This window comes from Pelmatolapia mariae, linkage group LG4 (genome assembly GCF_036321145.2).
Source record: "Pelmatolapia mariae isolate MD_Pm_ZW linkage group LG4, Pm_UMD_F_2, whole genome shotgun sequence".
Classification (NCBI taxonomy): Eukaryota; Metazoa; Chordata; class Actinopteri; order Cichliformes; family Cichlidae; genus Pelmatolapia; species Pelmatolapia mariae.
Genome location: NC_086230.1, coordinates 23,423,201 through 23,562,490, shown reverse-complemented (window position 1 = coordinate 23,562,490; position 139,290 = coordinate 23,423,201). Strand labels below are relative to the sequence as shown.

Genomic DNA, 139,290 nt, shown 5'->3' with positions numbered 1-139,290 from the left:
AGGGCTGCCCCAGGAAAGGAAGACCAACAGTCACCTCTGCTTAAACGTTTTTATTTATCTATGTATGTATGTATTTATATTTTGTGATGGTATGGAAGAGTGTATTGGGTCTGTGCGGTGTAACCCCTCTGTCCAAAGCAAATTTCTCCCAAGGGAGACTAACAAAGAGACTTTGACTGCTGAGGATAAATTCATCTAAGTCACCAGCCTCAGAAATCGCAAGTAAACAGCACTTCAGATTAGAGCCCAGATAAATTCCACTCAGAGTTCCATTAGCAGACACATCTGTACATCAACTGTTCAGAGGACACCAGGTGAATCAGGCCTTTATGGTCAAACAGCCGCTAAGAAACCACTACTAAAAGCAACAAGCAGAAGGGCATTACATCTGTGCTGCAAAATCTGTGATTTGGTCTGATGATCGCAAATTTGAAATCTTTGGCTCTGCCAGCCATGTCTTTGTGCAATGCAGAAAAGGTGAATGGATGGTCTCTACATGCATGGCTCCTACTGTGAAGCATGGAGGAGGAGGTGTGATGGCGTAGGAGTGCTTTGCTGTTGACACTGTTAGGGAGTTTTAATGCCTTCAGTGAGAATCTACAATGTAAGTAATCATGAAAACAAAGAAAAAACATGAGGAACTGTATCCTGACTTTTGACTGGTAGTACGTCAAAGAAACCAAGGGAAGCATTAGCTGATTCAGAGAAAGTGTAATTACTGTAATTACTAGAAATTACAGGATTTATAGTATTCAGAGCAGACATGTACTCTAAGCGTCCACATAAAAACTATAGCATTGGGAAACTCTGAACAGTGAATGTGGGTGGAGATGTATCACATAGCGTATCACTGACGAAGCACATTCAGATAGTTAAAGTTCTGCTCTGTTAAAGTCTGACAGATTAATGCTAATTAGCCACTCTTCAAAATGGCCTTAGGGAGTCTCGATGTTGAATATGCTCAATGATCCCAAATCTGCCATTAACGCAGTCTATTGCCATTAAGAGTCAGTGGATGTCAGCGATGCTCACAGTTATTAATGGTTAACCACTGCAGTTTTCATTTTCTGAATAATAGTTATTGCATTTTTAAATTGCAGGAAATACTTAAGCATTGAGAACCTTAATTGCAATAAAAGAAAATTATTTGATTATAAGCAAATGAGCACTTAGAAACAATGAACGACTGCATGCATGTGTTTGTTTGTGTCTGTGTTTGTGGGGAGCTGGAGACAGGGAGCATTGCAAGAGGATATTCTCAGGATCATCAGCATTATTGTCATCACTATCATCATCATCGTTTATCTTTTCCCTCGATAATAAACTGATCCTCTGTGAAATGGAACAAAGAAATTATATGCCTTATGTCTGAAAAATCGGTTTCTTCAAATATGTTCCTTTTCCCTCCAGTTGGCATTGCGTAATCAGCATAACTTCCTGTTTTAATCAGTTTCAGAAAATTCCAACTACATCTATCCAGAGCAGCATATATATGATAAAATATTAATTTTCAGGTTCAAATCTATTTAAAAGTATTTGAAGTAGAATATAATTCATTGTGTTGTGCAGATGCATAGTTGAGTCTTGTCCTGTCGAGGTGGCTCTCCCATGATGTGCCATGCATTTATTTGGGCGTGTGTGCAGTTGACTTGCACAGTATGTGTATATTATGGATTACAAGGAAAATCCTGATAGGTTTCCTTTAACAATAATTCCCCAAACATTCTTTTTACTTCTCTGCTGTTGTGTCTCAACTTGAGTCCTCCCTGTTATTTTCTCAGTCACAGCAGGGCTCAGGATGCCTTCTTCCTTTTGTTCTGCTACACTGCTCATGGTACTTTTGTTTTCTCCCCAACTGCAATCTGTATCTTCCATGATCAGCAGAATAACTCAAGCAAAGACTCAAAGATTGTGCAGATGGGCTGGTAAATAAAGCTTCATTTTTCAAAGTGACAGACAATCTTTAAGAAGAACAAGTTCGGTTTATTTTTATTTGTATGAGCAAGAAAGCACAAAAATATGTCACTATGTAAAAAAAAAGTTATGCATACAAAGGAATTAAATAAATAACCAAACAGAACTTAAATGTATTCGGAATCAAGTTCAAGAGATGTAGATAAGACCTGAAATTTCAAATAAAAGGAAAAGTACTGTAAGTGGTAGAAAAGACCAGGTTGGTTACTTTTTATTTATTAATATTTTTTTTACATATATTATGCCACTTTAATAAGATCAAGGCTGTAGCTGTGTAATGGTTGCACTCTGTATACCATCTCTGTTTGAGCTCCTGCATCTTTTCTTGCCCTTTCTGCTTGACAGTTTCAGTTCCCAGGAATCCTCTTCTTGACAAAATACCCATTTCCCTGAACTTCCTTGTGGTTTCTCTATTTCTATATTTCACCTAAAGCTGACGTCAAAATAGTTCACAGCTGCGACAGTTCGACTCTTCGGCTTGGACACTGTGAGGCATGTGGGAGTATTGTTGTGATGAGAACTAGACACCAGGGGAGAAAGAAGGCAGGGAGTTATCTTTGGAAAGCAGGTAGCAATAATTCAGTCCTGGCGAAAGGAAATGGTGCAGTTCACACCTCACTGCAGACTGAGTGGTATCAGGTGAGCTGTCCAAGTAGTGTGGAGTGAAAACAGGAGCGCGGGATAATGTCCGGCAGCTGATCAAACATGTCCAACAAGAGGAGAAGAGGGTGGGGTGTAATCAGTTTCTGTCATGCTCAGGTGTGACTCTGCCAATCTTGCTCTTCAACATATGCTGTCGACTCACCATCTGGGCCCCTCGGACTGGAATAACATTAATAACAACTGTGCTTTTCTATGTGTGTGTAGTCTATAAGCTGGAACTATCTAGTAAAGTTTATTTGTACAGTAGAGTCTTACTATATAATGTGGTTTCAAAATGTGGCAGAGACGGTCTATTAGCATATTTAGGCTTACTTTGAAATAGCTTTACTATAAAATATGTTTTTTAACTTTATTTTAATTTAGACTCCATCCAGAATTTAGAGACCATCCAGAGATCAAGCATACCATACCAAATTTAAGAGGATAAGGCATCAGATAGATGGACGGATAGATAGATGGTAAATATGTGTATCCACCTCTGTCATGTTCTTTGTATTATCCATTGTTTGTTATTATCCTTCTTGTCCTCTTTCATATGCCTCCTCCATTTCAGTTTACTTCCAATTTTATTTTGAAGGTCAGCTAATCATGTGGGCTTCTCTGTTTTCACCTACCTCCTTTGTTCTTTGCCTGCCCTCATTATTAAGCATCTGCTTGAGCTCACCTGTTGCTTATTACCCTTTTGTCCTTGCATATGTTTAAGCTGTCTTTGCCCTCACTTTTTGTCAGGTCACTGTAGTTGTACACCGCTCTTTCTTTGTTGTTCGATAGGCATTGCTCTCTCCTTTTAACTCACTGCAGGTCTTAACCAGTTTTCTCTCTGTGTCTATGTCTTTTCCAATCAGTATGATAACCTTATGATATGAATCGGTTGAACAAAATAAATAACATAATGTAGGGAAATGGAAATTGTGCACAGTATTTTGTACACGCTGTCACATTTACATGCTGCTGTTGAAAAGCAACTCGTTGTAATTACACATACAAAGACAAGCACAGGCATCCAAACACAATACCATCCAGGTAATCAGATCAATATATTAGTCTTTATTTCCTAGTCATTAATATCACATATAAATGGACTGAATAAAATGACTCACACCACCATCATCATTGTTATAATCAAAACTATGAATACATGAAATCCAAACATCATTAAAGAGTTACAGCCTCAGTCAAAGCTTTTTGGCTGTGCCGTTCACCAGCGGGAGACTTTTAATGGAGAAAGGATGTTTACAATTGTGTCTCAAATGACTACACTCAGTTTTCAAATTGCTCTTTTTAAATCCTGATTAGACTAACCACATGTTTCTCACAGTATGTCAAAAATCACAAACACATACACACATCTAACATAACTGAACATAATGTAGTGCTAAATAAAACACACACATACATACAACAAACAAAACACACAAAAATACCTGCTAAATACACTAAGGGTGGAGCAGGGTTCAGAAGGACACCTAGATTTATGTTTTGTTACTATTTTTTTTTTTTTTAAGTAGAACAGAAAAATGCTCCCAGACTTCTCTGTTGCCATCTTGACTACTTAAGTTCCTCGGGCTTGAGCAAACTTCACACTTTTGCCTCATTTGGTCTGTAAATGTGGTTTGGCAGCTTTCTTGAACCAACAAGAACTATAACTGCTAGTAGTGCACCTGTAAGTGTAAGTGCTCCAGGAGGTACTCAGAATAATGGCTCCTGAGTGTGGTTGTATCTCTGATGAATACATGAAACATTTACTTCTCAGTTGCTGTATGGGTGCCGGGAAACCAAATGCACACAAAGGATAGCATACATATTTCTCACACTGTGCCACAGCTTGTACCAATGATAACAGTGATACCAGGGTCATTAAGTTTAATTTTTTTCACAAAGCTGTCTTGATGCAATATTAAAGTGTAGCAGAGACAACCTAAGCATATTCCGATTCTGATTTACAGCACTGTGTACTATGAGTGCCATAAACCACTCCTCATATCTTTATATTTTGCTTTGAAGGAGCCGGATTTTTTTGCAACATTTTAAAGTAGTCTTGAGCAATAGATCTCTGGGCTTTCTGAAGGTATTTCAAAGTTTTCCTTTAGACACTGGCTGCTCTTGAACTCATTTTCAATCCAGGTCAAAGCCTATAGCCCTGACCTTTTTTGAAAGGAACGATTTTTTGTTAGTTAAGCCACTTAACATCGATAGCTGAATCATGCAAGCATGTTGTGTCACCACATAACAACCGACTTAGCAAAGAACCAACCAGTAGCAGTCCTAAAAAGTTATCTGGAGCAGATGAACGGTGTCTGAAAATCATGTCCTTACAGTGCAGGAAAAAATCCAGCAAAGGCCCTTCAAATGACCAACTCTTCACTGGCACCTCATTAGAAATGGTTGCAGTATAACTGTGGCTGTCATGAAGCCGTAAGAGAAACAGGGAGAAAAGTCAGAGGTATGGCAAATGGTTCAAAGATCACTGACATATGTTATTGATTGGTTTCATTTTATGAAAGCAGGACATAAAATCTAATCCAGGGAACATCCTTGCTGGTTTAGAAATAATTTTAGAAGTATTGTTTGCAAGCATAGGCTTTAGCTGAAGCATATTGGGTTTCAAAGAAAATAAAAACATTTTGCTTGTATTTGGGTGCATGTTGAAAGTTTAAGCCAGCATTGCCTGCTAATCAGCTTCAGAGTAAACTGTGATTTGGCCATGAATGTGAGTGAATGCCAATTTGTCAGAACTAATTTGTTCAATATTATTCTCATTTTGAGAAGATAGATTACAACATCCATCTTCCATCCATCCATTTTCTTCCACTTATCTGATGCCAGGTCACTGGAGCAGGAGCCCAAGCAGAGGACACCAGACCTCCCTCTCCCTGGCCACCTCCTCCAGCTTGTCCAGGTAAACACCAAGGTATTCCCAGGCCAGCCGAGAGATATAATCTCTCCAGCGTGTCCTTGGTCTGTTCTGGGCCCTCTTCCCGGTGGGACATGTCCAGAACATTACACAGGAGGTGCTCAGGAGGCATCCTTATCAGATCCCTGAATCCCCTCAGCTGGCTCCTTCAACGTGGAAGAGTAGCGGCTCTACTCTGAGCCCCTCCCGGATGGGCAAACTCCTCACACTATCTCTAAGAGAGCAGCCGGCCACCCTGAGAGAAAGCTCATTTCCACTGCTTGTATCCGTGATCTTGTTCTTTCAGTCTCTACCCAAAGCTTGTGAACATAGGTGAGGGTAGAGACATAGATCAACTGGTAAATCGAGAGCTCCTACGCTCAGCTCTCTCTTCACTATGTTGGAGCTGTGCAGCCTTCACATCACTGCAGCTGCAGTACCAATCCATCTGTCATTCTCAGTGTTGGGTAAGTTACTTTAAATTAGTAACTTAGTTACATTACTAGTTACTTCTCTAAAAAAGTAACTCAGTTACTTCAAGTTACTCGTTACTTTCAGAGTAACTAGTTACTAGGGAAAGTAACTTTGGTTTTACTCAGAATTCTCTTGTTAAGGTGTTGCTTCCGTAACTGGATACCCAGCAAGATTGCCAGTCTTCTAGCTTGCTTACTTGCCACAAGTGCACTGTGCCACCTACCAATAGAAAGGAAAAAATAATGTGCACATTTCCACGAGAGAAATCCCACGCCTGAACCGTCGTTGACCGCCGCCATGATTCTAGCCTACGTCACAGCGTCATGTGCGCTTTTTACATCCAACACAAAAACTGCAGTCGTGGTGCTTTTGATTGTACTCAGAACTTGGAAATTCTGCCTTCTGAATAGGAAGATGTAGGTAACACCAGACTGCAGATGAGCTGCATACAGAGCTGGACTGGGACAAAAAAATCGTCCCGGGCATTTTGACTAGGGACCGGCCCACCATTATAGGAAAAATCATAAAGCCTTTGAATGAAAACAAACACTGTTGTGACAGTGATGTACACTGTTCTGATGGTATATATGTATCAATCTATCAATTGTTTGTTGTAAGACTTTTTTTTAAAAGCTAGACATTTTAAATGAGAATAAGAAAGAAAAGTATTTCTTTGTGCCCCCCTTTCCCTGTTAATGCCCTACCTGGCCCCCTGGCAACACTTTGCTAGACCCGCCCCTGCACAGTTACCAGCTGTCAGCTACGTAGAAAAGGATCCTGGTGTTATTTGTCTCTCAGAAACAGTTCATAACTTCCCTTCAACTCATTCATGTCACCTAAAAGGTAAACCTGTTTCTCCATCACCTGTTCAGCTCTGATGATTCAGTAAGGACATCTCCTGGTTTCATCTTCATGTTTACCTCTCACCAGATAACCAAACTGATATCATGACCAGCAGCTTTACAGCTGTGGCTCCAGCAAACATCAGCTGATACTAGAAATTAATATTAAATAAATTCTAACAACAGCTGATCAAGCTTAAACGTGCTGCTGTTGTTTAGCGCGACCTCCGCTGGTTTCCACTTTCTGGCGCAAAGTGGGCGATAAACAAACAAGAGAGAAAAGCCGATCAGCTGATCATTGATCAGTTTCGTGATTGAAGTAGGAACGGGAGAGAATGAGAGAAGAAGAGGCAGCTGTGCAGCTCCAGCTTTGTGTCTTTTTCATTGTAGCTGAAGTCCGGGACAAACTGTGTTCCTTTTCACCTCAATACGAAACGCGTAATATTTTCTCTGAATACGAGACGATTCTGTTTTTTAGGGGACGGTTGGAAACTCTAATAATTAACCGTATGAACAAAATAAAGTTCAACATCAGTAACATAGCACCCACCCAGCTGTATAGAAACTCCGTCATGCTAGCTAGCACGCAGTACGAAAATGTCAGCATACCGAAAATAAACTCCACCTAAACTTGGTTTATATCTGACCCAGATAGACTGCAGGTCATAACTTCTTACCTGAAGTTCAGTTCACCTGACACGCGGACCGGCGGCCGCTTCGGGTCTCTCCTCTTGCCTCCCTTTTCCTTCATCCACCTGCTGGCTTCCACCACTTGCTAATGTTACTGAATCTGTGGAAGCTCCGCGATAGACACCACACGAAGTAACGAATAACGAGCCTATCTAAATCCCAGTAACGAGTAACGCGTTCCTGGTTTTGGCATAATAACTAGTTACCGTGCTCGTTACCACAATAATAACGTAGTTACTGTAACGCGTTACTTAATAACGCGTTAGTCCCAACACTGGTCATTCTTCTTTCTCCTCTCCCCTCATTTGTGAACAAGACTCTAAGAATTCACCCTCTTCCACCCGAGGACCATGACCTCAGACTCCCCACTTCACACTTGGCTGTGAACTGCTCCAATGCAAGCTGGAGGTAACCACCTAATGAAGCCAACACAACTACATCATCTGCAAAAAGCAGAGACAAGATTCTGAGACTGCCCAAGTGGAAGCCTTCTGCCACTTGGCTACGCCTAGAAATTCTGTCCATAAAGAATTATTAACAGAATCAGTGACGGGGGCAGCCCTGGTGGAGTCTGACACCCACCGAGAACAAGTCCAAATTAGTTCTTGCAATGGTTGCGTAAGGATCAAATGGCTCATAGCAATGGGCCAGACACTCCATACTCCCAAAGCACCTCTCACAGAATACTCTGAGGGGCACAGTGGAATGCCTTTTCCAAGTCCAAAAAGACTTGTTAGGTAAACCGCTATGCACCCTCAAGTATCCTCAAGGGGGTAAAGTGGTCCAGTGTTCCGCAACTTGGATGAAAACCACATTGTTTCTACTGTATCCTAGGTTCAACTAATGGACAGAGTCACCTTTCCAGCACCTTGGTATAGACTTTTCCACAGCTAGAGTTGGAGCACACCCTCTGGGAACCACTACTCCAGTCTGCCAATCCAGAGGTACTGCCACCAAGGACTTGTTTAACCATCTCTGTGACCTCACCCCCAGTGATGGACGAGTTGTCCCCCTCATTCTCTGCTTCTTCTACAGAAGATGTGTCAGTAGAATTAAGGAGGTCCTTGAACTACTACTTTAGCCACCAGAAAATATCCTCAGTCGAAGACAGTAGTGCTCCACCCACACTATGCACAGTGCAGATAGAGCACTGAATTCCTGATTCTGGCAAATTGCCTGATGGTTTGACAGGATCTCTTCCAGGCAGTTCAAAGGTCTTTTTCCATGGCCTCTCCAAACTCCACCCTCACCCAAGTATTTTCTTCAGTCGCTGCCTGAGCAGTGTGTGTGTACAGGTTCTTATTATCTTGGTGGGGACCAAAATCTGAAATTTACTATCTTGGTGGGGACCAACAGCCCTCATGGGGACCAAAATCCAGGTGCCCATGTGGTTGAAGGCATTTTTCACACTCAAAATGTGGTTTTAGTGTGAGGGTTACAATTGGGTTACGGAAAGAGTAAGAGTTAGGGTTAGGCATTCATTTTTGATGGATAGGGTTAGGGTAAGCAGCTAGGGAGAGCATTATATCAATGGGATGTCCCCACAAGGATAGCAAACCAGACGCGCATGCGTGTGCGTGTGTGTGTGCGTGTGTGTGTGTGTGTGTGAAAAGAGAGAAAGGCCCTAACACTGTCTGTATGTTTCTGCTGTCCTTCACTGATGGGTTGGTTTAGCAGACACTTTCAACTAACAAGTTTCTCAAACAAACTGTGACTGAATCACAAAAATCATTCTCCTGAGTGTCACAGCTGGGGCAGCAGTCGTGTGGTGTAGAGAGAAAAGGATCCAAAATGCAGGTACTGGCTGGGGTGCGAGTGAATGTTTATTTACAGACGTGACAAAGTGGCAAAACAGGAAGAGCAGAGCGGGGAGTAAACAAACCTAAACTGGGGAAAACTAAAAACTAACCTGAAACATAAGGACACGGGATGAGGAGCAAAATGCACAGAAAGAGATGGCAGAGAGACGCAGAATGAACACCGGGTTACACAGAGTAATGCAGATTGACACGGAGTAACACAGATGACGCGACGAGGAGCATAGGCAGACACACACTATAAATACACACACCAGGTAATCAGGAAATGGCACACAGGAGGGGACACAGCTGGAACTAATGGGCATAACGAGACACAAACCTACAAAGTAAAACAGGAAACTCACAGACTGTTTAACAACACAAACTCGGGGACACGAACAGAGCACAGAGGACAGACACAGGTAGGGCTGATAAAACACTAAAGCACTAAACACAAGAACCAAACCCTAAAAACTAATACCAAAATCAGAATTAACACAAAACACAAGGTGATATCAAAAGGAAACACAAAACGCTGGGTCAAAATGACCCAGGATCATGAAACTGAGTGTTTTCAAATGCCAAGTATAATCTAAATAAGGCATACCTTCTTCAGATAGTCACAGTTACCATTAAGTGGAGACTGGGACAGTACTGTCTTGCAGACAGCACAGCAAACTGAAGAACATGAAGAAGTGCCTATACGTCACTCTGACCAAAACTGCTTCATTCATTTTTCAGTTATTCAGTAATAAGAGAAGTGTTATTTAAACTGTGTTTCTCTTTAATTAAACCATTCTTAATATTTGTATGTATTGTTGGATTAGTTGCTGCCATTGCATCAGGACTGAACCGAGCTCCCTCATGAAAGACTTTTTCAATAAGGGAACGTATACACATGCCAATATAAAGAAATATGCATAAATACCCTCATCATTATAACCCACAAAGTATTTTAATGACAGTTTGTTGAAGACATAACTTGTTTGTGAGTAGGTCATGGCTGGTAGTCATATTAAAATTTGGGCTTCCAAATGTTTTCTAATCTGTACTATGATTGGGCGCATTGTTTTGCAAGTTATGGCTGCTGCCTCGAGGAGTGTCATTGCAATCCCTGCAATCTGCAGAAATGTTTATGGGGGTTTCACCCACCAAAGCAGCATCCAGGTTTCCTACTAAAACACCAAATTATTATGAGAAGATCATGAGATAATGTTGCGGCTCATCTTACTTATACATAAGATTTGATAGCTGAATTACTAGAAATAGGTTTGCCAGTTACTTGCAGAAAATATAAAAATACAAATGAAACATCTATTAATTTTTTACTAATAATATATCACAATCTCATGTAGCTAACATAAAGTTTCCACATTGATTCTTGATATTAAAATCATTTGCTGTATGCACACATGAATTATGTGCATGTCATATACAGCACACTTACACTTATAAAGGCAGATGTTTGTAAATTACCATCTCCAACTTATAAAATGCTACATTTGCCCACATCAAAAGAGCCCTGTTATGACCTTTTATGTTTTCCATGAATATCTGTAAAGCTACTCAGGATTGCTCATCTGCATTTCATTATAAAAAGGTCAAACTCCTGTGCTTTCTCCAATCCTCCACTATAGACCTTCGAGAACCCTCTTCCTACTTTAAGAGTTCAAAGCACGCTCAAGCACTATTTTCTCTAGTCTGTTTTCCCTTATGTGAGCCTGTGCTAACAGTACTGGTCGTGCCATGGCACCAGCATTATCCCTGACAAGATGATTGCCCTGCTAGCTAACGGCTCTCCCCTATTGCAAGTTTTTACTCTGTTTTTATTCAGCTCCATGCATGCATATCTGGAATTGGGGGTATGTGAAGGTGAAAAGGGTTCTGCTACGATGTAATTAATCTTTTTGCCTTGCTGTGGTTGTGAGTGTGAGGGGCTGTGCGCGGTGCCGATTAAACTCAACAGGGAGCTGGACAGTAATGAAAACAGCAGTAGAAGAGTGAGAGCAGAATGATTAGTAGAGAGTTGCTGGGTTTCCTCCTGTTGCTCCAAATTCCAAATAGTATGATTGTAAAGTAGCTTTCACCCAAGCTTTTAATTATTTGCAATAACATATGAAAGTGCACTTGATAATCTATAATGGACAAAAGTATATTTTTGTGCAGACTGTATAATTACACACTTTGATATATAAAATAAAAGGGTAGCCTTAGATGCATCATTCAAATTTAACATCTTCACCATGTATATAAATTAAAAGCTTATAGTAATTCACTGAGAGAAGTGTCTTCTTACCGAGTAGACAAATAGATCAAAACCCCTGTAAAATGTAGCTGTGGCAAACATGAAGCAACTATGGCGTGTTAGCAGGATTTATGGTGCTCGCCTTAAAAGATGGTAGATTTTTTAAATTCATTAGTCTTTTCTAAGACCTGCTAAGTTGTGTTTAATGGGAGTTGTGTTTAGTTTGTATCATTACACGTGGTGGACAGCATCCATATGCTAGTTCAAGAAGTCTTGGTGATGGCTTCGTTTTAACTGATGAGTCTGTTTTAGTGCATTTTGAGTTTAGTGAGTTTGAGTTGACTTGGATATCTAGTATATTGCTGTGGGCGTAGTTAGTGACGGATAAAAGGCGACAGATTTGTCTACAAATACTCTCTTGCTACTCTGTGAGCTGAAGACAACTTTTAGCTTGAAGACAAATCTTCTCCACTTGTAGCCTAGCACTTTTTCTAGTTTTAATACCATTCAGCTAGTAGTTGGTATTTGCGGACAAGCATGAAAAATTACAGGCAATCTGCTACCAACCAAAGCAATCAGTAGGAGGTTTTTGGTGCACTACCTTCACCCAGTAAAAGCCAACAACATCCAGGAACAACTGCCAGATCTGTACAGATCAAAACACTCAGGGAGAGAAAGGTCAACTGTTTCTTGTCATCAAACTAGCCAACTATTGGTGGTAGCGTCCTACTTACTTAAGACATTAGACTACTCTCACTTTTCTATAGCTCTCATAAATAAATAAACTGTCCAGGGTGCACCCTGTCTTTCAAAAAGTCGACCCTGAACTGAATAAGCAGTTAGAAAATGAAGGGACGGCTGCATAAATAAATATACTGGTATTTCTCAAAAGGTCCAGCTCTTTTTTTTTTTAAGCTTGTGTCTGTTTTTCTCTTAAAACACAATTTGATTAAAGCTTTCAGGTCCATTTCATCATGTGAGAAATGGAAAACAAACAATGGCTCGGATTACAAATAAAACAGCGCATTTATGGTCTATTTGCATGATCCATCTGCATGTAAGTGAATGTATGAGCAAACATATTTCCACTGCCCACACATGCAGTGTTCATGCAGTGAAAGGTGAGCGCTCCTGCCTGTGCCGCTGCTGACTTTAACCACATAAATTGTAGAATTCTTGTGGTGCCTGCCGGGAATCATTACTCAGTGATGGAAGCTGGAAAGCGATTGCCAGGCACACTCTCAGGCTGCATCCACAATAACGCATTTATAAAACAGTGTTTTTAAAGAGGAGATACGCTGACACCTTTAAAGGCGTGTCACTTTCACATATTCACAAACACTCGGCACGAATGTGTTGGTGCCAGCAGCGGGCAGAGTCTTAGTTGCTTATAAAATACAGCAACAATAACTGCAGATGTTATCAGCCTGAATGAATAACTGTTACGAGTTATTATCAGTCACATACATTTCCCTTTACCATCTAGCTGGCAGTCAATTGCAATGAGTGATAAACAGAGAAAAACAAACATTATGCAGCAGAGATCTAGCAAATAAGTGCATGCTAAATCTCCAGTGGTAAGAAATAAACTGAGCTTTGTAAAATTATGAAAATGTTTATTTAAACACAAACAGTGACATTTTCTAACACTAATATATTCAGTGAGCAGATAACATTTGAAACAGGTGCCTAGCACATGCTGGATTACAACAGTGCTTTATCCATCGCCATGGGAAACAGGGCAATAGGAAAGGCAAAGCAAATGTCCATCTGCTGTTGAGAAATTGCTCTCCATTTCTGGATGTGTGCAGCCTGCAGCTGTGGAATGGTCACTGGTTGTGGCAACCTCTGATCAAATTCTTTTAGCCAGCATGTCCCAGGCACATTTAAGACATATTGGCACCAAATGCTGGCCTATGTTCCAGAAAGGCCTGTACTACTCAGGCAGAGTGTGAGCCTGGGCATTATAATGCTGGAAAAATTACAGGGCAGGAAGAATGCAACGCTGCAAAACTGGGTCGAGTACAGGTTGAAGCATTCCTGTCCAGTCAGATATCCACCAAAAACAATCAGATCAGAGATGGTTTTCTCACTGACATGCAAGTCTGCAACAATAACTCAAACACACACGCAAGCATCCAGCACACCTCGGTCACTGGTCGGTCAAAGCATGGTGGGACTAATGACAAATTTGTGCATATATTGTCTTTAATTCTGTTTGTTTTGTGTGTCTGTGTGTGTTCTGCGGCCATCAGCTTGAGAATGCTGAATTTCAAGGTGTGCAACTGAGTTTATTATCAATCCCACCAATAAGACCGATCAAATCAAATAAAAGAATGCTTGCAGAATATGTACGAGTTTTCTAGGAGGTAAAGAAGAACGTACTGGGGAAATGGATTCAGAAATAACTACTGAAAACATATTTCACAACATAAAACTTCTGTTTTCTTTTTCTAGTCTATAGTCTCCAAATATCTCAATTTCTTGTCACTCAGATTGAAACAAGAGCTCAGTTTGTAACTGGATCAGCAGGATTTCAAAACCTCTCTTTCTTAGAAGATATTAGGAAGTGAACAATCTGATTCGCAATTATAAGCATCCGCCTGAGGGATTAGACCACACACACTTACTTACATGCGCATTGTGTTTATGTTTTCATCATTTCCACACAACAGGTTTTAATGTCCTTTCTCATAGCGACTCTCAGCAGGGATAATTAAACAATTACAGGTCTAAGTGGCCTGTTGTCCTCCAGCGCCTGGGATTAATGGGATCATTTATGTGATGGCGAGTCCAGGTTTTCATCAGGGGCTTTGGAGCAGCAGTAGATGCTACATCCAGACAGAAATCACCTTGTTAGACTGTGAGTCTGTAGTAATCATGCTCTGCTGGCTGCAGCTGATAAGCACCAGCAATATTCCAATTCAGGCCCTGTCATATTTCACAAGTGTTATTTTGGGATCATTTACGGGTTCCATTCCTTCCCCTGAGAAATTTTCAACTGAGTACCATAAAATATAAGTAACCCGAGAGATAAGAGAGGCTGATGTTCAGCAGTAACACAATCATACATATCCTCCATTCCAGCCACTCCTGTATCTGAATGACTGTCATCAAGAGCCCACAGTGGGAAACGCACCCACAGAGTACATCACATTCCTTCACCTTTTTTGGCTACATCTGTGTGCAACACAAAACAAGGGGCAAATCATTAGTTTAACTACAGTGCTGAATTTTTAACTAAACAGAGCCATAAATCAATCTAATTACAACATTTAACTGCATAAAACAGATATATGTGCACACAAGTTCTTGTAGATCATCGTTTTATAAAAGAAACGTTTCTCGTGTGAGTGCATCAGTGCTCACGCTCTCCATTAGAGTAGAATGCCTGCCACATCAAAAATAATCCATAACAGCATATATATATATATATATATATATATATATATATATATATATATATATATATATATATATATATATATATATATATATATATATAAAAAAACATAAACAAAAAACTATTTAAGTAAAAATGAACAGAAAAGAACATGACATATATCCTCTGTGACTGCATCGTATGTTAATCTGTTTGATTGTTCAGACAGTTATGAATGCATCAAGGATGTGATGGTTCTACAGCTACTTTATTTAAAGTTTAGTCCTGGGGCTCCCAAACTATGAGTTGTGATTTATTGTTTCCACGAATGAATTACTTATTTATTATTGTATTGTTTGGTGAAGGAATGCAAACTTGCGTGAGTGAAACTTTGGGAAACCTAGCCAAACTAATTTCAGACTGTTAAATCAAAAATTCAAGGTGTGTATTTTGAAGTTAATAATAATAAAAACTTGAACTTTACGTCTGAATTTTCGGATGCTAATCTGAAATTTTGACACAAGGGTGGGATTTTTTTTTCTAATTAAAACATTTAAAAAATTAAACAAAATTTAAAAAAATATATCAATGGATACATAATTCTGCAACAGTAACCGCAGACAAAAGACCACTGAGATGGGAGCAAATATAAGAAAACACAAGTATTTTAGAAAGCTGTCAAAAACTTGTTTAAGGCTTAAAATCATTTTGTTGCACAAACCACAGTTTTGTTCGGAACGGTAATTGCTAAAAAAAATTATTTTGACTCTCTGGAAGTCGGATATTTTACCTCAATTCAAAATGTGGCTCACAGAACTGACTGCTCTACTACATATGGAGAGAATTAGGTATACATTAGCGGACAAACTTAGTAATTTCTTTGATGTGTGGCAGCCATTTTTAGACCATGTATTAAAATAAAGTCCTGTTTGATCGATCACCAATAACTTAGCCTACCACCTTAGCGTTTTATTTTTGTTTATTGCCAGTGTTGAAGCAGTATTTTTTGTCGTTGCAGTGTAAACTTTTGTCTTATTTGTGTGTTTTAGCCCTTGCTGTTGTGTTGTCTGTTGTTTTTTTTTTGTTTGTTTGTTTGTTTTTTCTTATATCAAAAAATCTCAATAAATATACATACACATACACACACATATACATACACATACACACACACATATATATATATATATATATATATATATATAGATAGATATGAAAAAAAAATCATTTTGTTTTTCCATTAGGCAAATCACAAAATTAAATTGTGTTCTTCCTTCACAAAATTGAGCCAGCACACTGGAAGTAAGAAACTAATCAAACACTAAAACTAATTTCTCTGTCCAGAACGCAAAAGTAAATAATAATTTGGCGTCGTATAAAAGAAAATAACAATGTGCTTTAGCAAAATGTGGTCATCTTTTTTCCACTTTTCTATAAAACAAGAAATTTGAAAATTCATGAATAAAAACTATAATAAATTTTTTAAAACTATAATTAAACTCTTTTAGTCAAAGAGTTTCCAGATACTTATAAAAACTGTAACAGTGTGTTGTGTGCAGGAGGCAGGATAGGATCCAATTGCAGGACTTATGAGACAGTAGGTTAACTGAAAGTGCAACTTTATTGCTGGGAACACTTTTCAAGAAAGTAACATTACAAAACAAAACAAAAATCTCAAACATGAATTAGAAACTAAACTGAACTCCAGAAACTAGAAACACAACCACACAGCAAACTGGGGGTACAACACAATACAGCGCAAGTAAAACACAGGGCTTAAATACACATTGGAGCAATCGGGGAATGGGAGACGGGACGGAAACACAGCTGGGAGAAATCAGAGCTAATGAGACAGGGGGAAGTAAAATCAGAAACACTGCACACAGCACTGGAACTATCAAAAGGAAACAGGAAACAATTCACAAAGACTCTGACTTGACACTGAGGGAACAGACTGAATGAATATGACACGTGGAACACAGGGAAGGTACAGAAACTGAAACTAGAAGCCAGAACAACAAATAACCTCAAAAGGGCTAAAACCATGAATAACAATAATCAAGAAATATAAATTAAACACAAAACACTGGGTCACACCCAGAACCATGACAGAAACAAAAAATATATTTCTGTAATTACCAATACTGTTAATTATGGGCAGCTATGCCATACACCCTATTAGATGATCATTGAATGATCATCTAATACATTTGTTAAGCACTGTCTATCTTAGGACAAGCCTGAATGAGTCTGTTTAATTGATTCATGCAATTATTGGTAAAGGAGAAATGGTAACTGACCCTGGGTATTTTATTTGTTTGGTTTTGTTGTTTGTTAGTTTATTATGTCCACGCTTTAATATTTAAATGTAAAATAGTAAGGACCTAAGAACTGATCCTATTTTAGCAGAGTTGACTGATGACTTTGGCACACTGTGGAGTAAAAGAAGATTCTGGGTTCAAACCTGCCCCCGTCTTGACCCTCTCAGAGTTGAATTTGCATGTTGGCCCAGTGCCTCTCCAGGTAGTCCAACTTTCTACCACCATCTAAATTCATGCCATCTAAAGTCATGTTAACTCATGACTCTAAATTGACTGCAGGTGTGAATGTGATAGGGTAAGGACGTCTTTCTGCCTGTGTTGTGATAGACTGGTGATTCATCCAAGGTGTACTCTCCCTTTTGCACATTGTACACCCCCACCGGCCCAATGCATACCTGAATTGGATAAGGGGATAAGAAAATGAATAAATGACTGATAAAGTCCCCTTTGAATGAAACCCTAAAATGATGAGAATAAAACCAAGCTCACATCAGACTTCAACTGACAGCCCATTTTTTAAAGCAGTCGTTTTAATTTAAAGATTGAGGACAATCCAGGAGGTGTAGAGAGACACAGAGAGAGAGCGAGATAGGAAAAATATAATTTAAAACTCTATTTAGTGCAAGTTGTGGCTTATGACCTGCCCTAAATCCTGACTAAAATTTCTCAAATAGACCATTGCAAAGGAACTGATTCGCACAGTGTTATTTCTGCCCTAAAAAGTTAAAGTGAGATTTAACTTGAATGCTGACTACAGAGTTTGAGCTAATGGGTTACCACAGAAACAATGCTTTAGTGTGAGAACAAGGCAAAGTCACTAATGGATGCAAAATAATGCCACACTTGAATTATCTGTCACCTGTGCATGGCTTGTTGGAGCTCGCTTTGTCTGCAACCTTCTGACCTGTCACTCTTTGGGCAGAAAAAATTCATTTTCCCATTGATGACAGCTGGATCTGCTAATGACTAACATCCGCCTCCCTCAGGATTGCTTCTTTATCAGAGGCCAAAGTGTGAGCAAAACAATATTCCACTAACTCTGGTCTTCCGCTGTTTAATAGAGGACCCATATTAGGTTTGTAATGTAGTTTGTACCCAAAAGAACATTTTGGCTATAATGCCAGGTGTTATTTCTATCATCTGGAATATGCATTTATAGGTGAATTTTAAATCAAGTTGATTTGACCACGGGGAAAAACATAGACGGAAAGGAAATGAAAGCAACTGTTTCATAACATGGTGACAAAACAATATCTGACTGTTCTTATGTGCTAAGAATTGTCCTCCGGCAAATTCATGCAAAACATAGAACTTTGTCAGAAACAGGAAGACACTGGGGAAAGTGACTTGTTTTAGAAATCAATTTGAATAAAAGTCAGACCAGTTTAGCACGAACAGGGCTCAAGTGAAGGCAAAACTGCTGTGCTTATTTTCATTTAACCCATAGCATGTCTCACAGAGATGCGTTAGTCTTTTTTAGAGAAATAGAAGCAGGAAGCCAAAAATAAATAAGCTGCTTATGTTTAACACATTGTGAATTATATATGTAGGGGATGTTGCTGAATTATAGAGTTTTAGATGCTGTGCCATGCTCCAGTAAAAGTGGAATGATTGCTCAAAAGGAAAATTTGGGAATTGTCTCATCTACATTACTTAAAATATCGATTGTGTTTGGTTATAAGTGCAAATTACTTCTGCAGACAAGCAATAAAACCGAGTGTTTTACATATTATGGGCAGATGTGCTATAAAATTTAGAATATTTCAGTTTAACTTTTAAAAAAAGATGAATTATTTGGCTGACTTTTATCTGTAAAGAAATATTTTGTATGTTTTTGCATTTAGAGAGACTTGCAACTGGATGCAATAGTCTGAAGATCTCCAAATAATATATGCTTACGCCAAAAGAGAATGCAGATTTTAAAGTAATAACCAAATTCAAAAATTAAGATTCTAACTCTCTTCACAATTTATTGCATTTCACAATTTAAGCTATTTTTTTACACTGCATGTCAATGACAGATAGGGCCCACTGCAGTATGAAAAATATCAACGTAGGACAGAGTCAGGCTAAAATTAAATGCATGTTAGGATTCAGTCACACAGGTCAGCAACCTCTGGTAACTAAGGAAAAATGTGTATCGACTGGTTGGGAGTGGTTGTTAGAGGCTGCTTGTTGTTGCCAGGTGAAATTGACTACAAAGGGCTACATGGTGTTACACTGAAACCGTCCTTGCAACTGCTTTGCTCGGTAGCAGGTTGCCGTGGTTGGTCCAATAACTTGTATGGAAAATGTCAACATGGCTACAGACACTCACTAACTGCTCACTTAGCAGTAGTGATCCAGTGAAATTGTAAAAATAGTATAATACAAACTGGAAACGATGACTATCAACCAGCAGCCACTTGCCAACTGGTCAGGGAATATACAGTGGCTTGCAAAAGTATTCGGCCCCCTTGAACTTTTCCACATTTTGTCACATTACAGCCACAAACATGAATCAATTTTATTGGAATTCCACGTGAAAGACCAATACAAAGTGGTGTACACGTGAGAAGTGGAACGAAAATCATACATGATTCCAAACATTTTTTACAAATAAATAACTGAAAAGTGGGGTGTGCGTAATTATTCAGCCCCCTGAGTCAATACTTTGTAGAACCACCTTTTGCTGCAATTACAGCTGCCAGTCTTTTAGGGTATGTCTCTACCAGCTTTGCACATCTAGAGACTGAAATCCTTGCCCAGTCTTCTTTGCAAAACAGCTCCACAGCTGCCCTGTGACGGCCTCAGAGGTTGTCTAAGAGAATATTGGGAGCAACAACACCATGAAGTCCAAAGAACACACCAGACAGGTCAGGGATAAAGTTATTGAGAAATTTAAAGCAGGCTTGGGCTACAAAAAGATTTCCCAAGCCTTGAACATCCCACGGAGCACTGTTCAAGTGATCATTCAGAAATGGAAGGAGTATGGCACAACTGTAAACCTACCAAGACAAGGCCGTCCACCTAAACTCACAGGCCGAACAAGGAGAGCAGTGATCAGAAATGCAGCCAAGAGGCCCATGGTGACTCTAGACGAGCTGCAGAGATCTACAGCTCAGGTGGGGGAATCTGTCCATAGGACAACTATTAGTCGTGCACTGCACAAAGTTGGCCTTTATGGAAGAGTGGCAAGAAGAAAGCCATTGTTAACAGAAAACCATAAGAAGTCCCGTTTGCAGTTTGCCACAAGCCATGTGGGGGACACAGCAAACATGTGGAAGAAGGTGCTCTGGTCAGATGAGACCAAAATGGAACTTTTTGGCCAAAATGCAAAATGCTATGTGTGGCGGAAAACTAACACTGCACATCACTCTGAACACACCATCCCCACTGTCAAATATGGTGGTGGCAGCATCATGCTCTGGGGGTGCTTCTCTTCAGCAGGGACAGGGAAGCTGGTCAGAGTTGATGGGAAGATGGATGGAGCCAAATACAGGGCAATCTTGGAAGAAAACCTCTTGGAGTCTGCAAAAGACTTGAGACTGGGGCGGAGGTTCACCTTCCAGCAGGACAACGACCCTAAACATAAAGCCAGGGCAACAATGGAGTGGTTTAAAACAAAACATATCCATGTGTTAGAATGGCCCAGTCAAAGTCCAGATCTAAATCCAATCGAGAATCTGTGGCAAGATCTGAAAACTGCTGTTCACAAACGCTGTCCATCTAATCTGACTGAGCCGGAGCTGTTTTACAAAGAAGAATGGGCAAGGATTTCAGTCTCTAGATGTGCAACGCTTGTAGAGACATACCCTAAAAGACTGGCAGCTGGAATTGCAGCAAAAGGTGGTTCTACAAAGTATTGACTCAGGGGGCTGAATAATTACGCACACCCCACTTTTCAGTTATTTATTTGTAAAAAATGTTTAGAATCATGTATGATTTTCATTCCACTTCTCACGTGTACACCACTTTGTATTGATCTTTCACGTGGAATTCCAATAAAATTGATTCATGTTTGTGGCTGTAATGTGACAAAATGTGGAAAAGTTCAAGGGGGCCGAATACTTTTGCAAGCCACTGTATGTTTCCCTAGCAACCAGAGGTTGGAAGGCTATGACGTAAAGTTCTAATAAGCTAACCGGATAATGGACAGGTGGTGAAAATAAGCTTGCTTAGGAGAGAAATGCTTTGTTCCTGCTGCCACCGCAGGAAAAGAGGGCTCTAAGAGCACACAGTAATCAGCTCACTATGAAGTAAGTAGCCATTGATGCCACCTTGGCAGCTTTCAGAATCAACACTTGAGATTTAAGATCATGCTCCGTTTATCATTAAAAAAGCTCCCACGTGAACGCCAATTTGTTTCTTAACATTGTTTCAATAAGTAGTGATTATGTGACAAAATTAAACGTCACTGGTTTATATTTGCTCTTACATCAATTGCACTAAACCGATCACAGATGGATACCATTATATGACATCTGCAACTGGTTTAAAAACATGACTGCAATGCTGTCTGCGTCATTAATCAGTTGACTTTGATTAAGTTTAAAAGCTTAATTGTGTTAAGGAGCAGGAGCTGCTTTAATTTCCTCCCAAAAGTAAAACAAGTGGGAACTTGATTGATTGTAACACTGTGTTTGGGGTTTCGGGTAAATATCGGGCATATTTCAATTTCAATATATCTAGAAATGAAGATTCTTAAGCTAAAGGAAAAACAAAAAAAAGAAAAAAGTGTGAGATAGACCTCCTGTGGAGAAACTGCAGATCTAAATGCTTGAACAGTGCTAGCTGTAGCTATCTATCTGAAAGCTAAAGGTAACAGGGTTCATTTTCACATACTGCTCATTTATATCGTGCTGATAAGCAATAAGATTACCATGGTGCAGTAATAGCTTGTGCACGTCCACTGATATCATTAAGCACTGTGATGAATGAAAAGCTGCTTATTTCAGTCAGTCATTTGGACTGCATAACTTCATATTGTACATATGAAAATGGATTTCTCAAAAATAAAGCAAACACTATATTGGTCTGACTGGGAATATCACCCTTTAATGCTGAAGAACATGTCTGTTATTCCACTTTGGATGTGGGGAGTCTATTTAAAAATGGGACCCCCTCAAGTTAAAAGGCTGACGCGCCTTATTAACATAAAAGTTTTCTGAAAATAAAAACAAGAAATTCTGCATAGCTGTTTATCTCTGCTGCCTCAGACTAATGGGCTGTTTTTTTCTGCTCCGATTTGAGCTTTTTCAGTGAGAACACAACCTGCTGTTTTTCATCATTATCTTTATTGCATGTCACTGCCTCTTTTTTGGCGTCTTTTTTTCTGCCATTACCCGTAAAAAAAAATCATCTTCACAAGTAGATATACACAAATTAAGCTGGGGTACACCGTTACAAAAACTTTTGCTTTTACGTGGGATGAAATCTGCCTTTACATATATAATTGCCAAGTAAACAATTCAGTGCTTGCCACCTTCTTTTACAATTGACTGATTCTCTGGCCTGCCAGTCACTTTGGTCCTTATATAAGGTTTTTGGTGATTTTCTCCGCTCTGGCTTTCGCTCCTGTTTATGTGAATATCTCTCTTCTGGCTGCAAAGGGCTGCCGGCCGGAGCAGAGAGGGGAGGCATGCAGGCTTAGATCCACAGTCAGACCTCAAGAGAAAAGCCTGGCTCCCACACTCCATCCCACAAACTTTTCCATAATGTGAAACCATCGCTCATTCTCTCAACTCTGTCGTCATTCCAAACCGAGGAGATCAGCGCTGTTACCACCCAGTATGATACTGGCAGCAAATGAGCTTTAAGAAAGGAAGAAAGGCAGATCGCTATTGTCGAATGAAAACCTGGGAAGTGTAATTTTGGTTATTTTTCTATTTAAATATAATTTTGCAGATTTATGGCCCCTCTGTTGCCCACATTGAGTGTCATGAAGCCAATTTGAGAGTGGTTTTGAAGCGCCTTCAGCTTTCAGCACTACCTGCTGTAGCCAGCCAGGCGTGGCACAGGTGGTGCCGTGACCCAGTCCAACGCAAGCTGGCAGAAATCCCTCAGACGTAAACAGTGTAGGAAAAATCATCTCTAGCCAAGAACGCAGGGTTGATAAGAGAAAGATTCATTAAGGAAACGCACCAAACTTTGACTCTGGGAGCGGCATTGAGAGGGGATCTAAATTCTGGTCCTCATTTTTAAATTATAGTGACAATAATAACAGATTAGTCACTTGAAATTCACCTCAAAATTTTCTAAAAACTAAATCCATGATTTCAGACAAAGGTAGACAAAAGCAGTGTTACAATTTCTGGTTGGTGACGATAAATATTGCCAGGCCAAATGACAACTTTTCATCAGCTTTAAATCTTCTAGTAAAGAATCAGTTGTAACTCTAAAAGTTGAAAATATGCTAACCATCATTTTTACCACTGATTTTAAATTGTCATTGCTTGAACAACCATTAAATAGGTCCACTTGATGGCTGTGTGTTGAAAAAAAAAAGATGAAATTAGATAATAATGTCTAAAGAATGGTAAGGACAAAAATTATAATCATTCCTCTTTACCTCTTCATTTTAATGGAATAAGCAAGATTTGTGCTTTATTATTAACAAGCTTAGTAATTAAGGTTCATTGAATGAACAGCTCCTTTTGTGCTGGACTGAAATCCTAATCTTGCTTATCTTAGTCTTTTTTCTAATCCAGTCCAGAAGCTGCTGCTGTATACTACAACAAACCAGGGGTCCAGATGACAATATTGGATTTAACCCTGTCATTTTGCATTTGTATTTTGGAGAAGAAAATAAACAGAGTATAGCATTTTTGTACGTATAGGTTTGCTTTTCTCTTATGTCTACGGTCACACTGCTTAAAAAACATGCTGCGAAATCTAAAGTTTCACAGGCCTGGTGTTTTTCAGTTGCTAAGCTGTTTGGATGATAACTTTGGTAATTGGCAGGTCTTCCCACCTTCACCCTCACTGAAGTCTAACACTGTTGCTCGCACTGACTGAGCTGACCAGCCTGTGGAAAAACAGAGATCGCCCATGAGAGGAAGAATCTGACATTTGAAGCAGCTGGCAGCTGAATCCAGAGAAGAAGAACAGAGGACTGTCAACTACCTTGTAAGAGTCCAGGAAAGCTGAGGAAAATGCTGATGGATCAGTAAGATAAAAGGAGGGAAGAAACTAGAAAAGAAGGGATTTCCACAGCTGGCAGTGGGATGAAGTGTAAATGCACTTTTTTTGGTTTCTTAGCTGTTAAAAGACTGTTGAACTGTGACAGTGCAGCTGGTCCAGGCTTAACAGCTGAGGTATAACAAACTGCAAAGCTCATACGCTTCGGACCAACCTGCCTACTTGGCCATACCCAGTGCATTTAATTTAAATTTCATGCTGTATAAAGAGTGCAGCCAGACACTTTAATTCAATTCAGTTTTATTTATATAGCGCCAATTCACAACAACAGTTGCCTCAAGGCGCACATTATTCCATGCAAATGTCCACTTCAAATTTAATCAAGGCCACATATGAATTACTTGGATGTTTGCTATCCCTCTGGATCCTATCACACACAAAAATGTAATGCAATTAAATTATTCTTTATTGCATTAAATTGTTAACAGCTGCATGCCAGCACGGTGGTGTATGGATATATTCAACCAGAGCTGACATGAGAGACATGAAATCATGCCCGGCTTTAACATGCTTGTTGATTTTTTTTTTTTTCAACAAATGTTGTGATCCAGAAATGTTTTAAACACGAATAATCTCGAGTTACTTTTTAGTATGATAATAATAATAAACAATTACAGAGAATGAGGTCAGGGTCAGTGTTTTCCTTTAAAGGCTGCAGAAGAGTTTTGCAATTTGTCAGCATCTTAAAGACATAACAGCCTGAAACTTTGACTCACAGGTTACAACTTCTGAGACTGACATTTGGAAAAAAAAAGTGAAATTAAACATGAAATATAACTATCAAGGTTGTATAGTTTGATTTGGGGGGTTTTGCGTGGATGCTAACTGAACATTAACTGAAACCTTCTTAATGCTGTTTTGGAAAAGACTTAAACCCTTGTCTGTGCCCTGACTTTACTTATATCTGCACAAGCCCAGTTTCTCAGTGTTAAGAAGAGATTATTATTTCAACAAACTGGCCAATGAGAAATAATAAAATATAAAAATGTATATTTTTAAAAAGCCTGTTTGTTCATATATACAGTGAGCATCCTGTCAGGTAAAAATCAAAGATGAAAATGACTTCTCCTCGTGTTGAGATATGAACCCGCAACATCTGGTATAACAATTCACCTCACTGTAAAATCTCAAATTCTGTTTCAGGACCGTTCCAAAACATTCAGTCTGTCAGTTCTCAGCTTCAAACCAGACTTTGACATCTCTTCCTCGTCCGCATCCAGAAACAAAGGTAAACGGAGAAAGACGAGAAAGCGATATGTGTTTCTGTCCGTGTGTGCATGTGCATCATCATCGCCATCATTAGCTGCATCCCCGGTGGATGTCTTCGGGCGCAGCGGTCGGTCTCTACCAGCGATAGAGTGCCTGATAAAGAGAAAACGTCAAGCACAAACCGCCGTCTGAGGCTTCAGAGTGATGAAGGGCAGAAATGCCACAAAAAAAATAAATAATTTCTAAATGAATCAGTTTATAAAAATAATACAAGTGTAATAAATCAGAGCATTCAATTTAATTAAAAATGTGACAGAAATAGATCATTTTTTATTAATATGCTTCCCTATTTATTTATTTATTTATTTATTTATATTTAATTTTCCACTTTTTTTGCCCCATAACAGTTGAGAGAAGAGGAAGAAGACAGATGGATGAATGGATAATCGATTGATTGTCTTTATTAATCTCTTTGAATTTTATATTTAGCATTTTTTTTAATGCAAATCAATCAGGAGGCTCAACATCCAAGAGAAATGCTTGCTTCTAGAGACCTGAGGCAGCTGGCTAAGCTATCTATCTAAAACTTATACAACTGCTCAGTACTGTTTGCAAGCAAATAAATTAATACTGAAATACATTCATACATTAATATTATAAAAGAAACAAGTGTTATATTTTATAAATTAACACCTACACTTCTTTTTAATAATGTTGTCTGACTCTTTCATACACAGCAAAGTAAATCTGGATATACACTAAAAACGGAAGCAGATGTACTCTTCTTATGCAGTGCATTATCTATCATTACTGACCTATGTCATCAAGCTGCTCTTTCGTCAAGCACCATGACAACCGCACATAATAACCGGCTCACCATTAGATGACTTTTTGCACAGGTTTAACGGGGTCATGTAACCTGTGCAGCAGTTAGGAATAAGCCATTTGAAACTCAAGCTTTAACCACAAAAAATAAATAAAAAAAAGTTTCATTAAAAAGAGCTGATTTGTTTCACTTACGCATTAATCTCTTGGAGATATCAGTGACTTAGCGGGCTGGACTTCTTAAGGAAAGTTTATCTGATTTTTGTTTGACTATACATCATGGAAAAGGCATCAAGCGTGGAGCTGTTGGATCCCGAAGACAAGAATCATCACTCAAATTCTGACACTGATACAGGCAGTGAGTAAACCATAGGACATGGAAAAGATATCAGTTTGTCTTGTAAAGCTGAGCATGATGGATTGTGCATCGCTGTACAATATAATACTCAGGAAAATAATACCTGGAACGATATTAAATAACATGAACCCACAAACCCACATACAGCTGCTGAACCATGGCACACAACTTTTTTTTCTCTCTGTCTTTTTTTAAGCAAAAATTATGTCTTCACACGAATCCGCTGGCCTCCTGGTTTAAAAAGCTGCTGAGTGTCTAATGAAAGCACGGTCATAATGAATTCAAGTGAATCTAACTGTCTGAGAGTCTAGTACCAGCTGAAGCAGCCAGGTTAAGTATTCCTTTTTAAAAGAGGCCTGACAGGATGTCTGATGTGTCCAGCAATAACTGCACTCATGCGGTGAGAGAAGTAAATAAAGAGACAAATTACTGACGAGGGAGTGTCTCACAAGCTTGTTTTCATAATTGAATCAGCCTCGTTTTCTTTTCCATAAAGCCCATCATTTATTTTCTCACTATATTCTCAATCCTGACTAATGAAAATGAGAAAAAGGAACGCTTCTGCCACAAATTTCCTTTCTAATCATTTTCTCCAACAAATCCCAGCATGGATCCAAGGGGCCTCTTCCATCAGCTGACATAGCACAAGAGGCAAGGTCCCGTCCATCACAGGCGCTCACAATGTAGAATCACCAATTAACCTAGCATGCCTGTTTTTGCACTGTGGCAGGAAATCAGTGGCAGAATAGGGAAAAACATGCAAACTCTGCACAGGCAGTGGAGAAAGTGCTAACCACTGCACCACTGTCCCGCCCTCACATTCTTTCCATAATATGAAAATAAACAGTCTTGTCTTGAACCAAATCCGTTGACAATCTGCATCATTACAAATACACTTTATATAAATATATTGGCAGGATGTTTTTCAGTGTAACACTGTCCCCCAGAGGGCAGTGGAGGTTTTGTAGCATGAAGATTAATTTGTCAGGTTCAGGATATTCATTCAAGAGGCAGTTTTGAATTGAATGGAAATCCATTTATTACTTTATTAGCCTTATATAACCTTAGGTGATATTTATAGTTGCACAGTTCATGACAAGTGAAGTAGCACAGTGGTGAATGTAAATAATTTAAATCGTCTCTGTTTTTAAGAAACGCCACGTTTCGTCACCACGTTTTTGTCTGGAGCTTTGGGTGTTATTACACAAGTTGTTTTGATTATGTGTTATGGATGGAAAAATGTAGCATGAAGATTTTCTTTCCGTCTCAGACTTTTGAGGGTTCCACTCAACCCCAGCTCAGTTTGTCGAGATCAACCTGTGCAGCATGGAGGGCCATTAAAATCCTGAAGGACTAGCCGTGGCCGTAGGATAACTTTCTTATGGCACCCTCAGGTAACGACCATCTCACCAAAATGCTGCTTCAGCTGCTCGAGGAATATGAAGGTTAAGACTGTGTGAGGGATGAGGCGGATAGCTGCAGGAACAAGACCCTGGACACAAATCAAAGCACTATTTCAGTGTCTTAATACTCTGTAGGTTACTACAGCACATAATTAGAAAGAGCTGTATAAAACATCATGTCTGCGTGAATGTGACATCCACCTTGTAGAACGCATTCGGCCCCAGCTTTGCTGTTTCTGTTAAGCAGTGAGACACGCTCTGAAACAAGGAGACAAAACACACAAGAGACATGCCAAGCTGTGTCATTTTCCCCATAACCAATGAATAAAACATACATAACATCAGAGTGATGACGGCGGGAGAACTCAGAGACCTAAATAAGCCAAACTCTCCTGCAAAACCAGATAACAGGAAAAGTCATTTTAAGACACTCACCCCATACTGAACTTCTGAATTCATTAATCTTGTTTTAACAACATCCAGTGGTTGACAGAGGATTGTAGCAGAGCCACCCTGCGCAAAAAAGAAGAACAGAGGGCTTATTTCAGAAAATCATGTGATGTTTGTCTTGCTATGCTATGACAGACGTGAGTCACTTACTGCAAACACACTCGCCAGGAAGTGAGTGAAGATGTTGTCAGTCAAGTAACCAGTAGCCAGAACCAACTCTTTGGACTGGTCGTAGCAGGCGAGCTGCAGGAGCAAAACACTCATGTGCTGCGTTAGTTGGCTCGCATTTATGGCTTTCTGTTTTGTTTCTTTATTTTTTAAAGAAGTGTATAATTTCCAAGAAAATACTTTTAAAAAATATCAGTGAAATAGACCTAAAACCCAAAATGTAGTTTTGGTTTAAATGCTGCAGGCTAATCTGTGTCCTTCCTGCCACAGAGCAAGAGCAAACTACACAGTGGATATACAGTTGTGGTCAGAAGTTCGTGGGTACTCATCATGGGCATACATGTCATGGTAATTTAGGGCTTTTAATGATTTCTTTGAAGTTTTCTTTCTCCAGGGTGGAATGATTATGCATAGATCTTTAAAGACGTTAAAAAAGAAGAATTGGATGCACAAGTTTTAATTTATTAGGATTTCCTCCAATCCATGCAGGGTCAAAAGTATACAGTATACAAGTAAACATCTACACACGCTCACTTAAATCTTAATAAGTCATGCTCAAGGCCCTACAGTGTTTTAACTAACTTAACAACACCAAGGCCTGTTAACATCTCGTTAGTGATCATGATTGTCTCCAACTGGTAGTTTCTCTTTGCCAGATAAAAAGGAATTTCTTAGACAGCACTTATTGGACTGAGCAGTATTCAGAATTTTGGCATTTTGCATGATAATTACATGCAGTATAATTTTTAGGGTTATACTGACCAATTTTAAAATTTTAAAAATACCAACATTTAAATGTATAGATTTTTTGAATTGAACTTTATGTGTAGCCTTTAAAATATATTTCCCTAAACAGCAAGCTAAGAAAAACTGAATAAACACAGTTTAATCAGCTGACTATCTGCATATTTAGCCATTAGAGATTTATATATAAAATATAAAATTATAACATTAAGGCCATTATGGTTCTGTCTTACAGTTTGCTGTTACTGCTCAAAAATTCACAGTTTCACTACATTTGCAGTCACTGTTGTATTGTAGGGCAGTTTATGACTTTACCTGTCCAACAGACACCAGCGCACCTCTAGAAGAAGCCATTGAAGCACCAGAGAACAGTTTCCTCAGCCCCTCTAAAAAGCACATTTCAAAAGGATGAACATTGTAAAGAAATCTTTAGTCAGTATTTGTTCTCTTGAGTTTAAGGATTGTGGATTTTAAACTTGTGACAGAACAGACAAAGGAAATAAAAATAAAGCTTTAATGGTACATAATCTATGGAAGCTTTCATGGACTTTACCTTCCTTACAGACACGTAAGAGCCCATCAAACACATGAGCATAACTGTAAAAAGGGAAAAAACTATCTTACAATATGGTTATTTGGATGAAAAGAACTATAATTGTCTGTAATTATGATTCGGGATGTATTCCCATTTTTCGTGCACTTACTTTCTTCTGAACTCTGCTGCCATCTTGACGTCATTCTGCATTCTGTAAAGATGAGAGATTTCAAAGCCGGTTGTCTGTCAGCACGTGCAGCCTTAACACTGATTGTCTTGCTTTTGCATTCTGGGAAAATTGACCATCTAAAATTGGAAGGCTTTTGTGCCACCACAACTTTTTTTCTTGTGTAGTTTGTACTTTTCCCAGCTATCTTCCTTTCACTTCACAACATTTCTACAGGTACCTACTTTGGATGTTTTGTTAGAAACCCCATTAACTTGTGTTTAGAAATATATATACACTCATAGACGCTTTGTTAGATAGTACCACGTTTGACCCCTTTTGCATTCAGAACTGCTTCAATTCTTCATGGCACAGATTCAACAAGGAGCTCGAAAAACTGCTCTGAGATTTCGGTCCACATTGACAAGACAGCATCATGTCAGTTGCTGCATATTTGTCAGCTGCACATCTATGATCTGCATCTCCTGTTCCACCACATCCAAAATGAGCCCTGGAGGCCTTTTTGATACAGTACGAGCTGGACATGTTCAGCAACATTATTCAGGTTGCCTGTGGCATTTAAATGATGCTCAGCTGGTAATAAGGATCCCAACGTTTGCACCACAAGCAGCAGCATGATGATACCAGTATGAATCAATGTTTTCCTGTTGTTTATGACAAATTCTGACCCTACTATCCAAATGTCAAAGCGGAAAAAGTCATCAGACTAGACATTTTTCCAACCTTCTGTTGCCCATTTTTTTCTTTTATTTATTTTCAATTTTCATAGCAATCAAAACACAAAATAGCATACACTGGACATGGTTACATCTGTGCAATCAGTAAGGAGAAATACAAAAACAGAAAAGTACCCAAGTACTAAGAACAAAATAAATAAGGGGTAGTGTAAAACTTAGCAGAGAAAGGGCAACTATCCGTTAGGTTCTGTCCTTGTATTCTCCACAATCTCAATCCACTCTTGCTGAAACTTTCCTTGACAGTTATTATTCTTTACCATGAGTGATTAACAGGAAACAGTGTCTGTTATCAGCTTTAACCATTCTATGAACTCTGGTTTAGCGTGGCTCCTCCAATGGCAAAGAATAATAATAATGGATTGCATTTATATAGTGCTTTTCTAGGCACCCAAAGCACTTTACAATTCCACTATTCATTCATTCTCACATTTACACACTGGTGCAGGTAAACCACAGTTGTAGCCACAGCTGCCCAGGGGCAGACTGACAGAAGCAAGGCTGCCATATCGCGCCATCGCCTCTGGCCAACACCAGTAGGTGGTAGGGTAAAGTGTCTTGCCCAAGGACACAACAACCAGGACAGAGAGAGCTGGGGGATCGAACCGGCAACCTTCCGGTTACAGATGAGCGTCCCAACCCCCTGAACCACAGTTGCCCCAATAACCTGAGAAGCACAGGGTAAAACAGCCCAAGCTCCCAGTAGGCACAACTGAAGCAATTCTGGTAAAGGCCTATGTAGCGACTATCCAATACAATGAATTACTTGAAGATCAACAGTCCCTGAAATACTCCGACCAGCCTATCTGGCAGCAACAACCATACCACCTTCAGAGTTGCGTCAGTCAACTTTCTTCCCCATTTTGATGTTCTCTTTGAACTTCAGCAGGTTATCTTGACCATGTCTACATGTCTAAATGCACTGAGTTCCTCTCATGTAACTGGCTGATGAGATATTTGTGTTAATGAGCAGTTGGACAGGTGTACCTAATAAAGTGGTCGGTGTTCGTGTATCCTTTGTTACTTTTTGGTATTTTTCTTTTTCTATTGTTGTTTGTTTTTTGGTCATCAAGCGCTCGCACAAATGTACGGTGGACAGAAACCGCAAAACTGCAAAAGTTATAAACAAATACATTTTTAAAATGCTGAAGATAATAAAACGGCCACTTAAATGGACCAGAACAAACTAAAAATAAATGTAGGCTTTTATTTGTAATATGTTTCATGATTCAGTTTTAATTTAATCTCCATTTAAATGTATATTAAATATTTATAGAATTATTATAACTATTAAAGTATTATGACAACAAAATTAATCACTTTTATCTCATGGCTGGAATGACAGCAAATTTAGACCTTAAACAGCAATGTAGTGGATGCACTGAACTATAAAATACAAACTATGACTTTTATGTGGTGAACCACAAAAATACATTAGATTCTACATGTGAAGTGCAAACAGATACAAAGACATAAACACTGTATCTCACCTTACATTCACCAGGTCAGTTGGGGTCCCAATGAAACCACCGGTAAAACCTGATGAAGGAAAAACAACATCTTCAAATAAAATTTTAAGTATAAAATGAAACAACATCTTTAAATAAAATTTAAGCTATTTTGCACCATTTACCTCCAAAGGCACCCAGGAGGACTTTCTGGTGGAAAGGCATAGGACCTTTATTTTTTCTCTTCATCTTATCCCTGACGGTCTCGTAAATGGCAAATCGTGACAAAGAATATGTCATCTGGACAAATGAATAAACAAAAACAGCTATGTCAAAGAGAGGAAGCGTGTACGGCTGATAAAGGTTTTATGGAAATGAGTGTTGTTTTTGACCTGCCGGCAGAGGGAAGCAGTGAGCCCGCTGTAGAGAGCCAGAAAACCCTCTCTTCTCACTACGTTAAGAGTCATCCCAATCATCCTCATCCTCACTTCCTGCTGTGTTTGCAAGTGGACCTGGAGACAACCACAAGGAAGCAGCAATAAGAGTCAGTGGCACTTTTAGTGAGAATTGGCCTTAGAGATATGTAAAGTTCCTGTCTTTAAAACTGTTAATATCTAGTCTGAAAATATATCTCACGCTCTAATATTACCAGCACCATTCAGTCAGTATCCTAAATTAAAGAAAACCAATGCAATAAGTGGATAATAGCTGCAAGAAATGCAAAACTGTGCCACTAAACATACACTACAAATGTTACTATCATTTAAAGCACCTTAAGGAATCAAAGCAAGCCTAATGATTGCCATAATAAAGGCAATTTGGCTGCATAATAGTCTCATCAGCCTAGTGAAATTCTAAGAAACTGCTAAAATGAATATTGCCACAACACATTATTCCAAATTTTATCATCAGCAGGTAAATAGAAAACCAAAATAGCCCAGAGCCACGATGAAAGAACATCTCAGACACATCAGTGAGGCCTACCTGGATCTATTTTGTCTCTGCTGAATGGAAGGATTGTGCTGTGGTGTTAATTCAAATTCAATAAGCTCTATAATTTACCTTTATCAAATCCAGTGGATGGGTTACACAGGCTGCTGCACTGGACGAGACTCCACCAAAATACCAACGAGAGACGCGGTTCTCCTGCATGCTGTCAGTGAGGCAAACTCCAGAGGGGGAAAAAGCCAAAGGGTCGACTTCTCAGAGGCTCAAAGGACAACTTTGCCCGAGGGTGCTCTTTTCATCCTTTTTCCCCTCAGCACTTCTGGTGATGCGTGGCCACAATTCATCTTAAAAATCAACGGGAGTCATCTCAATGTAAATCTGTATTTTTGTTTCTTTTGAAGCAGTGGACAAATATAATGAGTGTGCCTCCGTACTTACTTCATGTTTGTGTGCCAAGAAGAAGAGGGGTGCAGCTGGTTCATGGGAGAAAGTGTACGTGACCAATATAAAAATAGTAAGCGGGCTTGACCGCTGCTGTAGTTTTGAAATTGTGGCATGCCGACACACCGACATGGAGCAAAGGTCTCGAAGTTTAAACAAATATTTGTCAAGGATAGATTTTTCTAATTATAGCTTTCAGACTCCAGGTCATACGCACAAAAGGTTACAAGGTTACAACATTTTGAACAACAGTGATGCACAGCAACATTATTATTTTTATACTTTTCTGAAAGTTCCTACAGCTAATGCAACCGCCTGGGTTGTTGAACATGACATGATTTTAAATGAGTGTTATGAATGAGCAGCCTGGCACAGCAGCACTTGGGCTGACTCAGAGGGAGGGCACTCATGACAGATGATACAAACAGCAACTGGATACCCACTCTAAGTTGGAGCAAAGGTAAGATGTGAGCAGACACAGGCAGGCATGGGTAATGACAGCTAGCAATAGTCAGGACTGAGATTTAGGTTTCTTTCTAATGCTTTAACATGAGTTGTTGTTGCTGGGCCTCTTTCAGGGAGCTGTGTTTGGTCAGATTGGGGGTGGTTGCAATTTGGCCTACCGTCTGTGAAATAAATGAGATGGGCAAAACGATAACTGCAAGGTCTAGAATAAAAATGAAGTTGAATGAACAACAGGCTTAACCTTCATGTTGATAGGATTTATTGCAGGCCTGCTCCATTATTTTCTGCTGGCTGTAGCTACACCGGTTGAGAATGCAATCAAGTCAGACTGCAGACATTAATCTACTGCACATGAATCCAAATCTTTAAGGTTACACTGAGATTAAATAACAAGAACCAACTAGGAGTTAGGTCTATATGGATGTAATATTGCACTGATGCTGGATGTTTGCAGTTGGTAGACCGTAGGCTGACATCAGTTACTTGAAGTGTAGGAGAGTGATATGCTGCTGCCCTCTGCTTTATGCTCAATTGCTGCATTAAATTGTATACAGCTGGATTTTGTTTTTATCGTAAAGTGAGTTAAAATGAAACCTGTGACTGATTTAATGTGGTGACTTCCTTCAGCAGTCCAGGCCAGGCTTGCAATGCTATGACCCAGCCAGAAGCCATCATCACTAACACAGCAAAGTATCATTTTCATTCTCCGGGACAATTTTCTACGACTCTCATCAGGACTAAAGGGTTTTTCCCCCACACACACACTGTAGGAAAACTGGATGACAAGCCATTTCTTTTACATGTTCTTCACAGAGTTTTTAATCACTTATGTTGCGTTGCTCTTTCTCATGTTTCATCCGTACACTTCTGTCTTCATTCTTCCTGCTCTCCATCTGTGCTTTGCATTTGTTCTTGTGACAGATGTAAAAACAGACTGTATTCTCTCTGAGTTTTAGATGTGTCACAATAGATTAAGTCTGGGTGTTGACATAAAAACTAAACATGTTAAATTATCAAAGCACTAAAATTTACAGACAGGTTTAGTCTTAAAAAAAACTAAAAGCAAAACTCCATCATGATTTGGCACACACACCTTCATCAGGGAATGAAACAGAGTTAATGAAATCACTTGATCCTTCTACTTTTCAGTGGTGTTTCACCATTAGGGATTTCCCATTAATGGTATTCCCCCAGTGATAAGCTTCCACCCAGGATCAAAGTGGAATATTCCACCAGTGAAAAGATATAAGAGCAATCTTCAATACCTGGACAGATTCATGCTTCAGTGACAAACAGTTACTGAGACTACTTGATTAAAACAACTAGCCAACATATCTGCTGTGAAAAAAGCACTATAAAAACTGTTCTATTAACATTATACTGCCATGATAGCAGGTATGAAATTGAGTCCCTTTAATGTTCTCTACATACTTCTTGACATGTACGTCCTTGCACCCTCTAGTGTTCATAAGTACAAAGCACCTGACTCCTCACCTTCTCCTATAATTATAATTAATCAGATATTGTTTATTTTTATATTCTTCAGGGGGTTTTTCTTTTTACAGTCAGCAGTCTGCAGGTGACTTTGTGCAGGGTTAGCAGTTTATGATCCTTATGTGAACCCCTTTGAAGAGACAGATTCTCCAAGAGGAAAAGCAATCCAACACTAGTTTTAAAATAACTGTATAATTTTTCTTCTTTACATGCTGACTTAAAAAAAAACAACTGTTTTTCCAAGTAGTTGCAGACAAAATAAGATTGTCTACTTACAGCAACTAAATGCATTTAGGCAAGTAGACATAAAATGGGCGGAATGGAAAGCAGATTTAAAGGACTTTGAAAGTGACATAGTTCGTAATGACAGCTGGGCTGGACCGAGTACTTAAAGTAACTGCTGATCTGCTGGGGTTTTCTCACACGACCATCTCTAAGGTCTCTTCTGACATCTCAGTGTTAGATGTCAGAAGAGAATGAGCGGTCTCCTTTAATCTGATAGGACAGCAACAATAATTTGAATAACCACTTGTTACAACCAAGGTATGCAGAAGAGCATCTGTGAACAAATCAGACCTCGATGCACATGGGTTACAGCAGCACAAGACCACACTGGTTGTCACTTATGCCAGCTAAGAGCAGGAAACTAAAAGTAGAGTTTGCACAGATTCATGAAAACTGTTATTTGTTTTGAAGGCAAAAGGGGTTCAGAGGAAGGTATACCTAATTAAGTGTCCAGTTAGTGTAAATGGAGTAAATTAATTTCTCTCCAAATCATACGTCATCATAGACATTGAAGTTTTTTTCCTCTTTTAGGAAAACCTACTCATTTGTGTTCATTTCAACACTAAGGTTTACTCAGAAACAAAATGACATGTAAGTGCTGTTATCCAGCATTATTATGACCTCTGGTGGACAACCACAGTAAAGCATAATCTAGTGAAATTCACTGTTCCACTATAAATGTTCAGTCAACACAGCACACATGAAATCTTGATTACACTCTCATCAAGTTTTCCATAAATTCAGCCACACGACCAATAACACATAAGAGCAAAATAATTATTTCAACTTTAATCACATTATTAACATTTCAATGAGATTTATCTGGACTCAGCCCTGCCATTCTCTGAACTACACACAGTATTTGGTGCTCCTCAACATCAGTCATCTGTATCAACCTGGAAACCACAAGATTTAACCTTGTGAGAAGATTAAACACAAAGAATTACAAACTGACTTCAGCCTCTTTCAGACATGCGCTCCTTCCCATTGATCTGACAGCATCTTGGTGTGGTAATGGTTTCGTGTCCATCAGCACCCTGATCACTCCTCTGGAGGTAGGACGCAATAAATTTCAACAGTAGCAGACCAACTGTGCATGCATCTTTGGCGAGTTACTCAGCTCACAAGAGAATGAAATTAAAAGCAGAAAAGTTTACATCGTTTCTAATTTGGAATATGATTCAAGCATTCTTCCTAATACAGAAGAGATCTTTTTAGAGCATGCATGTGGGGGGGCAGGGTACAGCTCTCTCTGCAACACCACGCAGCACATGCAGCTCTTTGTAACAATGACAGAGAGAGACGTCTAAAAGTGTGGCTACACTTGCCTACAGTTGGTACCAACACTACTACTGTACTACTACTACTCAGTCTGTCGTAGGAACGTCAGACAGAAAACAGAGGAACATTAATGTGATCAGTGGCCGATTGACACAATGCCATTACTGCAATGTTATTCATCCCATGTCTGAAAAAGGCGTTACTCTGCATCCAACCAATCTCCTTAGCTTGTTTGTGACAAGTGTATCAGACAAGCGAACCACCAAACAGTGCGGCGGCACATCTGCGAAGGCTGCGTGCCGGAGAGTTCAGTCTCAGCTGTACCGTCCCGACCTGACGTTGTAAGGGGACGGCGTTAATGTCAGAAGGCATTTGTTTCCATTTCTCTTACGATCCACGTCTTTGTCGTACAAAAAAAAAAAAAAAAAAAAAAAAAAAAAAAAGGGGGGGAGGAAAGAAAACAAAGAAAAAGAAATAAACTCAAGGATGAAGTGCATGAGTAGCAAAATGATGGCAAACAGTGGGCATAAGGGCAGACGAGATCTACTCCAACTCCACGGTGCCACCTGCTGCCTCCAGGGCTGCTTTTAATTTCTCTGCCTCTTCTTTGGATACGTTGGCCCGGATTTCCTGTGGAAGAGACTCCACTAGTTTCTTAGCCTGTTTCAAATAAAGAGGAGGGAGAAAAAAACAATTAGTGAAGTTAACAAATTTGTGCTTTGAGAAGCTTTAACACTGCAGACAAAGCAAATCACACGATACACAATGTTTGCTTGTAGTTACTGCTCACAATAAAAAGAAAGAAATAAGAAACACTTGATCACCACAATACAACAAATTCATATCAATCTGTCAAGTTAGAAACTGTTGGGAATGCATTTCACCCACTTTGGTGCAAATAAAATGACAACAGGTTCACTGTAGAGCCAACACCACAGACAACCTCTGTGAGCAAAGGACCCACTAAAAGACGTCAACCCATGCTACCCTCATGCCCTCTGACAGTTTGGTCAGAAGAATGCACATGACGAGCTTGCTGGAGGTCATGTAGTAGGACTGGCAATTCTTTGCTCAGAGGAGCAGACGCTGATGCCCTTGATATCCTTCTACAGCCCTGTTCAGCCTTCCTTGTGTAACAGCCCACCTGCATCACCTCACCACTCTTGAGAACATGCTGGGAGACATAGCAAACCTTCTCATGACAGCATGAGTGGATGTGTCATCCTGGATGAGCTGGACTGCATGTACTGTTTTATGCTACCAGCAGTGACAAAGTACACCTGTTGAGATTTTCATTTGCACCAAAGCAGCTGAAACTGATTCACAAAATAAATTTGACTGATTTTGCATACTATTATGTAATAATATATGCATATTATTACCTCCAAAGCGTCATCTCATAAACTTTTTATATCTCACATTCTAACACTGGCCCATTAACACTGCTTTTTGCCAAAAGCTACAATGAGCCCGCTTAAATAGCTCCAAGAGTGAGACTTACCTGCACCAGATTCAAGCCCTGGATGCAGTTTTTCACTTCCTTTATAAGCTTTACTTTTTCAGCAGCTTTCAATTCTGTCAATTTTACTGTAAAGTGAGTCTTCTCCTTCTTTGCTGGTGCTGCCTCCTCCTCTGCAGCCTAGTTGCAAAAGGAACACAAAAGAGGTCATTTAACTGTGCGCACAGAGCCTCGCTGGCCACATCAACTATGAGTGGCTTTAAATTCCTAAGCTAGACATCTGAAAAAGAACAATAATGATGCATGTTGCTACTTAAGCCATTAATGATTTATAAGGCAGTCTTCAGAACTTCCCTTTAAAAACAATCATCAATACCTGAGCTGCAGGGGCAGCTAATGTCGCCATCGCCCCCATCGGCATCATTCCGACACTCTCAATGTTCAGAGTTTTCTGTGGTAAAGACAAACAAGTTATCACTCAACATTTAACACAAATGGACAGCAAGAAGCTCAGACAAATTGCACTGTGGTTTCAAGATTCCCACAAACCTTGAGGAGTTCGTTGAGATCAGACACCTCTAACAAGGTGAGGCTGGCTATGTCACTGACAAGCTGCTGGATTTTGGGGGAATACTGTTTGGGGGCTCCATCTAGAGGAGGGGTGGCGATGGCATCTGAAGACGAGGCTGGACTGGTTTTCAGAAGTCTGAGAGCACACAAGGCTGGTGTCTGCCGCTGAAGCTGTTGCCTGGGAAAGTGAAAACCGATTAGCTAAACGGCAGACTGTATCCACATATTCAGCATGGTGTGGATCACACCTGGCATCATCCACTGCCATATTTTGACTTTTCTACTGCTTTACAAAACAATCCTTCTTACATTTAAAGTGCAGACTGCCTAACTTATGCATAATTAATGGTCTCAATTTGCAAACCACCAAATAACCCCTCAAGCTTCTCACTGTGTAAAGACAGTAGCTATTACTATGAGATGAGTTTGCTTTCTTATTTCACCTGGAGGACACTGTTATGCTTATCGCGTTAATCGTGGCTCAAGAGTTGGGAGTTCGCCTTGTAATCGGAAGGTTGCCGGTTCGAGCCCCGGCTTGGACAGTCTCGGTCGTTGTGTCCTTGGGCAAGACACTTCACCCGTTGCCTACTGGTGGTGGTCAGAGGGCCCGGTGGCGCCAGTGTCCGGCAGCCTCGCCTCTGTCAGTGCACCCCAGGGTGGCTGTGATTACAACGTAGCTTGCCATCACCAGTGTGTGAATGTGTGTGTGAATGGGTGAATGACTGGATATGTAAAGCGCTTTGGGGTCCTTAGGGACTAGTAAAGCGCTATATAAATACAGGCCATTTACCATTTAACAACAAATTATGGTAATTTGGCAAGCAAAAAACCCTGAAATTCCAGTTTTGCATCAGCAAATAATGCTGTACAAAAACACCACACCACAAAGGATTTGGCAGGATTCTGCAGGTACTGGCTAGCTTTGGTTGGAGAGTCACGCATCCCTGGTAAGAATAGTAAGAAGAGATTTGTTGTATGTTATATGCAAGATGGCACAAGAATGCAAAGCAGTCGCTTAGGGCGGGCAGGACTGGTTGACATTATGGCCCTGTTGAGCTTACAATTGCATTATATAACAAAGGTTATATATCAGCTCAATCTTCTTCTTTGTTACCCGTCATTGTTTAGCAACCTCGCTATCTATGAATGCAGGACTGTAATCATGTAATCAAAGAAAGTATGTAGACCTAGAAATGCACTGTGGAAGGGGGGGCAGGAAGCTCAGTCCTGTTAGTAAAACTGACAGCATGGTGGTTCTGCATGCCTTCTCAAACATCTCAGACTTGAGATTTCATAATGATAGACGTGGACAGCTCAGCTGAGCAGTTGCTCTTCATTGATTGCATGGAGGCCAGTTGGATGAGGGACGTACAGACGATGCCCTTATAGTGTCTGATGGTTACAACAAATTGTCAGGCATGTGGACAACCCACCCCCAAAGCTTCCCATTCTACTTGTGATTACAAAATTTAAGTCCCTTATCCCCAAACAAACCCCTGGGGACTTGCAGGCAAAAAATTAATAAATACAAAAATTAAAAAAAAGAAATAGTGGTGCAAAGGGCAGTCAGCCTCCATGTAACCAGGGCGACACTGGAGGAAACTACAGCTTTGGCTGAGAGGTCCTGATAAGGATGAAGAGGGAGAAGCGCTCCAGGACAAGCCACGGTGGCTTACATCACAAAATCTCCAGCTGACAGTCAGGACATGTCTGTTTTAAGACACAACTGCCTCTTTTACACACATGGCATTGAAAGTCAAGATTCCCTAAAACCACAATATTTGTCGATTTGAACCCCAGTGGTGGCTCTACAGTCAGTTTTAACAGGGTAATGTAGCCTATCAGCTATAAAAAATGTTTTAAAAAAAATCATCCAGGGTATTTTTACTGCTGTCAAATACCAAGAAAGTCCCATTTGACCAGTGTAGGTAAGAAAAAAAAGGTCAAAGCCATGCTTTGACGAAGCCATAAAGGTACACTGCGTTTTGTGTCATTAGTCGGACAGCAGAGCTCACTTGGTCACGTTGTTCAAGATGAAGCCTGCTAGGGAACACTTAACGCCGGCTAACCTACTTAGCACACAGCCGCAAACCATTAAATTCATTTCTGTGCTAACACAAGGCGCATCGTCTGTCTTTAGACGAATTAAAAACACAACATCATGTTCTCCATCCAAATTAAGCGGCAGCAGTGGCCGGCTCTCTGCCCTTGAAGCCGCAGACACTCGGATACAGGTGTACTCCGCCTGTTACGTACCGATGCGTGCTGGCTGCGGCTCGCAGCGCGGTGCGGAGGCAGCGGCTGGTGCAGAACATGCCGACGGTAAATGGAGCCGGAGGTCCTCTCGCTGAGAAAACAGACAAATTTATCACACACACGTCTCCTTCCAGCGGATCCTCTCCCTCAAAAGCACATGGCGTCCCCTCTACTCCTGACCTACCCACAATGCATTGCGTGAACTGTTAAAAAACCTAAATTCAACTGCTACGGGAGCCCACAAGGGACAATGACTGTGCGTGAGAGAGCGACAGAAAGAAAGTAAGTTTGAAATAATAATAATAATAATAATAATAATAATAATAATAATAATAATGTCCAGTCTCATCTTCCCATCTCTAGCATTATCACTTCAATGCCATGCAGTGACTCATAGTGCTCCATTATCTGTTTTTCTATCCAGGTGTCTTTACTGCATTAACAGTGTGGTTGGGATTATTAATGCCCAAAAATTAAGCTGTTACAGTCACATGCTTTCCAGATGGAATTGCATAGTGGATCAACATGTGAAGGGATTTTGCTGTGTTCAGAATTCATCAGCTTTGACATTATCCACAACACCACTGGCTCAGATTCAGCCCGAAACCATGTCAGATCCAGATCCGAGGTCCTGTGTTTGGACTTTCTTAACAAGGCTTAACAAAACGAAAGAAAAAAATAGTAAATGAGTGAAAAGTCAGAATTGGAGAATTATTGGTCAAGACCACTTTAAAAATGTAAAGTGGACTGGCTCCTTGCAAGCAAAGTAGAAAGAAATAAGAGGTGACTCGAGACTATAGCTGTCCTACTATTTGCTGTGCATGTGCACGTGCGTGTGTCCTACCTGTAGCGTACCAATGCTGGGCACTTGGACACTGGGAAGGAGCATGAAGGAAATCCTCTTAATCAGGTAATCTCTCCACCCATCTGCTGCTACTGTCATCCACCAACATACCATTCCCTCCACTGGCCTTTATCGCCAGTGCAAATAAAAGGTAAGAAGCATCCGCTGAGAGAACAATGCAATGCATGGGAGTGCAATGCTAGATAAAAGAGGCACACATCTTTTCTTTTTCCTTCAGGCCATGCTGCTGTCTCCTCAGGCTGAAAGGAACTGGGAGAGTGTTTGTTCAGTGCTCGAAGATGTGTTGGAGAGCCAGTCACACAGGCAGTTATTTGCTTTAGAGCTTGGTTCTGGAACTGGCCAGCATATCATACGGTTTGCTCAGAAGATGCCCTTTGTCATTTGGCAGCCATCAGACATCAAAGAGGATTCTCTAGAGAGGTTTGTGCCTTTCAGAAAGTGCTTGCCATGTTGACGTGTCAGTATAGTTATGTGTGACAGAAAGATTTACGAACATATTCCAGTTAAATCAATGATCTGTTTAAACAAGTGATTTGTTGAAGTCTACGGATTTGACATTAAATCTAAAATGAAGCTCGCACACACCTTGTTGGCAGTATCAAGGCATATATTGCTGCAACCCAAGCAAAGACGGTGCTACCACCTGTTCACCTGGATGCCAGTGAACCGTGGGAGAAATGGGCAGGACTGAGTCACAACTCCTGTGACGTTATTATTTCCATTAATTTACTACAATACAGCTCCTTCAAAACAGCCCAGGTAGGCCTGGTCGCTTATAAATCAACTGAAGAGATTGAGATAAATCCCCAGAGTATTTTATTTACTTATCATTTTCTCAGGGAGTGTTCAGTGGAGCAGGACAGATCCTCAAACAAAACGGCCTTTTGATAACATATGGGGTACGTAATGATAGTTAATTACACTACAAATAAACCTGAACCTACTAACTGATGTCAACTTAAAACATTTCTCAGGTGTATGCTGTTAATGGCATCATCACACCAAGTTGTAATGAAAAGCTGGATGAGGAGCTACGAAAAATGTGAGTAGCAGCTATTTGGTAATATGTGTATGTGGTTGGCTGTTAGGATAAGATATGAACCATGTTCTGTTGCATACAGGAATCCAGACTGGGGTCTTCCAGATATCGACGTGCTCAGACAGCTGGCCTATGGGAACGGGATGCGTATGGAGCGGATAGTAAGTCACGTATCTCGGCTTAGAGGCAATTCCACCTCCCAGCAGCATGCCTTTTACACTTGTAATGTTTCCTTCTTTTAGATTGAGATGGAAGAATACTACAAATGCCTCATCTTCAGAAAACTCTAAAGAAGCCAAAATACCAAAAGGACATTAAATTATTAGTTCACATCAGTTATGAGTGTAAGTCTATAGTCTTTATATTTGTAAGACAATTCTGCAATCTGATAATGGATATAGTTGAATAAAAGCTTTAAAAAAACCCTCCTCTGTGTGTGGTTACAAAATACAAGTCGAGGCACGTGGACAGTAAGAACCAGATATTTATTAAATATAATTTTAAAATTACTTCAAAGTCAGATCAGTATGTTGGAATAAAGAAGTTCACAGACGCCAACTGAAGAGTTACAGAAACCACTGATCGGGTGTGTGATACATACATGCAGCACATCATGTTTGCTCTGCAAGCTTTTCTTCACTTCTCGATACTCAAGTAGACTTTCGAAAGAGTGCCCACATGTACTCCCGATGCAGGCATCTGTATATGTGATAATTACAACTAATAGAATGTAGGCTGGGACTCCTGGAGGAAACTTGCACTTTATTACAGGTTAGGTTCATATGCTTCTGTTTTGTGATGGCACTTGATGTTCGGCAACACCAGTCGCATTAACAGAAGGGATGCAAGATGCTATTAGAACTGCTGGACTGCTTTTAGTATGAATATTTTATTGTTACTAATTGTGGATCTTTAATGATTTAGTTAATTAAGTATAATTGATGAAGACGAAACAACCACCCAACTAATTTTCTAAACAGTTCTCCCATAACGTGCTAATCCCTGCATCGTCTCTGAAACTATATTAATACACAGTTGAAGCAGCACACAACAAATAAATGCCCCCCCCCCTCCCCCCCCCCAATTAAAAAAAGAAGACTCTAATTTGTAATTATGAGAAGGGATGATATGAAAACTACTGCTTATGCATTAGTGAGATTTTTTCCAGGTGTCTGACTGTGCTGTCACTCTTCAGACATACCAACAGCATCTTAAACAGTGAATACAGATGTTTCTCAGTCACTTCTTAAACTGTTAAAACACACTGAAATAATTTGCTTCCATTCCAGAAAAGAACTGAAATTTCAACATGCAAATTTAGATTTAGAAAAATATGTGACAAAGGATGGTTGCATCTTCTTCTCTCTCTCTCTCTTTTTTTTTTTTTATCTCCTAAATGGTCATATTTTCTGTAACTTTAATACCACTGACTATTTCTGCTCTTCAGTTATTCATTTAATAAGGAGATACTACATACATATCAGCTGGAAAGGAGGAGGAAGAGGGTGAAGGTTCTTGGTTATGGCGCTTCCCATTGCAGCTTTACCCCTCCTGATTTTTATACTTCAGCGGGGGAGAGGCAAGGATAGCAACAGTTCTGCAACATCATCACAATATTTCACGTTGCCACAAAAATCACAGCGAGGTGGAAAGTGGGAATTATGTGTGTGTTTCCAGAGGGTATCCTCAGAGTCCAGAGAGGGAAGAAAGAGACCAAACAGGGAGAGGAGCTGTAGTGTGTTAGACCCAGCAGCGTGAGGCCCTTCAGTCGAAGGAGATGAGCTGTGCCTCTGCGCTGCCCGGCACGGCCTGAGGTGCCTGCTGCTGCGGCTGCTGAGGCTGTTGCTGCTGCTGCGGGGGGCCACCAGGGGGAGCAACCTAGCAGCATGAATGCACAAGTAAAAATAGTAAGATTAGCCAGGATTGACATTTAAATGACCTAAATAAAAATAAAAATACCAAAGATAAAAATAAAGAAAGCTTTCATGCGTTAACTGTGAATGACAGTTGAACCAATGAACTTTTAGTCTGTCAGAAGCTTCAAATATATAAATATACAACTGACCTGCTGATACATGGGCTGCTGGCCTGGCATGTACTGCTGTTGGGGGGGCATATTGGGGTCCTGTCCCGGCAATGCTGAAATCATGTTCTGCATATTATACGGCTGGTAACCCATATAACCCATACCGTTAGTGGGGGGTGCCTGGGACATGGGCGGCATACTCTGCGCCTGAGAGGCCACATTCTGCACAAAACACAGAGAACAGTGAGATGCATTCATCTTTAAACGTTTTTGTGGCATTTCATGTATTAATCAGAAAATTTAAGTGGAGCTTTGTCAGACCTGGTAACCCTGCGTAGGTGTGGGCTGATAGGTGGAGTAGGGTGGACTAGTTGTGGGTGGAGCCTGACCAGGCGGAGGAGCGGGCTGCCCATTAGTTCCTGGAGGCGGGTACATGTATGCATTAACCATATTGGGATCTGAAAGAAAAGGGGGGACAAAACAAAACATTGTAGTGAACGATTAAGATTTTAGATCATATCGCTAATCGTAACACCAGATGACCAAAGTTGGTAGATTTCTTGTCTTTTCAGCTGATCCTTTTTCTTGTGAACCTCCTCACCTGTGGTAGGACCGGGCATGGCCTGGTACTGTGCTGGTGCAGTCTGCCCTGGCTGATTCATATAGATGTTGTGCATAGGTGAACCCTCCACAGAACCAGCGGGGCTGAAAGTGCCTGGGTAGCTGGGCGGAGCACCGGGTTGGTATACCACCCCTCCCGCGACATTGGGGGGCAAAGACTGCATCTATATAACAGCAAATAAAGACAGCATTAAAATTTCACCAAAAGATTACAATGAACTTAAAAAAGTTCAAAAACATAAAAACATAAAAAGTCTCCCACTGAAATCTAAAAAATGTTTCATTAGCTGAAATTTATTCTTTAGGTTCATATATTTCTGCTATTATTGAGACATTTGGTTTCTGCAATATCAAGTGAATTTACTGACTAGATTATCCTTGGGTTGAGTTCAGTCTGAGGCCAGATGGAGTATAAAATGTGTACCTGGGCATAGGGAAGAGAGAAAGCAGGCATCTGAGCCCTCATCTGGATGGTGTGCTTCTGCTGCTCCAAACGCATCTGCCTCTCTTTCTCCTGCTCCTGGAGGCGCTGAATGGCCAACTGTCTTTGCATCTCCAGGTACTCCTGCGGTCCAAAGAAATACCTGTGAGCACGGTAATGGCCTATTATATCTGAACTCTCATTGGACAGATTCAGTTCAGTACCTGTTTCTTCTGCCTCATGATCTCCAGTTTTTGTGCCAGCTGGATCTGCCTCTGTCTTTCCGCTTCCTCTGCAGCGCGACGCAGTTTCTCTCTATGTTCGTCCCGGAGTGCGTTGAGAGCGGCCCGAGCATCACGAACCTGAGCTAGCTTGTCCTGCAGCCCTTCATAATACACTGACAAGACACAGATCATCACAGTTCAGAGCCTGGACACGGGGAGAGAGAAATCTATAAACATGGACACAATTACACAAGGCCAACGCTTACATCGCTTCTCATCTAGCTGGTTGAGGATGTCCAAAAGCTGTGGGTGCATGTTGTTGATGGACTGGAAGAGTGAGAGCACGGCGCTGTCGTTAGTGATGCTTCGCCCACGCATGTGGTTGCTCTTCATGCGGTTCAAGAAGGTGGTGACAGCATTCTGCAGAGCCTTCAGAAACTGCTCATGGTTCTCCTCTGATTCGCCATTCTGGTACTGCTGCTGAAAAAGGGGATGAACAGGGCAAACCATGAGCAGGGGCTCATTTGTGTTTAGTTTGATTTTGTTTTTTTAGAGCACACAACTTCAGCATACCTCCACTATGTTGACAGGCTGGACAGGGACGTGACTTTCCACGGGCTGACTGATTGCCGGAAGTGGCTCAGCCAATGTCACAGGGGCAGGGGCTGAGGGGGTGGGACTCTTGCGAGCCTCTTCCTGTTTTTTCTCCCAATATGTTCTGTTCAGGTAACGGGCCAGCTGGAATGATGTCATATTTCCTTATTAGCTTTAAAAGCACGGTGTAGCATTTCCATTAATCAGCCATACTGCTAACATTTGAGAAGAGCAATATACCACATGTACCTCAGGATCTACATCTTCAGCTGATGGAGCAGAGGAGTTCTGCAATGTGTTTCATAATAGTCAAAAAGTGCATTTTAAAATTTGCTTAACAATAATAAAAATCTTTCAAACATGCTTTTAAAATCATGAAAACATTTTTTGTAGAGTATAAGTGATTTTGCTTGAAACAGCCTTACCACAGGGGAAGTGTAGAGGGTACTGACTGGGGGAGCTGAGGAAGTCACTGGGGTGGGATCGGTTTTGGGATACATCGAGTACGAGTTCTTATGTCTCTGCAATTGAGCATTCAGCTTTTATTCTATATACTAGCTGAAAACAAACACATCCATACACAAAATGAGCATTTCAGCTTAGCAACCCACCATTCGCTCCTTCTCCTCAGCCTCACTTTGAGAAAGGGCTATGGCCAGCTGCAGCTCCTCCTCCTCCTGCAGGGCAGCCTCATCTCTCTTGGGGGGCATCTGGTGAAAAAGAAGAGCAGGAGAAATATATAGCAGGAGAGTCCAACAGCGAAAGCTTGGCTGCAACTGGATCATCTAAGCTACAACAAATCTACAACAGAATAGCTGAAAAAGAAAACACTAAAAGGTTTCATAATGACCACAAATAAAGTCCAGACATTCAGCTTGATTTAAATGCTGTAGAATTACATGAAGAGAGCTCTGCCTGCAAATCTCAGTGAACCAAAGCAACACTGTAAGAAAGACTGGGACAAATTTCCTCCACAGCAATATGGGAAATAAAGTCAACTAGAAAACACTGATTTCAAGTGATTGCTGGTAAAGGTGGTTCTTTAAGCTAATGAATGATGGGGTGTACATGACTATTTATTTCCAGTGTGACGATTTTGGCAACTTTTTTCCAAAAAGGCTAGAAAAGTGTCTAAAATGTAAAAAAACAACCACAATATAATAACTCGAAAATCATTTAAGTCCTATATTTAACAGGTAACAAAACAAAAACAAAACATCCAGAAAGACAGTGACTGATATAAAGAGTTTCAAATTATTACCTGTGACTGCTGGGACAGTGGGCTGGTCAGGTACTCAGGTGGCAGTTCAGCAGAGCCTGCGGAAGGGGCTTTTCCTTCAGCTTTCCTAAGTGGAGGAGAGAGGGAGGGGTGGCTGCTAAGGAAGAGGGATCAGGGAGGACAAATAACCTTGTAAATCAGAGTTTCAAGCATGCTGCTTGAAACAACAGTAGCACTCTAAAGACAGAACAATACAACAAAGCATCATGGGAAACACTTTCAAGTTACTCCCATTTGGATTTCGGATCTCCATCCAAACAGCAAAACTTTGCCAGGGGGGCAAGAAGGGCATTAACAGGGAAAGGGGGGCACAAAGACATATTTTTCTTTCTTATTCTCATTTTAAATGTCTAGCTTTTAATAAATAATTATCTCAATCTTACACCCAATTAAGCATCATGAGGCGGAGGGCAGGGGGTGGTTCCCTATTTCTTTTTGCTGGGAGCTGACAACTCTATTAGTTAGGTTGTTTAATATTTCTGCTAAGTACTCTTTAAAACACCAGAATAGGGAGGATCGTGTAGGTTCAAGTTTATTAGATTGATCAGTATTGCCGAACTATGAAATATTTTGGGTGCAGTGTATTTTTTGCATACAGGTATAACAGAATAGCTTTAGTGTTTTGTTTTTTTAAAACTTGAGTATGAACTTATACAAAATGCAGCAAGATATATATAAAAAAAAACAGTTTTATTGATTGAAAAATACACTATATCGGATTCATATCGGTATCGGCAGATATTCAAATTTATGGTATCGGTATCGGACATAAAAAAGTGGTATCGTGCCATCTCTAATTACTTCAGCATTATTTATTGTTGTATGTGCGACGATGTTCATACAAATTTTGTCCAGATTGCCTGCCTGCCTGCCCCCCCCCCAAATTATGGAGGAGATAGTGAAAATACAGATACATATATACACATACATATACTATCATCATTATAATAATATTATCATCATCATCATCATCAGAATGTCTGTTTTCTGCTGCAGGAAAAATGGCCTCAAAGCACAACTGTTGATATGCTCACTTTGCTTCATTGCAGCCGCCACATGCTCTTTTAAAGGATCCCACACACATACTCACTCATTCACTAGCACACGTGTGTGTACACACATACACATTAGGGCTACCTCAAACAAGAAATATAATACTGTCAGAACTTGTTTTATTGCTACTAATGTAAGAAAGTCTTCTAATAGGTAAATAACATTTTAATTTATGCCTTGTTTTACGTTGTTTGCATAACTTATTTTATAATACAGTATTATTTATTATTTTCTTTTGCACTTAAACATTTTTCTTAAGGAATGCTGTCCAATTCCTGTGTGACGTGGGATTCTAGGTGTTCTTTGCTGCTTTCAATCAGTGAAAGATATGGAGTGCAGGCATATTCTTCAACTACTGTCTTGCAAAGCCTTCGCTGAAAAAGACGTCATTTGGATAGGAGCGTATGTTGTTCTAAAAACTTTCAGTGCTGATAATGCCTTTCCAGATGTGCAGGCTGCCAGGTCCCCAGTACCATCAAGAATGCAACTGACTGCTGATAGCAAACCACTTCCTCTTCAGTCCAGAGGATATAATATTCATGTTTTCCAAAAATAATTTCAAATTTCAATTCATCTGACAGCAGAACACTTTTCCACTTAGCTTCAGTCCATTTTAAAAGCCAGCGCTCTTCTTACTCTCGTCTGATGCCAGAAGAAGGAAACTGAACTGCTTTCTGAGCTGTTCATTCTGATAGACATCAGTTAAAAACGTATTTAACAAGGCCTTCTGCTGAGATTCTTGTTGACACTGTTTATTAATCATCTCCATTTTATTTTGAGCCTGGTTTTGTATTGCTATTAACTGTATTTTAATTTTCTATCATATTTCATTATAATTATTCTGTTTGCACAGCACTTTGTGACAACGTGTCTTGTGAAAAGCCTTATAAACTTTACTTACTTACTAGACAGGCCCACAAACATAGTCTGCATGTTTTCACAATCCATCTATTTCTTTTCTTTTTAGAAAAAAAACGTAACTACTCATGTTGCAACATACTAAGTACTTCCTGATTTTAGCTTGACACGTCCAGCTAAAATCTGGACCAGCTGTGAGTGAGACAATTTAACGACTGCTTAGAGCAGTTGACTACACAGCATGTTTCACCCAGTGTTACCAGCAGTCTTTCAATATCAGCTGTCAAACATGTGCAAACATGCCTCAGAACACGTTACACAGTTGCAGACATAATTTGCATACGTTTACATAGTTTATTTTTAAAACCGGCATTATCTTCAAATATCTACATACCATTTTTTCATTATAAGTCTTTCCGTGTCTCTCTTTAAGGGTATTTGTTCCAACTTCTCAAAACACACTCTCACTCATTAGTACATTTTCATCACTACCCTTAATCAACTTAACGTGCTGCACATCCTTTCCAGCTTTATCTTTTTGCCTAGATAGTCGATAAAAATTCTTTTCTCGTTCCTTAGCGCCCAGCCTCACATACAGCTCACTCTAAGGTGGTGGAAAAACCTCTGCCTCTGCTGTACCCCTAACCTCCTAGTACTCTTGTCTACTTTACTCATCTCCCCTACTATCCCACTTTTCTTTTGCTTCCCTCCTCCTTTGAATATTTTCCTGCACTTCCTCATTCCACCACAAAGTCTATTTGCCCTCTTTCCTCTCTCCATAACACATTCTCTGCATTTTACCTCAGCACCACAGCTGCACATATCTAATCTATCATTTTTTCCAAGTCATATCACAGCTACATATCATTTTTACCTTGAATAAAATCAGTCACGTGTTCATTGTGTTTAATCTGTTGCACCCTAGATAATTGTGCAACACCGAAACAGTTACTGGAGACATAAACACTTGTACTATCCAGGGCCACCATGTTACACACAGCCTGTAATTCTGGCATTTTAATCACCACATTTGTGGACTCACTTGTTAAGCAGCTCGAAGCAGGGCTCGCACACACGCACTTCCTTCTCGATCCCAAACTTCGGAATGGTGGAGTACTTAGACGAACACTTGCCGCAGAAAATCTGGCCACAGGCTCGACAGTGGTGCTGGGAAAGCACAGAACACAAAATGAGGTTGATTTCCACACATGCGCCGTGAGAAAGTACCGCATACACACAGACACACACCCACAGCATCAAATGAATGAAGGAAACCATAAAACCTCCAAGTGGCCTAGTTACAAGCAGGCCCGGCCTACCTTTCTTGTCATAACACCAAACTGGACTCTGCACCGGTGGCACTCCTCAGCGTCAACCCAGTCTGGGGCCTGGATAAACAAGGCAGACATCACATTACTCAAGTACTTCTCAATGTAGGGGCACATACCACAAAAACATAACTCTCTTCACACACCAGTAAAAGTAGAAACACAAAATATCTTACTCTCTCAGCAGCAAACATGGCGTCACTCTCCTTGAACTCGGGGAAAACGTGACCTGCAGACAAACAAAAGCAGAAAATCTTTTTACAACAACTACAAAAAAAAAAAAATCACAGAGGCAATAACTACTAGCTGCTGATGTACCTTTTGACAATGAAATTTGAATCAATAAAATCAGTTTTTATCATTACATTCATCTGAACTGGTATAACCCAGTTTTAAGTGGCCTGTTAGAAAACATTTTCTGGGTCAGTAAGCTTTCAGAGATCCTTTGGTTTCATTTCAGATGAGAGCACTCGGCTCGTTTAAACTTACCTTCCACTTTCATGATCTGATAGGTGTCTTGAACCACTTTATATTTGGGTTCATTGCGGAAGGCGTGAGCCCAGGCCTGGATCAGGTAAAGGATCTTGTTTCTGACATTTGGTTCCGTCTGTTTCTGGAAGTCAAGGAATTTACACACAATTAAAACAAAAAACAAAAAGGTCTACTTTCCCTGTTTCTGTATTCTACTGTCAAATAACACACTGAATTCATCAACACTGTGAGGTGGGAAGTCCCTTGTTTTCATCTGGAAAAAAAAAAAAAAGACTCCTGTCACAAGGCAATGACATCACCAGGAAGTTGAAACCAGCATGAGGTATACAGCCTGTGTCACATGATACAGTTAGGATCCAATCAAATATTGCTAGCTCATGCTGTAATCCAGTCAGCTGAAAGAGTGAGCGGTCATAGGAGAGGGGGAAAGCTTATAAAGCCTCCAGCCAAAATATAAAATTGAAGCACTGTAAAGACTCTAAACCTGTTATTTAAAAAGTTCATTTAGTATCAACTACTTTAATATCAGACCACTGTGTGGCTGCTCACTTTAACATCACTCTAACATGTACACCTTTGGGAATCTGGAGCCGGTGTTTTTCACTACGGTTTGAATAAAGACTAAACTCTTCATTGATTAAGCCAAAGCAACCGCTCCGCCTGACCTCTGCCAACAAATTAAGCTTCACAGTAAGAAGACAACACAGGCCATCTCTGAATGACATTGAGAATAGTGTGGTGGGAACTGAGCAGACAGGGAGTAGATAAAATGAATGTCACCTTAAGTAGCTCCTTCAGTTCCTCCATGGTTTGCTTACTCGCCACCTCATCGTGCACCGTCTGGCCACAGTTCTTCACCACTGACTCCAAGACCTGAAGGGTGAGGCTGCATTATTCTCAACAACCCAACGCAAAAGATGCCAAGTCTACTTTTGCCCACAGTTAGGTGACAAAGCAAGAGAACACACCAACCAAAGCAAAAATCAAACTATCTATGTTTACAGGCAACGGATATTATTGATTGTATACTTTCCACACGTCTTACCTCAAGTGCATAAATCGCCACATGTGGATTTTTGTCATTCAGCTTCTTTTTAATGGCCCCAATGGCATATTTAGCTCTGCAAGGACAAAAAAACACAGATATTGCTTAATGCAGAATCATTGGCATAAATTCAATAAGCAAACTCTCAAGTATGTTTATTTCAAAAACATTAAAGAGAATAGTCAAAGCTGTATTAAATCTTCAGCTGCTGGAGGATGTGACTGTAGAGGGGAAGAAGACAGAATCACTCACTGTGTGTCTCCCTGTCGAATGAGATCACAGATCTGCAGGATGGATTCCCAGTCAGTCTCCAGAAGCAGTTGACTGGTGGCTTTATCTGCATGAGTACAGAAAGCTTTAACATGCATGTATGTCAAATGGCATCTACAACAGCTGCTCCACAAAACTGCACCGGCAGTTACACACGAACAAACGCTTCCTCCACATGCTTTAAGCTGTACAGAAATATCTATACTCCTGCTATTAACGTAGGACTCCAGATCAATCTTTGTATGATATCAAACTATTACTACACAAAAGGTTTGAGGTGTCAAACCTTAATGATATAATAATATCATCATCAGCAGGGATAACTAAAAATATTTTATTGCTACAGATGCTTCCGTGAGTTCAGCTGTCAGAAAAAAAAATAGCCTTGTATGTGATTCAGGTGTGCCAAAGCGCTGCAGTCCTGGGTCTGACATTTGTTATGCCCTGCGGAACTGTGGGGAAAACAGGAAAGCACTGATAGCATGAAGTGATAATCCTGTTTGGCATATGATTGTGATGCATTTAGTAGATGAAACCTGGTCTTGATTTGCATTTCTAAATACAAGTGGAACATAACTTTCAGCACAACAAACGACCTGTTTGCAAATCATAAAATAAAAAAAACTGCCCAATTTTTAGGAACCAAATATCATCTTATTACATGTCAAACTGAAGGATGTGTGCTGTGAATTAAGCAATCACCCACACATAATGGTGGTTTAATTTTGAGTTAAATATCTTTAAAAAGATTAAATGTTTTAAATACACATGACATCTGCTATAAAACTGTGAATCTGATCATAGGTTTAGAGGTGTGCGTTACTCAGTTCAGACTTTTTTTAATTTTTTTTTTATCTGCTTCTATACTTTGAAAGTCAGGTAAAATTTATGCTTCAACAACAACAATGATTCTGACTACGGGCAGGGGGTAAACAACTGCAGAGGTGGTGCAGGTGTAGTATCTCTGCATCAAGTTTAAGAAAAAAAAGGAGATGAGTTTGCTTTTTAGAAGGGACAAAGACTAGCTTCCGCCCCTGCAAATCAGAAGAACAACTGTGGAAGTGGTCTCCAGCTTTAGTGTACATCTCACTGAAAACCCTATCTGGTGTCACAACATTTCCGTCCTGGTTAAGAAAAAAAAACACCAACCCTTCCACTTTTTCAGGAGGTTGCAGTACGGCGAACTTGTTAGCTCAGTCCTAAACTTATTCTGCAGATTTGTGGGGAAAGAGTGTCCTGTTCTCCTGCATCACTGAGTGGCATAAGGACGGCAGAGAAGACGCCTCTGCTGAGGGCCTCCCCATCACTAGACATTTATGCCAGCAGATACAGGAAAAGGGCCTCCTCTATCTTGAAAGACTCCACTCACCCAGCACATGCAATGTTTGTTCCCCTCCCCTCAGGCAGGAGGCCACAGAGTATCAAGAGCAGAACCACCATGCTTTTAGACTGCTTCTGTGTCTGCTTCTCCTAGCCAATCGTAACAAAGAAACCAATTGTGTATTTGCAATATCCTCCATACCCTTAAAAATGTATTATTCATTCTTTATGACACTGTAAATGTGTTTTCTCTTCCTTGTTTCTGTATATTGTTCTCTCGTGTGTTCCCATTCTTGCTGGCTTTAAACAGGGATCTGAGTGCTAAATTTAGTTTCGCCTCATGCGAATACACATGTTTGAAATGGAGTAAAAATCCTTGAGAAAAACAAGTTGGGACTGCAACGATAAGTTCGGCAGGAATTATATTTAATGGATTCAAATTCCATCACTGATGAGAAGAATCAAACACACGATTTATAACCTATTTGATGGTTTTAATACAAACACTTTGATATTTAAGCCTCAAATATCAAATTATTACGGGTTACATTGGCAGAGCAGGCAAGACTCTCCAGCTGAACTAAAGAGACCTAAAATGTCTGGAAATTGTTTAATAGTAATCAATATGCACAGCTGCGTATTTATTTGACGCTTCAAAAAATAATTTGATATTTACTGGGTGTATACATTTTTCATCCAGGTTCGCTAGTTAACCTGCTCATTTTTGTAGCCCAAGAAACTTGTTGTTGCATAACTGGAAATTCACTTGGGACTCGTTTTAAACCAAGGTAACTGTTGAAACATGCTACGACAGAGACGCCTTGTTTTCTATGATTAGTCATGGAGTAAACGCAACTATTAGCCATCTGACGTTAGCGTAGGTCTATACATGGATCACAAAGTATCTCAGTCGCTAATTATAGACAGTTGTCAGCGAACTAATCAACCTGTTGTGGTCTTTTAAAAAAAACTCAGGACAACAGAGTGCCTCACGAATACCAGCGTTGTGTTTAACTACCCCATTTCCAAGGAAACCAGGCAGACAATGTGTGAAGTAACAGCTAATCGTATATTACCGTGTATGAAACGCACAGGAACACGACAACAGCCTTGGTTAGCTTAACTAAAAGCAAGGCGATAACACAAGAACTGGACCAGACTTTAAGTTAAAACTGCTCGCTTCAGCTAACTTCTTAGCATTTCTTGGCCTTCGAACAATAGCAGCGAATTTGTTAGCAGGCTAAGAAAAAAAAAGCTAGCTGGCCTGGGAGCCACAGCCCGATCGACTGTCAAAACAATACGCTGGAAAACATCGCACTCTGCCTTAATAGTTGCTTATTTTACTCTCAACTTAAGCATGTGCTGTTAACTTACCGAGAAGCCTCTCAAATGTGCCTCCACCTTTTCCCATGTTAAACTCAGAGTCTCAGAATGGCTGTCGAGATGACTTATTTAATTAGCGGATCCCGATACTTTCACAACGGAGGTTAGCTGTTAGCTCGTCTGTTAGCCACGGAGCACAGCTGTACAGCAGGTACAGCCTCCTCTGACTTCCCACTTCCGTCGCAGAAACAGCGACACGCATGAAATGTCTCCCTCTCGCGGCGGGTATGTGGAATGATGGATGCATTTTTTTTAATTTATTGAATTTATTTATTTATTTGTTTTTTGTTAAGCGAAACCTTGACATGGTGATTACCGCTTTAGAAATCTAAATAAAATATGCGTTATCAGCAAGTCATTGATGAGATGTGTGGTAGGAATGACAAATTGGTTTAAGGTGAGGGTGGAATTACATTAGAGACTGGTTCTGAGGCAATAGTGACAGATAGGTTTGACAGATGAGGTCAGGAAGGTGTCTCTGTGGACTATGACGTTTGCAGATGACATTGTGACCTGAAGTTAGATTTGGGAGAAAGTGGAATAGAGCTTGGACAGGTGGCAGTGTGGTATGGAGAGAAGAGAAATGAAAGTCAATGAGAAGGAGACAGGTGTAACAGTGAAGCTACAAGGAGTAGGGATAGTTAAGGTGGACAAGTTTAAATACTGGGTGTCAGCTAGCCAAAGGAACATAGTGCATGCAAGAGAAGTCAAGAAGAGAGTGCAGGTAGAGTGGAGCGGGTGGATACGAGTGTCTGGGGTGATTTGTGGCACAAGGATAGCAACAAGTGTGAAAGGGAAGGTTTACAAGATGGTAGGGAGACCTGCTATGATGTATGGAGATGGTAACAAAAAAAAATGGAGGTGGAGGTGGCAGAGCTGAAGATTTTCACTGGGGGTGAACAGAATGGACAAGATTAGAAATGAAGCCCTTCCTAGTACATCAGAAGGGCAGCTCAGGTTGAGCAGTTTGAAGACAAGGCTGACATGATTTAGACACGTGCAGAGGACAGATAGTGGCTATATAAGACAAAGGATGCAGAATATGGAGATGCTAGGCAGAAGGAAAAGAGAACATTCTTCGCTAAAGAAAGTAGCCAAAAGAACAAGAAGAAGCAGCAGCTATGAATTATGCTCTTTGATAAAGCAAATTGAACTTTCATAAGTGTAAAGTGATGTGTACAAGTTGGTGCTCAAGGCACAACAACATCCAAAAATGTAATTAAACACCCATGGCAGTTTTGATTTTCATGATCATCTTTCTGCACTCCAGGACACTTTGACATGCAGCAAATCACTTAAAAGCATGATCAAAACCCTCCAGTTCTATGTAACGGTCTAACACAGACAAACAGTGAGTTATTTCTTGATCCCTTTTATCTGAGTAAAGGTTTGCATGTAGGAATCTGACTTTGGCAGCAGGGTGATGTGATGATCACAGCAGCAACATCTTGGGTTCAAATCCACAGGCCAACTGGGGCCTTCCTATGTGGAACTGGTGACCTGTCCAGAGTGCACCTAAGACAGATGGGCTCCACCCAGCCAGAACTTGAATCGGATAAATGGAGGAACGATGAATAGAATCTGACTTTAAGAAAGTGGTTTTAAATTATGTGAAAACTTGAACATACTAGGAAAAACGTTTCTTTTTTCTTCAATTCATTAGGCTACATTTATTTTAAGGTTATGTTGACTTTGGAAACAACCAAATCCCAATATCATTTTTATTTGTTTGTCTTTATTTCACATTTTCTGCACATTACCCTTGATTTTTACAGCCTAAGGAAAGAGAAAAAATATATACCCCACTGCACACGTACTACAGCACTCACACCAAAAGACTTCACAAACAATTATCAGTGTTTGTATTTACTCAGGGAAATCTAGAGCTCTAGAAAGCAGATCTGAGATGAACTGGACACACATCAGTGATGCCCAAAGTCTCAAATGCATCAGTGACATGTGCAGTTATCGCCTCCTTGTAAATGATACACTCATTAGTTCACTTTCATGTAATCAACCTCTGTGTTAACTCTTTGTTACTGTCATTGTTAAGAATTGCATTGACACCATACCTCGAAGCCACTTTGAAACACTCCATTCATTATTTACAATGTAACTAGTGCACTCGTCTCCCTCTGTTGTCCTCTTTGTAAGCGTACAGTAAAATACCACAGACTTACAGTATTCACATCATTACTCTACCAGCACTGGTATAGGCCTACTTAGGTCATGTATGAGTCACTACCTGGCACTTGGAACACTAGTGGCTATTGTTATTGTGGTGCTGTAATGCTCTATAGAGTGGCATTGTGTTGCTCTGTCTTCTGCTGTCACAGACAGAAAGCAAAGGAACTGATAGATTAATGCATGCCCGCACAACTACAATTATATTTACAGTCACCTACAGTGCAATCAATCAGGTTTAAGAACAAGGATAATATCTCATGAATAAAGATGGTGCTTGGAATTGTACTACATGAACACATGCAAAGACAGATAGTGATTCAGGCTCAATCTGGTTTTTGCTTGTTATCATACAGTTATCTGCTGGAGCAATGTGTGATTTTATTAGAAGAAATAGCAGGATCTTTATGAAGTGAAAAAAGGATCATGTATTTTTCTTTGTTCCTGTCGTATAGAGTAACTCAGATAAGGAAAACGAGATGGAAGACAGGACAACACACACACACTGAAAAATATGGCACCACATGCAAATGCACACACATCTCCATTGTTCTATTGTTCTTCTCCATTCAGCAGAACCCCTCGTAGTGTTTACATAAATGACTTAAAGGTTTTTCCTTGTAAAACAAGTATTTTGAGGAGCTTTTATATATGTAATGGTACAAATGTAAACACACACCATTTTTCCTCCACAGAGGATACAACTTTTATTGTATTTAACTGGCAGACAGAGAAAGAATGTTATTGAAAGGTATCAGGTATGACATAATAAAACAAGTTCAGTTTTCAGCCTCCTGTGACGTTTCTCAAAGAAAACAAAAGAAAAGTGACACTTAATAAAAAATAATTACATGAATCAATGTCAAGAGGAGAAAAGACAGGTTTGACATCAATTGGGGTGGATTTGTGGAAGGCCTTCAGACGTTTTAGACATAACCTTTGACTTGTGTGGCAGGTGCCCTGCGTGGACTGCTCTCTCCACTGCTGAAAGTGGGAGAACCTGGGATTCCGGGAGGACTTGACCCCGCATAGAGCAGTGACCCCCCAATTAGAAGCAAGGCTGACGCCCCCCAGCCGATGTAAAGGGCAGGGCCGAGCTCACGCTTGTGTGGAGCTGCCACATGTGGATCATAGAAATCCCTGATGATGGAGTGGGCAGTCCAGCAGACGGGCACAAGGTAAAGGAACCCCGCGATGGCAAAAAGGGAGCCAGAAATGCGAGCAATGCGGGCTTTAAGGCTGTTTACGCCGATGCATTTAGTGCACTTGACTCCTAGGACCCCCAGAGCCAGAGCCAGGCCACAGAGCAGGATGGACAACACAGTGAGGCCGCGGGCAGCCTGCATGTCGCTGGGCAGAGCCAGCAAGCTATCGTACACCTTACACTGGATCTCACCTGTGCTCTGTACTATGCAATTCATCCAAAGGCCTTCCCAAATGATCTGAGCTGTCACTATGTTGTTACCGATGAAGGCGGTGACCCGCCACAGGGGGATGGCACAAACTATTAACCCACCCACCCAGCCCACGATGGAAAGGATCAGACCCAGCAACTGCATGCCCGTGGTAGCCATGACGAAAGACAGATGGACTTGTCTCTGATATATTAGTCTCTGCACAGGCCAAACTTATAGTCCCACAAAGAAATGTGACAGTCTATGTTGCTAGAAATGCCGTGGTCCACTCCGCCGTCTGTGGATGATGACGTCGATGAGGTCAGCTTGGGTTTGACGTGGATTGATATCCTAAAATTAACAAAACATAAAATAGTCGCACCAGCCGGGTTATTCTCTTAGTAATCAAACAAGCAGTGCAAGAAAACTCTCAGAGACACACTGGATACTACATCACATGCTGTTGTTATTTACCACAACAACCACTAGCATAACATTAGTAAAGTATGAAAAGACTATTGGAGCATATAGTTATCATAAATATTTGGAATCAGGCTGGGAGGCCTGTTGGATTCCAGTGAGAACCGCAGAGAATAGCTTTCTTTGACACGACTGTGGGTGTCGAGCTACGCCTTGCCGGGTGGTGGATTATCTCAGAAAAACATGAGGAGACTCGGAACACAAGCAGCTTTCATGAAAGCCTGCAGAGTGGGCCAGGAGAACCTGTGTCTTCTGTTTATTACAGCTACAATTTTACTAATACTGTTTATACGATCCATTCATAACAAGATCGATACACATGTAGCAGGACATTGAGGACCAATGGGATGCATTTTACTATTTAGTTCAGTTATTTAGTTTGAGTTTTGACTCCAGTAAGTATAATTCTGAAAGATTATTGTGATGTTTGGTGCAGATGACTGTGGATAAACCATATTAAAATAACAGAGGGCCCTGGAATATTCCCAGATCTCATTACTAAAATGTCCATTTCATTCCTAGGAAGTTTTGCAGATAATACAATGGAAGAAAAGCCACTTCCAGTACATACATGTGTTGGAAACTAACAAACTAACAAAGCACATCGCATAAATTTGCTTTTAAGTCATAGTGAAGACATTTCTGACATTTGGAAAATGTTTAAATGTCCAAACAATATTAATGAAATGGTTATTATGAGGAATATTTACCTGAAATAGAGGTCGCTGAACTTTCACTACTCCTCCCGGGGATGATCCACAGTTTACAGTTTGCGTGAAGCTCCGTAGGTTTTGTAGCTCAGCTGTGAATGCCTGAAGTTGTGAATGACAGCTCTGAGAATTCAGTTCAGTCAACAGGAAGGCCAGAGAGCAGGGGAGGCTCTCTGTCTCTCTCTCTCTTCTCTGGGGTTTGGTGAACTGCAGCAGAGAGGGACGATCAGCTCCAACACCCAGGACAGGACTGGAGATGGGGCTGCCCTGCGAGATGCCAGTGTGAGTCTGTGTGGCGGTGGGCTGAAGCACGCGCTTCTGTGCACGACTGTGTCGGTGTGTGAATGCGTGAATGTGTTTGAGTGTGTCTCCCAGTGCCTGGTGTACGGGCACAATGCCCTGCTGTTTTACTGTGCCCTCCCCCCCGCTTTCCCTGCTTCTCGTCAACCTCTGTCCCAACCCTGCAGCCCCGCGCATCCATCCAACTCAGCAATCCTCTTTTTTCTACTTTCACTCACTTGTTCATTTATGACAGCCATCTATTATTTTCTGCCACACTTTTTTCTTTTTTCAGTCTGTTTATGCGTTTCATTGAAGTTTTCAAGTGTACTGACGTAGTCCTTTTGCACCATCTTGTTCAGTAGCCTGCTCTGACAGGGAAAATGTGGCTCATTGTTCAATAGCTTTGTAAATAAATAAACACATTAATCATGCTGGATAAATATTAACGAGAGAACAAAAACCAACAAATAACTCTTTTTAAACTGGAATGAGGTTTAGATGCTGCAAAAACTTGAGCAGATGACTAGAGGAGCTGCATTTCTTCCTCCATGCATGCGACCAGGACTGAAGAATGGATGGAGTCGATCTGTGAACTTATCCGTGAAGGTCTGAATGTGGACTCCAGAGTCTGCGCAGTAGAAGGACACGCGACCTTCGTTGTAATCCAGAAACACTCCAAACTTCTTGGGTCGTTGGTCTAGAGCCAGCTGGGTGACAGGAGAGGTGTTTGCAATGTACTGGCCTCCAGCTTTCAGGCTTAAGGTCCAGAAACCATTTGCAGGGCACACTGTGAACTTGCCTTTCCTGTTTATGGACTGTCTGGCAACACCTAGGGTCCATTCTATCTTCTCCCCAACCTCCACTTCCCAGTAGCACCTCCCACCAGCGAAGCTTTCTTTGGCCAGAACATTTCCTACTCTGTCAAACCTCTTGGGGTTCTCCGGTACTTCCTGAAGCTTATCCGTGTGCCTCACCTGCTTTCTGTCATCTGAGACCCAAAGGAAAGGGTGGGCTGTTTTAGCACTTAGGTTAACATCCACTAAAAAGAAAAAAGAGCAAAGAAAGGAGAAAAACAGGAAAAAGTCAAGAATTAGTCAAACACTACCATTTTCAGCTATTCACAACAGCTGAAAATTCATGCAGTTTAATTTTGAACTCAAAATGAAGCTGAATTATGGTTTTTGATATTATCCACAAAAATAATCTTCAATCCCTAATCATTTTTGCGAAGTTGATAAAATGTATTTCTGCACAGCGAGAACCTTACCTGAGTATTTCTCGATTCTCTTAAGTTCTAAAAACGAACAACGGGAAAAAAAAAAAAAGAATGTCAATGAATTTATCTTATAAGATTGATATGATGCATGCAAGATTAAAACAGCATCACTCACCAGCTTTGGAGAGTCTGTTGACTTCTAACTTTATTTGTTCCAACACGTCTGACAGTGCTCTTCTGGTAACCCCAATACAAGGATCAGTTTCTATGGTAACCTTGGACCAGTCCTTCATCTCACAGGGCTAAATAGCATTCACAGTGTTGGAAAGATTTTACAATTATGCTTCAAATCACATCATCATCATCATCATGCATTCGGCAGTAGATGGAGATAACTTACCTTGGCAGGTCGCTTCAAGTCGTCACTCTGATCACCAGAGATCTGAGGGTCCGGTTCTTTGGTCTCCTTCCTCAGCTCCTCAATCTCCTGTTCGATCTCTTTGACCAGTGTTTCTACCCTACTCTCCTCTTCTCTCTGCCTCTCCTCAATTGCAGCAACAACAGCTTTATGGCTCTTCTCCATAGCATTTACAAGGGCAGAGAAGATCTTCTGACTCTCTCGCACCTCTCTGAGGTAAGAGTTCTGATTGGACAGCAACATCATTTAATGGTGTACAGATCAAAGTAAAATAAAGAAAAAATACAAATTATGTTATACGTGTTTAAGTTTTATAGATATTTCCACTCACCTTTTGTAGCCCGAGAGAGTATTTCAGTCTTTCTATCTTCTGCACCCTTTCCTGAATCATTTGGTTAACATCTATAACCTGTGAATGTGCAAACACTTTGCATCAGCACACAAAAATACACTAGATTTATTAGATTAGATCACCTGTTATTAGATAACAGACAAAAGAGTACCGTTTCCTCATCTGGTGGTTTCTGTGGTCGAGACTTCCTGTAGTTTTCAGATACGTCTGCCAGTATGTGGTTGACACTGAGGTCAGGCTTGTCTGTGAACAATCTCCTGCAGTGAGGGCAGTATTTCAACTGATGTCGTGTCCAGTATTTGGACAGGCAGGACAAGCAAAAGCTGTGTCCACATGGTATGGTTACGGGGCTGGTGAAGATGTCCCTACACAGAAAGCACAAGAAGTGCTTCTCAGGGAGCAAGCAGATAGTAGAGGCCATAATCTGAAAAAGAAATTATGTCAGAAAAAGTAAGAAACAGAGCTTTTTCCTGCTGTGCATATCGAAGTCTTGTCAGGGAGTGTTGTGTTTGAATAGTAAAACAAAGAATAAACCAAAAGTGATACCTAAGAGTAAGTGAGAAGTGCCAACAGAAGTCGTTTGATAAACAAATGCAATGAAACCATCTTGTTAACAGCCATAGTAACTTAAAAGTACTATAAAGTACTATAAAGTAGATTTGTGTTTTTAACACATAATAGTGTAAATGCTCAATCCTGCATCCAGGATTTTACTTAAGCACTATGACGGTACACAAGTATCAAAAGTACTAGTCACTATTACTCATATTACAAGATGCTTATCATATGTTTTATGAATTTTCAAGTGTATTAGTCATACATTGATTGGCCACTTTGTTAGGTGCGCCCATTTAATTGCTTGTTAACATAAATATCTAATCTGCCAGTCACATAGCAGCAACTCATGCATTTAGGCATGTAGAAATAGTCAGAATGTAGTGTAGTTGAAACTGAGCATAAGAATGGGGAAGAACTTAATTTAAATGGCATTCAATGTAGCATAGTACTTGGTGGCAGAAAATCACCCTGGGCTACTGGGGGTTTTCTGGGCTACTGGGGTTTTCCTGCACAACCATCTCTAGGTTTTACAGAGAATGGTCTGAAAAAGAGATCGTATCCAGTGAGAGGTCAGAGGAGAATGACCAGACTGCTTCAAGGAAGGCAACAATAACTCAAATAACTACTTGTTACAGCCAAGGTATGCAAAAGAGCATCTCCTTGAAGCAGATGGGCTTCAGTAGCAGAAGACCACACCAGGTGCCACTTCTGTATGCTAAGAACAGGAAACGGAGGCTACAGTTTGCACAGGATCACCAACATTAGACAATAAAAGACTGGAAAAATGACTCTCGATTTCAATTTGCTGCCATATTCAGATGTTAGAATCAGAATTGGGAGTAAACTAAAGCATGGATCCGCACTTCCTTGCATCAACAGTTCAGGCTGGTGGTGTTGGTGCAATGACCTTTGGGATATTTTCTAGGTACACTTCAGACCCCTTAGTACCACCACAGCCCAAGATTTTAGACACAGATACTTAAGGTTTGACTTTAAAATCCATGCTTATTAAACAACAGTAAATATTCAATATTCAGCTCACTTTTCGCTGACAACGTAAAGGCGTGAAAGAAGGCGGATTTACTCATGGCAGAAATATTTTCACTGGAATTCAGGGCGTCATGTTTTAACATTGTGTTCTCATACAGAATGGATTACTCTCATTCTACACAGACTAAAGAGGCAGAAACAACTGGACATGATTATATTTTAATGCCCTGCCGTTGAACTTTACCCCGTTATCTCTTTCTATCTCTGCGTGTTTTGATTGCCACTGTCACAGCCAGTGTGAGCAACAGCAGATAGATAACAAACAGAGGCAGCAAAATATGCAGTCAAACTGGTATTTGCAAAATAGTTTTCTTGTGTCATGAGGAAGCTACAACTCAAAACAAAGATGAACCCACTAAATTCTCAAGATCGTTTTAATGTAATGTGCAATCCTCAGTTCGGACTCCCTTGTACTCACATAGGAAACAGTTTACGATTATGCAACATGGCCATAAAAGATTGAGAGGACTAACAGGAAATCAGCACACAGGTAACTTTGTGAAAACAGACACATTTGTTAAAAAGTATTAAAGGAAATGTGATCTTACCTTTACTTAGTTGATCTTTTCTGGGTAGGAGCGGTGTCTGTACGGCTTGTACTTGTGATTTTAGTTAATAATACACAGAAACTTCACTGGTTCACACTGAACAGGTGTACTGAGGTATGTGGATTGTCTAGGAAAGGGGCAGCACTTTAGACAATGGCGTGTTCAGCTAAGACTCCGCCCTACATGTTATTTGAGCTGCACTTCAACTAATCCACAGCAAGGCACCAGAAAGAGGTGGAGGTTGAATAAAATGTAAAGTGTTCACACAAATCTACTATAAATGTGCTAAAATCACAGCTTCGTTTATTTATAATAGGCCTATTTATAGTTTAAACTGGCTGTCACAGTTTGAATTGATGCCACTAGAAACCTTTAAAGTTTTCTGTCAAAATAGTCTCGTACTACATGTATGTGCTTGAGATGAAAGAGGTCTTAAGACGGCTATCTAGTTTGTTATCAAGTAAGTGAAAAGCTACCTAAGCAGAAATTGGATACAAAGAGTACGTTTTTTTATTTTCATCAGGTCATCAGTCAGTTCCCTGTGTCATGTACGAGGAGCTGCAAAGAAGCGGTTGATAAAGATTGAGTTGAAGTTCAGTCTGGCAGTCGGGGCCATTCTGTTGTCCATATGCTTTATTGCCACCTGTGCTGTTCCCCCTGCTGATCCACCCACTGCACCACCTATGATCCCATAGAGAACCATCCCTCCTGGGCCCTCTATAGACCCGGCCAGCGCACCCATCACAGCCCCCACAACAAAACCCGTCCCCAGGCCTCTGGCTAGGGACGTCCTGAGCCAGCTGTTGTCGATCTCCGCTTGAGCTCTAATCTCTGCGCCAATATTAGCCGTATAGGCATCCTTCTGGAAGTACAGCTCCTCTTCCATGTATTGCTTTTCCATCTCAGCCCATGCCTTCTCTATCTCTGTTGCTCGCTGCTTCCTAAGCTTATTCTCCTCCTTCTTTACACAGTCCTCTGCCTTCTGGAAAGTTCTGCTGGAGAAGTAGCCTCCTCCTAATGAGGCAACCATCAGCTCTATCTTCTTCAACAGTTCTCTGTCCTGACTTCGATCTCTCCAGTTCTTGTTGAAAAGGTGAAAGCGTCCGCCGTACTTCTCGATGAGTTCTCGCAGATGCCAATCTGTCTTCTTCACCCTATCTTCCAAGGCAGCTCTATTCTGATTTCCTTCATAGGCCAGGAGGACCATGGCGTGTCTCAGACAGTGTCTTCCAAAGCGTTCCCTCATCAGTCTGGAGGTTCTCACATCATTGGGGGAGATTTTCTCCATGTCAAAGGCAACAAGAAAGGCATGGGGACCAGGTATACATAAGCACTTGGACCTCCTTAGCTCCATCTTCCTCTTGGCTTTAGATATATCCTTATCATAGATGTTTGGTCCATTGATCACTGCCACTCGTCTACCAGCCAGCTCACCGTTGTTCTTTATGCTGCCCGAAAGGCTGGTGACATCCTTAGAAAACACATCTCTCCCAAGTATGGCATTGGTTAGTAGGAACTGAGAAGGTCCACTGCTACCAACCACCATGAGCCTTAATTCTATGGCACCACCTTTAAAAGTTTTAAAAAACAAACATTCAATTGGGATCAGATTGATAAAGATACTTGAAAAAGGTGTGTAATAAACTCTACAGAAAACAATAAAAATGTCAAAAGAAGCTAAAATATCAGCAATTAGCATCATTAACACCATATTGTTTGTGTTTGGCTTATTTTATACTTTTTCTGATATCAATGCAATGCAAAGCACGTTTGAAAAGGGCTGTGTGTGTGCATGTGTCTGGTTCATCCTACTTTCTGAACTGACTTATGGTACATGTGTGCAGTAAAATCTAACTAACAGTAGGTAGGGTAGTTTGTTTTTTATTGTTAAAGTTAAACCCAAGGTTCAACTCCTCCATCTCCACCTTTAGTTATTTTCCCACAGTCCCTGCCTGACATGCAACTTGAGAATATTCCCCTTTGTGCCTTTGTGCCTAGAGTAAATAGAAACCACATCAAATCCTTTCTTTGTCATGTTTGCATGGTTATTGGAAAGCTTACCTTTCTTCCTTGTATCCATTTGGCAGCTTCACATCACAGATTCAGTAGTTTGTTTTTTAAATTTGGAAATTATTAAAACCTTTCCTTGAACCGACTTCACACATTTGAGTTCAGTGAAAACATATTCCTGTGTGTTTCCCGTCTCTCCCTCTGTCTGCCTCACTGTATCTGCTGATTAGATAACTGGTCACTAGATTTTACATTAAGTGGAAAATGACCTCAGGGCTGGAAGCTAGCAGTGAACATATTCACATTTATTGACATTAATATTAATCTATGTGTAATTAAAGCTTTAGATTTATTACTAATTGCATGTATGAACACTGTCTTATTTTGGAAATGATATTGCAATAAATGAGAGCAGGTATACATGCATGCTTTCTTTGCTTTGATTTGAATTATCGAGTGAGGATCAGACTCATCTGAAGATGAGTAGCACTGACACGATGATTGCAGTTATATCAGAGTGATGAAGACATTTATTACCTATAATCCTGATTTAGATTTTTAATCTTTAGTTAAAAAATAATCAGTTTTTAAAGCAGCTGTTCTACGCTGTGTTACTGTCTTTGTGCTAGGCTTCGGGAAAATCAATATCTCATTAGTTAGTTTCATCATGTGTTAGTGGGACACACATTTATTTTCCAAATATAGACTTGTGTCTTTATTTAATGTATCAGCTATGCTCATAAGAATTCCCACATAATCCACCAGTGGATCAGCCCAACCATACCCTTGTAAGTGTCAAGGTTGTCTTGACTATGGTTACATGTGTCAGTCCACTGAGTTGGTGCCTGATATTTGTATTATTCAATTCAATTATATATATTGCCAAATCACAACAACTGTTGCTTCAAAGCGCTTTATATTGTAAGGTAAAGACCATACAATAATACAGAGAAAACAGAGGAAAACCCCAACAATCAATTGAACCCATGAGCAATGGCTTTGGTGACAGGAAAGGAAAAACTTCATTTTAGGAAGAATAAACCTCCAGCAGAACCAGGTTCAGGGAGGTACAGCTATCTGTCGCAACCAGTTGGGAGTGAGGGTAGGAAGACAGCATAAAGACACGCTGTGGAAGAGAACCAGATATTAATAATGATTAAATGCTGAGTGATGTATAAACACTTAAAAAGGTAAATTAAGAAGAAACACTGAAAGTGCATTGTGGGAATCCCCCAGCAGCCTTACCACAAAGGGAAGGTTTACATTAGGACTGAGGGTTATCTGATCCAGCCCTAACTATAAACTTTAAGCCTTAAAAAAAAAGTTTTAAGCCTAATCTTAAAAGTAGAGAATGTGCCTTTCTCCCAATGTCTCAGAGCAGAGTGCTCTGTAGAGGTGATAGAGTACTGTGAGGTTTTTAAGATAAAGTGGGGGCTGAGTATTCAAGACCTTGTATGTTAGGATCAGAATTTTAAATTCAATTCTGGATTTAACAGCGAGCCAATGAAGACAAGCTGTCTCTTTCTGGACCCTGTCAGTACTCTTGCTGCAGCATTTTGGATCAGCTGAAGCCTTTTCAGAGAGTTTTAGGACATCTTGATAACGATGAATGACAGTAGTTCAGCCTAGAAGTAATAACAAGCAGTTGAACAGGTGCAACCAACAAAGATTACTTATGATTCATAGGCTCCTAAATAAGCTGCGTCATTTTCAATATAAGGCCCATATAAATCATATTTTAATCAGAAATAGCTTAAAATCAACCTCTAAATCATAGAATACTAACAATACCATTCACCTTCCAGCATGTTGTCAAATTTGAACCATTTTAAACTTTGACAACAGCAAAAACACCCTACGTGTTACAAATATTTAATACTGTTTGATTCTTTTGCAAATTTTATATATATTGAGGCTATTTGGGGTCAAATTTGACCTGTATCTATCCAAATGTATTTCAGATTCACTACCATTAGTAAAATCAAGGAAAACTGTGAATTTTAGGGAATCTTGAAACTGCAAAACTGTGTGTGCCTTGTCTGTTATGGGATAGTGGTGACAGAGTTCAAGGGCCACATTTGACCAGGTTAGTGCAAAGACAGAATAGGAGTTATAATATATAACCCTACATGACAAGCAGAGGTCAAAGATTGCCTTGATGCCAATGATTAATATTTTTCACTACACAGAGAGAAGGTTCCTGGTTCAATCCTGGCTAGGGCCATTCAGTATGGAGTTTAAAGGCACTTTGAGTGGTTAGTAAGAGTGGGAAAATGCTATATAAATATGAGTGTATTACAGTTGGACCTGAAATGTAAAAAAGAAAAACAAAGAAATAATTCATTTTGATAGTCTCATAGTTACATAACACATGTGCAAGTCCCACACAAGCAAGGTTTTCATTAATGTTGCAATAATAATGATAACTGCAGATGGTACTTACAGAGATTTGTTATGAGATAACATTGATCGTAGTGTTTAATGGTTGTAAAGGTCATACATGGTTATATAATAAATCCCAAGATTTCAAGGAGTTTCTTTCCATTTCTTCTTTAGCGTTAGAATATATTTAAATCATTACCGCTGCAATGTTTTCATGTTTTGGGTAAAACTGGAGACGATGTTGTGTGAAAATACATATTTTTCACCAAAAGCAAATGTTGCAAAAGTAAAAACTAAAAAGTTCTCCCTGCTCGGTGAAACATTAATTAAGGATTTAGCATCCACTAATTTATGTCAGACGGGTTTAGATTATAAATGGAGCTTTAGTTCAAAATTCAGTATCAGTACCTATTCTGGGAAAGTATGAAATATGAACAGTATGTAAGGGGTAAAAAAAAAACAAAAACCCAACAACAACAAAAAAGAAAACCTGGCTGACCCGCTCGTGTTTCGGGTATTTCTTACTGTGGTAAAACAGCTCCCCGCTGTGGCCAAACTGGGAACATGAAGAGGAAGTCGTTCCATTTATTTCCGGTTGGAGCGGCTTGACGGCACCTTCAAATAGCGTAAATACAAAGTGACTTTACGCTATTTTGTAACTACTTTGTTGTCACAGAAACGCATACCGTTTGAGTGATGAAGCCGGGTAGTGAGGTAACCTCTGGTTCGGGTCAGAGATTTTAATCTCCCGTGGAGAAACAAACGCTGTCTCCAAAATGATGAGACGCACATTAAATGCGGTCAGTCGTGTCCTCCCTCCCCGACTGCGGCACTTCTCGGGCGGAGAAGTAACCAAAGATGTGTCTGAATGTGCGGCATCTCCACAGATCACAGAGCACGCGTCTCTTTATGTGCACGTGAGCTATAGCTTCTTTTTTTCTTTTTCTGAGAACATCACGCGCACATGTATCCGTAACTGCATGTTGACTCACCTGATTTAAGCATAAGTGGGCTGTGTCATGACTATAAGGTTCTTCCTCCCCCAGTGGCCTTACTGTCTCGGGCGGTGCTCCTACTGCAATTTCAATAAGTACATATCCAAAGAGAACAATTCCCACGTCATGACTAATTGCCTTCAGAGGGAGATTGAGACACTGCTGCGACTCAGTCAAGTATCCTGGTATGTGCATTTATTAAACCTGACAATCAGTAACTGTAACCTGCAGCTGAGATCACACTCTGGTTTTCATTTGTAGCATCACCTCAGTGTTCTTCGGTGGTGGGACTCCAAGCCTGGCCCACCCCTCCATCTTTGCTGCGATCCTCGAGACTGTTTCCAGGCAGGTGAATCTCTCAGATGAGGCCGAGGTCACCCTCGAAGTCAACCCCACTCCTGCAGGAAAGTCCAGGTTAGAGGACTACTGCCTTGCTGGGGTGAACCGATTTTCCATCGGGGTCCAGGTGAGCATAATCGTTGGGTGCTCATGAAAGCCCATGGAAAAGCAGTGCCTTCCAGCTGTTTTACTCAAAGCATTTAGTGGTTGGTTGCAACTTTACACTCCAGGCCTATCATTGTGTTCATGTTTTTTTTTTTTTTGAAAATCCCCTCTTCTGTGTGATGACAAAGTTTAGTCCTGTCAGGTCCAAATCACACATCTAGGGTACCAGTGCTTGTTTCTTTTGCTCTGCATCATAGACATTAAATTGCATGCAATAAAAATTGCAATTTGGATTTTATATTGTAGATTTCAGTTGGAACAGAGCTTAAATGTTTTTTTCGGAGCTTAATCTTTCCATCTGTCTATCTCCTGAGTCCTGACTCGATAATATTGGAAAAATAACACAATTTAAAAATGTTGACCCACTTATATGTACTTTCAGGTGATGTAACTCTGAAAATTGCATTAATCATTTGATTCTGAAGGGGTAAGGTGAGAACTCTTTCTCATTTTATGGAACAACACTGATCAAACTTTCTATCTTCAGTCTTTGCAGGATGAGGACTTGAAAAGTCTGGGAAGAGACCACGACTCCCACGAGGCTTTGCAGACTATCGAAGAGGCCAGGAGGCTGTGCCCTGGTCGGGTGTCGGTGGATGTCATGTTCGGACGTCCCAAACAAACCGTTGAATCCTGGGAAATAGAGTTGTCTGAGCTGCTGAGGGTGTGTGATGATCACGTGTCTCTGTACCAGCTGACCCTGGAGCGAGGCACTCAGCTTTTTAAACAGGTTGAGTGCGGTGCAGTGACGATGCCCTCCGAGGATGTGACAGCAGAGATGTACCAGCGTGCCAGGAAGACTCTGCACCAGCATGGCTTTCAACAGTACGAGGTGTCGAATTTTGCAAGACATGTAAGTCTTTGCTGTAACAAGAACGTTCTCCTTTTCGTACTTTAATGCTTCACCTTATGATGCATCCGTTGTATACACAAAATTATATGTTAAATCAAAGGAAGGTTCAGAGAGTGAAAAGAGAAAATAAATAAAAGAAAAACACTTCCTTGGTACACTTGTTTAAATGCTTATTAACACAAATGCCTAGACACGCAATCACGTGGCAACAACTCTTTGCATTTAGGCATGTAGACACGGTCAAGACGACCTGCTGAAATTCAAACTGAGCGTCAGAATTAAGAAAAGAGCGCTGATTTCAGTGACTCACAATGTGGCATTGTTATTTGTGCCAGACGGGCTGGTCTGAGTATTTCAGAAACTGCCGATCTGCTGTGAGTTTCCCACACAACCATCTCTAGGGTTTACTGAGAATGGCCTGAAAAAGTGAAAGTACCACTCAGCAACACTTCCTTGGTAGAAAATGCCTTGTTAATGTTCAGAGGTCAGAAAGAATGACCAAGTTGACTTGAAGGCAACTGTAACTCAGATAACCACTCGTTACAGCCAAGGTATGCAGAAGAGCATCTCTGACTGCACACCACACCAAATCTTAAAGAAGCATGCCAGATACCATCCTGTCAGCTAACAACTGGAAACTGAAGCTACAATTCACACGGTCTCACCTCAATTAGATAATAGAAGATTGAAAAATGTCGCCAGATCTGATGAGTCTCAATTTCTGCTGCAGCTTTCAGATGGTAGGGTCAGAAATTGACATAAACATGAAAGCATGGATCCATCCTGCCTTGTAGCAACAGTTCAGGTTGTTGGTGGTTTATAATGGTGTAAGAGGATGTTTGTATCGACTGAGGATTGTTTAAACGCCACAGTCTATGTAAGTGTTGTCACTGATTATGTCCACCGCTTTACGACCAGTGTCGTCATCTTCTGATGGCTGCTTTCAGAATAACGTGCCATATCACAAAGCTCAAGTCATCTCAATCTGACTGATAGTGGCTTCACTGTTTACAGTTCATGCAATACAAAGTCTTCCTTCACTCTTAATTGTAAAAAAACAAAAACAAAATACCACAAACTACATGTGCAGTCCTCTGTTTTATAGGCATCCATATTTTTCTTGTATAATTTAGAGTCATCAGATGTTTTCGAGGTTATTGAGCGAGATTTAAATGTCCAGTTCTATCCAAAACCAAAGATTTATATTGTTTTTCCACAGCAGAGTCTGTTAAGTTCTATTTTTAAGCTTCTTTTTAACTTTGTGTTTGGTTTTCTGTCTTCATTAAATCTCCATAGTATGACAGTTTTACTATTCTCCCTCATAAACACTCAGTAAATGTTTTTCTCTGTGTAATGTAGAACTCAGTGAGTCATCACAATATAAGCTACTGGAAAGGAAACCAATACATCGGTGTCGGCCCAGGTAATACTTAAATCTAAAGCACTAAATCACTCCTGTTGTGCTCCTGTTGGAAACTGTGCTTTTTCTATTGTTGTCTCTGACACAGGAGCACATGGGCGGTTTGTTCCTCTGGGGGAGGGAGGTGTTGTTCGAGAGGCCCGGACCCAGACTCTGGAGCCTGACGTGTGGATCCGTGAAGTGCGGCAGAGGGGACACGGGACGCGGAGGCGGCTTCCGCTTGGCCATCTTGAATTGTACGCCGTCGCACTTCCAGGCAGAGACAGATGCCCAGAAATGCTCTGAGCATGTGAAATGTAGCAGTGAAGTCTGAGACAGTCCACAGTGTAATTTATCACACTGAGCGTTGAGGCCGTGGCACATGTGCTCGTTCTCTCAAACATTCTGTCCTTGTGAGATGCTATTATCAGACTTGTATTCAGGCCTTTTACTCTTCCTGTTCTGTCCTTGCTATTCTGTATTCAGTTTAAGTTATGAAAGATGTTTGCTTGGCAGATTGGAGGAGGTGTTGGTGATGGGAATGAGAATGACTGAGGGCATTAATCATAAGGTAAAGCACACAAAATAAATCTTTCATTGTATTTTCTGTCATGGCAGATAATGTTCAGTTCGCAGAGACTTTTCTTTTTTTAATTATGTTAACAGCACTGGGAGATGTTCAGCCCACAAACTGGCCTTGATGAAGTTTTTGGTGAATCCATTGTTGTCCAAGAGTTTCTACAGAGCGGACAGCTGATTCTTGATGACAGGTGACTTATGATGTTTCATTTTCTCTTTAAGTTTCCTTACCTGTGCGGAAGCCAACCTAACAATTGTTTTTATTATTTGATAATATTTCCCTTATTATATAACGTTTTGGTGCATGAGGTGACAGAAAATAAGGGGAATAGTCTGTTCTGATTTTCCCAGCACACGGTATTTAAAACGTCTCTACAGCTTGAAGGTTAAATCATTTGTGTCTTTTTTTTCTTTTTTCCTTGTCAGGGGTCTGAGGTGCTCCTGGGAAGGACTGGCCTTACTGGACAGCATCCTTCCAGCTCTCCTGGTGGAGCTGGAAAGACAAATTTCCCCTAAAGCCTCACGGGGACCACTCTGAGTCTGCTGGCAGACAGACAAAGAACCCCTCCAACCTTCAATGACACAAATGTTTATAAAGCAGATAAGCTCGTGGCTGTCAAAACATATAAAAACCAACAGTTTTGTTTGGTACACCTTTTAAACGTGTTAGTGAAGGCTCTTCATCATTTTCCATACCATTGCAAACGTGACTTTATCTTTAATGACTGCAGCCCAGCAGCGATCGAGCATATTGTGTTATCTCTGTGTTGCCTCTCCCACCGGTTAGAACAAGTCTTGGATTTAAGTCTCCAGATGCTTTCATGCAGTCATTACTACAACGGATACACTTTGCACTAAAGCTTTAATTGCTGCTGTTGCTGTCGTTTAATCATAATTATACCTCTGACAATAAACAGGAAATTGTTTTGGATTGATGTCATAGTCTTTTCAGCAAATGTACACGTGAGTGGGAAGTTTTAGAGGGTGAACAAATTATATTATACCAAGAAAAGCCTCCGAGTAAGCAATCATTTTGTTCTCGGACTTTATTGATATCACTGCAGGTGCTGCGTGTCTTATCAAATCCCTGGAAATCATACCAGATGGATGAACATTAATTTCCTGGTGAGTAAAGGGATATCTAGATATATATAGCTTTAAACTGATCCCAGCTCACTTGTAAGTCTCTAAATTTCGTAATCACTGTCGAGTTTGCCTAAAAAGAGCTTTGAAATGTGGTACTCCTGGATAGAAGTGAGACATTTGTGTTGTGCATACAATAAAACTCACCATCATGAGAGAATAAATAAATATTTAGTCCATTTAAAAGGATTGAGTCTTATCTCAAGGAACTTTACTTTCATGAGACATATTCAGGACATTATATTTCCATGAACTTGGTCTGGAAATCCAGATCTTTATGATTCAACTGTGTACTGAAAGCCCAGCTAGTGCCCTGTCACTTAAAAAGTACATGCGGGTACATCGGCACCTTTCAAACCTTGTTAGTAGATTGAAATCTGGTGACCGTGGAGGCATGTTGAGCACCAGTTTGGGATGATTTAAGCCTTAGCAGCCATTAGAAGATGGGTTCACTGTGACCAGAGTTACTTAAATCCCCTTTCTTCCCCATTCTGATGCTCATTTTTGAATGTACCAGACAATTCTGTCAGTAGCTTGTGTTTTTATTTCATCGTGACTTTTAGTTTAGCTTTCCAAAGTGGGTTTTATTGATCCACTTCAGTTTTATTGTTTGGAGAGGGTTATTTTAAGCAAATATACTGAACTTCTTGTCAGTGTCAGTAATATTAAATGCCGAGTTGAATAATCGTTGTGCTCTCTCCATGGTGCTGATCTCACTCCGTCTCTCTCCTTTCGCCCACCTTCCCCTCTTTAATAAATCATGCGCTATCACTCATTGTTTCCTCCAACTACCATGGTGACACACAAGCGCGTACACCACCGTGGCTGATTAACAGGCATTGTAGCACCTCTGTACTTTAAGCCATTCAATAAGCCGTGGGCGTTCTAAACAAACCGTGCAAAAAGTCTCGAGACTGACAACAGATACTGGAAGATGTTGAAGGTCTGCGTTTGAATCATCCACCCATGTCTCTGAACTCCCTCCCACACGCGAGGTTTTTACATCGTCACTCGAAGAGAATTGACTGCTTACGTCAGTGTGCGTAATCTGGCCGTGCCCGTCTCTTTGTGAAGAGATTCTTAAATGTTTTGTAACAAACGGAATGATGGAAAGCAAGGACACAAAACACGCAAGATAGTTAGAAATATTCAGCTTTTATTACAGGGTTATAGAACAGGTATATACAAAAAACACGATAAGAATGCACTGGTCCAGCCAGGTGCTACAGAGTATAACTCTTTACGTATACCATATTGCAGCGTACTACTACAATTTGTTTGTCGAGAAGTCTCACAATTCATTGAATCTGACACTTCTCGGGTTTGTTGTGTTTGGTGCTTGATCCAAGCACGAGTTGCAGGTCGCTGTTGAAGCTCGGGCGGCGCGCCAGAGGGTCCACTGCGGCACAGGGCGCAGAGAGTACCCGCGTACGGCTACCCCTCCTGCCTCGCTGGCCGACGTACAGCGACCGGTAGGTGAGGATGGGTATGACCTGATGTCGCGATGGACTGGTCTCGTGAGGTAGTCCACCCAGAGAGGCAAGGGCTCTGAACATCGCGTCCAGCCCGGTGCCGGTTTTAGCAGAGGTTTCGAAGAATGGGATATCCTCGCCGAGGATTTTCCCCACGTCTGGCCGTCTCACGACTCTCTCTGAGTCTAAGTCCCCTTTATTGCCGCATACAATGACCGGCACTCTCACTGGCTGTTTTAATTTCAGCAACTTTGCTTTAGCAGCTTTGATTTCGCTGAGCAGCTCACAGGCTTCACTCAGAGATTCTCTGTCATCCAAACTGAAGACGAGCAGAAAAATGTCACCTGGAGAGACAAAGAACATCAGATGTAAATTAAGGTAGTTAGCATTCATTTTCAATATATAAAAAACCAACATCCCTTAAAAACAGCACTGATTCCTAACCTGTCAGGATGGATAGTCTGCGTTTGGCAGGGAAGTCTCTCTCACTTGCCGCATCCAGAAGATCGACCTGGTATGCCTCTCCTCCTATGTTGAACAGCTTTCTGTGGAAGTCTTCGATTGTGGGCTCATAGCTCTCCTCAAAGTCTTTCCCCATGAACCGCCTGAGAATGTTCGTTTTACCCACTCTGGGCGCACCAAGCACAACTATTCTATGACAATTTCTGGGCTTGGTCAAACGCAACTCCAGCAGGTCCACGGACCTCTTCGGGAGTCGATCAGCCGACACTTGCCGATCGCCAGAACTTGAGGATCTACTCACAACTATCCTCGTATCCTGCTGTCTCCAGCACCCCTTAACCTTTTTGACGAGCCCCATGCCTGTCGCTATGTTTGAGACTTTGGGGTGCTGGAGCACTGGACCGAGTGAGGTGCTCTGAAGATCTGGGTGCGTAATGCTTGATTGTAGATGCCCGGTGAGAGAGTTCAACATTTCGAGAATGCCATCAACGGGAAGATAAAACTTCTCAGTTGTGTTCATCTCTTGTGCTCTTTCAAGAGTCTCCAGTCACCGAGAGGCAATCACAATCTCACCAACCCAGTTGCGTCCCCATGTGTCCAGCGAAACAGAGCCGAGTGTCATCTCTTATACACCCACAGTTTCTGCGTCAGCAGGCTCATTCAAAATGCATTCCTTTTATAGAAGCACGGAGCCCCCCACGGCCCCCGCTTGTGAAAAATATTCCTTTGGAGGAAGACAAAAGTGCTAGATTGGTCTAGAAATATACAGTAGACTTTTTCAGTTGGTGCATTGCAGCTTTCTGAAAGTTATCCGGATTGTTTGAAATTACGGGGGGCGGGGGGGGGGAAGACACTCTGATCTGTTCTGGTACGCTTCTATTTTTAGCACTTGACCTGCAGGTGCTTCCTGTCTAATTCTGGGTAAATGTTTGGTAGATAGAGTACAGATAATTGCCCATATCATGGACATTGGAGGTGTGACGTGCGAGCGCAAATTAATTTTGTTTATCCTCTTTTCCTGAAACGCTGTCACGGAGACATTAGCCATTTGCCGTATATGTATTTATATCTGTTATTTAACAGTTCCACAGTGTTTTCATAACAAATCCCACTTAACAACACATCCCTGCACCGCCTGACATAAATCTGTATGGGGCGCCGTTAAATCTGTGCATGGCGGATTGTATTATTCCTGAACTGTGATTGCATACTCTGGAAGCCCCTTTATTTTCTGAATTGCTCACGACTTTTTCGAGTGTTGAAGCTTGAAACAGAGCAACTCTTTGCTTTATGAATCACAGAGCCTGGCGATGAGTCCTCTGCAGAACCTCCGGCGTCAGAAAGCTGATGTTATTTTTCCACGGTACACTAACATAAATCAAATTTGTATTTCTGGAGGAGAGATATGCTGATGTTTTAGAGAGAAGGTGTATCACTGGAGCAGACCAAATCATTTGTGAGTTCAGTGCAGAAGTCAGAACATGATACAAAGCCTTTTTTCCCCCTCCATCAAACCATTCTCAAAATCCAAGGACACTTTGAATGGACAGCCCACATAATGGTTTCTTTCTTGAACCTGAAAAACATGCAGTTATATATACAAGACTAGCTGATCGCCATGGAGATTGCAGTCTCACTCTAATAAGTGCACTTTAGTGGTACAGCTGAAAACCATGTCGTGATGGATAATGTAATATAAGCAGCCATAGTAACTGATAATGTACGAGTAGATGGTTGGTTTCTAAATCGGTGCTATCAGCAGTACATAATGGAACACTGATATACTTTTAGAAATACTAATGAGGTGCAAAAGTCTGAGAGAGCTCATGAATATATTAGCTAGTTTGCGTTTATCGAAATTATATTGTAAAATTTTCCATTAACAATAACAGTGAGCTTAATAAAGTGAGCAGAAACACGAATCCACGTATTTTAGTGCATCTTTGGTTTTGATCAGAGCATATACTTGAGATTCACATTGTGCAAAATTTGCAGATTTTTTTTTTGTTTTCAGGACATAAGAAGGAGACAAAAACACTGCCCCTAGAGGGCACCAGAGACAAACAGATGAAGTTAGTTGATTAACCAGTGGAAAGGAATTGATCATCGTTATGCACATCATGCTGCTTTTGTTGCAACAGCAATTAACTAAAAGTAAATTATTATTCCAATTCATACACATTACAGGACATTACACCCATTTTCAATCCTGCTCCTTTGTCTTGCATGACCTCTTATTTTAGCTGTTGTTTTTAGCATTCTTTGCTTGATGTAGCAGTTTACCTAAACAACAGTTTGAGCCCTCCTTTGTCAGAGTTCTTAGTCAGAGTGTCTTATCCTCCCTGATGTGTTCCTTTTGTGATTGGTCTGGTCTGGATGCCACTTTAGATTGCTGACTCTTTTACTACATGCTAAATGTAGTGCTAAATGTAGTTTGGTGCTGTCATGCTCAAATAAGCAAGGCTTTCCCTGAAAAAACAATGTTCCTTGAGAGGCAGCATATGTTGCTCCAAAACCTATTCAAATTGTTTATTATTATTGTTTAATGGTCCTTTCACAAATGAGCAAGTTACCCATGCTGTTTCCAGCAATGCACACTGAAATGATCACAGATGTAACCTTAGAACTGTGCACTGAAAACAAGGCTCTCTTCTTTAGCTCTGATGTCACAGCACCCAGCTTGTTTTAAAATATGTTGCTGGTACTGAATTAAATTAAGCATATATATTTTTTTCAAATACTTTTAAATATGCTGTGAATAAAAACAGAATACAATGATTTGCAAATCTCATAAACCCAAATTTTATTCACAATATAACAGAAAACATATAAATGTTTAAACTATAAAGACATTTGACTTTTTTTGTGAAAATTTGAGCTCATTTAGAGTTTAACAGCAGCAACATCTCTCAAAAAGTTGTGATCAGTGAAACAAAAAAGGCTGGAAAAGTAAGTGACATTAAAAAGAAACAGTTTGAGGAACATTTTTCAACTAATGAGATTAACTGGCAGCAGGTCAGTAACATGATTGGATATAAAAAGAACATCTTAGACAGGCAGTTTCTCAGAGCTGAAGATGGGCGGAGTTTCACCAATCTGCAACACCCCCCCCCCCCCCCCCCCCAAAAAAAAAAACAAAAAACAAAAAAAACAACAACAACAACAAAAAACCCAACAAACCCAAAAGTCTGCCTGTTAATTTCAGAATAATGTTTCTTGGTGTAAAATTGAAAAAGCTGTGAAAATCACATCATCTATAGAGCATGAGCTCATCAAAAGATTCAGGGAATCTGGAGAAATCTCTACGCGAAGTGGACAAAGCTGAAAAGCAATACTATATGTTCATGATCTGCCCTCAGATAGCACTGCATTAAAAACAGGCATGATTTTGTTTTAGAAATCAGTGCATGAGCTCAGGAACGCTTTCAGAAATCTGGAAGTACCTACATGTGCCATTCACACATGTAGGTTGAAGCTCTGTCATGCAAAGAAGAAGCCATATGTGAACATCACTGAGACACACTGCCATCTTTGTAACATAAAATATGGCAAACAAGACCAAGGGCTGTCGGACAAGAATGGAACAACATTCCTCTCCCAAAAGTCCAGCGACTGATGTCTTCAGTTCCAGATATTTTTTACAGACTGCCATGAAATTCAAAGTGGAGCTAATATTGTTCTTATAATTGTACATTTGATATGTGTTCTATGTTCTACTGTGAATAAAATATGTTTTTATTCTGTGTTTATTTACATTTTACAGAGTATGGTAACTTTTGGGAATTAGGCTTGTGTGCCAAATTCTTAGTTTCAATAATGTCTGTAACAGTTTTAATAAACTTTATGGTTAAATTATATTTAAATTCTTTGCATTATTACACTATACAATTTAAAAAAACAAAAACATTTGACACAGACATCCAGCTTTTTTTGATGAAATAGGATGTCATGTTAATATCCCTGAGACTTACTATGGCTAATACCACCATAATCTAAGTCTTCCTTTCAGCGTAGTAATTTACATTATACACACTCACTGTAATGGAGGTGTCCCCAGGAGGTATAAGAGTGTGTGAATAGATTAATGTCTCCAGAAGTAATACATGTGCACACACACTTGAAGTCTGATTGCCTTTCTTGCATGACGTCATCATTGGCTGTCCTCTCTCCTCCCCCTCTGTTTTCCCAGCCCTCGCCTGCATGTCCCCCCTGTCCTGACCTCATCACGCCTTTGTTGGGAAACAAAGAATGTTCAGGCATCTGTTTTGAGGAGAAATAAAGACAGAGAGGAGGAGGGCTGAAAGAGGTATATGAAATGAGCTTGACTGACTGGATCAGTGAAAGTGAACAGGGCGACTGCAGCAAGCAATAGTACATTCCTACACACAGGGCCGGGCAGTACACACTTATTTCAGATATATATATATATATTATGTTTAACCCCCAAATCATTTGCTTGATGACATTTTAATTCCTGTGCACTTTGCCCTTCAGTTGTCTTCAGGAGTGTTTTTGTTGTTACAAGGTTGAGCTGGTATTTCCTGTATATCCTGCTCAGTCAACCACAAGACCCGCTGCTTTCTCTCCAGCAGCTTCTCCCTTTAGTTAGATAATCATTTTGCACTCACTGTATGTTCATACAGACACCCTCAGATTACACTGTGCATTTGTCTGAGTCCAAGCCAGAGTGAATACAGAGCAGATTGAGGTCTTAATGCACAAGGATGGGAGTTCAGACAAGAACCCATTAGTGGTAATAAATAAGTAAAGAGCAGAAATGCATGAAAGAAGCTGGTGGGAAGGAAGTGTAGTTCTTTGTACACTCCCCCTGGGAGAGGATGTTCACTCAAAAAGTGTTGCAGCGCTGACTTTCTTTGAAAAGATCTGTGCCTGGCTTAGATTATTTGTTCTTATCTCACAGTACAAAATTGTACATCGGTCTAGCTGTGTGTTTGCACCACTTGCAAATAACACACAGTTCTAGTTGTTTTAAGCTTGTGAATGTTTGTGGCAGAGAAAAAGAGAGATTCCTCAGCATGTGCTGGGATCACCTGCCTTAGTTACGACAGATGATTTTCCATCAGGCAGTGAAAGAGTTAAGTCTGACTCTGCATGCACCGAGCAGGCCTCCCTCCCTCCCCTTCTCTCCATCCATCCATTTTTACTGTGTGTGTTCGCGTGTTTATAGGGGGCTGTGCCATCTGCAGGCTCAGTGCCTGGATTTGTGATAAGCACACACAACTTAGTTTGATAACAAACTAAACAGCAGCTTCCGCCGCCGCGCCGTAGTTTGGGATTCTTACACAGTCCGTGCGTTTCTCGCTGACTGCTTTGCTTTGGGCTTTAAATATCTTTCTCCACTAGTTCTTCTCTGTGCGACAGCTACGGGATATGCCGAGAGGCGGAGGCGTTTCTTATTCTACCCAAAGCTTCCCCAAGTTGGGACCCCACTGACGCGCTATGACATGAAGGTAAGAGGGAAAGTGGACGCGGTGGAGGTGATCTTTATGTTTTTCGTGGTTTCTTTTCGATTTATCGGGGTTTTAACTTTTAAACTCGGAAACAAGGCTGAGTCACGGTCACATACTTCACCTACCCGATCATCGTATTTGACGCAATAATGGCCCCGGTCTTCCGAGTTTGGGACAGAAAGAGCATGTCAGGAAAAGAGCCGCGCTTTCCCCCAGCGGGTCAGTGATTTTTCTCACGGCTGTAGCCCGCAGTGAAGAATACCTGGGCGGGTATGTAGGCCCGATCTGGGAGCAGATTTATTTGGGGCGGGGGGTTGCGTCCTATAAGTGCAGATAGATCGCGTTTTTTTAATTTAAGCAGGACTTTTTTTTCTTTCTTTTTTTTCTTTTTAATTGTTTAAATCCTCCAAATTTGAAAATGGTCAAGTCAAGGTCAGAAATGGAAAATCAGTTGTGTTTCTGTGCGTGTTAATGTTTTGGGCCTGCCTCTCTTCCTGGCTGTACTTTGAGCTTTGTGATAATTAACGAAATCGAGGTGCCACAATTTGACTTAAAAAGAATTTATCGTCTTCATTTTGCCACATTAACAGAGGCAAAAATCTGTCCAGAGAGACTTTAACTGACTTCTGTTAAGCATTTCTCCTCTGCTAGCCCTCATAAAACCACCTCTTCCTTTAAACTGACTTCCACTGACAGAAAGTTACAGGAAGGACGCATTTTCTCTTATTTTCTGGGCACAGCTATGTAGTTTCAAGAAGGGCCTAAGCAGTGAACCGGGCCTGCATTGATCACTGAACCTGCTGTTCTTTGAACCAGAAATAGACTCACTCACTCCCTCTTATCCTGGTACAGTCAAAGGTACAGCTAAATCTTTTGAGAGACAAAAGTAGCACAATAGATTTTCAAGCGTAATTTTTACTGTTTTACTTTTTTTTTTTTTTTGGTAAGTCCTACTGATGTGATTGGGCTGTCACTCATCTTTGTACTCCTTTATGAGGGGGAGAGGAAGCTTATCAGTTAGCTTATTATTCCCCTGACTATGTAAGACAAAGCAATCCAAAGTTCAGGACAAAGTGACATGTACTGTAAGGCAAAAAGCATAATTTTCTGTAACTGCTGCAGAAAAACATTTTGGTGATTCAGGCAGATAGACATATGCTTACATGTACAGGACACTGGGTGTTTCGTTAGTTATGCGAGGCCCACCACCGCTGTCATAATGATGTAACCAGGGCAGACCAGCAGGGGAGGTGGAGCCCCTTCCTTTTCTCATAATGCCCAACACCTGCAGATTAAACAGTAGTCCCATCAGATACAGTGAGTTTTGTATGACACAAAACTGTGCTTTTATTAGCAGCAAAAGTAATGAATGAAATAAGATATAGCAGATATTTGTCAAGCTGGTGGCTGCCTGCTTAGGAACAGTGCACTGCATGCCTTAAGCCATCACCCATGTCTTCAAGTAAATTCGGGGAAAACCGAGATCAGGTGTTTTGTTTCACTTTGCTCAGAGGCGTGGAGTTATTTCTCTCCTTCCAAACACTAATAATGGGTGGGAAAACATGAGAGCTAGGCGAGCTCACTAATGCTGCTGGTAATTACAGACAGAAGATGATGTATAAGGAGTTATAAAGCTGACAAGTTATGTTAAATTCTTATTTTACATACGCACATGCTTAAATCATGTTTTTGTTCTTCCAGGAGGAGCACACTTGTGGACACAGCTGAAGTCACCTAGAGGCCTTCACTTTACCGCATTTTTCTGTTAAGCTGAACAAGCCGTTTTCCTCTGAAGCAACACAGTGGGCTGGCCTGCTGCTGCTAGATTTTCTTCCTCTACCTGTTAAACACCGCTGCCATCATGCAGACATCATCGATCCGCCGCCAAATGAAAAACATGGTCAACAACTACACCGAGGCCGAGATAAAGGTTAGAGAGGCCACCTCCAACGACCCCTGGGGACCCTCCAGCTCGCTCATGGCTGAAATTGCAGATCTGACCTTCAATGTTGTGGCTTTCACCGAGGTTATGGGTATGGTCTGGAAGAGGCTCAATGATCACGGCAAAAACTGGAGGCATGTTTACAAGGCGCTCACACTGCTGGACTATTTAATCAAAACAGGGTCTGAGCGCGTAGCCAGGGATTGCCGGGACAACATATACAGCATTCAGACACTGAGAGACTTCCAGTACTTAGATCGAGATGGACGTGACCAGGGTCTCAATGTGAGGGAAAAGGCTAAACAGTTGGTGGCTCTGTTGAGGGATGAAGAAAAGCTAAAGAAGGAGCGAACCCAGGCACTGAAGACCAAAACACGCATGACAGGGGTCACAAGTAGCTTAGGTTCAAGTCCCTTACCTCCTCCTTACCCAGGATACCCGAGTGATGAGGGCGGCAGGTGCAGAAGCTCTCCTTCCTCCTTCCGCTGTGAGTAGCAGGGGCTGTTGTGTAACTACAGAATATATATTATATTACTCAAAGATTTCCTTTTGCACGGGAGCTGTCATTTCTCTGAATCACTCACATGGCAAGTCACAAGTTAACATGGCCATAAGTTCATCTGATAAGTTCCCTGAACTCTTATGTGTGATGAAGTAAATCAAAACCTGTTTTCAAGGTAGTTTCGAAAACACTATTAGTTCTCACCTGTAATTGAACACTTACGTTGACGCTATTTTAATACTCACACTCCACCTTTCCGAGCCTTGATATGCATAAACTGACCAGGATTTCGTTTCAGTTTTGCTCTCTTCACACTGTTGGGCATCTGCATTCCTTTCATTCCTCTTGTCTGGCAGCTAAACTGGATTTATGATAGAGAAGAGGCCCAATGTGTGCTTGTTTCACTCCAACACAAAACCACAGGCTTACAGCATGTTTGCTTGAGGTGATACTATGTCATCTGCCACTTAAGTGTTTAGGTCATTAGATGGGTTGATGATATAAGACTGAAATTTTCAGTGTGCGACTGAGGAGAGATGGCATCACTGACTTTATCAGCTACAGGTGACAACTCTAACTGGAAAGCTAAATGCATCATTTATAAATGTGGTGTTACTGGTCTGTACTATACTTTGGTAAATGTGTGGTCTTGTGGGGGAATGTTGTTTAAAAAGGGTGTCAGTAACTTTTGCCCTCGTGGTGTCTCAAGGGCAGATGTTTCTCTTTATCTTTTCATGTCTGTGGCTTGCTTCATGAAGGAAAAGTAAACATACCCGCAAGACGGTATATGACTGTATTTTCTTTCTTTCTTTTTTTGTTCAACAGATTTTCCACTTAATAGAAATTACTAGCATACTTTTCTGAGCAAGAATGAGTGCCAGCGGAAGCACGTGGCCAGTGTCCAATTCCTAGCTCTGGTTCTGTGGTTCAGAGATACTATAAAAATAGCATGGTTTATTTGACGAAGGCTTTCCTATCCATTCCAGAAATCATAGCAAGGAATTGGATAAAGAAACCCCAGATGATTTAGAACACACACACACACACACACACACACACACACACTCCTCTGTTGTTGTTTCTCTCTAGCTGATTTGAACTATAAAACGGGGGGATATTTTGGTGATTTCCAGAAGATTCCATGATAATGATAATGATTAGTACCGTGGGAGGGGGTCACTGGGTTGTCAGCAGCTAATTGCTAGAAAGTATTCCAGCTCAGACGGGGGATATTGAGGGGCAGTGCGGTGGAAAAGATTGGTTTCCGAGACCTGACTTTTCCAGCGTGTGGCCTGCTTCCCTCTTTTAGCCCTGTGACCCACAGCCTGGCACCCAGACTGGTAAGCTGCCAGCTCCCCCCGACCCCCTTCCCTATTCCCTTTCTCAAATCTGGACCTGAATCCTCCAACTCGCCCAGAGGATTCGGGGTAATAAGGTGGGCCCCACTCCAATCCATCCATTCCTCTTCCCCCCACCACCAGCCGAACTCTCCACACAGCCACACCATTGTTCTCAGTGCAGGCAGACTGTGGCAAGCAATGTGATCAAAGGCCCTTAACAACAGGCAATGGAAAATTAACATGCAAAAACAGTGCCAGCTCGTTTCTGACCTTAAAAATCACCCTAAAGTGTTTCTTTCTTGGCTTTCCATCCCCTTCCTCCCTCCATCTGTTCATGTTTCTCTCATCCTATGGCTCCCCATTCCTCCCTAAAACCCACTCCCCTCTGCTCTTTCTCTGTAGCCTCTTCTTCCTCTCCTCAACTAGCTCCAGACCTGGAACAAGCACGACCAGCAACCAGTGGCGAAGAGGAGCTACAGCTGCAGCTGGCCCTGGCTATGAGCCGAGAAGAAAGTGAAAAGGTACAAAAACACACAACACACTCGCTCTTTCACTGAGCACAAACCTTTCACACTTACAGGCACATGCGCCAGACAGAAAGAGGCTTCTTAGCTCTGCTGCTGACATTTTGTGCTGTAGTAAAACATTAAACAGCTGCCACAGTGGTGAAGCGTTGCTCCTGACTGTGTATTTCCCAGAACTGTTGTCAGAAAATGATATCATCAGCTCAACCTCTGATGTAGCCAATAATGACCAAGCAGAGTGAGGAAGCTGGGAGCGAAAGAGTGAGAAGCCAGACAGAATGTGTGCATTGATCCACTCTCAAGCTTCCACAGCCTGCTCCAGTCTCCATGCCAAGGGCAGCTTTGCCCTCGGAGACTTCCTGCTTCAGCTCCTGTAGGAATATATTAGAGTGCATATCAGTTTCCACTTCAGCAATCAGACAAATCGGCTGTGATTTTGATAAGAAATCCAAGGCATTTGATCTGTTTCTCTTCTTTCCTGCATAGCCTATCATTACAGCAAAATCAAGCATGCTTTTTACCAATTTATTGATTTGCCTTCCTCCAATTCCCTCATGTGTAACTCTAGCCACCTCCTCGAGTGGATATCGATGAGCAGACCCAGCTCCAGATCGCTATGAGCCTCAGCAAAGAGGAGGCCCACCAGGTACATGTATACTGGGAGGGATGCAGCTACTTTTGCATTTTTTTTTTTTTTTTTTTTTTTTTTGTCCCTTGGTCTAAACATTTAACCCAGTGTCACATTCCAGTGTTTTTCCTTCACAGAAGCAACTGCATGCCTACTCACTTTCTTTCCTTCCTACAACTGAACTATGCCCCCCTTCACTCACTCACTTTTGAACAGCAAAGAGATATGCAACTTTCTCCAAAAATTAACCAATTGTGGTTTCATCCTTTGTTTTTTCTTATACTAACCATAAGTTGTTTCCTCTGAGTACACTTGTATGAGACACACATCTCAGGCTCTGACCTGGTGCTGCTGACCTTCTGGTGTGGTGTCAGGGAAGGGCAAAGGACTGGCTCCTTCACATTGATTGGGAAACCTGTTAAATTTGCTTGTGAAGTACTGTGAGGATGCCCAACTTTATTTCTGTTAAAATGGAAGCTGACTGTAAATCCCTCCTTGGTTTACACTTTCACAGCCAGTCCAACGCGCTCCTGCTGCTGCCCTGGATATGGACGAGGAAACTCAGCTCCAGTTGGCCCTGAGCTTGAGCAAGGAGGAGCACCAGCAGGTAGAGTGTCCTGGGGAGTGGGTGAGAGGACTTGAACCATTTCCTAAGCAATTTTGAAATAGACAGTAAGAACTGTCGTGACAAGTTATTTTTAAAAAATGAAGGTGCAGATGACCACACTTGTCACTTCAGTGTGAATTACAGTGCTGTGCAAAAGACTTGAGCCACCTCCTCAATTCTGGCTTCTACGGAACCAGACTTCTTGTAACTGTTTTATTTTTTGAAGTTGTCTTAAGCCATAATTCTCCAGACTTTTTGGAGGTCTTTCAAAGCTTTTCCTTGGACATTGACTGTTTTTTCCACTCATTATTAAAGGATTTTTTTTTTTCTTGGTAGTGTTACGTGGCTTAAAAAAAACAATCATTTAAGCAAAAAAAAAAACAAAAAGAGGCAGCTTGCTCAAGTGATGATCAGTGCTGTGTAAACACAGACAACTTAGCAAAGAAGCAATTGTAAATGGTATATTTTGGCACTTACAGTCTGTCACAAAAATCAAGTTTGTTCCATTTTCTTTAGTTGAATCTATGAAAAGTACTAAAGATGACACGGTTTGACAAGCAAAAAAGAATCATTTTGCACCAACAAGGTGATTCCCACAAAGCTATTAGCTAAAACTCGCCATATCTCAGCATGGTGTGCGGTGTGTTCATTATAAATTTAAGGAAATCAGACAAGTGGAGGACAAAAGAAGTGGAAGGACTAAAAAAGGAAATGGAAAGCATCTGAAAGTCATTCATCCATCCATCTTCTTTCGCTTATCCAATTCAGAGTCATGGGGGGGCTGGAGCATATCTCAACTGCCATAGGGCGAATGGTAGGGTGCACCCTGGGCAGGTCGCCAATGTGTCTCAGGGTTTATCATGTTCTTAAGAAACAGGAAAAATCCAGCAAGGAAAAACACACAGTGGAACACTATTGGTCATGAATTAACCTCCACAGAGCCCACACCTCAACATTATCGTAACAGTGTGAGATCATCTTGACAGAGAACAGAAGAAAAGACAGCCAACATCCAAAGAAGAGAGAAAGAAAGCTGCTATATATGCTGTATTTCAAGCCATCTTATTCCACATCTTAAAAAAAATAAATCATAAATAAATACATTACTATTTTGCGTATTTCTTTATATCCCAGTGATATATATAAGGAAATTAAATGTGGGTCAAAACTTTTGCACAATACTGTATTTATAATGTAAATTCAGACTTGCTTCCTGAACAGCTCAGGAGAATATTACCTGTTTAATTTCAGTCCTCTGTTACAACATAAGCCATTATATGATCAGTGCCACTTGTCCTAAATCATCCTTTCTCTCTGTATTTTTTTTTTAAATGATATTTTCCCCCATACAACCTTTACAGTACCTTATTGTCACACTTTCTGCTTCCTTTTCTTTGCCTTGTTTGAAAAAGTTGTATAACGTTCACTTTGTTGTATTATCTCTGCAACCTTTGGACCCCCGCTTCCTGTCTAACTCTCTTTGTCTCTTTCCTCCCCCTTTTTTTACCCTCTCTGTCTACACTCCTATATAGTAGCACAATAGAACTGCTCTGTTAGAGATCACAGGGATGCTCTGCTTTCTGTCCTCTCTGTGGCCAGGGAATTTTCTGGTTTCTGCCAACTGTGTACATATGTTGCATAGGAAAAATGCAAGCCATCTATTTTTCCTGTGCACCGTCACTGAGTGATAAATATAGTGTGATGTGACAATATGTGACCCATAAAGGCTTACGTGTGTCTTTCATCTGTTGAAAGGAGGAGCTCAGCCGCCAAGGAGATGAGTCCCTGCTCCAGAAAGCTCTGGACGAGAGCAAACGTGAAATGGAGAAAAAAGGCGGGGTATGAAATGGGTTGAAACATAAGCACAGTAGTATATGACTATGAAAAAAATCAATAATTCTATCAAAATATATGTTGAAATATAAACTTCTTTTTCTGGTTTTGTTTTTTTCTTTGATGAATGTGGTCAGACGGCCTTTATGGACCTGGTAGATGTTTTCGCAGTACCCACAGATCTGCCTCCCAGTGACCATCGGTGGAATAATGCCTCACACCAGGCAGCTGCTGGGGCTGGAGGTACAGACCATTGGGACTCTTTCGGTGAGCCTTGAGTTGGCTTGGTCATGGTATATTATGTTAGATGGAATCGTATGAAGATGAAGAATCTTTTTTTTCTTTTTACATGAAACTCCTTGCTTTTTGTAGCTACAAAATAATTTGAACTGCTCACCGGCTAACAGACTCTTTTATTTGTGTGTTAATTAAGAAGGCAGCCGCGTTCCAAGAGCTGATTCTCCATGGATGGTACCTCCACCTTCAAACAGCCCTCCCCCACCATGGGAACCTCCAGCCAACCCCTGGGATCCACCACAGGACAACGTCTCCAGCCTCAGTCCTGTAGGCCGAGTATGGCCTTTGCCTGCAAATACAGGTGAGTATAATTTTACTTACAAGTAGAGTAACTAAAATAAAGACGTCACCTGGATATCTTAAAAACTACCTGTGTTCCACAGAAAGTTAGATAGCATTTCTGTCATGTTTTTACCCTCCTCAGGAGCTGATCTGTTCACAGCGCCTTCAGGAAGATCAGCACCTACAGAACCTGCTCCCCGAACTCTAAGTCCCTCAGGTAAGCAATACACTATCTGCTATTCTTGTTCTACTTTTTGTACGTTGGTTCCACTTAGTCTTACTTGACTTTCTACTTTTCTGCTGACAGATGCTGATCTGTTTGATGACGCTATGGATGGTGGTCAGGTGAACGGGGCTAGTGGGCGAGAGGACAGCCCTGAGCTTTTTGACCTTTCTCGTCTTCGAGAAAGCCTTAATGACCCCAGCCCTCGAACATGCCGGACACCCGAGTCCTTCCTGGACCCTTCGGCAGCTTCTTTGGTGAACTTGGACAGCTTGATCCCAGCAAACCCATCAGCCAAGAACAAGAACCCGTTTTTATCAGGTATGTTTTGTATTATTGACTGCAGGTGCAGTCATTGCACTTTCTTATTGGACATACAGAGTAGTTAAAACATTGTATTTAAATCAGCCAGGTGCTGGTTGTGCTTAAGATGAACACAACCACCACCTGGCCGTGTTAATCATTTACCAGTGTGTGCCATGTACTGGTAAATGCAGGCGAGTGATAATCCGCTGCCATGTAACGACTGCAGTAAAACCCCTGCGTGCAGAGTGCTAGATATTTCCATTTTTCCATTTATCCTTGCTGGTATCTGTTTTTTGTACTCTCCAGTTGGTTTGTGAATGAGAATTAAAGTTTTTTCTCCTGTCTTTAAATCTCAGATGAGTTTTGGGAACAGTGTGTGCTTGAAACTGTAGCGTCATGAGAGACAAAAAGCAGTCACTGACTCATCAGGTTCAAGGCTCAGTTTTAGAAAAAATAAACTTTGAATAGGTGTTAAAAGCAGACTTTTTCTCTTCTTTATTTCTTTTCACATAGGCCTGAATGCTCCTTCACCCAGCAATCCATTCCAAACAGATCAGCCGAAACTAAGTCTCAATCAAATGGGCTCCGGCTCCGCCTTGACGGCTCCCCACACCACTTCTCTTCCATACAGTGCCTCCTTGCCCCTGCCTACAAGTCATCCGGGTGCCAGCATCCCGTCGTCACATACTCACCCCACCCATCCTGGACTGGACTTGCCAGTGAGGCTCCCTGAGCCCTTGTTGCCTTTCTCTTCAGCAAGTGCTCAGGGATCACAGGCCGCACAGAGCAGTCAAAACCCCTTCTTATGAGGACAAACTAAACCGGAGAAAATATTTTAGAAAAATGGAAATTCACTAAATTGTCCTCTTGAAATATTGCTCTAACTGCACACCAAACTACAGCCCAATGGACTTGTATGAAAAACCTATTCTTAGTTGTTTTTATATTCTTGTAATGCACAATAACCTTTAGGTAGACGCAAACTGAATCTGCTCTTCACTGCAGCAACATATCCTGCTCCTCTTTTAATGAACAGACTACAACAGAGATAACACCTTTTTAAAAAAAATCAAACTACTAAGTGTCAAGTACAATTTCAAGGTCATACCCTACAACGTAGAAACAAAAGGTCTGATAATATTTTGCTGTCAACAAACTAAGCCGTAAGTAGAGGGAAGATGCATTACGGGTTTGGGTGGTCACTGCTGATTACACATTCTCGGTATGTGCACATCTACCTGTTCGCTGCTTGAAGTACTGCATCATACTGGCATATGGATGCTATGCTGAAACAGAGCTGGTGGGGAAAAATCAATGTATACCAGTCTGCTATTATGAAATTCAAGTGGCGAATGAAGTAATAGTTTGGGAGGACTGTGAGCAAATAATTCATATGAAGTAACCTTAGAAAATGTATGAATATGAGTTTATTCATTGCTTGCAAACCACTGACTTCACCAAATATAGGAGTGTATTTACAACACTGCTCAGTTCTTCACATGGGTTTATTCACTTGCATTTACTCATTTCCCTTGGTATCAATACATGTCACATGAAATCATGACGACTCAGGAACACACCCAGTATCGCTGTCTCATAAGCAGTTTGCGCCCCCTGCTGGTAATGAAGTCAGCAATATTACCTGTTCTTACATTACACCACTACCAGAATAAATGGGAAAAAAAGCAACAATAAGCCAAAAAAGAAACACAAAAAACTGCTCCTCTCAATTAAAACATAACAACATAACATCCACATACACTGAAAACAAAGTTAATACACAAAATCCAAATTGTCATTAAGAAAAAAAACATATACAAAGGTAAATACTGAATGCCTTACATGAGAGAATATTCTGTAAAATCTTCATAAAGTTCTATAAGAGTTGTTACTCATTTTTATATTAAATCTGAAGTGAAAGAGCTTTTTTTAATTTCAGACAGAGTTCATGTGATTTACAGCCATGCAAAACAGCCATGGAACTCTTATAAGTCACACTATCAATCAGGAATACCCCAGATTCCCACTCTGTGTGGAATAACAAATGCATGAAAGTAAGACCTTTACAAATGAGACAATCATTTGATCCTGTTATACTATCACTTCGTCCTCTTCACTCTGCCTAATGTACAGTTATGGCTTTGTGTTACCAAAGATAAACACTCTTACACGAGAAACACACCATGAAAACCTCAACAGAGTAGCATACAAGCTGATAAAGACCAAAAGGCAGAACATTTTTTGTATAAACAGTATCACTATTATAAGATACAAATATGCTCTCTCACTCACACACACACACACACACAGAGTCAGTCATTGGCCACTTTATTAGGTATAACTCACTAGTTCAGGGTTGGACCCATTTTTCCTTCATAGCTGTTTTAATTCTATTTAACAAGGTGCTAGAAACATTCCTTGGATTTTGGTCCATACTGACCTGACAGTCTTATGTATTTGCTGCAGATCTGTCATATGCACAACCATGGTGTGAGTTTGCACCAGACTTTGAAGGTGCTCCACTGGATTGAGATCTGGTGACTCTTGAGGCCATTTGAGTACAGTGAACTGATTGTCAAGTTCATGACTGGAGCTTTGTGACATACTGCGTTATCCTGCTGGGTGCAGAGTACCAAGAAAATATCTGGCACACCATTACACCAGCACCAGCCTGATCCTCTGATACAAGGCAGGGTGGATCTATACTTTCATTTTATTTATGCCAAATTGTAACAATACCATCCAAATTCCCGGGAGAAACTGACACTCACTGGACCAGGCAACATTTTTCAATTCTTTGATGTCTAACTTTGGTTAGCCTGTGCAAACTGTAGCCTGTTTCCTGTTCTTAGCCCCTCTGGTCTCCTTCTCCTCTGACCATCTACAACAACAAGGCCAGAGAACCCAGAGAACTCGGTTCAGCAGATCATCTTTACCATGTTTCAATGCTTAACATGGCAGCAACTGAATTAGTTTATTAGCTGATTAGATATTTGCATGAAAGAGTAATTGTGTACCTAATGAAGTAGTCAGTAAACGTATGTCACTTGACTGTGACGGACTCCAGCCAGCTCATCACCTCTTTAAGTCCCTCTCCAGATCTGGCACTGACTTCCAGTGTTGTGATTGGCTGAGTCGCAGATGCAACAATGTCATCCATCCTGAACAGTGACTTTATCTCTATAAGGTTCATAGTGCAAGGCATGTCCCTGGGGGAAAAATATAAAATTGGAAAAGAAAATCAAAAATTTCCTAGTGGTATTATTAGCTTTCCTTATTACATACAAATTGCATTAAACCTGCTAGAGATCTTGTACAATATGGTAAAACACTAATAGAGACTGATGTGTATTCTAGGAGTGTCACCTCTTGTTGAAGAGAATAAGCACAGAGGCCTTGCTCAGAGGCTCAGCTGAGAGTACTGACAGCAGCTGGATACAGGAGGAGGATATCTGAGCAATGTTGGCCGAATCCACCATGAACTATGGAGAAATGTAAACAAAAGAAATCTACTCAAGTACTTCAGTTTAGTAAAGCTATATTGAATATTACAAATATAAACAGCATGTATACAAAGATCATACAATGACAGAGGAGCAGTCTTTGAAGTAACTGGGCCATATAGGGCCCATGCAGCCTCCCAGCTCTCTCACAGTCACCTTCTTCTTCTTCACGGTTAGGTCTGTCAGATTGGTTCCTACCTACAAAGAATGAAGTCTGGAGATTGGAGAAATTACATGGATAAGGTGTCAGAGACTTTGAACTGTCCATTAGTACTTACTGTGGGAAGAGTTGAAGGTGGTGTCCCTAATTCATCTAAACCATGTACGATAAACTGTAAATGAAATCTGATAGGAAAATCGACTGGAGCCAGCATTGCTATCAGCTTTAAAGAAAAACATTTTGAAATGTTTATGCAATATTTTATGAGCTATGAAAGTAGAACTTGAATATTTGTTATGAGTAAGGTTGGTGATGTCACAGCTGAGAGACTACTGTTGACTTGTCACCTCACAAATGAGATCATGTCATCTGTTCAGATGACAGTTTATTAATAATCCACCAATTTGGGCAAAGTTTATATGCGATGGGCCCCATGCATGTAATCTAGGCAACTGGAGGATAGTGTTTAACTTGTGCTGTTGCAGATCACTTCCCTTTCAATCTCTGAAATATAATTTTTAGAATAAAAGCAACTGGAAAAATACAGAAATAGCTATGTGAACGAGAACTGCCTCCAGATAAATACTGGAAAAACCAAAGGGCTGGTGGTGAACGTCCACAGGCACAAATATCCTTCTCCACTTACACCAGTGAATATCCAGGAAATGGAGAATGCGGACTATATATATATATATATAGATATATATATATAGATATATATATATATATATATATATAGATATATATATATATATAGATATATATATATATATATATATATATATATATATATATAGATATAGATATAGATATATATATAGATATATAGATATAGATATATATTGCAATGGACTTAACTGACAACCAATGTTCCCTCTAAGCTGCGCGCGTGCGCAATTGCGCACTGCTTGCACGGTCTCTGCGCACAGAAAATCTGCGTTGCGCACAAAAAAAGAATCTAACCTGAATTGAAATTAAAAGTAATACTTTAACACTGCAAAACAGAATTATTAGTCAGTAAGTGACTGGCTGCTCCCGTATGGGATTAGAACGATGCCACCTTATCCCATAGTCCAGCCAATCACGCGATTCACATTCACGTATATGCGCAGCTAATCAACGTCGTTGACAGGCTATGACAGCGTCCATATGTGCCGACACCGGTGTTTTAGCTAGCAAAGCGGCGTGGCTGATGTGGAGTTGAAGCCACGTTAATGACAACGTGTACAGCCATTGGAAATGTGAGCAGGACAGACGGAACAATTGACGGAAAAAGTGTGGACTTTATACCAGTTTTTAAATTGTGTTGATAGGCCACGTAGAACCAGAGTTATGATAAAAATATATGCAATGTTTGGTTTTCTTCCTGAATACTATCGTTGTTTATATTTACTGCGGGAAGAAACGGTAAAAACGGCGTTTTATAAGGAAAACGCTCAAAAGCACTCTCCGCCTGTGAGCAAAAACAAAACCACAAAAAACCCCACCCTTTCCTATTGGTGGAAAAATGAACCATGTCGACCAATACTCATAATACAAGTCAGAGCTTTATCAAAAAAAAAAAAAAAGAAGAAGCAAAGTTTTGTTTTCAAAATTGGAGTTCAAGTTATTTTTACTTCCAATAGTGTTAACATACTACACAGGTCATGACAAGAGTTAAAAAAAAAAAAAAATTTCATTGTAAGTGGGCTAAAGCAGTTAATTAAAAGTAGTCTAACATAAATGTAAATGCGGTTATTTTAATTTAACTTGGATGGATTCAATGCTGGCGTGACCACAGTGACCACGTCTACTGTTGCTCACAGTGGTCCAAGGGATCGCTCAGGGAGTTTGTGTGTTCGCTCAGACACGTGAAAAATTAGAGGGAACATTGCTCACAACACAAATGCTATTTACAAAAAAGGACAGAGCAGGCTGTATCTGGTAAGTATGCCAAGGACTTTTGAAGTGCAGTAGAAGCTCCTGAAGACGTTTTATGACTCTGTGGTTCCAACAGGAATCTGTAATGGTGTTGGTCTGTTGGGGCAGCAGTATCTCTACTGGGGACAAAAAGAATTGAAACAGGTAGACCAAGAGTGCCAACGTGATGCCCTCTTGATCCAGTGGAGGTAGTAAGTGACAGGTAGCATGGTAGCTAAACACCTCCCACCCCATGCAGGACACTCTTACAGCACTGAGCAGCTCCTTCAGCGTCAGGCTGCTGGACCCATGGTGCGTAAAGGAGCAATATTGGAGGTCTTTCCATCCAGCAGAGCCGCAGCAGTAAAACACATGTATACTTACACATGCACACATTGGGTACTGATAAATCACAGTGTGCAACTGTTTTCAACACTCCGTCTTCTATTAGCATTATCTGGGGCTCTGTTTTGTTGCTTCTAGGCATCTAAAGATGTTATATTTTATCACTGCGCCATATATGTACACACATTTAAATTATACTTCTTCTACCCTTGTACATGTTTCCTATTGTTTTATATAATTCTAATTATTATTGTTATTATCCACTTTCTGACCACTGACAATTTCACATTACAGTACAGCACTAATTTCTGCTGTAATGCGAATTTCCAAACTAATAAGGGCTATCATAGCTTCTACATTGTAATAATAATCTCTCTTAGAGGTCTTATTATGAAAATGAATTTGTACACATACCGATGCAAAATAAAATAACACTGGGTATCGACATTTGGCAATTGGGAAAGGCGATATACAGACCCTGGTCGTCCATTACTTAGCAACTGAAGTACTACACAAGCTCATAGGCTAAATTAGTTAGCTAATTAAGCTATTTGGTAGTATTTCCTTTTACGTCAAAGAAATTCACATGGCCACAAAGGATATTCTGTAGACGTTTGAGCAACAACGTCTTTCCAACACCGGTCGCTCCGAGGAGTAAACACATTTCTCTGCTGGTCATGCCGGTTTTTCTGCAGAACCATAGTAAAACTCGTAGCGTATAGCTGTAGCCTCACTTGGCACCATGGCGACGTTCACGTGACCGGACAAACGTCGCAACTATTGGGCAAAGTAGAAATCAATCAACCCAGACTTGTTTACGATTGGCTACTACTCAATCATTATTTAGATAACGGAAGAAAAACAAGATCCTGCTTCGGGACAAAGTCCTGGTTGGCTGCCGCAACGGAAACTGTCAGAAAGACTTTCATACCCGCATTTGCGATGCGTAGTTGGTTTTAGTCCTGCTGTAACTGTCCTGGAACTGATGATAAATAATCATGGAAGCTCAGTTAAAGAAGGAGTTGGGGACAACCATGCTGAAATCAGCTGGTCATGTTGGAGGTGGATGCATCAGCGAGGGACAGAGTTATCATACTGACACTGGGAAAGTGTTTGTAAAGATAAATCACAAGAGTGAGGTATTTGTCATTGTTAGTTTTTTATTTTCTTTAACTGTTGTGTCATTCAGTTCATGATCGGCTTTCGGCGTGTGCTGAACTCGGGACTTAAGTGAATAAGACATGATCCAGCAGCTGCACCACACTACTGTCCGTGGACTTTGTGTAGATGTTGTGGAGTGGAGAACAATGCAAAAATTCACATTTACTGAAGCTTGTGTTTACCAGACAGTGTTGTCCTGTCTTTAAATTATCCAGGCCAAACTGATGTTTGATGGAGAAATGGCCAGTCTGGAGGCTATTGTAAAGACAGAAACTGTGAAAGTCCCCAAGCCCATAAAGGTGATTGAGCTTGACACGGGAGGCTCTGTATTTGTGATGGAACATCTGGACATGAACAGTCTTAGCAAGTAAGAGAGCTCTTGACTACATTTTTTTCTTTAGTGCAGTTTAAAGCAGAATTTGGGCAGATGAATTTAGTTTTAGAAACACTGAGCAAAATATTTTTTCAATGACTTACTTTATTTTTAAACACAATGAGCAGGTACTCAAAACAGCTAGGAGAGAAGATGGCAGATCTGCATCTTCACAACAAGAAACAACTGGAAAAATTAAATAAAGAGCAACAGACAGTGGGTAATTCAGTTTAACTTAATTTTAGGATGCCACAATGTGGATAATACACACACACACACACACACACACACACCAATGAATAATAATGAACTGTGTCATATTTAAGGTAAAACGTTTGTGATTACTGTTTATTAATATTACGGCTATATATGCAGGAAAAGGAGCGGGGCAGTCAGATGTGGCTGCTGTTGAAAAATTTGGCTTCCATGTAACTACATGCTGTGGATATCTGCCACAGGTAAAGCCAATGTATACGTGTCTATATACTGTGTCTGCATTCTAGGGGAAGGTGTACAGTATTGGTGTCTCTAAGTTGTGTTACAAATGTTTGGTCTCCAAATCTTCAAGATGCTAAAGTGAATTTCAGCAGCATCACAGTTTTTTCTCTTTCTTACCTCTCCAGGACAATCAATGGCAGAGTGATTGGGTGCCATTCTACACCCAGCAGAGGCTACAGCACCAGCTTAACATGGTGGAGAAATCGTATGGAGACAGGGAGACCAGAGAACTATGGGCTGAGTTACAGGTGCAACCTCCCTTTGATCCTGTTTGAAATTAAACATATTTTGCCCAAGACATTATGATTGTATCAGCATTGTAATGTGCATGTTGTGTCTCTTATTTCCAGCTGAAGATCCCTCAGTTCTTCAAAGATGTGGAGATAGTCCCTGCTCTCCTACATGGAGATTTATGGGGAGGAAACGTGGCAGAGTGTGCAGACGGCCCAGTCATCTTCGATCCTGCTTCCTTCTACGGCCACTCTGAGTTTGAGTTGGGTATTGCCGGGATGTTTGGTGGCTTCAACAGCGCTTTTTACTCTGCATACCACAGCAAGATTCCCCAAGCACCAGGATTTGCAAAGAGGAACCAGCTTTACCAACTCTTCCACTACCTGAATCACTGGAACCACTTTGGTGGTGGTTACAAAGGTTCTTCCATAAGAGTTATGAAGACCCTGCTGAAATAAACACACTCACAGGCACTCTTAGAAAGCATTGCAGTCTTAAATTGAAGTATTATGCGATTTTGCTTATTTGACCAAAAACAGTGTGTGAAGACACTAAACAACACATCTAACACTTTAATGTCTTCTGTACTGTGTAGAAAATACTGACCTAACATAGCAAAAACAGTTGCATCCTGCCAGCTCATCTGACACTGTCCTGCTTCCTAATATTTAAAACAGAATCTGCAAATAAATTCTGTATTTTGCACAAGGTGTTACAGTGAATTAAGTGTAGTTTGTTTATAGACATAAATTAAACAAAATTTGCAAATCAGAAGTCTGTACTACACACCAATGACCCAACTTAAAAATTATTGTTTTTTATTTATTTATGTTAATATTGAGGAATTCTTTATAAGCACGTAGAACAAACCAGAATCTGACTTTCACTATGGATGCAATGTTTTATATTATATCTACATTATTGTAGAATGGCTACGAATGGAATAAAGGTTGGCATACTAACTACACCTACAAAATATCCCTGTATAACAATGAGTCATTGCAAGCCCTTGTTGTGCATGGTATAACCAGTAATAAAACCTAAGCGAATCCATTGTGTTTTCCAGACCTGCTGAATGTGTTATTTATCTAGTGTGAAAACCTTTACACACTAGATTTACACACCTTAATTCCCTGTGAATGGAGGCATGGGAAAGAAAAACACTCCCATTTGGATGGAAATGTTTCATCATTAGGTCAACTTCACAGCAGCCTAAATAACTGTTTAGTAAATGGTTAGTAAACATATCCTGCATTAATACGGTCTAGAGAACACGTGACCTGTGACTTTTCTTTCCGCCCATGTGAACCACGTGAGCCATCTCGCTTGCCGTACCGGGGCGGGGTACGAGTACAACAGCTAGCTGCATCTTTATAGACATCAACAATAGTTGTGTCCAGTGAAGTTTATGTAATTTTGAGAGCTGCCATATTTCGCGCGTATACTCTCTGAACCGCCTACGCATCTTATCAGTATATGTTTTAATTAAATTCACCAGTTTCCTGGAATAATTTCCACCTTTCCACTTTTATTTGTTGGCACAAATGCTAATATTAGCTAGCTAACCTGTCATAACTTGCAACAGATACTCGTGCTAAAGGTCTGCGAGAATGGCTCTATCGGAGACGGAGAATGGGTTTTCCGGTGGTGAAGGAGGAGGAGAGGCGGACGCTATTGTCCAGACTTGTGTGCTGGGCAGCTTCAGTGAGAGAGGCGAGACCACAGCCCTCATCTCCAGCCTGCCGGAGGTCCACGGAGACCTGGGGCCAAGGGAGTCTACTACAGAGAGGTTCCTAGGTGAGACGGTCACAAATAAATCAGCTTTCCCAAGATAAGCAATTTTAAGTGATTGGTTTGGAGACGTGATGGTCTGCTAATTTCTCCCTGCAGTAATAATGAACAGATATCAAGAGCAGCCTCATCTGCTGGACCCTCATCTAGGTACACTACAACAGCTTATTTATAAGTAAAATCACTCAGCTTATAAAAACACTTATTTCCTTATTTTGTTCCTTTTTTTTTATTTTAGAATGGATGTTAAATATGATACTGGACTTTATAAAGAGTGAAAAGTCTCCACCTTCATTGGTTCATTTGTGTTTCAAGTTCCTCTACATAATCTGCAAGGTCAGTTTTCTCATAAAAAAAACCTCCTGACTGCACTGAATAAAAGCCGCAATGGTGATTGCACTCTCACATGTCTTATGCAGCAAATTCACTAATCCTGCACGTTGTTTGTTTATTTCTGGTTAGGTCAGAGGCTATAAAATTTTCATGCAGCTTTTTCCTCATGAGGTGGCCGATGTCCAGCCAGTTCTGGACCTGATGTCCAGACAGGATCCCAGTGACTCTGAGGTGAGGCTTTAGTTTAAAGGGAAAAATAATAGCTTCACACTGATGCATCAGTTACATATACCTATAGGCAATAGTGTATATTGTTTTGATCTTTATTTATTTACTTGTTCCAGACTTGGGAAACTCGGTACATGTTGTTGTTATGGCTGTCTATGACCTGCCTCATACCATTCGATCTTTCTCGTCTGGATGGCCACCTCGAGTCAGATGGTGGTAAGGCTAGAGAGCCTGTCATGGATCGCATTCTAGCTATTGCCAAGGTTAGTTATACCAATTGGATATGATGTTTTTATGTTTTGGCACAGTCATTGCCAAAGTCAAGAGTGCTGGGGCCTACTTAAAAAAGAGAATCGCAAGGAGCCCACTTAGTCTTAAATTTTAACTCAAATCAAAATAAAAAAGAAAGTGATGTGTTTCCTTGAAAAACTTATTTAAAAAACATAACAAAGGCTGTTGGTTATAGATAGCTAATGCTACTCAGTCATATGTAAAGTGCTAAGGCCAATGTGTGACCCACCTTCCACTGAGACACAAACTTCAGTGCAAGAGCAGTAAATTTAGGTCAGAATAAGGAAGTAAACCATCTCATATTACCAGTTTTAATGTTTTTTTTATATACATAAACTAATTTATAGAAATATGTAACTGTACATACCTGTGAGTAATTTTAAAGTGAATTTCTATTACTACAATACTTTTGCATCCCGCCAGGGGGTCCCGGCCCACACTTTAGGAATCGCTATGTAGTGGTTGCGGCTTGATTTTTGATGATATATATGCCTTCCTGTACAAACTGATCCACCAGAGATTCCTTAACAAGAAAATCCAGCAGCATGATATTGGCACTTGATTTAATCTTGTCATTTAAGATTTTTGTCAATTTTTTCAAATTTGCATAATACGGTATGTGTTTTTGTATTTTTAAACAGTATGAATAATCGCACTATTTTTTTCTTCCACAGTCTTATCTAGTTGTGAGCGACAGTGCAAGAAATGCTGCATCTGTATTGGTATCAAAGTAAGTGGACAAATACCACACAGAAACTTAAAGTTAAACAGTGTTCTTAGTAACATACCTGAGAGGTAAACATGCTCCAGTCCATGTTTTTAAACCTGTCGTAGAGTACATAACCTACTCCCATTGGCCACACTTTGATTGTCTTGGTTTCACATGGTTGATGAGCGGTGAATATTCGGGGGAGAAACAAAGAAAGGTGATCAGACTGTCCCAGGTGGGGGAGGGGCGTTACCGTGTAAGCTCCAACAATGTTTGTAAGATAAGATAATCTTTATTAGTCCCACACGTGGGAAATTTGTTGTACCACAGCAGAAAGTGAACAGTCTAAAGTTACAGTAGCAAAAATTAAGAAAAACACTGGAGTAGGATAAGATAATAAGAATAAGATACTATATACTATAGAATAGAATAAAATGCTATATACAATAGAATAAAATATGTTATCATAAAAAGAATTGCAATTGTATACACATGGTCCAGGGTTTTGTCCCCTCTTGTGTGGCAGGAGACATGTTGATAAAATTTAGCTAATACTGTCTTTAGGTTGGAGTGGTTGAAGTCACCTACTACAATAAATGCAGCCTCAGTGTGTGCAGGTTGTTGTTTGCTAATGGCCGCATGGATTTCGCTCATAGCAAGCTTATCATTAGCACTGGGTAGGATATATGCACCTGTTATTATGGTGGAGGTGAACCCCCTTGGCAGAAAGAACGGTCTACACTTAACAATGAGATACTCTAGGTCAGCTGAGCAGTACTTTCCAACAATGACAAAGTTCATACACCAAGCCTTGTTGACATAAATGATCATCAGCTGTTCTGTCCGCAAGGGGAGTGTCGCGTCCGATTAGCTCGATAGCGTTGCCTGCTATTCCACCGGGTAGCCATGTTTCCGTGAGTATCATGACATTACAATCCATGAGTGTCCTGTTGTCGTTGATCCACAGTCGTAACTCATCCATTTTATTCACCAGAGACCGCACATTAGCGAGGAAAATGCCGGGTAGAGAAAGCCAGTCCTCCTTTGGCAAACTGTCCTACTGTACGTACATTTCTGCTGTCACAAAATAATTCCAGCATAAATTTAAGTATGTAGGACAGTTTGCCACTTAACTTTACCCATCAGAGTATGCTTCCATCTCATATTCATAAAGGCAGGACAGTTTGGCACTTAAGTTTGTGTTGTGCAAATGCGCAGAAACAACCGGTAGGATGGTTTGTGAGGTGGGGCCGGTGCTGTGTTAGCCTTAGCTTAGTTGTTAGCCCTCCGCGTTTCCCACACCTTTGTTTACGGTCTCTGCGCCGTCTTCAGGCACTTCCGGTCAGCCGAGCAGCCTGCACCCTGTCGAGTGTTCTTCTTATTTCCGGGATGATCAAAGGTTGCTGATAAAACAGTTGTGTAATCCTAGATCCAAAAGCTCTTGTTGGGTGTAAGATGTAAAAGCGAAACTGTTCTGCACGAACAGACCCGAAATGGGCTGGTATAACACAGCAAACTTGCAAAATCCAAAGAGACGCTGGGCCTCGATGCATGCGCCGCCATCTAATAAAACCATTAATGATTTCTAAATCACAAACTGTTAGTACAGTCAGGTCCATAAGAATTTGGACTATGATGTGATTGAAGTGCAGACTTTCAGCTTTAATTCAAATGATTTAACAAACAAGACTGTTTTCGAATAAGAGCCATTTTCTGCATACAATCCTTTTTCAGAGCCCCCAAAGTAATTAGACATAACAAATTTTAAGTGTAATGATTGTTTTTAATGCTGATGTGTAAAAGCAACAATGTTGAGTTTCCTCCTTTGAGAGGCTCTGCCAGGCCTTTACTGCAGCAGCCTTCAATTGGTCCTGTTTGTGGGTCTCTCTGCATTTAGGTTTGTCTTCAGAAACTGTAAAACAGCCTCTGTTGGGTTGAGATCAAGCGCCTCTGACTTGGCTGTTAGGGTCATTATTTATTTGCACTGTGAAGTGCTGTCTTCCTGCATTTGGTTGAATCTGAGCAGAGTGTAGTAATATTGTCGAGGCAATATTTCTGTCAAAGCCCTTGAGTTAAACCTGAAAGTCTGCAGTTCAACCACATGTTGATTCTTTGACTTAAAATCTTTTTAGTGAATTACATTGTTCAAATTCTTATGGACTTAGTATTTTAAACTTAGTTTGTTATGATCTTATAATGTTTCCCCCTGCTGTTTAATAAATTATTTCTGGTATTTGTTCCATTAGACATCTGTGTGTTGGAGTGGAGAGTGTAGCATGCAGTATTAGATTTAAGATATGGTGTGTGTTTCAGGTGCTGCTGACATCATAGTCACTTTCAGTCTAGTGGAAACCAGGATATTTTTCAAATGACCATAATCTTAATTATTTTAAATAATTACAGTGTGTTGCTTCAAAGCTAAGCTAAAAAACAAGGTTACGATGTTTTTAATTTTGCACCTTTATGTTTGTGAAAATATGTTTTTAATTGAAAACCATACAAGATCATTACTAAAGCATTTTGCCTCTGGTTACAAATATATCTCAGATTCTAAGTAAATTTGTTCTAAGTAAATTCCAACAAACAATTTAAAACTATTGATCTGTAATCAGGTCTTTAGCCAGTAGAGGGCAAGATTGCTCTTGTTATATTTAGTGTCAGAGATTTGGTCTTTGATGGTGTTGTCTTATTTTACATGACTCTGCAGGTTCATGACTCGCCCTGATGTGAAGCAGAAGCGCCTCGGAGACTTTTTGGACTGGAATCTAACCACTATATCCCAGACCAATGATCATTCATTAAGAAACATTGTGGTGTTGGATGGTGCTCTGCAGTCTCTGGTAAACATATACACTCACACTCAAGCCTGTATGTTGTGTGCATACTTGTCTGTGTGTGTATGTGTGTTTGAAGACAGTGTAGTCTGTGTGTATAAAAACCTGTCGAGGGGGACTTACAAGAGCTGACATGACTGGTATGCTTCACACAATAGCCTGTGTGGTTTTAGCAGGTGTGTTATGCACCTGCTGCGTGTGTGGGATCTCTTGCTTCAAGTGACTTAATTCAATTTCATCTAATGATTTAAGCAAAACGTTTCTTGTTTTTTTTTTAAGACAACAGACGTTTTTTCCCATGTTACACCTTCATTGATAAGCTATGTTTAGATCACTTTGACTAATCTAAGGTGACCTAATGGATCCCACAAGCATGCACATGAATGTTGTATAATTGGCGCATAAACTTGTATAGCATGTTTTAAAAAGCGTCGCTTTGCACTTAATGTTTGCTAAATGAACCTGGAGCCAAGGTGTTGCTTAGGGCGTTCAAAACTGGCTCTGTGCATTTAGTCTCAAGACTTCAGAACTCAAGCTTACATGTTTTTGTGGTTAATTGGAGATGCTTAAAAGTGCATTGAGACTTATGCCATGTACCAGCTGCATTTAAAAAAAAACCCAAACTATGTTACAGGCAAAGCTCTTCAAGCATGGAAAACGAGATGACCTCTTGCAGTATGGTAGGTTCCTTTTCTCTGTTCATGCACAAAGTAAAAAAGCAAGACTTTGCTCTACGGTCTCATTTTGGGGACAAAAATAAATAAATAAAAAGAATCACTGGAGCTTGAGATCTTTTTTTTTTTTACATTTGTAGTTCATTATTGTGATGCATTTGCACAGTTTGGGGAATTGGCAACCTCAATTCCCAAAAGTGTGGAACACTGTGAAACATGTAAACAAAAACAGAATTCAATGATTCATAAACCTGTATTTTGTTCACCATGAAGAAATTTTGAATTTGATGGTATCAACACTCCTCTGAAAGGCTGGAACAGGATGATGTTTACCACTCTGTGGCATCCCCCCTTTTAAATGTCTTAGAATTAACGAGCCCAGTTGCTGAAGTTTTAGGAGAGGAATGTTTTCCCATCCTTGTCTGGTATAGGATTCTAGCTGCTCAACTGGTCCTGCGCCTTCTTTGTGGTATCTTTTGTTTCATGATCCACCAACTGTTTTCAACTGGTGAAATGTCAAGCGGGCCTTGCTTACATTTTAACTGTTACCTCTCTATAGTCATTGATAGCTAAGTCTTCCTATATATGAAAATACCTCTCAGTATATCATTGACATGCTGTCTCTTGTATACCTGGCATGTGATTGTTGTTTAACTAATTGTTTAATAGCTTCACTACCTGGAAAATATTTCAATCTAAGTATTAATTTCCACAAACTTTATATATTCCTGTGTGTTCGCTCATGTAATAAATTTAATAGATAAATTTCCTCAGCTCCTGCAGTTCTACAGTGTCTGGAAAAGAAGCATCTGTCAGAGAGCACCGAGGCCATGCTGAGGAAGCTTGGTGTCAAATTAACCCAGAGGCTCGGCCTTACCTTTTTAAAGCCCCGTTTGGCCGCTTGGAGGTCAGATTTGGTACCAGCTAGTTTTTAAAATAAGCAGAAACACAGAAATGCATTTCTTGTGTGTGCTTTTTTGTAATATGCAAAATTTTCAGGTATCAGAGAGGCAGCCGATCCTTAGCAGCAAACCTTTCCATGTCCCAGTCAGCTGCAGACAGTACTGGTGCGACCTCTGAAGTGGAGACAAAAGAACAGGAGGAGGACTACGACATTCCCGAGGAAGTGGAGACTGTCATTGGTAAGTTTCTGACTCCAATTAATTTAAAATGTTTGTCCTTACAAAAAATTAAAAAATAATAATAAAATAAAAAAATCTGATGTGTATGTTATTCTACAGAACATCTGCTATTGGGACTGAAAGATAAGGAAACAATCGTGCGCTGGTCTGCAGCAAAGGGGTAACAAACCTTTCATATGACACTTGAAAAACCTGAACTGTTTATAAAAATGCATCCATGTTGCTACTTGTCTTTGGTATTTTGACATGTCAAAAGCAGATCATGAGAAAGAGTTGTTGTGTTACAGTAATCTATGTTGTTTAACCCCTCAGCATTGGGAGGGTGACTGGGAGGCTTCCCAAGGAGCTGGCAGATGAGGTGGTTGGATCAGTGCTGGACTGCTTCAGGTACATTCATGCTTGGGGCATTTCAGCTCTCTCTGTTACTTACCCTGCCAAGCATCATAGAGGGGCAATGTTCTGCGTTTTGATATGCTTTGCATGCGTTTTGATCCTGAAGCTTCCAGGAAACCGACAACGCTTGGCATGGAGGCTGCCTGGCACTTGCTGAACTGGGTAGAAGAGGACTGCTGCTGCCTTCCAGACTGACAGATGGTAGGTGATTTAATATCTCAATACTTAATGTATGATACACAGACTACTGTAAACAACTTTTATTATTTTATTAAGCATCTTTATACACATGACATAAAACATTTACAGTTGTCTGCATTACAAAATTGTTCAACTTTTAGAAAACTTGCAAAATTTGCTCATCACCTTTTCAAGTCATTTCTGAGATTAAAAAAAAGAACAGTGTAACATTTTACATTTTTAACCTTGTAGCAGTGCTATTGGCTAAAACAGTCAAATCTTTCAGTGCTAAATCAATACAATAAGAAGTCCATTATCAATGAGGCTTTTAGACTTTAGATCAGAGATAGTCCTTATTATAGTCAGAGTTTAGTTGTTAGCAGCAACGAGATCTCCTCCTCAGAACCCGTCCGGGCGCTTTTACTCTCTTTGGTTTATGGCATTTGTTTTCAGCCTTGCCACTGTGTGGTCTTTTCATGGCTGTTGCCTTGGCCCTGGTCGTTTGTTTGCTTTTCTCTTGAGAAACAGGACTTTTAGATTCTGTGGAATCTGTTGAGGGCTCGTCTATAGTACTGAAGTCACGTGAAGACGCTGCAGAGCTTGCAATGGCTAGCTGACAGAGTGCCAGAGCTGCAGTCTGCCTCTGGTCACAAGGCTCTTCATCCAGCTTTTCAATGGAGCTCTGCTGAAGATCTTCCAAAGTGCTTGTTGGAGAGCTGCATACAGGGCTGGTCTGAGAAGTTCTGAGGCTGAGGTTCAGGGGCGACTCATGCTCTGTTGATTTCACTCTGTCTGAGCAGCTCAGTCTGTCGACAGACTGAATTTTTTCCTTGTCTTGGTTTCTTGTTGAGAGGTTGAGGGGAGCCATATCATCTGTGCTGTCGACTTCGTGATGCTCTGATGAAGTTTCAGGATGTGGATCAGAATCAGACATGAAGGAAAATCTGCGGTTCTCAGCTAATCTGAAACGGAAAGGCCAAAACCATAAAGTACACAACATAACAATACAATAATAGATACAGAAACAAATTTTTAAATTAATAAATCCAAAATTTAGAATTTTGCTTACCCTCTGTCTACGTGCTGAGCTGACATGTCTGCACACTCCTCTGGACTTAAGTCATTTTTGATGGGTTGCACCGCTGTAGACATGTTTCCTAGTTGTGGGCCGATCTGTGACTCACTGAGGTTGGTGTACTGCAGCGCCTCTATGTCTCGCTGGATGATGTGAGCTTGGCTGGGTCTGTCAGGGGATCCCAGAGCTGAGCTGCCCTCTTTGGGACTCAGCCTTGTTGCCTTGTCTCCACTTTGCCCGTGGTGGCTCTCTGCTTGTGTAGAAGTGTGTGGGTGGTTCAGACTGGCACGTGAATGTATGTACAAGTCATAGTCTTTATGGCCAAAAGTTGGGCCATACATATCCAAAGGAATATATCTGTGTCCTGCAATTGGCATAGAAAGTTCGTGGGGTCTGTACAGAGTGTAAGGCAGAGGGTGCCCTGGGTGAAGAGGATGGCAGTACCTGTATGGGAAAGAGGGAAATGGGGAAGTGTTAGCTGGGGTCACTGGTTGTTGTACCATAGGCCTCTGGGGATCCAGAAAATCTGCCTGGAAGGAAGGAGAGTTTGGCTCATTCACATGGTGATTTCCTGGAAGATAGTAAGGTGGATATAGGGGTCGATCAGGCAGGAGATAAGGAGAATATTCGGGAACCAAGAGAGGCGCGAATGGTTTTAAGGGAATGGATGATGAAACCGTGCCCCATGGGAAGCGTGGGTGGTTGAAAGTAGGAACATGAGCTTGCAAATCCTCGGTCTGCTTCACAGGTGTCTTGAAAGCTTCTGCTCCGTCATGGTTGGGTGTGACAGGGGAGAAGGCAGATGGGCGCGTCTGATCCTTTTCCTCGTTGCTTTCCGTGCTCTCTGTCTCTGAAACCGTATTTGGGTTTGCTGCACTCTGACTGTCCTTGATGACTGGACTGTCACACCCTACATCGACCTTTTCTGTGTCATCTGTGCTCTCAGCTTTGTTCTCTTCAGCTCCCTGCTTCTCCGGAGTGTTGTTCTGAACTGCTGGTTGGGCATTTGTTAAATCCCTAGTTTTAGGAGGGATTGCTTTTGCCATTGCCTTCATCTGTCTAGCTGTTTGCCCACTTTTCTGTGACACGAGGGAGATGGAGTTTTCACACAAGTTGTATTTCATATGGTTGAAAAGATGGGACTTTTCGTTGCAGGTGAACGGGCACTGGAAGCACTGGTACTTGAAAGGCTTGCCTGGTGGTCGGGGAATATAGTGGGGTCTTTTTGGCTTGCGTTCTTGAACAGTCTCCATCTTGATTCTGAAAGAAGAGTATAGCACATAGTTGGGGATTTAGTAATGGTTTAGATTTTATTGAAGTACCTCTATTCTAAAGTAAACATGCCAATAAATCGGCAAAAAAAACCAAAACACACCCATCTTAGAAAAAAAAAATCACAACTGCCAATGGACTAGGCCAGTTGCCGATGGCCAGTAAATCCATCCAAATGCCCAACCCTACTCTGTACCAGATTCCCAAGCTTGCTGTCAAGTAATGAGACTGCTAAAGTTGTTTGACTGGTTACCGTAAAAAGTGGTTGATTTTTCGCTGAGTGTTTCTTCAGCTGCTCAGCCAGAAAATCTCTAGCGGCACAAAACACCGAGCCCTCGGGCTAATGTATTTCTGCAGCTGTTACTTCACAGTGCTTTGGACACCAAACAAAAATATACCTAAATATGTAAAGTAGCCTACCATATGCAAAAATGTTGCCACACGTTTGCATAGATGCAGTTGTGTCCTAGTTTCGTTTTGGTTGATTGACAGCAGCCCGCAAACACCTCCACATGTTTCGCACTTTCACCTAGCAGTCGGTTTTGCGATTGCTTTGTTCATCACGCCTCTAATGTTAGAGAGTCGCTAATCCACCAGACAGTTAGACTGCACACTTTCTAGCACAAACCTCGAGGGCATGTAGAGGCAAGCTCACTCACTCTCTCTCTCAACCTTACTAAACTCTGCGCTGTCGGCGTGGGAACCACCAGCCACCTGCTTCCCATGACTACACCTGCGGGATGAATTTATCACTTGATGAGCTCACCAGCTCAGGAGACGCACGAGTATGGGAAGTAATTGTTTAATAGTTTTTCTTGTGATACAGCGCTCACGCTAGCTGAACAATATCAGCAATTAGTAAGTCTGCAAACGAGGATGGCATCTGTAGCACTTCAGGCTTTTGAAACGAATCATCACCTAAAGCTGTAAGTTCAGTGTTGCTGGGCGGACTCAGAGGAACCTGCTTGTCATGCGCTGTCGCAAGAAGTTGCCACTCGAGTTTCTGTCCAACTGTGGTAGCATGCAAAACCACTCCCTTCTTAAGAAGTAAAAGTCTTTCGAAAGTCTTCTTATAACAAGTCTTTATTGTCATTATAATACAGCTTTAAAAACAAAAAAACAAAAACAAAATAAAGGATCTAAACTTACTTGTTTTTTTTAAATAAATCTGGATGGAGTGAGATCAGGTAAGTTTAGTTTTTTAAAGATGATATTCTTTAAAGAAGGCTGTCTGTCTGCTGTCTAAATAAGTATTTTAGACCTGATTAGAAGGTTGCCTGCAGAGCTCACATATTTACCTGTGGCTCAGTTACTGCAGCCTGAGCAGGGACTAATTAAGATCAAGAGGTAGCAGGTGCACAGTCATCCCTACCCTTAAATGCAGCCAATAAAAATGGTTAGAAACACCATTACAAATCACAGTCAGTCTTATTCATTGGCACAGAAACGCTTTGATAGAGTGCTGAAAATAAGTTTAGTGTTAATAAAAGAAAGACAAAAAAAGAAAAAAGAAACTACCCTACCTTCTCTAGCCAAAGGGTCAGTATCTTTTCCTCTTTATTCGGCCTCCAGTGGGCTGCTCCACGCTTCACGCCGCACGGCACTTTCTGGTCAGGACACCTGCGTCGGTGCGTGCTCGGAGTTCAGAGTGGGTGAACGTGTGTGTGATCGTGAATGTGTTTGATATTTGTTGTGTGGTGAGTTTCTATCTCTGAGGAGTTGTCTCACCTGTGGGTGGAGCTTTCATCTAAACAGCAAGGCCCTCAGGCAACACTGATGTACCTGGTATTAGTCAAGCCTCAAGCAATGATTTACATGTGGGGGGGGTTTGCAATCCTTCTTCCTCTTTCTGGTTCCAACTGAATAAAAAATGTATATGAAGTTTTAAATAAAGTTTAATAGCAGGCGGGGAATTCATTCTCCTATTAGTCCTTTTATGTTCTGTTCAAACAAATGTTCTGTTATTATGAAACAGATTTATTTTGATAATCATCCTAAATAACATGCACTTACTATATTGTTCATAATCTCACCTTGAAAAGTCTTATGAACTGGTGCTAGCTTATTTTCATGTTGTATTACTCTCCTTTAATCTGGAATTGCAAGCAAAGTAGTGATCTTTGCTTACCAAAAACATTGCATGTAGTTTATGCAATATATATTTTGGACATTTCTGGCAAATTTTCATCTCACTGCGGTGTCTGCTTGCAGTTGTGCCACTCATTATCAAGTCCCTAATCTACGAGGAAAAGAGAGGAGCGTGCAGTGTTGGTTCCAATGTGCGTGATGCTGCCTGCTACGTCTGCTGGTCTTTTGCGAGGGCTTATGAACCCAAGGAGCTCAAACCTTTTGTCACTCAGATTGCCAGGTAACCTTCCCTTACACACATGCTACACACTGCTACACATAGGAGTGAATCTTAAGCCTATCTGTGGACCAAAGGGATAATTTTACTTGCTATAGAAATGTATAACAAATCTCATTTCCCCAGAGGAAAACTATTATCATTCTTCCACTAGGAAAATGCAAAATAATTACTTACTCACAGAATTCTCTCCAGTTTCATTAGATTCCTTCAGTACATTGCTGCTGTTTAATATTCAAACAAACATTAATATAATACAGTTCAAAATGGTGGATAGAAATTTTGAAAAGAACCAGCTGAAATCAAGAGATCGGTGCATAACGTGACATGTCGAGTAATCAGTCAAATCATTTGATTGCAGCTATTAGGAGTGACATTATTATTGCAATTTGCATAGAAATGGCAAGGTGTTTTTACTGCCTCAAACCAGTTTCTCTGTGTCATGTCAGTCTTGCATGTCCCCACACAGGCAACATACAACATAATGTTTTCATGTGTTCAATTTAGAATAGGCTACAAGTTTGGGTTTTTATGTTGTAAAAATCAAATAGATTCAATAAAGCTCCAATTGTCTGAGGCAGTGGATGGGAAAAGTACTTACTTTAAGTAAATTAGTAATTAGGTGAGTGTAAAACAGAAAGCTAATTTTGAGTTTTGATTGTGTAAATTGCAGTTTTGCATAAAAACAAAAAACAAAAAAAACAACAAAACAAAAAAGTCTTGTATACTTGTATGTATAACAGAGCAGGGATGTGCAGAAAGGATGCACATGTAAAGATAAAATGGCAAATGTTGTACTCTTTTTGTTGTTGTTGTTGTTGTTTTTAAAGCAAATGCACAATATGGGCTTTATATGCTAAATAAAGGCTGTAGTCCTTTTTTGTACATAGAACTTTTTATATTACATTGCAGTTTTGAAATGGGATCCAGTATCTAAAGATCTGCATTCCTGGTTTGCCAGACATTGAGATTTTGAGTATTTTCATTATCTGGCATATCTGCTAAAGAGCATGTTTTGCTCTGATTTAGTGTTTGACTGAAAAACAGAAGGTTTACAGGTTTGGTGCAGAAAGGTTTATCTCAGTGTTGATTTTAACCCTGGTGCAGCATGAAGGGAAATTTATTTTAGAAAAACAAGGAACTGAAATCTGGTCTTTTCTTACAGTCCTCATCAAATTTATAAAACTGATTTTTATGTTCTGTTACCTTAGACTGCAATAACTCTATTAGACGTGCATTTCTTTCTGCTTGTTCTCCCCTCACGTTGCTGCAGCAGCCGCTATGTTAAACTACAGGCATTTAGTTAAGACTTCATTTGCATGCAGCATGCTCAACTGGCATGGCAAGAAGTACTGAAATCTTTGTTTGTTTGTTTGTTTGTTTGTTTTTACATGAACATTAACAGACGGTACTTGTTGAGTAAAATGTTTTATATGCCTCACTTTAAATCAGAACTAGCTCTAAAAATTAAAACCAAGATCGGAAGATTTTCAAATCTAATGAGCAACCATGCAGAGAAGTACGACATCACCCAGTGACGTGCGTTCAGTCTTTGTTAATAGTAACGGTTTATCTCATCCTTGAGCTCTTTTTCTTGGTGTGCATGTATGGACCTGTGGCCTGTGACTGTGCAGACCAGCTCTGCAGTGTCAGTTTGAACCCCTGCAAATTATCATCAGCAGTCGCGACAACACCCTCCCTTTCTCTAGCCTACAGGACTGCCAGGTTTCGCCTGCTGTTGTAGGTTTCGATCGCCGTTTGGCAGTAACGCTAAGACAAGCTGGTTCCTGCTCTATTCATCAAAGCTTGATGACATTTACAGAAAACTCACTTTTGTCAGTGGCTTGGGGGCACACTCATACACTTGTATTCTTACTAACTTAAATAAATAAACTATATACTAATTGTAGCAGTGGTAAAAGTAATTTAGAGTAACCTTTATGTCTAGAGTTCAGCCAGGAAGTTTGTTTTCTAAACCCTCAGGGTGAGGGCAGTTAGCATAGCCAAATTGGGCAGTTGGTAAATCTCCATGCTGGGATCTTGCTGAAGCTGGGTACATGAAGGGAAAGCACAAAAGGACAACAGCAGTCAGTCTCAGGCTGTCACAGGTTGTCCCCCACTTAAACGTGGTGTGGGGATATTTAGGTCAGAAGGCAGTCATGCTTAATCATATTATGGTTTACCGTCTGTGCTGAGAATCTGTGGTTCACAATCACAGTTTGCAATAATGATGTAATTGAAACCTAGCATCTGACTCATCTGTACGCTCATAAGAATCTGTACACTGTTGGTGAAGATTGAGGTAATTTCACCGGAATGGGGCAGTCTAACATTTATATTAGTATATTTTTTAATTCCATATGCATAAAAACTGTATTTAAGCGTTAACTACAGAATTTTCTAAAATAAAAGTATCTGTCAAGCAGAAAAATGATAAAAACAAAGTACAAGAAGGCGTGCAAAGTGTGTGAATTATAGAAAAAAGAAAAACATGTTGACATGTTGGTTTTGTTTTTATTTTTTACATTGTATACAATCTGATTAATCTTTACTTAACGTCCTGTGACAAGAAAAAGTTATTACGTTCTCAAACACATTTGGTGGCGGTTGAATATATTTAACACATACTTTGTGTCTTTCTGCAGTGCTTTGCTGATCACAGCTGTGTTTGATCGAAATGTTAACTGCCGCCGAGCTGCATCTGTAAGTTCTCTTTTCGACATCCCATGCTTTCCTAACTAAGACATACAGTTACAGGACAGGAGTTCATTTTGTCTCTTTTTGTCCCAGGCTGCCTTCCAGGAGAATGTCGGCAGACAGGTTTGTGACCTCAGTATTGACTACATGAACATTGTGACTAACAGAATCGCTGTGATTTGAAGCTTATTTGTTGCCAAATATCTAGCTCATGCTCAAACTTGCCTTGTTAGTGAGAACCTTTTAAGTAAAGAAATAGCCTCCCAGTATGGCTGCAGGGCACCAGCAAAAGCTTGATTTGCAAGTAGACCTCGAGCAATAACTCTGTGAGATCGTTTCTTGAATTTGGAACCTAACCGTGTGTTTTCCATCTCATAATCATGAGCTCAGTGTTTAATAATATGAGCAACCTTTAATTAATGAAATGCAGTAGAAACATCTCAGCACTTTCTTGTTTTCTTGTGTCTCAATAGGGGACATTTCCTCATGGTATTGACATCTTAACAACAGCAGACTACTATGCAGTTGGTAATCTCAACAACTGCTACCTGAACATCAGGTAAGAAACACTGCACAAATCACAGTAGCCTAAAAAATAAATGTTGGAAACAGGTAATATATTTTCTTTTCACACTGGCACAGCAGAGAATTAAATCTCAGTTTTTCCTAACATTACTGTTTATGTGTGTTGTCCCTGATTAAAAATATCTTATCTCACTATAAGTGACAAGCAAGAAAAATATCATTCAGGCCAAAAGTGTGCGGTGTACTCTCTCTAGAAGATAGACCCTGCGTCCCACTCTAAAAAGAGAAACCTGTCCAGAAATGTCATAATCCTGGATTCTTCTGTGACTGATGACAAAATAAGGTCACACTTTATTATGTCTATAAGAAAATTACACTTTTTTCACTTTTATACTATAATAAATTTCTTGATTATTAGTTTCAAGACCTATTCAATACAGTAAACTGGTCTTTGTGTGCACTGCAGTCTTATTCAGAGTGAAATAGACAGTAAACCATGGCATGCTTCAGGGAGTGGCTACCTTGTGATTGACAAGTTGCCATAACACGAGCATACCTCATCTTTGCTTTGTCAATCGGCTCCACTCTTCACTCGCTTCAAATGTACACTTTATGTCCTTACATAAAGTGTACAGTCCATCATCACATCATTACATGACCTTGGGTTAAGGTAACTGAGTTGTAATGGCACCAAAAATCTTAATATTATAACCCAGTATATACACATACACATTTGATAAAGTGTTTATTGAAGCCAGTGCAGAAAAACTTTACCCCTTACAAGAATCTGTACCTTTGGCAGGAATGTGTCACCAACAGAGTAAACATTTAAGCGGTGAAAACGAAGAAAGATGCTAGCCTCAGGGCATGACTGAATACAGAACGAGGAAGGAACATAGCACCGTGATAGCAGATGTGATTTAAGTGTGGCTAAATTGATGTTTGCATTCTATTGGTTACCAAAACATGCATAAAACTGTTATGTGTGTTGTTATTTTTTTTTTTTTTATTACTTGTCTCAAAGTGTCTATATAGCAGGTTTCCCAGAGTACACCAAATCCATGATCGACCATTTAGTAGCTATGAAGATCAACCACTGGGATGGGTAAGTCCTTGCATTAATAATGCTGCCAAATGTGAAAAAGACACTGTTTTGTTTTCACTTATTTATTTATCTATTTATCTTTGTGTATGTATTTTGCAGTATGATTCGAGAGCTTGCCACTAAAGCTCTCCACAACTTGACGCCTCAAGTGCCTGATTATATGGCAGCAACAGGTAAACAATGTCACCCTACCTGTTCCTCAGTCAATGTTTGTCTTTTAGTTCAACTGCTAAATGCTTTATGAAACTGAATGAAACCTTCAATTAAAAATAATGAGTGGAAATTTTATACTCCCCCTCCCTGCTCGGTTTCAGTTTTACCGCAGCTGTTGAAAATGGCCGTGGGTATTGATCTCCATGGCCGGCATGGAGCCATCCTGGCTTGTGGGCAGATCACACATGCTCTGTACAAAGTGGGCCTTCAAACCAACAGGTAGGCTTTATATACACAATAAAAGTAGCATTAACTAGGGTTAGTCTAGAACTGAAACTTCTTTTTAAACCTTAATATACACGGATTAAAAACACTTTTTAATCAGAGTAAAGCATTAAGTCAGTTAAACTTCTGGCATATTAAAGTGGTCATTTAAGTAGCAGAGGGGGTTGTTGGTTTGATTCTCATGCTTTGGTGTTAATTAAATTAACAACAGGTGCACTAGAGGGGAAACAATGACACAACCCCCAACACAGGAATGGTTTTACAGGCCACTTTTAAATTTTGCTAGCTTCAGTGTCACTACTGCTAGCATGAGGCCATACCTCACTGGACCTTGCAGAGGTTTCACTGGTAGTCCTCCAGGATGGCGCATCAATATGTGCCACTGGCGAAGGATTTACTATATCACCCAGCACAGTCTCAGGAGCATGGAGGAGTTTCCAGGAGGCAGACAGTTACTGTAAGAGAGCTGGACAGGGCCGTAGAAGGTCGTTAACCCCTTAACAGGACTGATATCTGCTCCTTTGTGTAAGAAGGAAGAAAATGAGCACTACAAGAGCCCTATAAAATGACCTCCAGCAGGCCACTAGTGTGAATATCTCTGACAAAACAATCAGAAAAAGACTTCATGAGGCTGGCCTAAGGGCCTGACAACCTGTAGCACCCCGTGCTCATAGCCCAATTAGCATTTGCTATAAAATACCGGATTTGGCAGGACCACCGTGCTTTTCACAGATTAGAGCAGGTTCACCCTGAGCACACATGACAGACGTGAATGGATCTGGAGAAGCCATGGAAAACATTGATTCCTGTGACATCATTCAGCATATGGGGGTGTGTCAGTGATGGTTTGGGGAGACATATCTATGGAGGGATGCACAGACCTCTACAGGCTAGGCAACAGCACACTGACTGCCATTAAGTATCAGGATGCAATTCTTGGACTCATTGCCAGACCCTATACTGGCGCTTTGGGTCCTGGCATTCTCCTGGTGGACAAGAATGTCCGACCTCATGTGGCGAGAGTGTCCAGGCAGTTCCCGGAGGACGATGATACCCTTGACTGGCCCCCACAATCACCTGATCTAAATCCAGTAGAGCACCTTTGGCACATTATGTTTTGGTCAATCTGATGCCACCAGGTAGTACAAGATCTCAGTGATGCCCTGGTTCAAATCAGGGATGAGATTCCCCCAGGACTCTATCTGTCATCTCATTAGAAGTATGCCCTGATGTTGTCAGGCATGCATGGAAGCACTTCGGGCCATACAAATTTCAGTAAAATGGACTCCCTGAATGTGGCATCTTTTTGTTACTAACACATTACCAAGTCCTTATCAATATAGGTAACCCATAACGATTTGATGTGTTTTCAAAGTGTCCATGTAATTTTTTTTAGCAGCGTGCTTTGACAGTGTCCTTTAAGCCTTTGGCACATTAAATGATGGCACTATTAAAATTGGGCTTGTATTTGTCCCATAGGACTGTGGTGGACATGATTTCTCCAGAATGTGTGAATGCTTTAAAGAACATTCACCAAATGGTAAGTGCATAAACTTAAAAATAGTTTCAAGATTAACTTCAAATTAAACAAACTTTGCTCTTCTTGCTCATTTAAATTTGTTGGCCCACTTTCAGCTACACGACCGAAAACAGTACAGGTATGCTGAAATAATGTGTTTAACTTTGCAGTATGGCAGATCAGTAATATATTACTTGTATTAAAATTATGTTTATTTTGTTACATAGGGGCTTTGGTGGAGAGCTGATGAGACCAGCAAGTAGGTTTAAATGCAAAGTTGGAATTTCAACAAAAATAGTTGTATGACATGCTGACAATTCCTGATTGTTTCATGTTTTATTTTTCCACAGTTTGTAGTCTTATAGAAAAGCTGTCCCTGTCCAAAATGCCTTTCAAGAACGACCCCATCATTAGTAAGGAAGTTCTTTACAGCACTGAGGATTTGCTTTTCTTTTTTTTTTCCAGCATCACAGCTAACAGTATGTATTATGTTACAGCTGGCTGGCAGTGGATTATAGACGACACCGTAAAGACTCTTCATCTTGTTTCTAGTGGAGCAAAGGATGGCATTATGGTAAGCTTAATGCCTTTTCATTCTTCTCTAATGTTGAGGTCATTCCAGGAACCAGTGAGAATGATGATGCTCATTTTTATACGTCAGTTATATCTGTTTATTGTAACCAATCAATAGAGCAAAACACAGATATCTGTAGTATAAGGTAGAGTGGCTGCTCCACAGAGTGTGTACTAATTTGGTCATTTTCAAAAGCTGTGGAATCAAAAATGTCACCATATGTTTATTTGTGGACTATTTTCTGTTTACTACTCTCTGGCCTTCCCTTTCCTGTGTCTGCAGGCTGCACTTGTATCAGCCTTGTCTGCCTTGTGTGAGGAGTACTACCAGGCCAGTCCAGGCCAGGCTGACCCACAAATGCAAGGTAGCTTAGCTATGGTTTTCTCATTATTCTATAACCAAATATGGATTTCATCTGTATGATTTGGTTAATGTCTGTAACATGTCCGTGTCCTTACATGTTTAGATGCTCTGGTGTCTCAGTACACTGAAGGGCTTAACAATCCACAGATGCTCACTCGTTGCGGATCTGCCCTGGCCCTCGGCTGTCTGCCAAAATTTATGATCCATGGCAAATTGAAGCAGGTGTGTTTGAAGTGTGTCCACACTTTCATTTTCAAGCTGTTTTCCATCTAGCTGTCTCTGCATTTTAGGTATAAATTGGTTTGTGTGTTTGTGATAGATCATTGAAGGCCTTCGGCAGATGTGCGCAGAAACCCAGAAGGAAGGGACTTTTACAGAGGCGAGGAGAGATGCAATCACATCAATAGCTCAGTGAGTATTCTTATGCACACGCTTATTGACCTCTCATCTTCTGTCTACATTTTTTCCTACCCTGTTATTTCTTTGGCATCTATTTGTGCACTTTTATGTTTTGCTTGTCTGTCCTCGGCTCTTTGCCTGCTAGTTTAAATATGTGGATATGTAGACAGCGGAGCTAAAATAAACAATTGGCCGACTATACCTGCAGGACCTGAAGGGCATGTCTGGCCATTTCTCTGATAGCATCTTTCCTCAAAATTCAAATTTAATTTCTTTGCTGTGGTTCATATGTATGTCTTGTTGTCCTTTTAAATTATGTTTTGATTTGCAAACTGTTTTTCATTTTCTCCACCAGAGTGAGTGTGAAAGCAGGCGCTTGTGCTGAAGGCTCTCCGGACTCTACCCTGTGCTCTGCGAATGTAGATGAGGTGTATGGCACTCTCCTCTCCAGTATGGTCGATTACACAACCGACAGCAGAGGGGATGTCGGGGCCTGGTGAGTGAAATTGCTCCTCAAAGGCACATATGTTCTTTTAACCGCCTCGGGGAGGAAGAATTCTTCCCCATTGAGACGTTTGGTCTTCTTCTGTCCCTCCACAAAGGGACATGCCCATCTCACAGGTAGCTCCAGGCCACGGTTACCGACACGCCTGGAATGTCACCAGGCTTGTCACTTGTCTCCAACATGGGATGGGCTGCTTGCTTTATACTGTCTAGTAATCTTGTTATTTCCTTCTTTCTTTCTCTTGAATCGCTTTTCTTCCTTGTTTACCTGCAATCTTTTTTTTCCTTTCGTAATAACACTGAATAAAGACAGTCCTTCCCTTGTTTTCATCATATATAATCAAGAATTCACAAGTTGTTTGAGTTTTGAATAAACACCCTGATCAGCATTTCACATAAACAAATTGTGCCCTTTAGCCATGAAACTAATTTGACTGTAAAACTGCTGAATCCTGTAAAACTGCAACAGTCTTCTGTTGTTTATGTGGCTGTAGCTCAGGAGGTAGAGCAGTTCATATACTGACTGGAAGGTTGGTGGTTTGATCCCTTGGACAAGGTACTAACCCAAAATTGCTCTCTGATGCATCCATCAGAGTGTGAATGTGTGTAACATTAGATAGAAAGCACTTAAGCATAGAAAAAAAGTGCTTGAATGAATAAGAGTGAATGGGTGAATCAGGCATGTAGTATAAAGTGCTTTGAGTGCCCAGATAGAGTAGAAAACGACTATATAAGTTCCAGTCCATTTAGATTACCTTAAAAAAAGTAATGGATTGATAGATTTAATAGAAAGTGGTGGGGTTTATTCAAGCCCATGCCATTTAAATATACTCTGTGTGTCACTTGCTCAGGGTCAGAGAGGCAGCAATGACTAGTCTGAAAGATGTGACTATGCTGGTGGCTAGCAGTGCTCCAGAAATCCTTTCAGCAGACATGTGAGTACGAATCTTTATTTATTTAAATTATTTAAATATTTTCTGTTTTTTCTGTATGTTCTAGGCTCTCCAACTTTACTTTTACTGTTTATTGTTGTGATATAAATGATATCCAATGTTGCCTTGAGCTTCTTGTAGTTCAAGATCTTTTTTCTTAGGTCTTGATGGCAGCAAAACTTGTATAAACACAACTGTGAGAGAATAGTGATAGTGTTTGCGATTTGATAACGGCGCTCATTGTCTTTATTTCACACTAATGTATGTAGGGTGAAATGTATGATGTGCTGCCTGGCCCAGCAATCTGCAGAGAAGATTGATCGCTACAGAGCCCACGCTGGCACCATCTTCCTTCATCTCCTTCACAGCACAGATCCTGTAGTACCTCACATTCCCCACCGAGAGGAGCTGTTGGGCATTTTCCCCGTGTGAGTCACTCCCGCAGTTAACCAGTAGCTTTAGGAGTTTTAATAATTGCTATGATTTTAACCAGCCCTTTGTGTTTGGTCGGTTTTGGCACATGCACATGCAGTTTAACAGTGTTTCATAGATGACAGCTTTATATGCTGATCTGTGACCCATTTGCTTTCTGTTTCAGTGAGACCACAACCACTCTGAACTGGAATGCTCCATCTCACGCTTTCAAGTATATCGCCCAGCTGCTGGGATTGCCCGAGTATCAGTACCACACCCTGCTGGGGCTCACAGTGTCTGTGGGAGGAATCACAGAGTCCACAGTAGGTGGAGAAGTTGAATATTGTAAAAATTGTACATTATTATGTGAAGATGGGTGATAGTTTTAATCTGTAAACGTCTAAAAGGTTGGCAGTGAGCGATTTAGGGTTGTGGAGTTTTTCACCTATTGAGCTGTGAAGTTTGACCACTGGTAGGAATGATTTCCTGCTTCTGTGGCTGTCCACTACCCTGAGTCTGCTCCCAGACTCAGGGGATTGCACTGGCTAACACAGACTCATAAGACAGCATCCGGTAGATGTTAAAGAACTCAGTTGTCTCAGAAAAGAGGGACAAATTTAGCACCTCTTATTGTGGGCTTTTGTGTTTTTAATGAAGTCCAGTAGATGTTTAATGATATCTGTGCGTAGAATAAAGCAGTGGCTTATTATAGAAATGTACTTTTCAGCATTAAACATCCCACAATAAGATCAACACACAATAAGATTTGTGTGTTGATACTCAGGTTGAGTTTAGACCAGCAGGGGGAGCTATGTGTCTGATGCACTCTGATCTCGTGTCTGACTTATAACACCTGCCTTTACGGCAGTCCATCGAATCATAGATACCAGCTGTGTTACTCATCTCCACCTGATTACGTCTTGTCTTTTTTATGGCCAAGCGTGAGTCAGACTTACCTACAGATTCCAAATGGGAACATCCCATAGGTTGTATCTGGAGTTTAGCTAATTTCCTGTCCCAATATTTTACTCAACATCAGTCGGGAGGCTCAGCTGGGGTTGATCAAGTTCCCCCCCCCCCTCGTCTGTTATGACCTAACCTGTTAAAACCAATCACTCGGAGGAGAACTTGCACACAAAAATTGGAGCCAGTTAGGTTATTTCTTAGCTTTTAGTGTTTATAGATGTACTAAAGAAAATAAGTTTAATGCTTGTAATAGCAGCAGTGAGGCCAGTAAAGTCAAACTTGTCTTCCAGTGGTGGCCTAAATATATTCCCCAAGAGACAATCAAGCTCTCGTCCTGGTCTTCCAGCGGTTTTTACTGCAGATACATCCTCAGAGATGAGAAGTAGTGATATGTTTGCACAGGGTTACATTTAGGAAACTGAGCCAAGACTGCATCAATCCATGGGCCAAGAATACTGTTCTCACACCACAGGCACATATTCACACAGGCCAGAGAGACATGAAGCATCTACCAACTTTCCAGGAATTGTGTGGACGTAGATGGCCCACATGACCCTGAAAAAGAGCAGCCACACAACAGAAAAAGTTGGAGGCGTAAAACAGAAAATTAACCACTGAAACATAAAAACTGTTATTATTATGTGTATATATGTGCATTAATGTGGATGAGATTTTCAGCCAAGAGTTTCTTAGTAACTCTGTTTATAGGGCATTGTGCAACTATATTATGTTGCTATCTTGCAAATGTCAAGATTTGACACTTTCTTCGCTGTGGTCTGATAATATCTGATGTTTTTCTTTCCCAGGCTCCTCAAGTTTGCACTCGCTCAGCAATAACTTCACAGTAATTTTAATGTTACAGTCCAGGTTTCTGTTTTTTCTCAGTTTTTTGTATTAACATTACCTACCTTTGCCTTTGAATGACAGGAAAAGAGTCGTAACACGGCAATGTTTTTGTACTGCATGTACACGTACTCTTGGGTTGTCAATCTGTCCTGTCTTATTGAATTTATTGTCTCTTAAACACCGTGAGACACTTTTTTTTCCATTTGGAACAAGCATTAAATTATAGACACGGACCTTACAGTGGCCAAAACTTAGGTGTTATTATGTATGATCAGTTAAAATGATGAAGTTTTATATACAAAAAGCTCAGACTTCATCTTCACTGTGACATCATATTGTTTTACAATAACACTTTATTTATTTTTTATATGTATTTACTAGTTTCTTCTGTTTCTGTTTAGGTGCATTTCTCTTCCCAGTCTCTGTTTGACCATCTGAAATTGATTCAGAGCGATAGTGCTGCTCTGGGACAATTTGGAGAAACGTTGCTGAGGATCTTCAGAGACAATCTTCACAATGACAGGTACGTGATGATGCTAGATCTTCAAGCCCATTCTATACAATTTAATGTGTGTTTTTAAAGTTACATTTTAATATCATCTTTGTGAGTCTTTTTTTAGTCTGTCCTGTTTTCAGTACATTACACTTGTAAAAGCTGCATATATTCTCTTTTCTTTTCCTTTTAGAGTGTCCGTTTCCTTTCTTAAGATGCTCAATCAGATTCTTGCTAACAGCTGCTTCGAAATATTCACCACGCAAGAGAAGTGAGTGCTGTCATTTGTTTTTCTTTCTTTGTGTTAAACTAGATGTGGATGTTTGTCAGAGCTCAACTTTTTCTGCCTGTGTTTTCTTAGTCATCCGTTCTGTGTGGACCTTTTGGCCCTTTGCAAAGAATTCAAGAAGTCCAAAGACATTTCCAAGCTGCGAGCATGTATATCAGTGTAAGTCTCTGTGACACTGATAAGTGCACACATGATGCACATCGCTAAAGCTAAATGTATGTTGACTATGCCGGTTTGTGTTTCCCAGTTTATGTGGGCTGATCCAGTTCCAAGGTGAGGTGAGAAAGAAGGTTTTGTCCCAGCTGCTGCTGCTGCTCTGCCATTCATTTCCTGTGGTAGGTTTACTAAGAGAGTGCACCGCTATCCTTGAAGCAGGATTGTTGTTGTTTTTTGATCAACACTTTCATCCAGGTGGAAAGATCTCAACACCTAATCAAGTACATTCAGCTTTGTTTATATTTTTTGTATATTTATAGCCAGCTCTAAGGAAAACTAGAGCCCCATCACGTTGTATTTTTGAGTGGACTAAAGGGGACCTATTGTGCTTTTCCTTATTTTGTCACGCTGTTACAGAGTGCACAATTGGCTTTCAGACTTCTCTAAACACAGTTTCTAGTTTTTTCTGCTCTGAAAAGCCCTGGCAGTGAGCACATAAGCCCCACCCACCTGCTGATCAAAGCCTTTGTTTGTGAGAGGCAACCTATCAGAAGGAAGGGGCCTCAAAGCAAGAGGAGCTAAAACTGCTTTTTTTCCAGAGGGGGCTGCACTGAAGCCAGTATTAGATATATGAATCCTTTTGAACTGTGAATTATGCAAAGCTACTCAAGTAGAGTCCAAGAATAAAAATAAAAGTGAGCATAACGTGCTCGCTTTTAATGAATGGATGAATTGATATGAATGTGGCTTTGGACACCTGCAGGATGATGATTATTGTGATCAGATCAAAACATGTCCAGTCCTCAGTTTATATGTTCTGATCAAGCATAGCTGATTGCTGGAATAGCTCTTGACTCTTGTTCTAATTTGTCTTTCTCACAACTGTAGATAAGAAAGACCACAGCCAGCCAGATGTATGAGATGCTTCTGACCTACGATGATGTTGTTGATCCAGAGGTGCTGGATGATACCATGACTTTGCTAAGTGACACTAACTGGTAAGTAGTCATACTGGAGGCAGCTGTTTATAAACTGACTATAAGCAGTATGTAAAACGTTGCCATGCTCCTTTCCAGGGAAAGCGACCTTGCCACAGTTCGGCCACATAGGAATCAGCTTTGCGACTGGTTAGGAGTCCCCAGGCCACAACCAGTTACAAAGGTAACTATTTAGCGTAATTATTGAGAGTTTAGAGCACAAGGCAAACAAATTGAATTGAGTTGATCCTAACGACTGTCTTTAATCAGCAGGGCCCTGTCCAGGTTTCCTGATCACTCACAGGAAATGAAGAACATCCCGTGTCAGGTAGCCCTTCCATCTGCCAATAAAACACATGGAAACAGCTTGAAACAGTCAAAATACAATAAATGTATAAAAGAAATTACTTGATTTGTTGTGTTGTTATTACTAAGACACACCTGCATAAAGGGTATATCTCTATCACTTTGTGTGCATTCTGGTTACAGCCTAATGTCACTTTGGTTTCAGTAGAGCTGTTTACTTGTAACCTGCACCTGGAATGACACAGATAGATGAAACTTAAACTGTAGTTTGCGTACACTCCAGGGGGATGTTTTCATTTAGCCATGTTGGCACACACCGTGGAATCTCACTGAGGCCTACGCAGACCTACTTTTTCTGCACCGGTGGAAGTGCCAAGGGCTAGAGGAGTCTCGGGGCCTGATAGCGGAGCCTCCCTGGTGCTCTGTGGTACAGAGCCTTTGTCATCAGAGGCTGATAGTAGCCACATTGTGTCCGACAGCTTCCTTCACAAAGATAGAATTGTTGCATTATTTTCAAATTACGTGGTTCTGATTGCGAGTCACACAGTGTAGAAACTCCCTAAGCTGGTAATCACTATATTGCATTACATTTTTTTGTGCTGTGTATAATATGATTAATGTAACTAGATTTATCCTTTCTCGTGGAAACTGATCTGTATTTTGACCTGTTTAAAATGGATAGAGAAAAAAGTTTTTGTATGATTTGCTTGGCTTCTTGTGTTTCAGCAAGGCTACGTGTGCTGCCAGATCATTAGTGACATATTTTTTCCAGTTATTCTTTCACAGATGAACTCTATAATATTCTAAACAGCAGTTCCACGGCACAAAACCATGACTGGAAAAAAAATCCCCTCGTGGTGGTTTATGTAATCGAAAATCAACATGACAAAATCAGGAAATATAACATGAAGTTTGAGGTTATTTTATATGAAAGCCATGCTTCAGCTGTTTCCATTAGTTTTATATGTTTCTTGAATCAGCAATAATGATGCCAAAGCCATTCAGTCACTTCGGCTCATTTATAAATGGGTCTATTAAATATGACATGATTTGTCTCATCACGACTGAGTAATAACTTCTGAATTAGTGTCTCTGACAAGTGGCCGTGCCTCCTATCCTGCTCATTAACAAGGCCACATTCATTCTTACCCTCCACGGGCGTTGTTGAGTTTGTCTGAGTAGGCCAATATTACCGCGGCCCATAATTCGACTTTAATTAATTCCCAGCCAGATGGAAATTCCTGTAGTTGCTAATGAAAGAAATGTTGTTTCTCTCAAGGCGGATTGACCGTAAAGCGAGCGGCTTTGCTACAGTGCTCAGGGTAGAGAGGAATGCTAATAATTCTAAAAGGCTTACAGTGCGCCGGCAGTATCCATGGTAATTCTTCACATACAATGGTGGCCTTTTTTTAGGAGTGGAGAGGGGAGGGAGGCGTCTTCCTCGTCGATTCAGTTTGGTGCGACATTAAGAAAGAGCTCCTGTGCACTTTCAGCTGTTCAGGTTATTATGAGACATTTTATCCAATGCAATTTGCTTAGATTAATGATTATGAAGCAATTTGTAGGTGTGTCTGTATGTAACGTGGCTTGGTAGTCTGCCTGAAAGTCTCCCCAAGTTACTCATATATGGTTAAATATAAACATCACCAGATCATCGCAGAATTTCCCTAACGTAGATAAGATTTTGATCGCTCCTCAGCCCCCTTTTTTCTTTTCTCTTTCTGTGTGTCATGTCGCTGTTCCCTGCAGGAGGACAGTGTGAGGGCGTTGTGCGCTTTTTTTTTTTCCTCATCAGTAATGTCAGGCTCTGTTTGAACACTTGTTATGGCTTAAAGAAAACAGTGTGTTTCTAATTTACCTCATGATCCAGTGATTGCTATCAACATCACAGAAGCATGTATAATCAAAATTCACTTCCCCTCTCACAATCAATGACTCAACTGTGGTGAACACAGAGGCGAGTGTTACGCTAATTGCCCTCTGGATAACCTTTTGTTTATTCATTTGGTTTCTTGACCTGCTCAGTACTTTTCTGGGGTAAAAGGAACTGGACGGCATATAAATGTCTTTCAGTACAAGCATGCACTTCTCTTAGCCAGCGCAGCGTGGATTGAACCTGACATCATAGTACGGGTAATTGATTTTATATTACTACTGCAGTACAATACATAGAATATTAAATGTCATATTTAATGGTTTAAAAAAAATCTTGTAAATCCAGTTATCCCATAAAGCAGTTCTGCTTATTGATTTATACTATTGCCATCAGTGGCCTAATAACCACATAACCACCACGTGGCAGAAGCCATTTAATCTGGAGATTCATGGCTCTAATTTTGGCATTTATGCAGTTTAACTATCTACTATATTATATGTTCTATGGATAAAGCTTTTACTGTGCTTTCAGTGTGTCTCAGCCCTGAGATGGTGCTAAAGTTTATTATTCCCAGGTGTTTTTCCTGCTGGGTCCTTGTGTATATGGCCTTAACACCTGGTGAGGGACCAATAACCCTCCTCCTGCTTGTTAGTCAGCTTCATTAGTGAAGGGCAGGCTGTAAAGGGCCTAAATTCATCAAGCCACTGTCACAAGTAGTGTTGCTTTGAGTTCAAGCCTCCAGAACAACCTTTAATATATTATAAATACATACATTGAGATGGAATTTGCTTAACTAGAAGTGATAGTTCTTTTATTTTCTAAGCTGCTTCTTCTTGTTTCACTTGCTTCCTTAAAGGGTTGCCACATTGGATTATCTTATCCCTAACATCCCTTTCTATCAACCCAACCCACTGCATGTCTTCTTTCACCTCATCCATGAACCTCCTCTGTGGACTTCTTATTTTCCTCCTGCCTGGCAACTCCATAGTCAACATCCTTTGTCCGGTATATCCACAATCCCCCATGTGCACAAGTCTAAATTGTAGACTAAAAAACAAAGATGCTTTTCTTCCTTTATTTTTGCTTTCTGTTCAGCAATATCCTCCAAACTGTGTGCTCAGCCACGTCGTCCTCCACAATCAGAAAAATTCTGTGTTGCTTGTGGAAAAAAAAAAAGGAGAAGCGCTGTCCCAAATGTCATAAAAGTCATGGATCGTGAACTTTAAGAAAACTTTAGGAAACTGCAGAAGTAAAGTTTAGGTAGAAATGACAGAAGACCTAATTATATGACTGATAGAAATAGCAGATATACGATAATCATAAGATTGATAGAAATAGCAGAAATGCTATAATTATGAATATGACAGCTGATGCGGTCTCCCTCCAGGAAACCACCGTCTTTATACGTTTTCAAAAAGCCATAATCAGCAGCACACCAGGCATGCGCTCTCTGCCGAGGAAATTACCACGTTGTTTGGAATTATAGTCATTTGGACATGGAGGCAGTTGGATACGTTTGGGAATGTGGCTTAATTGCTAAGCCTGTGTCCTTTTTGTAGACCACAGGTTAATGGGTGGTGTGTTTTTATATAGACAATGCTTGCATGTGCTTGTAGATAATTTGGCTAATGGAACAGAAAGGTGGTATTTTTAATTTTCTCAGTTGTTAGTTAGAAAACATTATCTTATAGATTTTATTCCATATAATTTTCATTTATTTGCTTGTATAATGGATTCTTGGTTTTTCTAAAGTGTGACCAGCTTATTCAGTAGCATGTGAAAGAGTTCCCCAGGCTCGTGTCTTCTGAATACTGACCGGCCTTGTTAGAGCATGCACCATCCAATTAGCCTTCCTTCCTTATCGCTGCTGACCTGGAGGAGGCTGACAGCTGTTATCGGCTCCAGCACCTCCCAGATTCCACATTCACCATTCATAGTGTGTGTACAGCATTTCTGTGCACTTGCATCCTCACAAAGAACTGTGTTTATTGTTAAGCTGTACTTATCTTACCTGTGAGCAGTGAAGGACAGTTACTGTTCTTCTCTTATTGGCTAAAAGTGCAGGTCAGGAGCTTGTAAGTCACATATGTTGTTTATGTTAAATTGATATCAAGAGACTGCTGAGAGTTTCTCGTTGCCTTCTGAGCGATGTCCTCCATCCACTGTTTGTTTGATGAAAGAAGTTCAGGCTTGCTTACTTAACGTCACTTAGAATTGTCAAGGTTTTTCTGTCAGATAAAGTTTGTTGTGTATTCATAGTTGCTTGGTTATGAGTATGATGATAAGACTAAATTTAGCCTTGAAAGAAAAGCTTTTTTGCTCTCTCACTCTTTATTAAAGCTAAAGACCCATTAACACATTTAGTGCATACAACGGTTTTATTGGCTGGCCAAAAAGTTTGGGCTTATGGCCTTCGTCATAACCATAAAACATATTACAGGCAGCATTTTAAGTAGGATAATTACAGGGCTGAAAAAATACAAAACAGACAATCACAAAGACCAACGTGCACATTGGTCATTGACGCACTAACAAGGATGGGCTTTGATCTTGCGGTTTAGAGTCGGTCATTGTTCCTGGCCGCAAGCTGAAGTGCACTGGTAGGGCAGTGAAGTTGTTATATATACTGCATATGCTGCTAGAGCTTTAACTTGTTGAGATCTTATCGTCTTCCTGCAACATGGAAGTTGGTGAAGCTGTGCCACAAATCTTAACCCTGTCTCTGCTCTTTATTCTGATCACATCTGTTGAAGCTGGGTTTTTTTGTTGTTTTGGGGGTTCCCTTTGCCAGTACTTTCCATGTGGTTCTTGGTCTTGAAGCAAGCAGTTTCAGCCCCACTCCAGTTCAGATGTAACTCCTCTTCCTGTTATCGTTCTGGCCTTGAATGAACCTCAGTTATTCTCTGTGTTTGTGAGCCTGTCTTCAGAGGTTGTCCTGCTGCTGCTCTGTGCTCTTGAAGAGTGACTTCATGGAGACAGCTCAAACTTCAGGGGTCTGGCTCGCCTCTTGTTTGGACGCCGGCCAAAATGAGCTCATCCATGACAGTGCTTCCAGCTGCTTGGTCGTAGGAGTGCTGTTCTTCCTTGACCTCCTCACCCGGCAACGACGCCGTGAGGTGGTGTGACTGTGACACGGTTCCCAGAAGCTCCGCCAGGGACTGACCACTGGCAGCCTGCCGCCCCCTCGGCGCCTGCTAAGCAGCGCGGCCTCAGGCCTCCACTGTTCCCTACGGAGAGGCCCAGTTTGTTCTGGACACACGCCAGCGCTGAGCGGTTGGGGGCAAGGCCAGGTCAGCTCTCAGAGGTGGTCTTGTAGTCCATGCGTGCGAATGTATGTGCGATGTGTTTGGAGCCACGATGATTAGCTTGTGTTTTGTTTTTGTGCGATTCTGTTATTTTTTGCTTTGGTTTTAAGCTCTCGGGCCGTAAGATCTCTCTCTGTCTTTGTCGAGCCCCCCAGCGTGTCCTGGGAATAGCGAGGAGGAACAGCACACAAGAGATTATGCTTCTCATTCAGCTATTTCTATGAAGATAAATGCTGAAGGGGTGCGGATCCTGAAGGAAGCTTTTGTCAGTTAGGGGACACAGAGAATTGCTAGTTCCAGCGCTGCTACTCATGCTACACTTTCTTTTGATGGCGCTGCATAATATCAGCATGAGTTAGAAATCTCTGGAGCGTATAAGGTATCAGCAGGCCTGAACGATATCCCCCGGGAGGAAGATAGCTGCACTGGACTGTGTGCTGGGCTCTGTCACTCAGTCATCTCCTGGCGTAACACAGTCAATCTGGTCTCAATCTGTAGCAGAGCACACGAGCAGGAGGGGGGCCAGCCAAAGGTCAGAACCTGAGAAGGAGTCACCCGTCCCCCCCCTTCCTTCTGATCCACTTCTCCATCCGTGGCCACCTCCTCCAATGCTTCACCCACTTCTGCCTTAGCTCACCATTTGGAATCCATTATCCAACCCGGCTGGAGTTTTCTGATAATTAAAAGGAGACGTTCTCGATGTTCCCTCTCAGATTAACGGCTGTTCTCTGGGATCAGCCATTGGCAGGGCGAAGACTGCAGGCAGACTGGTGCTCATCCAGAGCTGGGAGCAAATCCTAGTGTACATACATACATAGTGTGAGCGAAATCCATTAGATTTTTTAAAGTTAGCACTTTTGGAACTGGGATTTGCAATATGTTGGAGAAGAGGGTGGGGGAGAGGTGTTCATCTGGGGTACGTTAAGGCTGCGGTTTGGAAAAGAAAGCTATCAAAAACATCTGTCACACAGCGGCGAGCTTATTCTGAACTTGGGGGGGTCAACTCTGGACTCAGTTTAATTGTAATTCAAGTTTGGCAGCGGTGCTGCTCAGCACAGAGACCAGACACACTTGGTGTTACATTCTCATCAGACCATCCCTCCAAAAGTGCACCTGGTCAAATTGAGTTCATCACCCATTTCTGAAACTGTGTTTGACAGCTCTAACTTTTATTACAGAGACTTGGCTCAAATCTGGATTTGCATTCTGTTTCTCTTTTCACAGTTGATGAAAACTTTACCCGTTATTCAAATATGCACGTGGCATGAGGATAAAGAAGTCCCTGATGGCAGCCAGCATTTACACAACCCTTCTGTCCAGATACATTCATTTGGTTAAGCAAATTCATTTAAAAAAAAAGTCTAATAAAGTTAAAAGTTTTGGCTAAAGAGGACTTCAACTGATGCAATACAAGATGCACTCCCATGCACTAATGAACTTGTGAGGATTTTTCATTAGTTAAAAAACATATGAATCACATCAGATAACGCCGTTTCATGCGTTATTAGTTTCAGCTAATGAGTCATTTTCCTCCTTATCTATGAGCACATCTGTTGGACTCAGTTATTTTTTGAATGTGTGTGCATGCAGCAAAAGATAGTTCTTACTATTATTTTCCTGGCAAATTTAAGAGTTACCAATTTGGAGTGTGACCTCAGTCAAAGGCAGTCACTTGTTTGCTGTTAAAGCATGTGATTAAATCCTAATGACAGTGCAACCGATTTGGTCTCTCTCGGGGTAGTTTGTGAACCATAGCTGGTCTTGAACTTGTGACATGCAGCTAGTCTTGACAATTCACAGCCGCGAGGCCCCAAAGATCATCACAGGACTCTTAAATCAGATGACATGGTAGCCGGTGTGCTTTTTTCTTTTTTGCAATCTGTTGACAAGCCTTTCTGCAGTTTATTTATCCCCCTGTCACGTGATTTTGTAAATTTCAGGATGCGCCTTATTTCAGCAGCAGCTGTATCCTCTGATCGGAAGTTATAGAATGTAAGCTGTCGTTACTTTATAGTTGCAACAGAGGTCGAGTCTTTTGAAATCGGTGACACAGTCTTGGTAAGAACAGGGTTGCAAGAATTATTGCTCATCTTCGTGGATCTCAAGGGCAGATCCAGGCCACTTCAGAAACAAACAGCTTTTGTGGTTATGTGGATCTGCTGAAACGTAGAATTAGAGGCAGCATCAAAAACTCAGAGCCCTGTGATGATCTAGTTTTATCTGCTGGTGTGATTTTTTTTATTTTATTTTTTTTATTTTTTAAAGGTATTAGATATAGTTTTTTAGGTTTTCTGCACCTTTACTCAGTTCTCAATTCAGTCTTATTTGCTTGGAAGTGAAAACATAAGAGTTTCAACATTTGCAGTGTGGTTGTGGCCAATTTTGTCTTGTCTGGTTAACCTCAGGGGGACAGATTAGTTTCTCGTGTTGAAAAGCTCTCTGCATCTCTGTTTGTTAGCAGCTTCCACAGTCAAAAATGGCAGAGCAGCATTTGTTTTTATTATAGCCTTTTCTGTCATTTGCTTTAACACCTCGTCTTCCTGCAGAAGTCCTAATTACAGGGCTGGAAGTCATAGTGTGTTGGTGTATATGTTCTGTGCGTAACCCCTGCTTCTCTTAAAGTGTTTCACCTGTTCATGCTTCATTTCCTGCCAACCTTCAAGGAAAACAACATCCGGGGCTGCTGCAGTGTTCCAGACATGTGTGGCTTATTAGCATGATAAATATCACACTAGTTGCAAAATTGTTGTATATTTTATATAAACTCAAAGCGTAAACTTCAGAGACGCTGAGCCGATCAAAACATAGAGCTTGAATTTAGCGCCTCTTTTGTTGTGTGATATGAGTTTGCAGGCACATTTTCACATGTTTATGTTTAAATTTCAGAGCAAGGAATGCTTTTGAAATCATTCATGTGCTGAGAAACCACAGGCTGGCAGCACAAGTAGCAAAGAGGGTTTTAAACCGAGGGGCCTCTTGAGTCAACGATGCCATGCTTCTCTCTCCCCCACAAGGAAGGCCTGCTGCTGGAGTCACGAGCCAACATCAGCAGCCTAATAAGAAATTGCTTCTCTGCTCCAATCAGAGGAATTCAAACATGTGCGCAGGCCAGCCGCCCTCCCCTCTATTCCACTATTTTAAGAGCCAGACCAAGGGGGGTGGAATTACACTCCAATATACTTAATCATTTCCATCAGTGATGTGGGATACAAAAGCCCTGCTCCTCCAGGGCTGTTTCCAAGAGACATATTCACTGTACACATAAATGTCCTGGATGAATTAAGTGGAGAGATCGCTGTGCAGCTACTACTTGCACAGAAGCTTTTGAAATTGTCAATGATGTGCGTCACGCCTGCTTTAACCGAGCAGTGTGCGCAGAGGAACTGCAGTGCTGAGGAAGAGCGATAGCAAGAGATTTGGCGATGCAAAAGAAAGGGCAGTGGACGCGGTCGCAGCGGTCTACCAGCAGCTGTCATCCTAAATGAGTGACTCAACTCTAGGAAGTGACTTTTGACATACAGTCTAGAGTAAAGGAAGTGTGCACAAGTGTGCCGTAGTCTGATCAACAGTTTATCAGCTTTTTCGCTTTCATCCTTCACATTTAGCCGCATGTGCCCGGCGTCAAAGAAGCAGTGTTATCACTTATGGCTTCTTGGTCCCCCCCTGCCCCCCTTGTTTTTTTTTTCTCTTTTCTTTTTGTTTGTAGTGGTCTTATCATATTTTTCTGAGGTCCCTCAGAGAGACAAGAAGATAAAATTGCAGGATGTGGGATTCCCCTCCTGCTCCATATGAAATAATCATCCCTCTTCCCGCTTGTCCTGTCATCTATGTGGTTAAGGGGGGTGGTGGAGGGGGGTTTCAGAGGAAGGAAAAAGCGCGTGCAGAAGCACAGGCGAGCTCGCACGCTGCGGCGAAGATCACAAAGACTTTGGCAGGAGGTTGGCTGTGATGTGGCGGCCCTCTGATACACATGGGCACCATTCTGGCCGTGAATGGGAACAGTGGAGTACTGCTCACCGGAAAGCCCCAGCCTTTCTGATCCGTCACACACACACACACACACACACACACACACACACACACACACACACACACACACACACACACACACACACACACACACAAAAAAGCTGTGGCTCAGAGTTTTCTCCACCTCAGAGCTGCTGGTTCAAAGCAGCCTTAGCAACTTTGTGTTTAGAGGATTGAGTCCGATTTACGTTAATTGGACTAAATCTTCGTGTCGTTAACGCGGATGTTGGAAAAACCAGAAGATTCACCAGGTCCCGTAACCACGGAGTCATCACTGACGTTAAAGGTGCAGTCAAGCCGTCACATGATGTTTTGATTTTCTTGTTTTATTATTGTCTGACAACTTAACCTATCCTACCAGTGCGCCCTCTGACACACTCTGCATTAGTTGCGGTGGAAAGACAAGTCTCTGCACGCGGATGAAACAGTAGCCATGTTAGCAGTGTTTATCATGATAGCAAGAGGGTAAACAAACACTCGAACTCCTGTGAGGTCCTCTTTTATTTTAAACCTTTGCATGCTCTGCTTGTCACCTACAGCAGCCTGAAAAAAAACTTTTGACATGCAAGAACACCAACTGACATCCTGAAAGTCTGAGGTTAAGGTACAAGTTTACCTGAGGTGCAGTTGGCTCATGAATGTGGGTGCACCGAAAGCATCACAAAGCCATAACTGCTACTGATGCAGTAATGGATGGGAAACCGCCAACTGATTCTTAACTGTGAATAAGTGTGAAAGTCATCAAAGTGCAGGTGAGATAAAAGGTTACAAGAAAGGAAGGAGGGAGTTTTTACTGCTATATTTTTTTCTTGTAAAGTTATAGCTTTTATCTTTGTGGTTAGATGTGGCTTTAAGGAGCGTGTTTTTGTTGCACAACAGTCAGCAGCACACATTTCAAAAAAATGAAGACAAGAACAATGTTTGTATGGATCAACACAGAACACAACAGAGAAGATAAAACAACAAAAAATGTCTAACAAATAAAAATGAGTAGACATTGTATATGTGTGGCTAATCTGTAGTGAGAGTTGGTAAAAAAAATAATAGGAAAGTAAATAATCAAAAAAAGACATGTAATTCTGAAAAAAACTTTCAAAAATTGAAAACGGAGTTGTTCAGTGGTTCTAGTTTCGGTCATCGTGCAACTGTACTGCATAATGACCTGGAGAAACCTGCAGTCAGGTAAGACTGAAGAAGGAATCTGGGTTACCGATGACACGTTTCTACCACTGAAAACGCGGCGTACAGAATGAACGGAATCAACCTGGGATTTCCGTACCTGGATGATTAGGCAGGCATCACGACATGTTAACCTGAGCTTTTCTCCTCTGAGAAATGACATAACATCCTTAAGCCACAAAGAAATAGCTGGAAGATCAGGTGACTACCAGAGAAGCAGGATGCATTGTTTTTTTAAAAACATGAAAATAAGTAAATGTATCATAAGAATTATAGTTATCTTATAGCAGAGATATGATCGAGCCCAGCTGTGTTGTCCAGCTGTGGAGATCTAGATATTTGTGTTACATACAGGGACTGAACCACAGAGAGGTCAGGGGTGGCCACCGCCCCACCCACATGCAAGTAATTGTGAAGCCCGTTAGAAGCTGCACACACACTAAAGTCAAAGACATTCAGCTACTTCCACTGAGTGCAGGCAAAAATAACTGCTGGCGACCAGAAGTGGGCGGGTCCAGAGTTGACTGAAACTACTGCCAATGAGAGCACAGGATACCTTTGACTGAGATATGATAGGGGGTTACCTAGGCAACCGGAGCCTGGAATGACTGCTACCAGCCGTCAGCTTCAGCTCAAAGTGATGCATGATAAGCAATTTGCTTCCTACGTGGACACCTCTTATATTAGTTTTTAACAGCACAGCCACCCATTTAAATTCCAGTTATTCACAAACCTTATCAAAAGTTTCCATCACTGAAACGGAAAAGCTTATTTATGAGGAAAAAACAACAAGAAAGCAAGAACAAGACATCAACTTCTATCCCGCTCCAGTATAATTAATTAGCCCAGCCTTTCCACCTCCAGTAGTTTCGCAACCAAACAGGATTATAGATTGATGTTATTCTGTAGTAAATCTGCAAATAACATTTAACAGTAATGTATTTATAACATTCAATAGGCTGCCAGTACAGTACTCTTCTTGCTGAGAGGCAACATTGCTGACCTCTTGTTAAAAATTGCTGGATTGGTGAAACACTAAATCAGAAGTAATTTAAGTACGGGTGCTGAAGGCAATTTTAGCAACAAACTGTATCAAGTGCTGAATAACTTGTTAAACTAGTAGAAAGTAAGAGGAGACAGATGTAGCTCTTCTAAAGATGACAGCTAAAATGCCCAGCTCCTGTAGAAACTACTTTTGAGTCACTCCACTGTGAAGTTTACTTTTTAAACTGCTTCTTATTAGACCTTGAGCAACACTTAATAAAGCGAAGCATGTGTAGTCAGTCATTCCACAGAAGTGTTTAGATAGGGTTAGTCATTAACAAGGAGTTATGAGTAGAGTCAGCTTTTGTTTCCCCAGAAAAGCAGTAGCAGCATTATGGCTGTTCAGCTCTGCTGTTTACAGTCTGTGATGCCCTTTGACTCTCCCCTCCTTCGCTGACCCCCTCCAAATCCTGTATTTATTAAACAACCCCACCACCTGTCTGTGCAAGAGGAATGTGAGTGCCGTCAGGGCCCAACAACCACCATCACCACCGCCGCCGCTGCTGCTGCCAGTTTCTGCTTCCATTTTGGTGGAGACAGGAGAGGGAGGGAGAGATTAACCGCTGGACTGCTGTGGTTTTAGGCCTGCCTGACGGACCATGCAGACTGCTGGTTCTCTCATTAGCCTCCCTCTTTTTCCTTCCAAAATCTCTCTTTCCCCTTCATTGCGCCGCGATGTGCCAGTGGGTTTTTGGAATACTGAAATAGCCTGTGTCTTGTTTTATTTGTCAGGCATTCAGTGAGAATTCCCCCTCCAACCCACAGCTGGCTCAGGAATGTCCTCTCAAGTCTCCACTCACTTCATCACCTCCTTGTCCCTCACTCGCTCTTTATTATTTCCCTCCTCTCCTGCACTGGCTCTCCGTTGTCCTCCTCTCCCCACATTTCCCCCCATTTTTATCTCTTTCCTTCGCCGTGTCCCTCTGTCCGCTTGCTTTTTCAGGGATGGTCGTTAGCAAGGGGCTGACATGGGGAGAAGAGTCGACCGGTGCCAAAGCTCACAAACTGCTCGCTGCAAACACAAAGGGTTGCTGTGGAGATGGGCTCACATATGGCTAAATTGGATTTGCTCACTTTGTCTACCCGCTCACTTTTATTATTTCTCTTACTGCCACTGCCTCTTGCTCCCCTTAATGTTACTTTTCCCTCCTGTGCCATCCTGTGAAGCTCATTTATTTTCCTCATTCTGGATGTTAATCTCCCAACTGTCTACTTTAAAAAAATGGGACTCACAAGTTCTTGCCATATTTTAACACAGATACACTAAATAACAGGATGATAAAAAAAGAAAGAAAGTATTTATATGTGAAGATCTGTTCTGTGTCCTTCACATCTTATTAGATACAAAACTCCCTGAAACAACAGTTAAATGTTTACTGAGAGTACTGAGAATGACTGTTTTAAAATAAAACAG

The 139,290-nt window shown here is 40.8% G+C and overlaps 14 protein-coding genes across 24 annotated transcripts; 5 read left to right on the top strand and 9 right to left on the bottom strand.

Annotated features, from left to right (window-relative positions):
* Positions 1-28,241: 28,241 nt before the first annotated feature.
* slc25a10a (solute carrier family 25 member 10a) lies at positions 28,242-33,672 on the bottom strand. The gene is made up of 11 exons (XM_063470694.1): positions 33,583-33,672; positions 32,913-33,032; positions 32,706-32,820; positions 32,563-32,611; positions 30,321-30,362; positions 30,170-30,213; positions 29,932-30,002; positions 28,855-28,947; positions 28,690-28,767; positions 28,456-28,512; positions 28,242-28,343 (listed from the first exon to the last, which is right to left on the bottom strand). The coding sequence occupies exons 1-11, from the start codon at positions 33,670-33,672 to the stop codon at positions 28,242-28,244; spliced, it is 861 nt and encodes a 286-aa protein (XP_063326764.1).
* Positions 33,673-37,883: 4,211 nt separating this feature from the next.
* mrpl12 (mitochondrial ribosomal protein L12) lies at positions 37,884-41,952 on the bottom strand. The gene is made up of 5 exons (XM_063471992.1): positions 41,720-41,952; positions 39,443-39,641; positions 39,270-39,344; positions 38,936-39,073; positions 37,884-38,094 (listed from the first exon to the last, which is right to left on the bottom strand). Exons 1-5 carry the CDS (start codon positions 41,776-41,778, stop codon positions 37,978-37,980), a joined length of 588 nt encoding a protein of 195 aa, XP_063328062.1. The 5' UTR covers positions 41,779-41,952; the 3' UTR covers positions 37,884-37,977.
* Positions 41,953-42,163: 211 nt separating this feature from the next.
* zgc:103625 (methyltransferase-like 26 B) lies at positions 42,164-44,039 on the top strand. The gene is made up of 7 exons (XM_063471991.1): positions 42,164-42,714; positions 42,802-43,004; positions 43,181-43,343; positions 43,424-43,483; positions 43,559-43,626; positions 43,706-43,784; positions 43,866-44,039. The coding sequence occupies exons 2-7, from the start codon at positions 42,805-42,807 to the stop codon at positions 43,911-43,913; spliced, it is 618 nt and encodes a 205-aa protein (XP_063328061.1). The 5' UTR covers positions 42,164-42,714; positions 42,802-42,804; the 3' UTR covers positions 43,914-44,039.
* Positions 44,040-44,707: 668 nt separating this feature from the next.
* On the bottom strand, positions 44,708-56,706 carry hgs (hepatocyte growth factor-regulated tyrosine kinase substrate). Of its 4 annotated transcripts, none has more exons than XM_063471982.1 (20): positions 56,529-56,706; positions 53,817-53,901; positions 53,565-53,640; positions 53,300-53,392; positions 52,517-52,640; positions 52,204-52,256; positions 52,019-52,087; positions 51,742-51,866; positions 48,771-48,885; positions 48,121-48,219; positions 47,935-48,030; positions 47,759-47,797; positions 47,489-47,653; positions 47,182-47,395; positions 46,916-47,088; positions 46,695-46,835; positions 46,251-46,434; positions 45,971-46,107; positions 45,689-45,871; positions 44,708-45,501 (listed from the first exon to the last, which is right to left on the bottom strand). In XM_063471982.1, exons 1-20 carry the CDS (start codon positions 56,563-56,565, stop codon positions 45,388-45,390), a joined length of 2,322 nt encoding a protein of 773 aa, XP_063328052.1. In that variant the 5' UTR covers positions 56,566-56,706; the 3' UTR covers positions 44,708-45,387. The 4 variants fall into 4 exon arrangements, with proteins under 4 accessions (XP_063328052.1, XP_063328054.1, XP_063328053.1 ...); XM_063471984.1 differs by having other exon boundaries at positions 47,182-47,392; XM_063471983.1 differs by having other exon boundaries at positions 48,771-48,882.
* A 2,708-nt stretch (positions 56,707-59,414) lies between these two features.
* cldnk (claudin k) lies at positions 59,415-60,303 on the bottom strand. The gene has a single exon (XM_063471990.1). It carries the CDS (start codon positions 60,293-60,295, stop codon positions 59,648-59,650), a length of 648 nt encoding a protein of 215 aa, XP_063328060.1. The 5' UTR covers positions 60,296-60,303; the 3' UTR covers positions 59,415-59,647.
* Positions 60,304-62,073: 1,770 nt separating this feature from the next.
* Positions 62,074-65,841, bottom strand: btr02 (bloodthirsty-related gene family, member 2). 2 transcript variants are annotated; one of them, XM_063471986.1, is made up of 7 exons: positions 65,730-65,841; positions 63,725-63,997; positions 63,553-63,630; positions 63,204-63,446; positions 62,979-63,105; positions 62,855-62,881; positions 62,074-62,626 (listed from the first exon to the last, which is right to left on the bottom strand). In XM_063471986.1, exons 2-7 carry the CDS (start codon positions 63,992-63,994, stop codon positions 62,082-62,084), a joined length of 1,290 nt encoding a protein of 429 aa, XP_063328056.1. In that variant the 5' UTR covers positions 63,995-63,997; positions 65,730-65,841; the 3' UTR covers positions 62,074-62,081. The 2 variants fall into 2 exon arrangements, with proteins under 2 accessions (XP_063328056.1, XP_063328057.1); XM_063471987.1 differs by lacking the exon at positions 65,730-65,841 and having other exon boundaries at positions 63,725-64,263.
* Positions 65,842-66,262: 421 nt separating this feature from the next.
* LOC134626295 (GTPase IMAP family member 9) lies at positions 66,263-67,943 on the bottom strand. The gene is made up of 2 exons (XM_063471988.1): positions 67,791-67,943; positions 66,263-67,298 (listed from the first exon to the last, which is right to left on the bottom strand). The coding sequence occupies exons 1-2, from the start codon at positions 67,807-67,809 to the stop codon at positions 66,274-66,276; spliced, it is 1,044 nt and encodes a 347-aa protein (XP_063328058.1). The 5' UTR covers positions 67,810-67,943; the 3' UTR covers positions 66,263-66,273.
* A 2,778-nt stretch (positions 67,944-70,721) lies between these two features.
* On the top strand, positions 70,722-75,746 carry rsad1 (radical S-adenosyl methionine domain containing 1). Its single transcript, XM_063470693.1, has 9 exons — positions 70,722-71,038; positions 71,168-71,301; positions 71,378-71,582; positions 72,108-72,473; positions 73,833-73,896; positions 73,982-74,129; positions 74,389-74,443; positions 74,539-74,642; positions 74,878-75,746. Exons 1-9 carry the CDS (start codon positions 70,898-70,900, stop codon positions 74,987-74,989), a joined length of 1,329 nt encoding a protein of 442 aa, XP_063326763.1. The 5' UTR covers positions 70,722-70,897; the 3' UTR covers positions 74,990-75,746.
* A 1,099-nt stretch (positions 75,747-76,845) lies between these two features.
* Positions 76,846-78,048, bottom strand: rasd2a (RASD family member 2a). The gene is made up of 2 exons (XM_063470692.1): positions 77,511-78,048; positions 76,846-77,410 (listed from the first exon to the last, which is right to left on the bottom strand). Exons 1-2 carry the CDS (start codon positions 78,046-78,048, stop codon positions 76,893-76,895), a joined length of 1,056 nt encoding a protein of 351 aa, XP_063326762.1. The 3' UTR covers positions 76,846-76,892.
* A 2,666-nt stretch (positions 78,049-80,714) lies between these two features.
* arl16 (ADP-ribosylation factor-like 16) lies at positions 80,715-98,124 on the bottom strand. 2 transcript variants are annotated; one of them, XR_010093816.1, is made up of 10 exons: positions 97,994-98,124; positions 95,265-95,320; positions 95,068-95,184; positions 94,850-94,965; positions 94,501-94,692; positions 90,773-90,961; positions 90,275-90,342; positions 85,360-85,453; positions 84,163-84,284; positions 80,715-81,788 (listed from the first exon to the last, which is right to left on the bottom strand). XR_010093816.1 is itself a non-coding variant. In XM_063471981.1 (6 exons), exons 1-5 carry the CDS (start codon positions 98,067-98,069, stop codon positions 94,527-94,529), a joined length of 531 nt encoding a protein of 176 aa, XP_063328051.1. In that variant the 5' UTR covers positions 98,070-98,124; the 3' UTR covers positions 94,259-94,364; positions 94,501-94,526. The 2 variants fall into 2 exon arrangements, 1 of the variants encoding a protein (XP_063328051.1); XM_063471981.1 differs by lacking the exons at positions 80,715-81,788; positions 84,163-84,284; positions 85,360-85,453; positions 90,275-90,342; positions 90,773-90,961 and adding an exon at positions 94,259-94,364.
* On the top strand, positions 82,709-92,300 carry epn3a (epsin 3a). 5 transcript variants are annotated; one of them, XM_063471978.1, is made up of 11 exons: positions 82,709-82,999; positions 84,701-85,428; positions 87,210-87,304; positions 87,876-87,953; positions 88,450-88,542; positions 90,298-90,381; positions 90,513-90,642; positions 90,809-90,973; positions 91,097-91,171; positions 91,262-91,498; positions 91,997-92,300. In XM_063471978.1, the coding sequence occupies exons 2-11, from the start codon at positions 84,861-84,863 to the stop codon at positions 92,290-92,292; spliced, it is 1,821 nt and encodes a 606-aa protein (XP_063328048.1). In that variant the 5' UTR covers positions 82,709-82,999; positions 84,701-84,860; the 3' UTR covers positions 92,293-92,300. The 5 variants fall into 5 exon arrangements, with proteins under 5 accessions (XP_063328048.1, XP_063328047.1, XP_063328044.1 ...); XM_063471977.1 differs by having other exon boundaries at positions 87,186-87,304; positions 90,513-90,618; XM_063471974.1 differs by having other exon boundaries at positions 87,186-87,304; positions 90,812-90,973.
* A 156-nt stretch (positions 98,125-98,280) lies between the features above and the next one.
* On the top strand, positions 98,281-100,706 carry fn3krp (fructosamine 3 kinase related protein). The gene is made up of 6 exons (XM_063471980.1): positions 98,281-98,529; positions 98,767-98,918; positions 99,053-99,144; positions 99,300-99,382; positions 99,548-99,670; positions 99,773-100,706. Exons 1-6 carry the CDS (start codon positions 98,389-98,391, stop codon positions 100,109-100,111), a joined length of 930 nt encoding a protein of 309 aa, XP_063328050.1. The 5' UTR covers positions 98,281-98,388; the 3' UTR covers positions 100,112-100,706.
* Positions 100,707-100,915: 209 nt separating this feature from the next.
* tbcd (tubulin folding cofactor D) lies at positions 100,916-126,535 on the top strand. Of its 2 annotated transcripts, none has more exons than XM_063471972.1 (39): positions 100,916-101,450; positions 101,544-101,594; positions 101,683-101,780; positions 101,907-102,008; positions 102,122-102,268; positions 102,971-103,026; positions 105,713-105,845; positions 106,474-106,519; positions 107,288-107,420; positions 107,513-107,655; positions 107,755-107,815; positions 107,968-108,042; positions 108,155-108,249; positions 112,787-112,943; positions 115,586-115,643; positions 115,731-115,760; positions 116,111-116,196; positions 117,187-117,267; positions 117,367-117,440; positions 117,582-117,699; positions 119,185-119,245; positions 119,341-119,363; positions 119,452-119,483; positions 119,575-119,637; positions 119,722-119,798; positions 120,081-120,162; positions 120,265-120,383; positions 120,481-120,572; positions 120,916-121,056; positions 121,916-121,999; positions 122,266-122,424; positions 122,595-122,733; positions 124,624-124,745; positions 124,909-124,986; positions 125,077-125,163; positions 125,252-125,339; positions 126,049-126,158; positions 126,237-126,321; positions 126,411-126,535. In XM_063471972.1, exons 1-39 carry the CDS (start codon positions 101,264-101,266, stop codon positions 126,429-126,431), a joined length of 3,594 nt encoding a protein of 1,197 aa, XP_063328042.1. In that variant the 5' UTR covers positions 100,916-101,263; the 3' UTR covers positions 126,432-126,535. The 2 variants fall into 2 exon arrangements, with proteins under 2 accessions (XP_063328042.1, XP_063328041.1); XM_063471971.1 differs by having other exon boundaries at positions 100,917-101,450; positions 126,408-126,535.
* znf750 (zinc finger protein 750) lies at positions 108,605-110,556 on the bottom strand. The gene is made up of 2 exons (XM_063470691.1): positions 109,298-110,556; positions 108,605-109,190 (listed from the first exon to the last, which is right to left on the bottom strand). The coding sequence occupies exons 1-2, from the start codon at positions 110,554-110,556 to the stop codon at positions 108,605-108,607; spliced, it is 1,845 nt and encodes a 614-aa protein (XP_063326761.1).
* Positions 126,536-139,290: the final 12,755 nt, after the last annotated feature.

Coding starts and splice junctions, on each gene's coding strand:
- rsad1 (XM_063470693.1), top strand. CDS start 70,898: ATGATGAGACGCACATTAAATGCGGTCAGTCGTGTCCTCCCTCCCCGA. Junction 72,474..73,832: donor TGTCGAATTTTGCAAGACAT/GTAAGTCTTTGC, acceptor TGTGTAATGTAG/AACTCAGTGAGTCATCACAA. Junction 74,130..74,388: donor CCGCTTGGCCATCTTGAATT/GTACGCCGTCGC, acceptor TTTGCTTGGCAG/ATTGGAGGAGGTGTTGGTGA.
- zgc:103625 (XM_063471991.1), top strand. CDS start 42,805: ATGCTGCTGTCTCCTCAGGCTGAAAGGAACTGGGAGAGTGTTTGTTCA. Junction 43,484..43,558: donor GCCTTTTGATAACATATGGG/GTACGTAATGAT, acceptor AACATTTCTCAG/GTGTATGCTGTTAATGGCAT. Junction 43,627..43,705: donor GATGAGGAGCTACGAAAAAT/GTGAGTAGCAGC, acceptor TGTTGCATACAG/GAATCCAGACTGGGGTCTTC.
- slc25a10a (XM_063470694.1), bottom strand. CDS start 33,672: ATGCAGGAGAACCGCGTCTCTCGTTGGTATTTTGGTGGAGTCTCGTCC. Junction 32,612..32,705: donor CCTCCTGGGTGCCTTTGGAG/GTAAATGGTGCA, acceptor TTCCTTCATCAG/GTTTTACCGGTGGTTTCATT. Junction 30,214..30,320: donor GCAGCAGAGTTCAGAAGAAA/GTAAGTGCACGA, acceptor CCCTTTTTACAG/TTATGCTCATGTGTTTGATG.
- hgs (XM_063471982.1), bottom strand. CDS start 56,565: ATGGGAAAAGGTGGAGGCACATTTGAGAGGCTTCTCG. Junction 52,641..53,299: donor AACTGAAGGAGCTACTTAAG/GTGACATTCATT, acceptor CTTGACTTCCAG/AAACAGACGGAACCAAATGT. Junction 52,088..52,203: donor CCATGTTTGCTGCTGAGAGA/GTAAGATATTTT, acceptor TTGTTTATCCAG/GCCCCAGACTGGGTTGACGC.
- znf750 (XM_063470691.1), bottom strand. CDS start 110,556: ATGGAGACTGTTCAAGAACGCAAGCCAAAAAGACCCCACTATATTCCC. Junction 109,191..109,297: donor GCTCAGCACGTAGACAGAGG/GTAAGCAAAATT, acceptor TTTCCGTTTCAG/ATTAGCTGAGAACCGCAGAT.
- epn3a (XM_063471973.1), top strand. CDS start 84,861: ATGCAGACATCATCGATCCGCCGCCAAATGAAAAACATGGTCAACAAC. Junction 85,429..87,185: donor CTCTCCTTCCTCCTTCCGCT/GTGAGTAGCAGG, acceptor CTTTCTCTGTAG/CCTCTTCTTCCTCTCCTCAA. Junction 91,499..91,996: donor CAAGAACCCGTTTTTATCAG/GTATGTTTTGTA, acceptor CTTTTCACATAG/GCCTGAATGCTCCTTCACCC.
- btr02 (XM_063471986.1), bottom strand. CDS start 63,994: ATGGCCTCTACTATCTGCTTGCTCCCTGAGAAGCACTTCTTGTGCTTT. Junction 63,447..63,552: donor ACTCTCTCGGGCTACAAAAG/GTGAGTGGAAAT, acceptor CTGTCCAATCAG/AACTCTTACCTCAGAGAGGT. Junction 62,627..62,854: donor GAGAATCGAGAAATACTCAG/GTAAGGTTCTCG, acceptor TTTTCTTTTTAG/TGGATGTTAACCTAAGTGCT.
- cldnk (XM_063471990.1), bottom strand. CDS start 60,295: ATGGCTACCACGGGCATGCAGTTGCTGGGTCTGATCCTTTCCATCGTG.
- mrpl12 (XM_063471992.1), bottom strand. CDS start 41,778: ATGTTCTGCACCAGCCGCTGCCTCCGCACCGCGCTGCGAGCCGCAGCC. Junction 39,345..39,442: donor ATCTCAACGAACTCCTCAAG/GTTTGTGGGAAT, acceptor TCTTTACCACAG/AAAACTCTGAACATTGAGAG. Junction 39,074..39,269: donor TAGCTGCCCCTGCAGCTCAG/GTATTGATGATT, acceptor TTTTGCAACTAG/GCTGCAGAGGAGGAGGCAGC.
- fn3krp (XM_063471980.1), top strand. CDS start 98,389: ATGGAAGCTCAGTTAAAGAAGGAGTTGGGGACAACCATGCTGAAATCA. Junction 98,530..98,766: donor AGATAAATCACAAGAGTGAG/GTATTTGTCATT, acceptor TAAATTATCCAG/GCCAAACTGATGTTTGATGG. Junction 99,145..99,299: donor TAAAGAGCAACAGACAGTGG/GTAATTCAGTTT, acceptor CTATATATGCAG/GAAAAGGAGCGGGGCAGTCA.
- arl16 (XM_063471981.1), bottom strand. CDS start 98,069: ATGACCAGCAGAGAAATGTGTTTACTCCTCGGAGCGACCGGTGTTGGA. Junction 95,321..97,993: donor GTTGCTCAAACGTCTACAGA/ATATCCTTTGTG, acceptor GATTTCATTTAC/AGTTTATCGTACATGGTTTA. Junction 94,966..95,067: donor AAGACTGCTCCTCTGTCATT/GTATGATCTTTG, acceptor ATTTCTCCATAG/TTCATGGTGGATTCGGCCAA.
- rasd2a (XM_063470692.1), bottom strand. CDS start 78,048: ATGAACACAACTGAGAAGTTTTATCTTCCCGTTGATGGCATTCTCGAA. Junction 77,411..77,510: donor CAGACTATCCATCCTGACAG/GTTAGGAATCAG, acceptor TTGTCTCTCCAG/GTGACATTTTTCTGCTCGTC.
- tbcd (XM_063471971.1), top strand. CDS start 101,264: ATGGCTCTATCGGAGACGGAGAATGGGTTTTCCGGTGGTGAAGGAGGA. Junction 103,027..105,712: donor GCATCTGTATTGGTATCAAA/GTAAGTGGACAA, acceptor ATGACTCTGCAG/GTTCATGACTCGCCCTGATG. Junction 120,163..120,264: donor GGCTGACCCACAAATGCAAG/GTAGCTTAGCTA, acceptor TTACATGTTTAG/ATGCTCTGGTGTCTCAGTAC.